The following is a 118946-nucleotide window of genomic DNA, read 5'->3' on the forward strand; positions in this document are numbered from 1 at the left end:
AAATACTTAATGTTGAATTCTGGACATGCAAGGAAGTCCTCTTAGGACTTTCTGTTGGCCCTCTTAGGGCCAACATATTTATTTTGTCATAAATACATATCCAGTTCTCCTCTGTACAAACATTTTTCCAGATGCTTTTAGTATGTTACCCATTTGTCCTTTCAACAATTCTATGTGTAGTACAGTTGCCCTACACTTGACAAATAAGGAGATTAGTGACACCTAAACCCCCTGGCTAGTAGAGGCAGACTGGGGACTTCAGACACTATGCACTGTCATTATACAATATCCTTTAATATATAACAAATCACATTCATGTTCTATGCTTGTGATCCAGGTGATAGCCCTGTGAGGTTAGTACAATAACTTTTACTTCTCACATTTTACATATAAGGAAACACTTCACACTTGGGCAGTGCTTGTAAGGTAGAACTCAAAAATAGATGATAGATCATGGCTATCTCATTTTCTTTGACACGTACTCTAAAAGTTCAAAAACCAATGTTATTTAGTAAAAATATTTTGACAGAAATCTAATATCAGAACAAGTCAGTAGAAAATAGTGGATTTATATTTTTTTTTTCACACTGCCAAATAAATACACCGCTGTGTGTTCTATCTCTGGCTTGGGAAGATCCCCTGGAGAAGGGCATGGCAACCCATTCCAGTATTCTTGTCTGGAGAGTCCCATGGACAGAGGAGCCTGGTGGGGTTACAGTCCGTGGGGTCGCAGAGTTGGACACAAATGAAGTGACTTAGCACGCATGTGTGTTTTTTAAACTACCTCCAGATATAAGCTTTAACATTAGAGTCACGAGTTCACATCCTAACCCTGTCACTTGCTAGCTGTATGACTTTGGGAAATTTCTCGAACCTCTCCGAGGCTCAGTTTAACTCTGAAATGGAGATAGTAACCACTCATGGGCCAGGTGCCCTCAGCTTTGCTACCATAGTGAAGAATCCTGTTTTGTGGACTTCGCTGGTAGTCCAGTGGTTAAGAATCCACCTACCAGTGAAGGGGACACAGGTTCAGTCTCTGGTCTGGGAAGATTTCACATGCCGTGGGCCAGCTATGCCCATGAGCCACAGCTACTGAAGCCTGACCACTCTAGAGCCTGTGCTCCACAAGAGAAGCCACCGCAATGAGAAGCCCACGAACGGCAACTAGAGAGTAGCCCCCCTTACCACAACCAGAGAAAATTCTGCTCAGCAGCGAAGACCCAGTACAGCCAGAAATAAATATTTTTTAAAAAGAATCTTATTCTGTAAAAGAAGAGAAGGGGAGTCATTTTGGAATTATACTTGGAGCTCTGGAATTTAAACACTGCTGTGGTAACATTTTTATTTTGAGGATTTTGGGAGTGCAGTGGTTAACAGCACAAACTGGAGCCAAATCACAGGGGTGGAAGTGCTGTTTCCTCCGGTCACTGTCTAACTTGGGGCATGTTGGTGAACCTCTGTGTGCTTTAATTTCCAAACTGTAACTGGTGAAGGGTTGTTGAGAGAATTAAATGAATGTATACACATAAAGAAGAACTGACTTTTTTGAAGAGACCCTGATGCTGGGAAAGATTGAAGGCGGGAGGAGAAGGGGACGACAGAGGATGAGATGGTTGGATGGCATCACCGACTCAATGGACATGAGTTTGAGTCAACCCCGGGAGTTGGTGATGGACAGGGAGGCCTGGCGTGCTGTGGTTCATGGGGTCGCAAAGAGTCGGACACCACTGAGCAACTGAACTGAACTGAACTGATACATACAAAGCTCAAGACAGTGTCTGACACAGTAATGCTAAGTGAGGGCTAGTACTATTACTGGGACAAGCTTAAATGCTAACAGCCCCCTTACTTTTTCACCTTAATTTTTTTGGAAGTCCAGAACAGAAAAAAACAAACAAACAGTGCTTGGTTAGGGGGTGTGACCAGCCTAAGGACAACTCTGGCAGCCAGTGCCGTTCCAGAGTCTGTTAATTCAGAAGGGAAAACAAAGCCACTCCCTTCTGTCTTTCCTTCTGCCTTCTCTCTTCCGCTTTTTAGTTTTCTTTCTTCCATATCTGAGTTGAGCTGTTTTCAAAAGCTGTGCCTGTCCCTTTAAGCCAAGCTAGGTGCCTTCTACAGGACTCCCTTCCATTGATTGTCCCTTCCCGATTTCCTTGCAGGTTCCAGTATTAACCCTTCAAGGGCTGTGTCACAATGAGAAGAAAGATGAATCGATTACATGGTATCTTCCTTTTCTTTTTTATGGATGTTCCCAAGGGCCTGCCCAGTGTTCTCAGAACCAGTGCAGCCTATCCACCAAAGTTCATACCACACAACTCATCAGTTCCTACCTTTGAATTCTTGTCCAGATTCTTTTTCTCTTTGTTTTTATACACTTTTAAGATATTCACATACCATACAATTCATCCATTAAACCCAATTCAGTGGCTTTTAGTATAGTCACAGTTGTGCAGCCATCACCATGATCAACTTTAGCACATTTTCCCCTAAAAAGAAAGTTGCTACCTTTTAAGCAGTAACCCCCCAGATCAGCCCTCCCAGTCCTAGGCAATCACCAAGTAATCTACTTTCTGTTCTGCAAATCCGTCTAACCTGTTGCCCAGATTCTTACCTACCAATCTTGTCCTTTTTTTTTTTTTTTTTAATATAATTGGAAATTCACCTCTTAGAAGCTATTTGGACTCATCCCACCTGTTTGATCACCACTCTCTGAGTCCTCTTATTTCCAGTGAAATACTGAAAGTGAAAGTGGCTCAGTCGTGTCCGACTCTTTGCGACCTCATGGGCTATGAGTTCATGGAATTCTCCAGGCCAGAATACTGGAGTGAGTAGCCTCTCTCTTCTCCAGGAGATCTTCCCAACCCAGTTGTCCCACATTGGTGGGAGATTCTTTACAAACTAATCCACAAGGGAAGCCTAAGAATACTGGAGTGGGTGGTCTATCCCTTCCCCAACAGATCTTCCCAACCCAGGAATCAAACCGGGGTCTCCTGCATTGCGGGTGGATTCTTCACCAACTGAGCTACCAGGGAAGCCCAGTGAAATCTTCAGACATTTTAAACTATGAATACAAACTTCATAAAGTTCCTTAAGTCAGTTAATATATGTAGTAGTCAACTCCCTTTTCATGTTGCAAGCATCTTAAGGAGCAAGAGAACGGGCTTCTGTTTTTTTGTACCTTCCGGCTTTTAATGGTCTGTTTTAGTGATGCAATGGCACCCCACTCCAGTACTCTTGCCTGGAAAATCCCATGGACGGAGGAGCCTGGTAGGCTGCAGTCCATGGGGTCGCAAAGAGTCGGACACGACTGAGCGACTTCACTTTCACTTTTCACTGTCATGCATTGGAGAAGAAAATGGCAACCCACTCCACTGTTCTTGCCTGGAGAATCCCAGGGACGGGGGAGCCTGGTGGGCTGCCGTCTATGGGGTTGCACAGAGTCGGACACAACTGAAGTGACTTAGCAGTTAGTGATGCTTTCAGTTCTTCCTGATTCCAAAGCCGTTGGTGATATGCTTCGTAGGGAGAGATCTTTAGTGTGTTTTTATATCCAAATTCCAAGTTCTTGTTTCTATCAGCAGTACCCTTATCCCCCCACAGCTTACATTGGCATTTACTTGAACTCCTCTTAGATTTCTATCCCCTGTGCTCAGCTATTTGCTAGTTTTCCTTAGTTATAGGTCATTTCTCTTGTCCTTCCCTTGTATTTCCTAATTGGATGTTCTTTCCACTATTTAAAGTGTAGTTTCAAAGTCATCTTTTTTTTTCTTTCAAATATAAGTAGTGTTGCATGTTGGCGTTAAAGACCATTTTTGTTATCTATGTTTGTTTTTGAGTAAAAACAAATTTAAAAATGTGATACTCTTCCTGCCTAAATTCTTTGTCTGAATTCCACCTAGGAATCTGAGAGCTTGGAAGAGACAGCAGATGGCAGATACTGAGACATTGGTTGAATAAATGGATGTACCTCTGGCACTTGGCACTTTCTACCACACACCATCATTGACCATATATATATATATGTCTCTCTGGAATGTAAAGTTACTCCAGGACTTTCCCTTGCATGTGACAGGGGTTCCCAAAGTCATTATAAATGCCTCATTTTCCAATATGTGGATATTTATATCTATGGCTTCCCGGGTAGCTCAGTGGTAAAGAATCCACCTGCAAATGCAGGAGAAGCCGGTTTGTTCCCCGGGTCAGGAAGATCTCCTGGAGAAAGAAATGGCAACCCACTCCAGTATTCTTGCCTGGAAAATTCCATGGACAGAGGAGCCTGGTGGGCTATAGTCCATGGGGTGGCAAAGGGTCAGACACGACTGAGTGACCGAGTAAACACACACAGTTACCTAAAGGTAGGACTCAAGGCCTCTGCTTCCAGTTTCCTTCTTGAAACATCCTAACTTTCTAAACTTGGCCAAGACTTTTCAGCACTCTAGGCCTCAGTTTCTTCATCTACCATATTAACCTACCTCACCTGGCCGTCAGGCTAAAACATTTGTTGCTCAGTGTTTCTCTTTAAGAGTTATGATCCCACCTCTCCCAGCGGGGAGGCCAAGCACGCAGTCCCCTACCGGCGAGAGGAGGGTGGAGGGGTGGGGGTGGGGTGGGGTGGGGCGCGCGAGGGGCAGGGGAGCCCAAGGCACTGATGGGCTGTGATCCACAGACCCCATTAAGGGAACGGAAAGTGGGGGTAAAGCACACTAGCTCCCCCTGGCGGTATTGGGCCAAAACGACAGAAACGACGTTTTGTTAAGCTTAAACACGACTGAATGATCTCTGTTGATTTCCAAGGGAAACCATTCAATATCACAGTAATCCAAGTCAGTAATCCCCAGCCAGTAATGCTGAAGAAGCTCAGGTTGAACGGTACTATGAAGACCTACAGACCTTCTAGAACTACCACTCAAAAAGATGTCCTTTTCATTATAGGGGACTGGAATGTAAAAGTAGAAAGTCAAGAGATACCTGGATTAACAGGCAAATTAGCCTTGGAGTACAAAATGAAGCAGGGCAAAGACTAACAGAGTTTTGCCAAGAGAATGCACTGGTCATAGCAAATACCCTCTTTTAACAACACAAGAGATGACTCTACACATGGACATCACCAGAAGGTCAATACCAAAATCAGATTGATTATATTCTATATGGCTCTATATGGTCAGCAAAAACAAGACTGGGAGCTGACTGTGGCTCAGATCATGAACTCTTTATTGCCAAACTCAGACTTAAATGGAAGTAGGGAAAACCACCAGACCATTCAGGTATGACCTAAATCAAATCCCTTACGATTATACAGTAGAAATGACAAATAGATTCAAGGGATTAGATCTGATAGACAGAGTGCCTGAAGAACTATGGGAGGAGGTTCATGACATTGTACAGGAGGCAATGATCAAGACCATCCCCAAGAAAAAGAAACATAACAAGGCAAAATGGTTGTCTGAAGAGGCCTTACAGATAGCTGAGAAAAGAAGAGTGCAAAAGGCAAAGGAGAAAAAGAAAGATATACCCATCTGAATGCAGAGTTCCAAAGAATAGCAAGGAGACGTAAGAAAGCCTTCCCCAGTGATCAGTGCAAAGAAATAGAGGAAAACAATAGAATGGGAAAGACTAGAGATTGCTTCAAGAAAATTAGAGATACCAAGGAAACATTTCATGCAAGTTCAGTTCAGTTCAGTTACTCGGTAGTGTCCGATTCTTTGGGACCCCCACGGACTGCAGCACGCCAGGTCTCCCTGTCCATCACCAACTCCTGGAGCCCACCCAAACCTATGTCCATCGAGTCGGTGATGCCTCCAACCATCTCATCCTCTGTTGTACCCTTCTCCTCCTGCCCTCAATCTTTCTGAGCATCAGGGTCTTTTCAAATAAGTCAGCTCTTCCCATCAGGTGGCCAAAGTATTGGAGTTGCAGCTTCAACATCAGTCCTTCCAATGAATATGCAGGACTGATGTCCTTTAGGATAGACTGGTTGCATCTCCTTGCAGTCCAAGGGACTCTCAAGAGTCTTCTCCAACACCACAGTTCAAAAGCATCAATTCTTTGGTGCTCAGCTTTCTTTATGGTCCAACTCTCACATCCATACATGACTACTGGAAAAACCATAGCTTTGACAAGATGGACCTTTGTCAGCAAAGTAATGTCTCTCCTTTTTAATATGCTGTCTAGATTGATCATAGCTTTTCTTCCAAGAAACAAGCGTCTTTTAATTTCATGGCTGCAGTCACCATCTGCAGTGATTTTGGAGCCCCCCAAAATAAAGTCTGTCACTGTTTCCATTGTTTCCCCATCTATTTGCCATGAAGTGATGGGATGGATGCTATGATCCTAGTTTTCTGAATGTTGAGTTTTAAGCCAACTTTTTCATTTTCCTCTTTAACTTTCACCAAGAGGCTCTTTAGTTCCTCTTCGCTTTCTGCCATAAGGGTGGTATCATCTGCATATCTGAGGTTATTGATATTTCTCCCGGAAATCTTGATTCCAGCTTGTGCTTCATCCAGCCCAGCATTTCTCATGATGTACACTGCATATAATTTAAATAAGCAGGGTGACAATATATAGCCTTGACGTACTCCTTTTCCTATTTGGGACCAGTCCGTTGTTCCATGTCCAGTTCTAACTGTTGCTTCCTGACCTGCATACAGGTTTCTCAGGAGGCAGGTCAGGTGGTCTGCTATTCCCATCTCTTGAAGAATTTTCCACAGTTTGTTGTGATCCACACAGTCAAAGGCTTTGGTGTAGTCAATGAAGTACAAGTAGATGTTTTTCTGGAACACTCTCACTTTTCCCATAATCCAGTGGATGTTGGCAATTTGATCTCTGGTTCCTCTGTCTTTTCTAAATCCAGTTTGAACATCTGGAAGTTCACAGTTCACATACTGTTGAAGCTGTGCCCAAAGATGGGCACAATAAAGGACAAAAATGGTATGGATCTAACAGAAGCAGAAGATATTAAGAGGTGACAAGAATACACAGAAGAACTGTACAAAAAAGATTTTCATGACCTAGATAACCATGATGGTGTGATCACTCACCAAGAGCCAGATATCCTGGAATTCGAAGTCAAATGGGCCTTAAGAAGCATCACTACAAGCAAAGCTAGTGGAAGTGATGGAATTCCAACTGAGCTATTTCAAATCCTAAAAGATGATGCTGTGAAAGTGCTGCACTTAATATGTCAGCAAATTTGGAAAACTCAGCAGTGGCCATAGGACTGGAAAAGGTCAGTTTTCATTTCAATCCCAAAGAAAGGCAATGCCAAAGAATGTTCAAACTATTGCACAATTGACTCATCTCACATGCTAGCAAAGTAATGCTCAAAATTCTCCAAGCCAGGCTTCAACAGTATGTGAACTGTGAACTACCAGATGTTCAAGCTGGATTTAGAAAAGGCAGAGGAATCAGAGATCAAATTGCCAGCGTCTGTTGGGTCATCAAAACAGTGAGAGAATTCCAAAAAAATATCTACTGCCGCTTCACTGACTACGCCAAAGCCGTTGACTGTGTAGATCACAACAAACTGTGGAAAATTCTTCTAGAGATGGGAATACCAGACCACCTGACCTGCCTCCTGAGAAATCTTTATGCAGGTCAAGAAGCGACAGTTAGAACTGGACATGGAACAACAGAATGGTTCCAAATCAGGAAAGGAGTATATCAAGGCTGCATGTTGTCAACCTGCTTATTTAACTTCTATGCAGAGTACATCATGAGAAACACTGGGCTGGATGAAGCACAAGCTGGAATCAAGATTTCCGGGAGAAATATCAATAACCTCAAATATGCAGATAACACCACCCTTATGGTAGAGAGCAAAGAAGAACTAAAGAGCCTCTTAATGAAAGTGAGAGGAGAGTGAAAAAATTGGCTTAAAACTCAACATTCAGAAAACTAGGATCATGGCATCCATCCCATCACTTCATGGCAAATAGATGGGGAAACAATGGAAACAGTGACAGACTTTATTTTTGGGGGCTCCAAAATCATTGCAGATGGTGACTGCAGCCATGAAATTAAAAGATGCTTGCTCCTTGGAAGAAAAGCTATGATCAACCTAGACAGCATATTAAAAAGCAGAGACATTACTTTGCCGACAAAGGTCCATCTTGTCAAAGCTATGGTTTTTCCAGTAGTCATGTATGGATGTGAGAGTTGGACCATAAAGAAAGCTGAGCGCCAAAGAATTGATGCTTTTGAATTGTGGTGTTGGTGACTCTTTTTTTCTTTTTTTGGTGTTGGAGACTCTTGAGAGTCCCTTGGACTGCAAGGAGATCCAAGCAGTTTATCCTAAATGAAATCAGTCCTGCATATTCATTGGAAGGACTGATGCTGAGGCTGAAACTCCAATACTTTGGTCACCTGGTGGGAAGAACTGACTCACTAGAAGAGACTCTGATGCTGGGAAAGATTGAAGGGAGGAGGAGAAGGGGACAACGGAGGATGAGATGGTTGGATGATGTCACTGACTCTATGGTCCTGAGTTTAAGTAAACTCTGGGAGTTGGTGATGGACAGGGAGGCCTGGTGTGCTGCAGTCCATGGGGTCGCAAAGAGTAGAACACGACAGAATGACTGAACTGAACTGAACTATGCCAACCCACTGTGCGGGCTAGACTTGTGATGACTTTGTGGTCAGTTCTTAAGCTTCAGTCTCCTCCTGTTTTAAACTGGGAGGAGTAAGTGCCTAGCTCAGTGGCATTAGATCTAGTAAAGACCCAGCTAACTGAGGCTCATTATCAGGCGCCCACTACGCACAATACAGCATTTTCTATTCCCCATCCTGCTTTCCAGAATCTAGCTCTAGGGGTGTCTAGTAGGTTGGGGCCCTCTTTGGGGGTCTCACTGTGACTCTCTGATAGCTTTCCAGGAAAAGTAGTTGTAGGGGAAATAGGACTGAAAAGGAAAAGAAAGATTCTTATTCTTCAATCCTACCCACTGGTGTAGTCTTCTCTGAAAATAAGAATATGAAGCCACACGACCATCCATCTGAGCATGAATAAGTATTGCTGGTGGTCAAGGAAAAACACGGGCTTTCATTTTTTTAACAGGGCCCCCAAATACTGAAGCATCTGGTGCCAGTGCTTATAGGCTCTGTTTTCCACTGCTGTATTCCTTGCAAATTTTTCCCCCCAGAGGAAAAAAAAAGTTTTAAATCAACTCAAATATGCAATAAAAGGCACGCCATCTCTTTTATTTCAGCGTTTAACCTTTTTGAATTCTGCAAGAAAGTGCCACTTTGTTATTGGATTAATTTTTTCTTTTGGTAAGAGATTAAACAGTGGTGTCTGCAATGCACACTGCTACTGAACAGATACACTCGTCACGTTTGAATTGCAAACAACTTCAACTGTGAGAATGAGGATGATGCTCGAAGCAAAAATCGTTTCAAGTTATTTAAAAAAAAAAGTTTAATGCCCATACTTGAAGTAAATAAAGCAGAGACATTTATTTTTGTTTCCAAATTAATCTGAAGCCTTCTTTAAATAAAACATCTTGCTTTCGAGTTCTATTTCTCTGGTATGAGATTTAACTTGAATAAAAACTGATTTAATTCAATTCATTGATGGAATGTAAATGTGTAACAATTAAGTTTCACAGTGCTTGGAGAGTATTCTTTATAAAAAGTGAAGAAACATTAAAGCTTGCAAAATTCCAGGACACAGTATTTCAGTCAGATATTCCTAATATAGTTCTTTTATTACTCTGAAGTACTATGTGAATTCCCAGGCTGCAATAGGTACTGAAAATCAAATAAAAATGCAAATACATCCCAAAGTAAAAATGGGTTATTTTAAGACTACCCACTAATTTAGTGTCCATATTATTTGATCCTAATAAAAACTTTAGATGAGGGAACATGCACAGTATCTTGAAACTTCACAAAAAATGTTTTCTTGAACTCAGCATCCATATTTAAATTCTTCCCCCTTAATTATAGGGTTGAGAACCAGTGGACTGGAAGGTGAAATGGTTCTACTGCCCATCCTTAGCATCTATCAGGGAGGACAAAGGGAAACTTTGACTAGGGGACCTATTTTGTACATAAAAGAACCACTAGAAATATTAAAAAAAAAAAAAAAAAAAACTTACGCAGGCCCCATCTGCCAGAGATTCTGCTTTAATTAGGCAACTGTATTTTTAAAAGCTCCAGGAGTGATTCTAAAGTGCAGTCAAGGTTGAGAACTACTGATCTAGTAAAAATGTTCCATTTTTTCCCTTATGGGCTGAGTAAGTTAATAAAAGAATTAAACAGTTGTAAATAATATCAATAAGGAATTAAAAATATTTTCCCAATGAGCAAATCAAGAAACTGTATAATGGATCTGTGTATTTAGAAATCTGAAAGAGTGAAGTAAAGTGTAATTAGTTCTCAGACGTACTTGACAAGCTGTCTTTAATGTAATAATGTTTGCAAATAATCAAATCAAGCCCAAAGGTAAAGACATGACTGGCATTACCCTGGTCACTGGCTTCCTATCTAACAGTGATGAAATATGCAATGGTTTTTGCTGGTGTGAAGAAAACAAAAAGAGATGAGGAAAAGTGTTTATCATGCTTTTAAATAAGTACATTTCAAAATGTTTTGCCTTTGGGGAATTCCTTGACAGTCCAGGGTTTCCCTGCTAGCTGAGTTGGTAAAGAGTCCACCTGCAATGTGGGAGACCTGGGTTTGATCCCTGGGTTGGGAAGATTCCCTGGAGAAGGGAAAGGCTACCCACTCCAGTATTCTGGCCTGGAGAATTCTATGGACTGTGTCCATGGGGTCACAGAGCCGGACACGACTGAACCACTTCCACCTTCTTTCACTCTGGCAGTCCAGTCATCAGGACTCAGCGCTCCCACTGCAGGGGGCACGGATGGGGAGCTTAGATTCCGCATGCGGGTCAGTATGGCCGAAATAAAGTAAAATATAGTAAAAGAAACTTTCCACTGGAAAAAAAAAAAAGAAATTAACAAATTTGCCTTTAGAAGTTAGTCCTTTGGCTTCTCCTGTCTGTCTTATTAATATATTTCACTTTTTGTTGGCACTGATACTTTATGGAGAAGGCTGACAAGTTAGAAAATGAAGTTTTTAGATTCTCTGTGGATTTCATTTTTCTGGTCTCTTCATGGCACAATTAGCGTCAATAGTTAAGAAACTCCTGTATCAAAATAAAATATTAATTATACTTTACAATATATAAAGCAGCTGGCTAAATAATGCCACTGGCGTAACAATCTGAATCTTTTATCATTGAAACTCTTGTAACCAAAGTCACATCCTTTACATAATATTTATTCTGTATAGGATTTATTATCCACATACAATGACGTCAGCTTTAAAACAATGGTTATTTGTATAAACTCATCTTATAAAATAGAGTAATACACAACACACCTCAGTGATTTAAGCTGATATTCTAAGATTCAGAAAATCTGATCATTCTAATTCCAATTTCTGCATTGTTTCACTGCGTTGTCTTAGGTAGGTTGCTTTATTGTTCTGTGCCTTAATTTCTTTACCTTTCATGTGATAAACATCCTATTTCATAGATACTTAAAGAATAACATAAAAATTATTAAATACTTTGCAAATATAAAATGCTATATAAATGATAAATAGTAATACTGATCCACTCTAATATAAAATAACATACAACTTTCCATTTATAAAGTTTGGTCCTCCAGTACCTACTAATATCAAGCTTCCCAGTTAAACACATCTTATGCTATATTTTTTTTTTAGTGATTTTTTCCATAGTATGAAGTTTAGGACTCCAAATACATATAACCAGTATGAGTGGAAATTTCAATACATCTTAGCCAGACTTGGCAAAATAACTTCAATGAATTGAGTTCTGAGCTCATAAGTAGCTGAAACACTAAACTTTTTATCCATTCAGTGGTAACTTGGTCACATAAAAGAAGTAACCATGCTTGATTTCATCACTCAAACATACAATACTGAAAAATTTGTTCTGAAAAGGTCTTAAGATGTAGTAACTATAGAAACCTTGTAAAGATGTGATTTGCTGCTCTAAGAGATGCTATGGTTACCAGCTTAGAAGTGCCGGGAGGAGCAGGAGTAATAAAGCGAGTGTAATGCTCAAAGGGAATTTAAAAAGTGATCCAGCCCAGGGTTTTCACCGCTGGACTCCTGAGCTCTGCAGAAGTGTGTGGGGAAAGGCTTGCAAGGAGCTTTAACCAGAGCAGCTCTGTTATTAGTTTCCTTTAAATGCTGAACTTCTCTATGAAACAATTTATTTGAAGAAAGGGTTTCGTGAGTTTAAAAAAAACCTTTTTAAACCACCGACTTAGTCTATTTTGCTTCCTCCAGACCCTAGACATGACTGCAGTGGTGCTTTATTTTTGCAAAACTTCATCCCGTCAACCAGATACTCTTGAGGACCATAGACTTACAAGGGTATTCAGAAGCTGACAAACAGCATTCTTGTAAGAGCAAACTTTGGTCTAACCAACTTCCATTATTTTTCTAATGTTAAAAAAAATCTTGGCATAAATAAAGTTTATATTAACAGATTATACCCCTATGTAACATTTTCCCACATTTCAGAGCCAAAGAATTCAGTTTTCTTAGAAACCATTAATCGACAGTTTCACTCTAGAAAAGAATTGGTCTCTAAAGTCTTAGATAAATATGATATGATACTGTAGCTATTATTTACAACTTACAAACATGTCACAAATGTTCTTTTATATACTAAAATAACAGAACAGATGTGCTATCTAATTTGGTGAATCTGATAGCTGTTTTGTGGGGACTGCTCAATGCTTGTTATGAACAATTATGAGAAAGCGTATCTCTGATAAGGCTCTACAAGTGCTGGTGGCACCGTGTTCCGTGGACTTTGCTGACATTCATGCTGATGTTTGCATGCAGAATATAGTAGCATTAAAGAACATTTAGGTCATAGACTAAAGTGCGTTAAAGTATACACATGCAAGCATGACTTCATTTCTACAAATAAAGCTCAAATCAGTCATTTTTCTTATTGGCTCCAATGGTTCAGAATCATATTATACTTATGTTCCCTCTCTCAAGTGTAACAGTTTAATTGTTGAGACTCCTGATTCAGCAATGGTCATACTGGGAGACAACAAACGCAATGCACACTATCCAGTCTTGAAGCAACTGGAAATTTACCATCAGGAGAATCTTGAAAAAAAATATCAGAATTAAGTACCATAAAACAAAGTGGTTATCACCTATTAATAAAAAAAAATGAAAGAAATTAACCACTTTAGCCCACAAATTGGTATTAAGGACAATCGTTAATTAAAGAATAAGAGAAAATAATAACATAAAAACTATCTTGAGGTATGTCATGGCAGTTAAAAATACAGAGTGATACATGGAGCCTCTCTCTATCAAAATTAAATTAAAAGAAGCTTAATTGGGATAACTTGCCAAGACTTTTATGAAGGACAGTTCTTTACTTCTAGTATTTAATCTTCACAACTAAAATAATGCTTCTTCACTTTGACTGTAATTTTGGAATGTTTTATAATTCATATGGGGAGGTGTTAAAACTTCATTTTGTATCCTGGTAGAAAAGTTTGTTTTGAAAAATTACATAAACAAGCAAAGATGCTTAAAGAACTTAGGAGAATAACTTGTTCAAATAGTTTTATATATAAATTTTACATATAAATAACATAAAAACATGTCAATAGATACTGTAGGGACATTGCTTGACACTTCTTGAATAGCTCTAGTGCAAGGTATTATACATTGTCGAAGATGATTAAATTCCTCTTCTTTCATACGTTCTCATTCTCATAGGCTTCTTTTATAATTATTGCAGATTGGTGAGGTTTGACAATTCAAGGAGAGACAGATGAAAGAGGACTATTTAAAATCAAAACCTGTCCAATCTCTGGTCCCACCACTTACACTTTCTGACCTTAATTTCCTTATTTGTACATTGGAGACAGTGCTATCTACCTTGCTGATTAGGTGGGGAAATGCAAGAAAGAGCACTTTATAAATAATAAAGCAGTATATAAATGTAGGAAATTACTCTTAAGAACTGGTAAGAACCTCCAGTTTTTGTTTTCTTTTTTTTCTTTAGAGAAGAAGATAGCTATATTGACCGATCTTCAAAAACTACGTTGACAATATTAGGTTCCTGCTTTAAGAAAATGATGTCTATATATAATTTCTGGTCAGCTTCTTCATCTTTTTTTTTTTTTTTTAAAATACTGACTACATAAGAGTAACTTCTAATTTAATGACAAAAATTTCAAATATGAACAACTTCAAACATTTAGACTTGCCTTCTGCCATAATCCTAAAACACTTAGGATATTGGAATTATGATGGGTCATTTTAGATCCAAAGTTAATGGAAAGTCTAGTTAGTTAAGTCAGGTAGGTTTCCAGACCCTTAAATGTGCTCTGACCTAGTTCCCTGTGAAAATTCAATAGTGGTAGTTTACATGTTTTTGAAACACTTTGAAATTATTTTATATAAAGTTTGGTTGTGGTGAATTTATTGAAAATATTTTCTTTGAAAAAAGTTCCCTAAGTAGATTTTTCAATATTTTTTTAAAAAAGGTATTTCTGTAACACAATAAAAGTAAGAGGATTAATTGTTCATCCAGCGTGTCAACTCAAGCTAGGTCTTTCTTTCTAGTGCAGCAACAGATTTTAGGGCGGTAAAGTTCAGAATGAATACAATGGCCTGTTCAGAAAGCATGCAAGTGGTGTCAGGTCATTACTTTTAAGCTGATCTGATAATTTGTTGATTAGACTCTGGGCGTGGAAAGAGAGTCACACAAGAACGTCAGTGTAAGCTACAGGCTCTGTTGGTTCACACTCCAGCTACCTGATGTTGGGCTTTATTTCCTTTTCTTCTTCTTCTTCACTATCATCCACCTGTTGTATGACCAGATCGGCAGACCCATCCTCGACTATCTCCACGTACGATCTGTTCTCATCTTCCCCCATGTGCCATCTGGAATCCTTATCTCCATCTGATGGGGACATAAGATGCTGTTCAGCTTCCAGATCAATGGGGAGGCTGTCTATGCCAACTTCGGCGAGGCACTCATTACAGAGTCTGTAGCGCCTGGTTCCTTCCTGTACCACTTGACCTGTTAGGTCAGTCACATGGCGCTTGCATTTTCTGCAGATAAGCTTGCATGCCTGGTGAATCTGTGTAAAGAATTAAATAGCGATTAAAAAAACAAAACATTTTTCAAAAGCAGAATAGTTTGATATTCTAAGAACCAGTTCATAAATTTAACATGTTCAAAGCCAAGCATTAATATTAAATTAACATCTAGTTTATTAGAAAAAGGTCACAGGTTTTGGTAATAAAGTAATGTCACAGAAATATCAAACACTAGCTTTCTGTAAATTATATCTATTATGTTTTCATGGTTAATATTACATACCTAATAATTTCACATATCCCTTAATCCAATAGTATTTTTATATCTGAGGTAACATGGGACATATTCCCAGAATAATAATTGCAAACACTTAATATCTACCATATACTATTCTAAGGACTTTACATATCTTAATTCAGGAGAAAAAACTATTTTGTTATTTTGCTTAAGGAAGAAAAAATAATGTCCAAATTGTAAATTTATAAAAGAATATTTTTTGATGTAAGGATTATTGCCACTTTTATTAGTGAAAGATGTAGTAGAAAGAAGACTGGTCTAGGAACTGGAAGGCTTAGGTAACTAGTTCTGCTTCTGTCATTTTCTAATCTTGTCATTTATTAACCATGTATAGTGAAGCAAGTCATTTAAAACAGAAACCTGCCTCCAGCGTGACTGTCAAAGTATTTAACAACTGGTAAGGTATGGGTACCACGCAAACAGAATAGAAGCCTGATGACCAGAATGGATACTAGTTATAAACAACCAAGATGCTGGTTCTGCTACATATTGGTCTATTATTATTCGTAACTGCTCCCTTATTACCAATAGGGGTACACTTCAGGTTGTGTGGACCAAATGAGTTAATATGTGTGAAATGCTTTGGGAAGAGGTTATAATTGATGAATAATTATATATTATAGTTAGTAATAAATAACTTTGTTCAATAACTATCAGAGTAGTAGATTATAGATTCTTTTTTTTTTTAATTTTATTTTATTTTTAAACTTTACATAATTGTATTAGTTTTGCCAAATATCAAAATGAATCCGCCACAGGTATACATGTGTTCCCCATCCTGAACCCTCCTCCCTCCTCCCTCCCCATACCATCCCTCTGGGTGGTCCCAGTGCACTAGCCCCAAGCATCCAGTATCGTGCATCGAACCTGGACTGGCAACTCGTTTCATACATGATATTTTACATGTTTCAATGTCATTAGATTATAGATTCTAACCTAAAAATTATTACATAATATTAACTATATAATGCTAAATTAATGTTTATGGCATATTCATTCAGATAAAGTTGGAATGCTATGAAGTAGACCACCAAATACAAGTAATCAAAAAACCCAAGAAAACTAATGCAGTCTGGTAACACAGCTAAGAATATGTATGGGACTAACACTCAGTACACTTATTATCTTCTGCTTAACCACTGACATATTACTCAGTAAATGCTGAAAGTACATAATTTAAGTGTATCTTTATTTTTCCTGAGACAGTAGCAGTATTATGGTTATCATATGAGGCATTATTCTTGTTACAAAGTTCTGACACAGATTCATGTTCATCCCCCTTCAAATCCAACACAATTAAGAAGACAAAGAAATTAAGTGAAACACTGTAATGTTAAACTTGAAAATATTATCATGAACTCATTATTTTAAAAATATGCATTTCTAGCTCAGAAAGGGGCTTTCCTCATAGCTCAGTTGGTAAAGAATCTGCCTGCAATGCAGGAGACCTGGGTTTGATTCCTGGGTAGGGAAGATCCCCTGGAGAAGGAAATGGCAATCCACTCTAGTGTTCTTGCCTAGAGAATCCCACAGACAGGAGCCTGGCGGGCTATAGTTCATGGAGTTGTAAGAGTCGGACATGACTTAGTGACTGAACCACCACCAGCACAGAAAGAATATAAAAAGAATGCCCTAATAACAGTGAGCGCCCTGGGTGTTCAAATGTTGGTTTCTAATTTCATCCCCCACTGAAATGTACCATAGCTCCTTTGAGAAAAGGCTGATTCCAGTTTTGTGTCTGGGGAAGTATAAGATGGGCCTAGGGCTCTTTTAGAGCCAGAAAACTAAGACACTTTGAAAATTTAATGGGTTGTGAGCCAGCTTCAAGGATTCCCACTGCACAAATTTGAAAATCTGAGTATCAAAAAGAATAACAGTTATGGATCCAAACACAATGAATCAATGAAAATTCATGAGACTGTATGTTATTAAAAAAAAATAAAGCCAGAAGAAACTCATACATCATTTGAGGTTACTATTAAATCAACTCCTTACTCTGAAAATTGCTAATTAAAGGGAAATAAACATTTATATGCTTTTTCCTATAGAAACCCTATGTCAAAGTAACCAAGTAGCCCCAGGTGATGAAGGAAAGCTTTACTTTATAGAATTCCAGCTAGTAATACAGAAGGAAGGATAAAATCAGTAAATCATTTCACAACTCCAAGTAAAATTAATCATCTAGACAGAGATTACCAATTGGTATTAATATTATTAAATGAATATTGATGGGGAAATAGTCATATAATACCAAAGCAGTTCCACAGAGATTCTTTTCTAATTATAATACAATGGTATCATCACCCTAATCCAGAGATCAATCGTAATGTAATGATGGGTCCACCAGATATTATGTGTCTCCTAATGTGCTGTGCTGTGCTTAGCTGCTCAGTCATTTCTGACTCATAGCAACCCCATGGACTGTAGCCCACCAGGCTTCTCTTGTCCATGGGGCTTCTCCAGGCAAGAATACTGGAGTGGGTTGCAATGCCTTCCTCCAGGGGATCTTCCCAATCCAGGGATCAAAACAGGGTCTCCTGCATTGCAAGTGGATTCTTTGCCAGGTGCGCTACCAGGGAAGCCCCTCCTCAGGTGATACACAATTTTTTCCTTGATGAAAGTATTCAACTTGAATCCGTCAAGCCTTTAGACTAAACTTCTAGTTTTTGGAAAATGCAGGGGGGATAGAAAGACAAGCTAAATGACACCACGTAGAAGCAAGCAGAGAAACCCAGATGCAGGATATTTTGTAAAACAACTGGCTCAGTAATCTTCCCAGGCCAGGGATCAAACCCGTGTCTCAGGCACTGAACCACCAGGGAAGCCTCATGATAAAGTGCTAAGAATGGTACGATCTAGGTGGTAAATAGGATATTTTAATTTTCTTATTCTTACTTCTATTTATTTTCTTACTTTTTATAATGCATATTTATTGCTTCTGTAATAAAAGGTTCTTTTAATTTTTAAAAATTTAGCTTTAGAAATTAAGGAAGGCAGAGAGTTTGTTTTGCTCACTGCTGTATACCTAGTGTGTAGAAAAGGGTCTGGCTCAGAGTATGCTCAATATATATTTGTTGAATAAATATCTATAAAGTAACGCACCAAGTGACCCAATGCCCTTCAAAATTAAAAGGAGTTTGTATAAATGGAATAAAAGTATGAGTAATACTTCACAGATTTTGAAAAAAATTCTTGCTGCAAGATGAACAGTGAAATAAATCCTATGTCACTACCTTATTAAACCACCAGAACACTGAACAGAAAATTCCCTGAGATCTTTCTGACTGTTGACAGCCCACTCCCTGACTGAGAGTCGCTCTCTAACCCTTCTTATCCCCTTCCTTGAGGAGACTAGAGAAACTGGAGAGGCGTGACGGAGAGGGTGTAGTGTGGAGACGTCGGACAGCGGAACCAGACTGACAGCTACCAGACAAGGATTCAAAAATCACTAGTGGCTGCCGAGTATCTGTAGTGGTGATTCTGACCTAGACATTTGTGTAGCTTACATTGTCTTCGGCTCTGAAATGACTGGGATATAAAAACACGTTAGATTTTAAGTGAGTTGAGATGGATATTCAAAAGAATGTCGCTTGGACTTTGCTGGCGGTCCAGTGTCCAGAGTCTGCCTACCAATGCAGAGGGCACAGGCTCAGTCCCCAGTCCAGGAAGATTCCACATGCCACGGGGTGACTGGGCCTGTGCACAACTACCCAATCTGTGCTCTAGAGCCCCTGCTCCGCAACAAGAGAAGCCACGCAAGGAGAGGCTCACACACCGTAACAGAAGTAGCCCCTCTCACACCCAGACAAAGGCTGCTCGCAGCGACGAAGATTCAGCGCAGCCGAAAATAAATAACAGCTTTAAAAAAAAGAACATCCCTTACTTCAAGGTTTCAAAGGAGACTAAAAAAATCTGTTTTTAAAAATATATAGGGACTTCCCTGGTGGTCCAGTGGTTAAGAACACCCCTGCGAATAAAGGTGACGGGCTTCAATCCCTGGTCCGAGAAGATCCCACACGTTGGGGGGCAGCTAAGCCTGTGAGCCACAACTACTGAAGCCTGTCCTCTAGAGCCCGTGTTCCACAGGAGAAGCCACAACAGTAAGCAGCCAGCACACCACAGCTAGAGAGGAGCCCCTGATCGCCGCAACTGGAGAGAGCCTTCACGCAGCAACAAAGATCTCGAGCAGCCAGAAAATAAAATCGACAAATAAGACAATGCATCATGTGCAAAGTAAAAACATTAAATTAGAAATTTAAAAAGATACTGTAGAGTTATATGAGAAGATTTTCCTACTAAACTAAATTATCCTAAGGCAGATAAATGCATGTATTTCCTAAAAGTGAAACAATGAAAAACCATATACATACTGTTCGAAAATGGCTACTTAGATGGTCGAGCCGACTAAATCTTTTCCCGCAAGCTTGACAGGGGTAGGGTCTTTCTCCAGTGTGACAACGAAGGTGGCGCTTGAGGTCTGCCTTCCGCTTCACCACGTGTGTGCAGTACGGGCACTTGAACCTCATCCTGGGCAGGTCATCTGTCAGGAGACAGTTTAAGTCACCAGAAAGTTCGTCATCGCAATTCTAATAACATTAAGAATCCAAAAGGGGCTGGCGAGTCCAATCTCAGAAAGGTAGGCAAAAAGGAGAAGGAAGACATTTTACAAAGACTGGATTGTTGATGTTATCCTAAGTACAGAGCTATAACTTCAGGATCTGATTTATTTACAAAGTCTGGGTAATTTACACTGTCCCACTTATCTTTTTATTTAATGTCTTAGAGTTGCTAGATCTGAAAAGTAAAGTGGTAGCTGCGTGTTTAATCGTTCAATTGTGTCCGACTCTTTACAACCCCATGGACTGTAGCCCACCAGGCTTCTCTGTCCATAAGATTTTTCCAGGCAAGAATACTGGAGTGGGGTTGCCATTTCCTTCTCCAGGGGATTTTTCCCTCCCCAGCAGTCGAACCCGTGTCTCCTGCATTGGCAGGTGGATTCTTTACGATCTTAAAATTGTAGACACACTCCAAAAGTTAAAGTGTTCACTGTTTATGTTTTTAAGTAACTTATTTACACATATTTATCCCCCCTGCTCTTACTTTTCATACGGTTGTACTGCTTTTCTTTCAAAGGTGAAAAAGTTTCAAGGATATTTTAACCTTTAGTTTTAAAACTCATATGGATTCAAAATGTGACTTGTAGTTGGAGGCAAATATCATCAATTTAGTAATAGTTAAATTCAGCTGTCATTATTTATTTTAAAAAATTATTTTCTTATTCTTACTGCTACTTTGTATTTTTTGGCTATGCTGTGTGGCACGTGGGATCTTAGCTCCACCGCCAGGGATTGGACTCGTGCTCTTTGCACTGCAACTGCAGGGTCTGAACACCTGGACCACCAGGGAGGTCCCCCAACGTATTGAAGTCAGATTTAAATAACCTAGAATTATAAAAGGGCAAAGCCCAAGAAAGGATAACTTTTTTGCTGTTTTAAAATACAACAAAGATTTCCCATATTTGCTCTGTTATTTCTGTCTGCCTTGGTCAGTGGTAGAGCTCCTCAGGATTTTCAGTAAGTTTTGCAATATGATACAATCTTAAGTATTTTCATGTTAGCATCCTACAGGAAAATGTGATTAGTAAAAGTCAATAGGGGTGGATATTATCTTTAAATATGTTATCTACAACAAGATTATTTCTTGGAAATAATTTATATCACAACTAGGGAAATGTGAATATTGACTGGCTTTTAGTGATATTAAGGACTTGTTAATTTTATTTATACATGATAATAATGGTATTGTAGTTTTTTTAAGTTTATATTTTAGGGACACATTCTGAAATATTTACAGATGAAGATATATGATGTTTGAGATTTACTTAAAAAGGGGAAGACTTGGAGAAGGAAATGGCAACCAACTCCAGTATTCTTGCCTGAAAAATCCCATGGACAGAGGAGCTTGGTGGGTCCAAAGGGTCACAAAGAGTTGGACATGACTGAACAGAGCAGAGCAGACATACAGTGGATGCTGTTTTAAAATAACGTACATAAAAATTGTTTGTATTCTGAATATCCTATGTACAATAAAAGATTATTAAAATAAAAAGGGGGAAGAGTCAGGAGCAGAGGTACAAGACTGGTCATGAATGGGACTGGGTAATAATGGGTGCATGGGGTTAATTACACTATTCTCTGTACATATATATATATATATTTGGAACTTTCCTAAAATTAAAAAATTTAAATATACAGTCTAAATCTTATGCTCTGCAGTTTAATTTTATCACAATTTCCTTTAAATTCACATATAAACTAGTAAGCATGGCTTCCCTAATAGCTCATTTGGTAAAGAATCTGCCTGCAATGCAGTAGACCCCGGTTCAATTCCAGGGTCTTGGGAAGACCCCCTGGAGAAGGAAAAGGCTACCCACTCCAGTATTCTGGCCTGGAGAATTCCATGGACTGTATAGTCCGTAGGATCGCAAAGACTGGGACACGACTGAGGAACTTTCACTTTCATTTTCAAACTACTAAGCAAATCTGCTAACGATTAATTGGGGGGACTAGATGATACGCATTTCTAATCCTCGTTCTCTACTTTGACACTGTCAGCCTACATAATCTCTCTGCATTTTACTATCATAGAAATGAGATATCTCATGGTGTTGCACACAGAGTTACAGTACCAATGTTATATTTTTTAAAATTATGCATTTATATCTTAATAAAATCAGATTTAATTTCTTTTAGGTATTAGGGCTGTGAACCTTTGCCAATATGCATGATTGCTCTATTTAATTTTTCTATATAAAAATTCTCCTCCTGAGTGAATACTCAGAAAAAAAATAAACTAAAGTGAAAGTGTGATGTATAACTGAATCACTTTGCTGTACATCTGAGACTAACACAACATTGTTATGTTAATCACCTGTACTCCAATATAAAACTTTTAAAAATAAATTGAAAATATGTTTCTTAAGGACTGAGCCATTTAAAAAATAAATTAAAAATACGTTTCTTAAGGATTGAGCCATTTACAAAAGAGCTTTAAACATCTAACAGTAATCTAATCATCTACAGAGAAGCAGGTCTGGAAAATCATGGGTTTCTGACCCTCAGAACTCTATTGTTTTGACTTACTAAATTTACCCAATATTTTAATTTAAAAAATTTACCTTTTATGTATAGAAGAAGTACTTCTCTTCATTAGAGAAGTATGACCTTTTAAAAAGAAAAAAAAAAAAAACTTGGTTCAACTGCCCTAAAACCAAGGGCATGTTGAGACAGGATTGATTTACATTGGAGTCTTGGAACCTGATTGAGAGGACTAATTCTCTATTTGGGTACCTGGAAAACTTCTTGACGTGACATCAGATCCTTGACCATACTGATAGCTAACAGGAGTAGAGTCCATTTCCGCATTCATCTGTGCCTGTTCTTCAGACTGGGAAGCGTGGCTGGAAGAATCAGATGTCCGTGCTTCTCGCTTGCTTGACTTATAATGAGTCATTTCAGAAGGCTGTGACAACCTCAAATGTTTGGCCTTTTTAATGGAATCTTTCCTTTGTTCATGCTTGGTCAGAGGCTGTTGAGTATTCCTTTGGGAGGCTGGATGGTAATTATACTTACTCCAAGATTTCCCACTTATTATACCTGTTCCTTGATCTGGGCTTAGGTGAGAACGAGGAGAACTGCTTTCATCTTGCCAGCCACTGCTATAAAAAGAGGAGCGTTCTATTCCATTAGAATTGGCATCTTTATCAGAGAGGCTGAAATAGCGATCCTTTTCTTTCTCACTAATGTCTAACGAAGATTTAATAAAGGTCTTACATACACTGATGACATCAGTCATCTGAAGGAAGCTAGCAGCTGACATCACTTCTATGACATTCTGACCCGTGAGAGAGAGCTTGCCGGAATAGACAAAGTCCAGGATAACTGTAAAAGTGTCAGGAGAGAAGGCCTGAAATGTCGCTGTGGTTGGCTGACTTGTCTCCTTGGAGTTCTGAGAAAGAAGCATTTTAAAGTAGCCGCTACTAGCAAATAAGACATTTCGATGGGCTTTGAAGACCTTCCCTTCAACCAGAATACTGCAGTCACAAAATACATCCTGCCTGCGCTGCTCATTCAGTTGCTGCAGGAGGTGAGACTGATGAGAGGAGATCTCCATTCTAGAGAGGAAAAGACACAGTGGTTACCAACACTGGAGTAACACTGCTTCTCTAAGATGAGCCAAGTAAAATGACAGAAACCTCTGTCCTCTTTCCATTAAAAACACTTTCTCCTTAGAGAATATCATCTCCCAGACACAGAAGATAATAGGTTTTAGGATACCATGTAATACTCCTTTATGTAGAAACTTAGTTCCCTGAGCAGGGATCGAAGCCATGCCCCTGGCAGTGGAAGTGTAGAGTCTTAACCACTGGACAGGCAGCGAAGTCCCTACTCTACTCTTGTGCGTGAGTGCTCAATCGTGTCTGACTCTTTGAGACTCCATGGACTGAAGCCCACCAGGTTCCTGTGTCCATGGGATTTTCCAGGCAAGAATACTGGAGCGGGTTGCCATTTCCTTCTCCAGGGGATCTTCCTGACCCAGGGATGGAACTGGCATCTCCTGCATCTCTTGCATTAGCAAGCAGATTCTTTACCACTGAGCCACCCGGAAAGTCCTCTGACTCTTTGCGATCCCATGGACTATACAGTCCATGGAATTCTTCAGGCCAGAATACTGGAGTGGATAGCCGTTCTCTTCTCTAGGGGAATCTTCCCAACCCAGGGATCGAACCCAGGTCTCCCTCATTGCAGGCAGATTCTTTACCAGCTGAGCCACCAGGGAAGGGTAGTTCATTCTACTCTTAGTTGTTTGATTTTTAGACAATTATTTGTTCAGTCACAGAACCTGGCTTGAGCATCAGGCCTTCTGCTATATGGTAAACTAAATAGGCTTCTTTCTTGCTTCTATGTAGTTTTTAACCTAAAGGGAGTATCAGCATTAAACAAACATTCATGTGGAGTTATAAATGACAAGTGCTAAGACAGAAGGCAGAGAAGGCAATGGCACCTCACTCCAGTACTCTTGCCTGGAAAATCCCACGGACGGAGGAGCCTCGTGGGCTGCAGTCCATGGGGTCGCTATGAGTCAGACACCACTGAGCGACTTCACTTTCACTTTTCACTTTCATGTGTTGGAGAAGGAAATGGCAACCCACTCCAGTGTTCTTGCCTGGAGAATCCCAGGGACGGGGGAGCCTGGTGAGCTGCCATCTCTGGGGTCGCACAGAGTCGGACACAACTGAAGTGACTTAGCAGCAGCAGCAGCAGCAAGACAGAAGGAGGGTGCTCTTGGTATAAAAGTATAAACTAGTTTAGATTGGGATGGAGTGTGTTAGGGAATACCTCTCTGAGAAGTCACATTTAAGTTGAGACCTCAAAGGCAATTAGGAATTAACCAGGTGAAGAATGAAGGGAGATGATTTCTGACTCCAGCAAAATGGTGCTCTAGAAAGTACTGAAACTTCTGGTCACAAATCTCTAGAGATGCTGGCTAAAATTCAGTCAAAACTTTAAAGGTACGGCTGAGTTGCTGGGGCAGCAACATGGGCTCTGGTTTTCATCAGTAACAGAAATTGGAACCCCCTAAGGGTTCAACCTTATTGAAAATGGAATAGTAAACTTTGCCCCTAAGTCCAGAGAAAAGGCAAAGAAAGTTTTTCTTTGCAGGGCCTCGGTTGAGGGAAAAAAAGTCCCTAGGTGAGATATCAAATCCAAGGTTGTGCTTTGTGAAGTTCTGGAGTCCAGATTTATTTTCCTTGTTTGGTGTGGAAAACTTAAGCTGAAAAATTTATATGGGAATGAGTCTTGGGCTGGTGGTGTCTGTGGGGACACCTTGCAGAAGTAAATGCCAAACTGCTTAGGAGGGAAGCTCTCAGAACCCGAAAAAAGTGAAAGTGTTAGTCACTCAGTCATGTCTGATTTTGGGACCCCATGGACTGTAGCCTGCCAGGTTCCTCTGTCCATGGAATTCTCCAGGCAAGGATACTGAACCAGGTGGAAAATAAGCTCTGCTTAAACTGAACTCAAAGTCATTCTCTTCACTACATAGTGGCTGGCTCATTTCCAATATTGTACCACCATGATGCCTAATATCTCCTACCTTAAAAACTCCCCTTGATGGTTCAGTGGTTAAGAATCCACCTGCCAATGCAGGGGACACAGGTTTGATCCCAGGTCCAGGAAGATTCCACATGCGTTGGAGCAACTGAGCCCATGCACCACAACTCCTGAGCCACCGCGCTCTAGAGCTCCGCAATGAGAGGCCACCACAGTGAGAAGCCTGTGCACGGCTCAGAGTAGACTCCACTAGTTGCTACTACAGAAAGTTTACGTAAAGCACTGAAGACCCAGTATAGCCAAATAAAAAAAATAACAAAAACATAATAAACTCCCATTGATTTCACATCTATTTCTAGCCAGAAATAGATTTCTACTCTAAGTAGATTTCTACTCCATTTCTCTACTTGCCTTACACAAAATTCATTGGAAGAGTTTTTGTCTTGGCTTTTTTCATTTGCTAGCTTCACTTCTCCTATCCTCATCAGGTTTTCATGCCCATCCATCAAAACCCATTTTTCAGAAAGATCATCATTAGTAACTTCCATGTTGTCAAATCCAATGCTCACTTCTTTGTCCTCGTTTCACTGACACAGTGGATCATTCTTTTCAACCTGAAACCCTTGTTTCACTTACTTGGCTGCCAGGATACCACTCCTTCATGGTTCTTCAATTGCCCACTCCTCAGTCTCCTCTCCTGATTCTTCCTGTCTAATCTCTAAGTGCTATGAGATGCAGGACATGCTATCCCCAAATATGGCAACTTGATAGTGAATATCATTAACCAAAGGAGTCTGAGTAAATAGGCAGAAGCAGGAAGGTCACTCTGACACCCCCTCCCTTCTCTGCTGCATCAGATCACAAAACCCAGGTGAGAGGTGTCCTCCCTAGACACAGAGGAAAGGAGCCTCCTTATCTCAGGCAATGAAGGGATGCTGAGAAGAATCTGAACAAACAGGCTGTACTGAGCGTCCCCAGTTCACTGAGTTTACCTCTTACTCCTTATCTACCACATTCTTTCCCACGACTGTCCACTCTTCATCAAGCCTAGCAAAAAACACACAGATCTGTCTCTTTGGGTCTTCATTTCCTTCTGAAGCCTACTGTGTCATGTAAAACTAACTTTGAGTAAATTCGTATACATTTCTCCTGCTAATGTGTCACTTTATTTTATTTTTTTTAATTTTTTTTTAATGTGTCACTTTAATTTTCAGACACAGGCGAGGAAGAAGGTCAAGGAAAATTTTTTCTTCTCTATAGCTGGAATGTCCTTGGCCTCAGGCTCAGACCTTTCCTCTACTTATATCATTCCCTACGTGATCTCATCCAGGCTCATGGTTTTAAATACCATCTTTGAGCTTATAATTCACAGATTTACACATCTAGCCCCGACCTCTTCCCTGAGCTCCAGACTTATATTTATGTGCATCACCACTTAGATATTTAATAGGCATCCTGAGCTCAACATATCCCAAACCATACTCTTCATTCATCCTCATCTTAAACCTGCCTTTTCTATGGTCTTATCCATCCCAGGAGATGGTAACTTCATCCCACTTATTTAGACACAAAGCATTAAGAGTCATCTTTGATTCTGTGTTGTCAGCTTTACCTTCAAAATAAATCCAAAATCCTACCACTTCTGTCCACTACTGCAGATACCGCTTCAGTCCGTCACCTATTATCAACAGCCTCCAAACTGCATATGGTAGGTGGTCAAGATGTGTTGGTTGAAATAATGAATAAATAAGTAGTCAAGTTAGGACTGAGTAATAGGTAGAAGTAACTGATTTGAAGTGAAATTGGCAGAATTTTAAATACTTTTTGGTACATACAAAGAAATATTTAACAAATATTGGTCATTTGTTAGTAACAGGAACTACTTAAAGAATCAGAATCCCCAAATCTTAAAAATGAAGATATCCTTAAAAAACCATGGGACATCTTTGCACAAGAAGTTTTCCTAAGCTAGGTAAGGAAAACCTGATATAAATTCTGGTGCCATAAATACCAATTTAGGCATTTGTTGACCATGCAGCTTCATTTGGACATTGAAAAGACCTGGGGTGCCAGCATCTTCAAGGTTTTCTTGTTGAGTGTTGTCTTCAAGAAGTTGCTTTCTTCTTGTCCTCCTTATAGTTAACCTTGATGTCATGGAATCATCCTTCACAAAGTGCACATTTTCTCCAGGCTGCATAATGCTCAAATTATGCTTATGCCATAATTATCATGTTAAAAAATTACCATGGATTAAAGACCTAAATGTGAGACTGGACACTTTTAATATAAAATTTCTAGAGGAAATCATAGGCAGAACACTCTTTGACATAAACCACAGCAATATCTTTTTTGATCTGTCTTCCAGAATAATGGAAATAAAAACAAAAATAAACAAGTGGGACCTACTTAAACTCAAAACCTTTTGCATAGTAAAGGAAACAATAAACAAAATGAGAAGACAACAGACGAATTGGGAGAAAATATTAATATTTGCAAGTGATTTGACTGATATGGGATTAGTCTCCAAAATTTACATACAGTTTACGACACTTAATAGCATCAAAACAAAAGCCCACTTAAAAAAACGGGTAAAAGACCTAAATAATCTCTTCTCCAAAGAAGACCTGAAAGTGAAAGTCACTCAGTTGTGTCCAACTCTTTGCAATGCCATGGAATATACAATCCATGGAATTCTCCAGGCCAGAATAATGGAGTGGGTAGCTGTTCCCTTCTCCAGGGAATCTTCCCAACCCAGGGATTGAACCCAGGTCTCCTGCATTGCAGGAGGATTCTTTACCAGCTAAGCACAAGGGAAGCCCAAGAATACTGGAGTGGGTAACCTATCCCTTCTCCAGCAGATCTTCCCGACCCAGGAATTGAACTGGACTTTTGCACTGCAGGCAAATTCTTTACTAGCTGAGCTAAAGTAGACAAACAGATAGCCAATAGGCATATGAAAAGATGTTCAACATCATTAATTACTAAAGAAATAGAAACTACAAGACATCTCTTTAAGCCACTCAGAATGGCTATCATAAAAAAATTCATAAACAGTAAGTGCTGGAGAGGTTGTGGAAAGAAGGGAACCCTTCTACACTGTTGGTGGGAATGTAAATTGCTACAGCCACTATGGAGAACAGTATGGAGGTTCCTAAAAACACTAAAAATAGAGCTACCAAATGACCCTGCAATCCAACTCCTGGGCATATATCCACAGATAAACATGATCCAAAAGGATACACGCACATCTATGTTCATTGCAGCACTGTTTACAATAGCCAAGACATAGAAGCAACCTAAATGTCCATGGACAGAGGAATGGATAAAGAAGATATGGTACAAATATACAGTGGAATACTACTCAGCCTTCTTTTTATTAAAAACAAGAAATAATGCCATTTGCAGCAACACGGATGGACCTAGTGGGTGTCATACTGAGTGAAGTCAGTCAGACAAAGAGAAATACAGTATGATATCCCTTATATGTGGGATCTAGAAAGAAATGATACAAACGAACTTACAAAACAGAAAAGAGACTCACAGACTTATAGAAGGAAATTATGGTTGCTGGGGGGAAAGGACAGTTAGGGAGTTTGGGAAGGACATGTATATACTGCTATATTTAAAATGGATAACCAACAGGATCTACTAATGTATAGCCCATGGAACTCTACTCAATGTTATGTGACATCCTGGATGGGAGGGGGTTTTGGGGAGAATGGATACATGTATGGAGGTAAAGAACCTGGAGGTAAAGAACCTGCCTGCCAACGCAGGAGACTTAGGAGATGCAGGTTCAATTTCTGGGCTGGGAAGATCCCCTGGAGGAGGACATGAAAAGTGCTCCGGTATTCTTGCCTGGAGAATCCCAAATCCCATGGACAGAGGAGCCTTTCAGGCTACAGTCCTAGGGTCACACAGTCTGAAGCGACTTATCATGGCACAGCATGGAGGGTTCCCAGGTTGTGAAGTGGTAAAGAATCCGGCTGCCAATGCAGTAGACACAAGAGACTGGGTTGGGAAGATCGCTGGGTTGGGAAGATCGCCTGGAGTAGGAAATGGCAACCCACTCCAGTATTCTTGCCTGGAAAATTCCATGGAGCCTGGCGGGCTACAGTCCATCAGGTCGCAAACAGTTGGACACGACTGAGCGACTGAGCCTGCACACGAGCACAGATACAGGTATGGCTGAATCCCTTCTCTGTTCACCTAAAACCATCACAACACTGTTAATCCTCTATACCCCAATACAAAAGAAAAAGTTCAAAACAAACAAACCAACCCAAATAACAATTATATTTAAGATGCAATTTTTAAAATGGCACTTCATATCTTACACAACACTTTTCTCTCCTAGAATGAACGTGTGGAGTGTCTAATCTGAATACAGCAGCCAGAGCAACCTTTCTACAACATGAAATCAAGTCACTTCTCTGCACGAAACCCTCCAAAGTTCCCCATTCAACCCCAAAGTGCCTCTCTTGACCTGCGAGGCCCTATCCCACCTGCGCCCTGTCCCTCGAAGTACCCCTCTGCCCGCCTCTCCTCTGTTCTAGCCCTCACACACGGCATTCCAGCTCCAAAGCTCATTCCCAAACATTTAAGGCAAGTTCCTGCCATGAAGCCTTGTGGTACTATTCCCTCTGCTTGGAAATTCTTCCCCCAGATACACACATAGCTCCCATTCTCACATTTTCTGATCTCTGCTCAAATGTCACCTTATCAGAGAGGCTTTATCATTCTATGCACCTCCCCCTATTCTTTATCCTCTTATTTGATTACTCTCTGTTTTCTCCTAGGACTTAAGGTCCTCGAGAGTAGAGGGTTTGCCTGTTTTGTTTACTCATATTCCCAGGTCCCTGTGCAGCACTTGAGCACACAACAGGTGCTTAATCAATGCTGCTGAATGAGAGTCAAAATATTAAAAGATGTAAGGAAATTGTTCGTTATAAAGAAGAATTAGCAGGCATGACAAGCAGGGAATTAGAACCCCCCCAAATTTGAGTAAAACAGAATAAAAATCTAATAGGCTATTAAATAAGCATGTTTAAAATGATCAAAGATAAAACGTGACATACACTAGCATATAGTCGTGAACACAGACACTAGAACCAGGTAGCTTGACTGAAATTCTAGCTCTTTCACTTAATAGCTATGTGAACCTGGGCAATGTATTAATATTTAACCTTTGTATCGCTGTTTCCTTATCTGTAAAACAGAAGCAAAAATAGCATTTATTTCATAGGATTACTGTGAGGATTGAATGAGTTGATGGACTGGGTTAGCCAAAAATTCTTTCAGGTTTTCCCGCAACACTGGCTGCAAAAATCCGAACGAACCTTTTGGCCAACCCAATATCTACAGCACTTGAAACAGTGTTTGGCATGTAGTAAGTACTTCACAAATGTAGTTCTTGGTGAAGTACTACTCTAGCTATTTTCCTTTTACTTTATTATTATTATCCACAAGAATGGGGGGAAAAAAGAAAAGGCAGGTTTGAAGAGGAATCAAATGAACAGGTGAAAAATGTAAGTAATGAAATTAAAACACCTCATGCTGCAAGATGAGTGCCCCACTTGCAGCTTCACATCCACATTCCTGGCAGGAAGAAGATGAAAAGACAAAAGGCAGTTACCAGGCAATTTTTATCTTTTTTATTGGGGGCGGGGGGAAGGGTTTTCCAGATGCCACTTCCAGGGAACTTGCAACTCAATGACTAGAATCACGTCACCTAGTCTTTAGGTGCACACTTTCACTAATGGTATATATCAATTTCTACTTCTCAGTTTTTGCCAACACTTAATATCATCAGACTTTTTAAGTTCTGCCAATCTTATGGGCATACCATGGTATGCTATTGTTTTTATTTGAATGGGCTGAACAACTTTTAATGTTTGTTGACCTTGATTAAGTGAATTTCCTTGTTCATTACAATGTTGCTAAGTACAACTGCATAACAGCTAACCACCAAAACAGTGTTATACAATAATTGAGTATTTATTTAGCTCATGCACTTGTGGGTTAGATGGGGCAGCTTGTCTGAAGTGGCTGTTACTACATGGTCTTACATCTTCCTCCCGGCACTAGGAGGCCAGCCTGGACAATTTCTTCTCACGACAGTGGCTAAAGGACATAAACCCAAAGGAACTACATGAGGTCTCTTAAGGCTGAGGCTTGTAGCTGCCACTGGGTTACATGTACTACGTCCTAACAGACTAAAGCAAATCACATGGCCAAGTCTAAAGTACAGAGGAGAAGAAATATCTTCTGGTCTGTTAGTGGGAAGAACTGCAAAGTCATACAGCAAAGGGTGTGAATGTTGGTAGGGGGTGATGAACTGGGGCCAATAATGCTGTCTACACAATATCCTTTCTTATTTTTTAAACTGGGTTATCTTTTTTTATTGATTTATAGGTATCCTTTATATATCCAACAAACTAATCCTTTATCAGTTATAAGTCTTGCAGATATCTTCTCCCATCTGTGGTCTGTCTTTTTAACTCCCTTAATGGTAGAGTTTTCATTAAACAGCAGCTTTTAGTGTTAATATGGTCAAATGTATCAGTCTGTTAACGTGCTTTCTCTATCTTGTTTAAGAAATCCCTATCTCAAGGACATAGAGTTTCTTTTTTTAATTAACAAAGTTCTGTTTCTCATTTTTAGGGTTTTAACCGACTATTGATTTTGCATATGGTATTCTAATATATTTCATAAAGATACCAATCTTTCTGGCACTATTTATTGAACAGAAAATCCTTTCCCTGCTAATTTGTAATGCTACTTCTGTTATACATCTAGTTTCCATAAATTCATGGGTCTATTTCTAAGCTCCTTTTTTGGTTCAATTCATCTATTTCTCTCCCCCAATACTGCACAGCTTTAATTACTAAAACTCTAAATTGAGTTTAAATTTAAACTCCAAATTTAAACTAAATTTAGAAAACTAAAACTAAAACTCTCCCTCATTAAGTCTCCTTCAAATAACATTAAAAAATATGATTGTCTCTTGTTCTTCTATATAAAAATTATGATAAGCTTATCATATTTCACTTTTAAAATATCCTATAGGGATTATTTCTGGAATTGAATTTAGAGATTAATTTATGTGAGACCATACATCTTTACAATACTGAGTCTTTTTCTTTAAAAATATTCCTTTTTTTTTCTTGGCCACACTTCATAGCATGTGGAACTTCCCCAACTAGAGACTGAACCTATGCCCCCTGCCATGGAAGCACGGAGTCAATCACTGGATCACCAGGGAAATACCTCTAATATTGTCTTATTATCCATGAATATGGTATAATTCACCACACGTTTAGGTCTTCTTTCATATTCTTCAGTAATGTTTCCTTATTTTCTTTATGATCTTGAATGTTTTTTGTTAGATTTATTTCTGTTGCTTATAGGTTTTATTGCTATAGTGAATGGGCTAGTAGGCTTCATGGGCTGAGTGGAAATGCTGCTAAAATCTTACCATTAAGAATGTTTAGGGTCTTCTCTGGTGGTTCAGTGGTAAAAGAATCCACCTGCCAATACAGGAGACAGGGGTTTTATCCTTGATCCGGGAGGATTCCACGTGCCATAGAGCAACTAAGCCTGGGCACAACTATTGAGCCTGTGTTCGGGAGCCAAGGAATTGCAACGACTGAGCCCATGTGCAGCAACTCCTGAAGCCCGTCAGTCCAGATCCCATGTTCCACAACAAGAGAAGCCAGCACAGTGAGAAGCCCGTACACTGCCAGTGGAGAGAAGCCCCCGCTCATCACAACCACAGAAAAGCCCGAGCAGCAACAAAGACCCAGCACAGCCAAAAGTAAACAAACAAATTAATTAATTAAAAATTGGTATCATAAATGAGTGCTAAATTGTATTGAATGCTTATTCTGTATTTATATGCTTTTTTCTCTTTATCTGGCTATTGGTTTCCCTAGGGCTGCTGTAACAAAATACCATCAACTGGGTGACTTAAAACAACAGAAACATACTGTCTCACAGTCTGGAGTCTAGAGATCTGAAATCAAAGCCAGCAGGGCCAGGCTCCCTCTGAAATCTTTAAGAGAGGAATCCTTTGCTTTTCCCTGTCTTCTGGTGGCCCCAAGTGTTCCCCAGCTTGTGGCTGCAGAACCTCAACCTTTTCTCCATCTTCACAGGGCTATCTTCTCCCTGTGTGTCTCTGTGTCTCCACAGGGAGATCTCTCCTGTATAGTCACAATGTCTCCTTATAAGGACCCTAGTCATTTTGAATGAAAGAGCCATACTCCAGTATGACCTCATCTTAATTAATTACACCTGTAACAACCCTATTTTCAAAGAGGGTACTGTAGGTTCGGACTTCAATATATCTTTTTAGGAGGAACACAATTCAACCCTTAACAATCTATTAAAATGATATATTACACTAATGGATTTTTTGGATATTGAATCATCTTTGCATTCCCGGAATACACACTAACCCAGTCTTTATTTTTCTACTTATTTAGAGGCTGAAAAGATAAATCTTGTGCTTTTTCAATTCTCCAATAATATATGTATAAACCAAGTAGTGGGTTGAATACTGTCCCTTCAAAATCCATGTCTACCTGGAACCTCAGGATGTAACCTTATTGGAAAGAAGGCCTCTGCAGATATAATTAGGATGAACTCATACTGGATTAGGGCATGTGTTCTAAGTCACTTCAGTCATGTCCGACTCTTTGTGACCCCATGGACTGTAGCTCTCCAGGCTCCTCTGTCCATGGGATTCTCCAGGCAAGAATAATGGAGTGGGTTGCCATGCCTTCCTCCAGAAGATCTTCCTGACCCAGGGATCAAACCCGTGTCTCTTATGTCTCCTGGATTGGCAGGCGGGTTCTTTACCACTAGCACTGCCTGGGAAGCCCGTACTGGATTAGGTTGGGCCCTGAGTCCAATGGCTGGTGTCCTTACACCAAGAAGAGAGGATGCATAAATACACGCAAGGAAGAAAGCCACGTGAAGAGGTAGAGACTGGAGTTACTCAACTACAAGTCAAGGAATACCTGCAACCACCAGAAGCTGGAAGGATTCTCCCTGGAGCCTTTGGAGGGAGTGTGGCCCTGCTGACACTTTGGTTTCTGACTTCCAATCTCCAGACTGACAGAATAAATTTCAGTTGTTTTAATCCACCCACTTTGTGGTGCTTTGTTGTAGCCCACCCTAGGAAGCTAATATAAACTGCATGAAATTGCCAATATCAAACTGTAATAAATAAAAACAGTAATTTCACTTAGTTGACCTAAATCTTGATTTAAAATGAATTGGTGAGGGACTTCCCTAGTGGTCCAATGGTTGACTCTATGCTCCCAGTGCAGGGGTCCCGAGTTCAATCCTTGGTCAGGGAACTAGATCTCACATGTTGCAACTAAGAGTTTGCATGCTGCAACTAAATATTCTGCCTGTGGCAACCGAGACTGAAGATCTCGTGTGCCACAACTAAGACCCAGCACAGCCAAATAAATAAATATTTAAAAAAAAAAATGAATTGGTGAAAAGGGAAAGTATTTGTTTCCGTATTAACAGAAGAAGCTGTAGCTATTTAAAAGTTGCTATTCTAACTGTATCAAAGGGCACTTTTGGTTACTGGCCTGTTATGTAATTTCCCTTCTGTTTACTCATTATGCTATTCCTACTACTCCCCCTACAATACCTTCTTCTGGAAATAGCTCCTCAACTTTTCTTAAGAAGATCAACCCTTCAGTTCTTACGGGTCTGGAAGATACTTACTCGACTCATCACTCCAGAGGGCAACTTGTGACCTTAACCTGGCAAATCAGAGTACTGCATTCCCATGGTCAGTTATTGGTTTGGGGATGGACATATCAAACAAGGCCACAAAAGGAGGTTCAATCAAAGCAAGTCTTAGCACTTTTTATTGGACAACTAGGAAAGAAGACCTATCTTATGAGGATGTGAGCCTGGAGCTATGCAGATTTTCTGCCACCATAAGAGAACCTACATGAGAAGGGATCAACACTGGGGAAAGCAGAGCAGAGAAACAGACCAGATCTAACTGACATCATTTTTCTCTAGACCAGAGGCTGGTCATTCATTTCTGTAAAGGGCCAGATGGGAAATATTTCAGGGTTTGTGGGTGTGAAAATGTGATTTATAATAAATATGTATTTTGGACTTTGTCCATGGTTCCTGGCTCACAGTTCTCCAAACCCCTGGAATTTTCTAAGCGGTGAGAGCAATGGGAGCATCTTGTGTTATATTATTCGAAATCATATCAGAGCCATGAAGGTGAAATGGGGATCTTGTTACTTATAACAAGTCCCTTTCAACCATAACTGAGTTTATGTTAATACGGTGACATTTTTTTGACTATTTATTTGGCTGCACTGAATCTTAGTTGTAGCATTCGGGATCAACTTCACTGACCAGAGATTAAACTTGAGCCCCCTGCATTGGGAGTGCTGGGTCTTAACCACCAGACCACCAGGGAAGTCCCAATAAAGTAACTTTTGGAAGTCCCCTAAAGAATGGGAGATTGCCAGGGAGAACAATTAGTGGATTAACAGTCCCACCTCATGACCTCTGAAGAGGAGAGAGGGGCTGGAGGTTCAATCAATTACCAATGGCCAGTGATTTAATCAACCACACCTATGTGATGAAGCCTCCATAAAAACCAAGAAGGATGGGGTTCTGAACTTGCAGGCTAGTGAGCCAGAACTCACCCACTTGCCAGCTCCAAACTCCACAGGCCAGAAGCTCCTGGTTTCAGCACCTTGTCCTATGTCTCTCTTTATCCAGTTGTTGATTCATGACCGCTTAATACCCTTTGTAATGAACCGGTAAGTTAACCAGTTTTCTGAATTCTGTGATCCACTCTCGCAGATTAAGCAAGGAGGGGGTCCTGGGAATCTCTGATTTATAGCCAGTTGGTCAGAAGCATAGGGAACAATCTGACTTGTGATAAGCATCTGAAATAGGGGCAATCTGACTTGTGATTAGCATCTGAAATAGGGGCACTCTTGTGGGACTTGAGGTTTGGGGGAAAAACCCACAAATCATAGTGGGTCATAGATCTCTTTCACAACTATTCAGCTTCACCACTATGTTGCTCAACTCAGAGCATAAAAAGATCTAGACAATATGAGAAGGAATGGGCATGGCTGTGTGCCAATAAAGCTTTATTTACAAAAACAGACACAGACAGGGGACTTCCTTTGCAGTCCAGTGGTTAAGACTCCACATTTATAACACAGGGGGCTCCAGTTCAACCTCTGGTCCGGAACTAAGATCCCACATGCTGTGCAATGTGGCCCCAAATCAAACAAACAAAACCAGACACAGGCTCCTTTCGCTGACCCCAGCCCTAGGCTCAGTCATACCTTAAGCTATATCGATCCTTGGACTTTTAAGTTACTTGAGCCAATAAATGTCCTTTTCCTTAAGGCAATCTGAGGTGGTTTTCCTTTTAACTTGTAACCAAATAATCTCAACTTATGTTATATCTGAAGATTCTGAATTCTTTGTTAACTTTCATCTAACTATTAGTGTAACTATTCTTTAAAATCCATTCTTAATCCTGAAAGGAATCAAAGTTAGTTTCACAGAGGAAAGATAAATTGATGACCAAGTCATTGCCAGTTCTTTTTCAGACATGTCTTACATAAACACTAATTCTATTTTTAAAAGATTTAATAAAAGTTAATTCCTTGGGGGAGAAACAGATTTTCTTTTTCAGTCTAAGTTTCAACAAGAATTTGCTATGCAGGCAATTTGTAGACATTCAAAGTGAGCATCAGTATTGTTAAGAGTTGCAAACAGTAGTCACTGTGTACAAATTTAAACAGGCTCCTCACTGAGAGTTGATGGGGAGTGGGAGGATGTTAACAGTGAAAGTAAAGTGGAAAATTATCTTCTCCTGACTGCAGAGACTTGAACACTGTTTCGAAAAGCAGAAGAAAGAACAGAGGACCTCTGAAAAGGCTGAGAACTGGGGAATGATTTTAGCAACAGACTGTGTCAAAGGGCAGCCACATGACTCTTCCCTAAAGTGAAATACCTCAAGTTGGCAGATGAACTCCTAGAGCTATGTACTCCGGTCCTGAAAAGAAAAGTATACTTTCACGACAGGATGGAGACTGAGTTCCAGGGGCTTAATGAAAAGACTCCAATAGATAAAGGAAGGAGGTAATTCACACACACACAACTAGGTAACAAACATACGGCAAGGAAGAGAGAGAGAACGATCATGGATGACTCCAAGTTTTACGGCCTGAGTACTGGCAAAAGGGACTTGCCATTTGTTGAAATGGGAAAGACGAGGTGAGAACCAGGTGGTAGGGGCTGGGACCTGGAGCTCAATTTTGGACATGTTAACTTTAACATGTCCCGTTATTCATCCAACAAGAGATGAAGAGTGGGCAGCTGGGCACATGAGTAGAGTTAAGAAAATAGGTCCAGGCTGGGGATATAAGATTGGGAACCATCAGCATATAGATGGTATTTACAGTCATGAGATTAGATGTGATTACAAAGGAGGAGACTACATAGAACAGATACAAGTCCTTGGCACTCTTAACATTTAGAGAACGCAGAGATGAAGAGGACCAAGCAAAGATACCTGAGAGGAAAGCCAGAAAGATAAAAAGAAATATCCTAGAGGGGAAGAAAGCATTTCAAGGAAGAAAGAGTAGATCAAATGTGTTAGTTTTGGTAAGATGAGGACGAAGGGTTGACCACTGGATTTATCAGTAGAGAGTGTGTGTATGTGTGTGTTAGGGTGCGTTTAAGGGAGAATAGGATGAGAGAAAGAAGCACACACAACTCTTTTCAGAGTTTTGCTGTAAAGGGAAAGAGAATAAGGGAGGAAGTGATAGTAAGGGAAAATGGGATCAAGGCTGAAGAATTTGAATATTTTGTAAAGAAAAAAAAAAGATTAACTGAAGAAATAAACTTCCAAATGAAACAGGAAGAGATTGAGAACACATTAAAATGGTTACTATTAGAAAGGATTAGTGAGGGATGGGAGGAGTGGATTCCCTCTGCAATAGGAAGAGACAGTGACAAAGTGTACCAAGTGTACTCCCTGAGAAGGGAGTAGTAAGGGAGCTCATTACGGATGCCTCTGGTCTCTAAGTAAATATCACTATTTGTGAAAATGATGAGGATGGGGTAATATGGTAGAATTACAGTCATTAAATATAAAAATGTTTATCTGATTTTTAATCTACTCTGATTTATACTTTTCACTCAAATCACAAGATTAAAGTATCACAAGATAAACTGAGCTTCACCCATAGTAGATAATAAATATTCACTGGATTTGTATTGGTGAAACTGTTGCATTGCTAGACTATAGCATCTGACAAGCAGGAGAAATTGCTGTTTTTCCTTAACCTACCCATCTAGGGTTGAGTAAGTTTGTTCTTTGCTCTTGCCAGGCTTTTGTAACTAAGGCAACAGATTTTGGTTTCTGTACTGATCATTTTTTCGATGATCCAGTGGATGCTGGCAATTTGATCTCTGGTTCCTCTGCCTTTTCTAAAACCAGCTTGAACCTACTATGCCAAAGCCTTTGACTGTATGGATCACAATAAACTGTGGAAAACTCTGAAAGAGATGGGAATACCAGACCACCTGACCTGCCTCTTGAGAAACCTATATGCAGGTCGGGAAGCAACAGTTAGAACTGGACATGGAACAACAGACTGGGTCCAAATAGGAAAAGGAGTATGTCAAGGCTGTATATTCTCACCCTGCTTATTTAACTTATATGCAGAGTACATCGTGAGAAACGCTGGGCTGGATGAAGCACAAGCTGGAATAAAGATCAAGATTGCTGGGAGAAATATCAATAACCTCAGATATGCAGATGACACCACCCTTATGGCAGAAAATGAAGAAAAACTAAAGAACCTCTTGATGAAAGTGAAAGAGGAGAGTGAAAAAGTTGGCTTAAAGCTCAACATTCAGTAAACTAAGGTCATGGCATCCAGTCCCATCACTTCATGGCAAATAGATGGGGAAACAATGGCTGACTTTATTTTTCTGGGCTCCAAAATCACTGCAGATGGTGACTGCAGCCATGAAATTAAAAGATGCTTACTCCTTGGAAGGAAAGTTATGACCAACCTAGACAACATATTAAAAAGCAGAGACATCACTTTGTCAACAAAGGTCCGTCTAGTCAAAGCTATGGTTTTTCCAGTGGTCATGTATGGATGTGAGAGTTGGACCATAAAGAAAGCTGAGCACTGAAGAATTGATGTTTTTGAACTGTGGTGTTGGAGAAGACTCTTGAGAGTCCCTTGGACTGCAAGGAGATCCAACCAGTCCATCCTAAAGGAGATCAGTCCTGGGTGTTCACTGGAAGGACTGATGTTGAAGCTGAAACTCCAATACTTTGGCCACCTGCTTGCGAAGAGCTAACTCATTTGAAAAGACCCTGATGCTGGGAAAGATTGAAGGCAGGAGGAGAAGGGGACGACAGAGGATGAGATGGTTGGATGGCATCACCTACTCAATGGACATGGGTTTGGGTGGACTCTGGGAGTTGGTGATGGACGGGGAGGCCTGGCATGCTGTGGTTCATGTGGTCGCAAAGAGTCAGACACGACTGAGCGACTGGACTGAGCTGAACTGAAGTGATCATTTTTACCTATTGCATACCTATTTAAGTCAAACAACTGCCCTTTTGTATTCTGCTATGTTCTGATAAGTAGAGTCTGGGGCCAAGAGTCTGAAATCTCATGACCCAGGATCTCTCATCAGTTAATTTCCTGTAAGCTATGCTAAATGGGTCAGAATGGAAACAGAAGACCGGAGGAAGAGAGAAATTTCCAGCTTCTAGCTCTCACAGTTGTAATATTAGCACGATGAGATGATTCTGGACAGCAGCTGAGGCAGATACAGAATCTTTTTGGTGATTCAAGTTCTGATTGAGGTGGCAACTCTTCAGCAGATCCGAGACTGACTGTGTCTCCAGAAGGGCAGCAGGCAGCACACGCTTGTGGCTTGCGCTTTAAGGGCTTGTGAACTCTCAAGCCCTTGTGGTCTCTGAGTATCATCTCCTTCTTCTTTTTTGTTCCTCCAGTCCCCATCCTGATTTGTGCTCTTCCAGACATTCCCACACCCTTGCAATTTCCTGTAGTATATTATCTCTGTTTGGAATATCTGGAATGACTTCCGTTTTCTGGATAGGACTCTTACCATACAATCTTAACAACAGAAAAGGTCCCAGGAAATAGACCCTCCAAAATAGGGTTTGGGGATTGGTTTGCTGACTGTTTGAGCTTGAACAGAGTGATGGGCTTACTGTCAATGGAAAATGGAAATGTAGTGGCATTATGATTACCTACCTCATCACTCATGTTTGCTTAGGATGAAGTCCTATCAAAGGCAATACTTTGGGAGACCAAGTGGCTGCTGCATTTGATCATCATGATAGTAATGATGACTACAAGGACTTGGGAGACCATCTGCTTCTGACTGTATTGAAGCACTTAGAGAGAGGAAATGATAAGTTCCAGTCTTTAAACTCAAGTCACCATCAGAGAATCAGAGAACTTTGATGATGACCCTAAACGAAGCTCTCTGTGAAATCACATGGCTCATATAGCTGAAAATTAGACCCCAAATGTGTAGGTTGCAAAATAACAACACAGGTTTTTTTTAACATCCTGACCAAGTCTCTGATGCGACAGGCACTGATGGTGAGGGAGACCCTAAGATGCGGAATGGGAACATCTGAATAGATTCTGAGAACCTTGAACCTCTAAATTCCCAAGAGCCTCCCTCACCAAGGAAGCTGCCTGTCCTTCTTAGTCTGAGGAGACCAGCCTTCCTTTCCCTGAAGACAGAAGAAACTCACCTGAGGCAACTACTTTGCAAGGAGATGCCAATTTTCCTCCAGACACACCTCCCCACTTCGCACTACCACCAGACCATGGCCAGAGTCAGATCCCAGTATTTCCCAGGGAGGATAATGTAAAATTATCATGCAGGAAGAGTTGTTAGTGAGTTAAAGCACTTAGGAATGTCTCTAAAAATGTTTCACTGGCTGACCACAACTTGAACTCAAGAGTGAACTATATTCAATGAAGTTGAGATGCCAAAAATTCTGGAATGTAGAGGAAGAAACCCAAATGTCCAGAAGACACTTCCTTCACTTAGATATGGAGGTTATCATCTGTAGGATGGGGATGACAGGAGAAAAAGTCCTCACTGAAATGGGATGATAAGATCCCAGAGTGGCAAAGGCCAGGTGACAGTGGTTAAATGCTGGTGACGATGTGCATATGATTACCATAGTATACAGCAGGGATCAAATTGCCAACATTCATTGGATCATGGAGAAAGCAAAAGAGTTCCAGAAAAACACCTACTTTTGCTTCACTACTACACTATAGCCTTTGTGTGTGAAAAGAATACATCAAGGCTATATATTGTCACCCTGGCTTATTTAACTTATATACAGAGTACATTATGTGAAATGCCAGGCTGGATGAGTCAAGACTCTCCTGGAGTCAAGCCAGGAGAAATATCAACAACCTCAGATATGCAGAGGATATCACTCTAATGGCAGAAACTGAAAAAGTGAAAGTGTAGTCACTCAGTCATGTCCGATTCTTCGCAACCCCATGGACTGTGGCCCACCAGCCTCCTCTGTCCAAGGAATTCTCCTGGCAAGAATACTAGGCAGAAACTGAGGAGAAACTAAAGAGACTCTTGATGAGCATGAAAGACGAGAATGAAAAAGTTGGCTTGAAACTCAAGATTAAAAAAAACTAAGATCATGGCATCCAGTCCCATCATTTCATGGCAAATAGAAAGGGAAAAAGTGGAAATAGTAGCAGATTTTATTTTCTTGGGTTCCAAAATCACTGTGGATGGTGACTGCAGCCATGAAATTAAAAGACGCTTGCTCCTTGGAACGAAAGCTATGATAAGAAAAGCTAGAACATCGTATTAAAAAGCAGAGACATCACTCTGCTGATAAAGATCCACATAATCAAAGCCATGGTTTTTCCAGTAGTCATGTATGGATGTGAGAGTTGGACCATAAAGAAAGCTGAGCACTGCAGAACTGATGCTTTCAAACTGTGGTGCTGGAGAAGACTCTTGAGAGTTCCTTGGACAGCAAGGAGATCAAACCAGTCAATCCTAAAGAAAATCAACCCTGAATATTCATTGGAAGGACTGGTGCTAAAGCTGAAGCTCCAATACTTTGGCTACCTGATGCAAAGAGCCAACTCATTGGAAAAGGCCTTCTTGCTGGGAAAGACTGAAGGCAAAAGAAGAAGGGACTGGAAGAGGATGAGATGGTTAGATAGTATCACTGACTCAATGGACATAAATCTGAGCAAACTCTGAGAGATAGTGGAGGACAGAGAAGCCTCGCATGCTGCAGTCCATGGGGTCACAAAGAGTCGGACGTGACTTAGTGACTAAACAACAACAGCAGGGATGGATCTTTGGTGATGGCTAACTGATCTTGCTGGGAACTGTCTAAACAAACAGCTTACTAAAGTATTAACTTGGTCTATATAACAAGAAACCAACCAACCACCAAACAGAAACTCTAGGTCTACTGAGCAGGAATCTGATTTGTATTTTGGATTTTTTTTTAGGAATCTGATTTGGTTTGTCATATTGGAGTATGATAGCCTGCCATCGATAACTCAGACCTAAGCTGCTTTACAGAACTGGATTTATAGAACATTTGATTGAAGAAGGACACTACATTCCCACAAGTACATATTAAAAATCTCCTCTGAGTCTTCCTCAAGGGACCTGAAATAATGTCCTAGTAGGTCATTACTAAATGAACGTAAGTGAAGCCATTTACTAGAATGACTGGACACTAGGAGAAAGGAACTATGTAGATTTTTCAGGGACTGAGAAATACTGGTTCTGAACGTGTGTTAATTCCAGGGTACCCAAAACGCCATTGTGATCCACCAATCAAAGTAGGCAATATTAATGGAGTTCTGGCCTGTGTTTATCTCACCCTATGGTTATTTTTCCTATTTCTGAAATACATTTCCAAAAACCCTACCTAGCAACTGGCAAAAACCCCACTGTAGCTTGCTGATCATGGTATGGGAGCTATTATGATAAGGGGCTTCCCTGGTAACTCAGCTGGTAAAGAATCCACCTGCAATGCAGGAAATCCCAGTTCGACTCCTGGGTTGGGAAGATCCACTGGAGAAGGGATAGTCTACCCATTCCAGTATTCTTGGGTTTCCCTGGTGGCTCAGACAGTAAAGAATCCGCTTGCAATGTGGGAGACCAGGGTTCAATATCTGGGTTGGGAAGATCTCCTTGAGAAGGGAATGGCTACCCACTCCAGTATTCTTGCCTGGAGAATTCCATGGACAGAGAAGCCTGGGGGGCTACAGTCCCTGGGGTCGCAAAGAGTTGGACACGACTCGGAGACTTTGGAACAAATAGAAATTCTTAACTTTCCTTTCCTACCAGCATAAACCAAAACCAACACTAAATCCCTTGGAAATATACAGAGATTAGAGTCACCATCAAAGGCTTCAAAGATGTTAGGGTAGTGATTCCTATCACTTCTGCATTTAATCTGCCTCTCTGGCCTCTGCAGAAGGTGGACAAGTCTTGGGCACTGACTGTAGATTTTAGTATGCTTGTTCGTCATTCAGTCATGTCTGATTCTTTGTGACCTCATGAACTGTAGCCCACCAGGCTCCTCTGTCCATGGAATTTTCCGGGCAAGAATACTAGAATGGGTTGCCATTTCCGTCTCCATTAGTATGCTTACTGCTGCTACTGCTAAGTCACTTCAGTAGTGTCTGACTCTGTGTGACCCTGTAGACGGCAGCCCACCAGGCTCCCCTGTCCCTGGGATTCTCCAGGCAAGAACACTGGAATGGGTTGCCATTTCCTTTTCCAATGCATGAAAGTGAAAAGTGAAAGTGAAGTTGCTTAGTCGTGTCCGACCCTCAGCGACCCCATGGACTGCAGCCTACCAGGCTCCTCCATCCATGGGATTTTCCAGGCAAGAGTACTGGAGTGGGATTAGTACAATCAGAATTACCCAGTGACTAAGCATTATGCTTAGTCACTGGGTAATTCTGATTGTAGCTGTTGTTCCAGATGTGATCTTTCTATTGAAGCAAATCAACATGGTACCAGGCCCTTGGAATACAGCCATTGACTTGAGAGATATTTTGTCTCTATATGGATTAGTAGCAGTTTGTTTTCACCTATCAGGGACAACAGTTCACTACATCGATATTATAATGCTGATTGAACATAATAAGAAGAAAGTAGCAAGTATCTTAGATACCTTAGTAAGAAAAATGTATGCTAGAAGGTAGGAGACAAATACCGTGAAAACTGAGAGTTTTGCCTCCTCATTGACATTTTCAGAGGTCAAATGATCTGGGACATGTCAGGATCAGTCCAATCTAAAGTGAAAGACAGGACTTCCCTGGTGGTCCAGTGGTTAAGAATCTGCCTGTTAATGCATGGGATGTGGGTTTGATCTCTGGCCCAGGAAGATCCCAGATGCCTCAGGGCAACTAAGCCCATGAGCCACAACTAGTGAGCCTGTGCTCTGGAGCCTGCGAGCTGCAACTACTGAGCCCATGTGCAGCGGCTACTGAAGCCCACGCACCCTAAAGCTCATGCTCCACAACAAGAGAAACCACCACAATGAGAAGCCCACGCACTGCAACTAGAGAGTGGCCCCTACTCTCCGCAACTAGAGAAAGTCCTCACACAGCAACGAGGATCCAGCACAGCCATAAATAAATAAATAAATATTTTTAAAGACTTGTATCTAGAATAGATAAAGACTTCAAAAAACTTACTAAGAGGACAAACAACTAATTGGCAAATGATTTGAACTGATATTTCACTAAAAGACACACAAATTAGCTCATGAAAAAATGTTCAATATCATTAACCATTAGGGAAATACACAATGAAAAATGAAACGTCATTACACACCCACTGTAATGGCTAAAACTAAAAAGGCTGACAGTACCAAGTGTTGACAAGGATGTGGAGAAACTGGATCTCACACACCACTGGTGGGAATGCAAAATGGTACAATTACTTTGGAAAACTGTTTAGCAGTTCCAGTAAAGTTAAACCTACTCCAGGACCCAAGAATTCCACTTCTAAGTATTTACCCTAGAGAAATGAAAATATATGTCCACAAAGAGGTTTGTACAAGAAATTAGAGCTGCTTCATTCACATTCATCCTCATCTAGAAAGAAATGTCCATCAACTGGTGAATGGATAAATTGTGGTACATCCATACCAAAGAATAGCAGTGAGCAACAGAAAAGAACAAACCTCTGATACACAAAATGACATGAATGAATCTCAAAAGCATTAGCCTCAACAAAAAAAGCTAGATACAAAAGAGTCAACAGTGTGTGATTCCAGTCACATGAAATTCTGGAAATGGGCAAGACTAATGTAGAGTGACAGAAAGCAGACTGATAAAAGGCATTGGGGGCAAGGGGAAATAAGAGGGAAATTCTGGGTGATAGAAATGTTCTATCTTATTTTTGGTGATTGTTACACATGAATACATATCAAAACCCATTGAACTTGTACACTTAAAACACCATACCTCTTATTGTATGTAAATTATACCTTAATAAAGTAAAAAAAAAAAAACAAAACACTCCTAGAAACAAGAGAATATATGAAGATATCCAGTTATAAAACACACAAAGTGAACACACAAAAATGAGTAGCTAGCTATCCAATTCAATGAAAGGTTCTCGCAAAATTGTTAAAATTAAATATCTTAAGAAATATGCAGGAAGTTTAAGAAGCATATGATAAAACTCTATAAGGAGGATCATAAAAGAACACTCGAATAAACAGACTAATGCCTTGGCTTTCTTTCTGGCCCTGCTCTTACCAGAGGGATCTGCTAAAATACAAGTCATGTCATCTCATTCCTCTTCTCAAAACCTCCAGAGGTTTTCTTTCAGAAAGAATTCCAAAATCATTACCCTCATCCAAAAGGACTGCAAGACCTTTCCTCCCATCCCCTACCTCCCCTAGCTCCAGCCTCAATGGTCTCGATGTTTCCCAACGTGCCAATGCACTCCTGATAGGCCCTGTGTCAGGAACCCTCCTCACCCAGATCTTCACATAACTTGTTCCCCAACTTTAAACAAATCTTTGCTTCAATATCACTATTAGAGGTTACCTTGGCAAGTCCATCTTTAGTATGGGAAGTTTCAGTTGATCACTATGACTCAACAGCTGTTGTCAATAGAAACTATGTCAGTTTAGAAACTAGGAGAAAAGATTAAAAGGAAACATGATAGTTGTCTTCCAATATTGAAGAACAATTACGTGGAAGAGGAAGCAGAATTATTCTTCCAGCAGCTCCGGCAGACGAGTCCTCTGGACTGATCACTAGAACCTTAAGTTCCACAAGGGCTGACTGTTCAGCACCCCTAGCACAGAGCACATCTGGCACACAGGTGCTCAGTCATATTTGTTGAATAAATGTTTCAGTGTGGTTCTGAAAAGCAAAATGGACCAATGGATAGGACTCAAAGGAAGCAGATGTTAACTCAACATGAAGAACAGTTTCTTAAAAATGAGAACTTGATGGGATTTTTTGAACTCAGATGTCTTGATCTAGTGCCTTCATATTTATATGCAAGCAAACTAAGGTTTGGAAAGTTTTAAGTCGGTGGTTATTTTACTGCTTATCTCGGTCCATTAGTGGGCTGTGAAATCAATTTAGTGGGTACAAGCAGGATTTTAAAGAACACAAAATAGAATTTAAAATATTAGAGCTTATTGCAAGTAGTAAGAATTCTTACCTGATTTTTCTGTTTCAGATAGAGAGAGATTAATATACAGAATCCTAGGTGTGTATAGGTCAAGATGTGCTGTGTTTAGTCGCTCAATCGTGTACAACTCTTTGGGATCCCATGGACTGTAGCCTGCCAGTCTCCTCTGTCCATGGGGATTCTCCAGGCAAAAATACTGGAGTGAGTTGCCATGCCCTCCTCCAGGGGATCTTCCCAACCCAGGGATCAAACCCAGGTGTTCTGCATTACAGGCCAATTCTTTACCATCTGAGCCACCAGGGAAACCCAAGAATACTGGAGTGTGTAGCCTATCCCTTCTCCAGGGGATCTTCCTGACCCAGGAATTGAACCAGGGTGTCCTGCATTGTAGGCAGATTCTTTACCAGCTGAGTTACCAGGTAAGTCCTGGTCAAGATGTAAAATGTAGTATATCTTAATGTTTTGGTAAAAAAACCAAAAAACTATTTTGAGTAATACCAGGTTAAGCTGCTCAACACAGAATTTGCCCCCTTGCAAAGTAACGAGTTCTTTTTGCAGTTGAGATGGAGGTAGAATGTCATTGATTTAGGATGGAAACAGCTGGTGAGCAGTGGCAATAGATGATGTCAGGAATTTATATTTTTTCATTACATTTGTGTATATTTTCCAAAATTATCATACATCCTTTTTAAAGTAGTTTTAAATACATATATATGAAACATATTTTACAATAGAAATTAGAAATTTTACATGGAGATGAGATGGTTTCTGTAGGTTTACACTGAGCACCATTTGTACTATAATCCAAGGCAAAAACCAAAACAAAACAGAGAAATAAAAACAATTTATATAATGCTCGCAACATTTGCCCACTATGAAATGAGCATTTTTCTGGCGCTAACTTCTAGGAGGAATCTGTATGTGAATTCTTCTGAGGGCATTAAATGTCATTATAGAGAATATTCGGACCAATACAATAAACTTCCTAACTGGTCTCCTTGCCTTTTATCTTTTACCCTTCAATCCGTCCTGAAGTATGTGATCTTTCCAGATTCTCCTGTTTAAAATTCTTTAGTGCTCCTTCCTGCCTCCTTGATAAAGTCCATATTTCTACAAATGGATTTAATACCCCTTGGGACCCAACTTCTACCAATCTCTGTATGCTCATCTCCTTCCAGCTACCTACCTCCCACTCTTAAGATCTATGCCATTCCCAGGTACACCATACCCTTCACGCTGCCAAGCTTTTTATATATTGTTCCTATGCTACAATTAAAACTACCCTTCTCAGTCTGAGAAGCTCATACTCTTCCTTCAGAGTCAGCTCAAACACAGCATCACTTGGGAAGCTTACCTTGACTTTCCTGGGTTCATGCTAATTGCTATTTCTTCCAGGACCCACTGCATTGTATACATGTATGCCATGGCAACTGCTGGAATGCATTTTATTTGCCTGCTTGGATGTGTGTTTCCCTGCTACACTGTAATAATCACACGAGGAGAGACCATGTCTGTGTGTGTGGTGGTGGTGGTTCAGTCGCTCAGTTGTGTCTGACTCTTTGCAACCCATGGACTGTAGCCAGCCAGGCTCCTCTGCCCATGGGATTTTCCAGCCAAGAATACTAGAGTGGGTAGCCATTTCCTTCTCCAGAGGATCTTCCCCACCCAAGGATTGAACCTGGGTCTCCTGCATTGCAGATGGATTCTTTACCAACTGAGCCACCAGGGAAGCCCAGCACTGATTTAATGTTTGAGACATTCAATAAATATCTTCACTAATGTCCTTACTGAACTAACAAGGTTCTTTTTTATTTTTAATTTACTTTTAATTGGAAGATAATTGCTTTACAATGTTGAGTTGGTTTCTGCTGTACAATGATGTGAATCATCCAGAAGTATACATATATCCCCTCCCTCTTGAACCTCCCTTCCACCCCTCACCTCATTCCACCCTTCTAGGCTGTCATGAGCTCCCTGTGTTATATAGCAACTTCCTGCTACTTTACATACCATAATGTATATGTTTCAATGTTACTGTCTCAATTTGTCCCACCCTTTCCATCCCCTGCTGTATCTATATGTCTTTATTACTGCCCTGCACACATACAATGGAATATTACTCAGCCATGCTGCTGCTGCTGCTGCTAAGTCACTTCAGTCGTGTCTGACTCTGTGCGACCCCATAGACGGCAGCCCACCAGGCTCCTCTGTCCCTGGGATTCTCCAGGCAAGAACGCTGGAGTGGGTTGCCATTTCCTTCTCCAATGCATGAAAGTGAAAAGTGAAAGGGAAGTCGCTCAGTCGTGTCTGACTCTTTGCGACCCCATGAACTGCAGCCCACCAGGCTCCTCCATCCATGGGAGTTTCCAGGTAAGAGTACTGGACTGGGGTGCCATTGCCTTCTCCAACTCAGCCATAAAAAGGAACAAATTTGAGTCAGTTCTAGTGAGGTGGATTAATCTAGAGCCTGTTATACTGAGTGAAGTCAAAAAGAAAAAAACAAATATTGTATATTAATGTATATATATAATCTAGAAAAATGGTAATAATGAACCCATTTGCAGGGCAGGGATAACAAAGGTTATTTACATGACTTTCCTATATCCTGACTTTAAAGTCAAGGACATTCTATAATTAACTCAATGAAAACATTTCAAAGGCAAACTAAGCCAATATGTTTTGAGTACACTGTTCTTTAGAATTTTCTCTTGACATGGGATTCAAGCTGATTGAATATCGCCTTTTTTGTGTGTCCCTGTTGTGAACTATACATAATTTTACTGTGACACCTTTCACACTAATTTTTGTACCTATCTTTTCCTACAAACTCTTTGAAGGCAGGTATAGTTATAGTCATTTTATTTTTTTAATCTCCATTTTATGGCACAGAGTCTGATCTATAATCTATTAAAAGTTTGTTCCTGATAAAAATATATCTATTTTAGCCCCAAATCTAGCATTTAATAGAAGTTACCCAGTAAAGTCAGCAACAGAACAAGGATGCCATCTATTCCCACTACATATTATTTAACATTGTTCTGGGGACATTAGCCAATGCAATAAGACTTGAGAAAGAAACTAGAGAAAGAACTAGAAAGTAGGAGGTGAAATTACCACTGTTTGTGGATATGACTGTATACCTGGAAAATGATAGAGAATCAACTGTAAAATTACCACAAACAAAAAGAGTATTAACGGGGGTAGGAGATTATGAAATGCATATTAGAAATCATTAACTCATTAACTTATATATGTGTGTGTGTGTGTGTGTGTGTGTGTGTGTGTGTGCGCAAAAAAAAAAAATACCAGGTAAGAAATATAATGAAATAAAGGACTCCTGTTTTCAACAGCATTAAAAATACAAAACACGGAGGAATAAATTTAACAAGAAATGCATAAGACTTATAAAAAAAACCTAAGGACACAAGAGAAGACTACAGAAAATCAAATTCTTTGAATAGGAACGTTCAACATATTAAGATGTCAATTCTTCCTAAGTCATTTTATAATATAACATGATCATAATAAAAATACCAGTAGGTCATTTTAAGATCAATACAAGTTGATGCTAAAGTTTTATGGAAAAATAAATATACAACAGCCAGTTAAATTTTGAAAAAGAACGAAGAGACGGAATTAGCACCAACAGACATTCAGTTATATTATATACTTCATCAATAATTAAAACTGTGATGTGATGCTGATGATAAAGACACAGACAGACCAGTATAGTATACTAGGAAATCCAGAAAAGCACCCCAATATATGTGGGAATTTAATATATGATGAACCTATGGTAAAAAGATGAGCAATTTACTAAGTGGCACTGGGACAATTTTTAGCCTTCTGGAAAAAAAAAAATAAGCTGGATTTATACCCCAATCTCATACCACAATAAATGCCATAAGGATCAAAGAGCTAGGTGTGAAAATAAGTCCATAAAAGTGCTATGAAAATATATAGAAGGTTTATAAACTCAAATTGGGAAAGGCCTTTATAACCATGACTCAAAATACAAAAGCCATAAATGACTGATACATGTGACGACATAAAGATAAAACAAAATTCTGTATAACAAAATATACCACAAAAAGGGAAAAGACAGATGACAACATGGCAAAAACATCTTTAGAGAAATGGCAATCTCCATAATATACACTAAGCTTCTAAGAAATTTGCTAGAAAAGAATGATTACCTAAGAAAAAATAAGACGAACAGTTACAGAAAAAGAAATACAAATATCATATGAAGGGATGTTCAACTTCAGTCATAAAAATATAAATGTAAATTAAAACTATATTGATGTTTCAGTTTTCCTCTCTCAAATGAGCCACAAAATCCAAACATTTGATAATATTGATAAGACTGTGGGAAAGTAAGCACTTTCAATCTTGACTGGTAGGAATACAAATTGGTGTCATTCCATGGAAGGCAATTTGGCAACAGTTCTCAAAATGATGAATGCATATATTCTCTGACCAAGCAACTTCACTCCTGGGAATTTATCCTACAGGCATACTAGTACATGGGGCTTCCCAGGTGGCAAAGTAGAAAAGAATTCGCCTGCCAATGCAGGAGATGCAAGAGATATGGGCTTAATCCCTGGGTCAGGAAGATTCACTGGAGGAAGAAATGGCAATCCAGTCCAGTGTTCTTGCTTGGGAAATTCCATTGACAGAGGAACCTGGCGGGCTACAGTCCATGGGGTCGCAAAGAGTCGGACACGACTGAGAGACTAAGCACCAGCACTAGTATCCTGGTACATGATCGAAGGGACACATGTACATAGTTATTCACTGCAGCACTGTCTACAATAGCAAAAGGCTAGAAAAGTGTCCATCAGTAGAGGAAAAAAGTCATATGGAAAGATGGCTAAGACACCAATATAACACATGATACACATAGTTAAGTCTTTTTAAAAAGCAAAGAACACACCCAAAAAATATAAGGGAAAAAAGTGGGAACTCTGGAAAACCAGGACAGTGGTTGCTAACTGGAGGCACGCTGGGATCTGGGAGATAGAGGCAAAGATGGAGGGGAGACGTTATATGGTATACTTTTTTAACATTCTGAGTTTGGAATTACATGAATATATATTAAAAAAATGTTTAAGTGTGTCAAACAAGTGGGTGAAATATTAACTATCAGTCTCACATTTATCCAGATCTAGGTTGTAATTCATGATTAAGATATCTTGGGAGCTCACAGAGTAATAATATTCTGTGTCTACTGATGTCAAGATTCATGTGTCCCATGAACAAATGACAAGCTCACATTCCATTATGAAACGTCAGGAAGTTATATTTCTGGGAAGAAAGAGAGAACAAACCAAGCGAGTGCTAGGTGAACAAACAGCTATACTATTGCAATTGTCAATCTGCTTACTGGTCTAAACACAGTGATGATGGCAGGAATGGGAAGGAAGGAAAAGATACAAATGACCCGAATGGGATATAAATCCATGGGTCTTGATGGCTGATTGAAAAATTCTACTGCTTATGTTCAGAGAGCCCCACTGCAGTCTTCAGAGCTCTTATAACTCTTATTCGACTTGCCTAATTGTACCAAAGTGTACCATGATTTGTAATTGGCTGTGGAAGGCTAGAGAGAAAGAAAGAACCCAGTGATGTGGTGTTTAGCAGTATCACTAACAGAAATTAGAAAGCCGGAAGGAAGAAAGCCAAGTTAGGGAAAAAGCAATGACTTAGGTTTTAAGTACATGCTGTCTGATGTGAGTGGGAAATCAGGTAGCTGTGGCCAGAGGGCTACTGGAAATCCTAGTCTGAAGTTCAGAGGGGACGTCAGACTTGAAGGTGGTGATGTGGGAGAGATCTGCAAATAGAGAAGAGGCTCAGAGGAAATACGGGCAGCGGGGAGAAGCTGGAGGACCGCCCTGATTGTGGAGCAGAATGGGGAAGAGAAGGCAGAGTTACAGACAGAGAAATATAAGAAGAATCAGGAGAGCATGTGACAGGTACACCAAGGGTGAGGAGCTTTAAGAAGCAGTGAAGCAGTCTACACATTGAGAAATGGAAGGGGCACAGCAGTAATAATAGTAGCAATGTGCTCTATCTCCTGAATCCTGACACACCACGACCTAGAAGGTAGACGGCATTGTTAGCTCCATTTTACAGAAAAGAGTATTAACCCAGGGAATCTGCTGGTGGTCCAGTGGTTAGGACTCTAAGCTTTCACTTCTGAGGGCTGGGGGTTCAATCCCTGGTCAGGGAACTAAAATCCCAAAAGTTGCAGTGAAGCCTAGAGAAAAAAAAAGTGGGGAGGATATTAATTCAGAAAGTGACTTCAAAGCTGCAGGATGTCACTGATGAGCTACAGTCCTTCATTGCTTTCTTGGAAGAGCTGGGAGATCAGAGTTCTGCCACTAAATTAGCTATATGTGCAGGGACAAGCAACTTCACCTTTCTAGGTTTCATTTCCTTCTCTGAAAATTGAGGGGATTGGTGTAGATAATCTCTAGCTCTTATGTAACATGAGTCTTTGATTAAAACCAAATGGAAGAGGGATTCCCCTGGCAGTCCATCGGTTAAGAATCCACCTTGCAATGCAGGGGACTTCGATTTGACCCCTGATTGGGGAACTAAGATCCCACATGAACTGCAATTACTAAGCCTGTGAACTCTGGAGCGCATGGGCCACAACTAGAGAATCAACGTGCCACAACTAAGACTCAACACAGCCAAATAAACAAATAATTTTTTTTAAAAGGCACAATGGTAGAGATACATATACACAAGATGGGCAATGAATTGAAAATTTAGCCATAAGTGAGCAGGAAGACCCAGCCAAGATCAGAATGCTGAATGTTTTATATAGTGAATTTTCAAGCAATAAAATTACTTACTCTGATATATAAAATCTATAATTGAAAAACTCTTTTTATCTATATATTTCAGTTAATATCAACAATTAAAATTTTTCATACCTGGAAATTTATAAATACTGTTCTTGAAACCCTGCTAAGCTGGTTGAATAGAATAAAAATAGAAGAGTCCAAGTGACGCAGTCTGTATATGAAGGATTGTCCTGTAGAAAGAGAAAAGAGCTATTTATAATAAACATTTGTAATAAGAGACAGAAATGACTGCTAAGGTACATAAATATTTATGGAAATAAATTAAATAGGAGCATTTATCAAGTATCATTTCTTGAGCATGTAAAAACAGATCATCTAGCACAGAACAGATGTGGGAATCCTGAACCTCTTCATATTAAAGTCTGCAATAAAGATTTCCAAAATTAAAATATATTATGGCAGACTGAAAGCAAACATACTTTTCAACTTTAAGAATAAAATAAACTTTTTAAGACAACAGCTGTTCAAAGGCTGGCCAACAGATGAAATACCAAGACAGCAACATATGTTCTATTACCCTTTTCCTATAAATGACATCAATATGATTTGCAAGAAAACCAAACAGAATAGCTTTAAAGATTCAACTTACAAAGTTAAACATTTCTTTAAAACTCTATGGTTAACAGGGAAGTGGAGGAAAAAGTCCTACTACATATGTTCACAAAGTCCCATTCAGTTCAGTTCAGTTCAGTTCAGTAGCTCAGTCATGTCCAACTCTTTGCGACCCCATGAATCGCAGCACGCCAGGCCTCCTTGTCCATCACCATCTTCCGGAGTTTACTCAAACTCACGTCCATCGAGTCAGTGATGCCATCCAGCCATCTCATCCTCTGTCTTCCTCTTCTCCTCCTGCCCCCAGTCCCTCCCAGCATCAGAGTCTTTTCCAATGAGTCAACTCTTCGCATGAGGTGGCCAAAGTATTGGACTTTCAGCTTTAGCATCAGTCCTTCCAAAGAACACCCAGGACTGATCTCCTTTAGAATGGACTGGTTGGATCTCCTTGCAGTCCAAGGGACTCTCAAGAGTCTTCTCCAACACCACAGTTCAAAAGCATCAATTCTTTGCCGCTCAGCTTTCTTCACAGTTCAACTCTCACATCCATACATGACCACTGGAAAAACCATAGCCTTGACTAGACAGACCTTTTTTGGCAAAGTAATATCTCTGCTTTTGAATATACTATCTAGGTTGGTCATAATTTTCCTTCCAAGGAGTAAGCATCTTTTAATTTCATGGCTGCAATCACCATCTTCAGTGATTTTGGAGCCCCCAAAAATAAAGTCTGACACTGTTTCCACTGTTTCCCCATCTATTTCCCATGAAGTGAGGGGACCAGATGCCATGATCTTCGTTTTCTGGATGTTGAGCTTTAAGCCAACTTTTTCACTCTCCTCTTTCACTTTCATCAAGAGGCTTTTTAGTTCCTCTTCATTTTCTGCCATAAGGGTGGTGTCATCTGCATATCTGAGGTTATTGATATTTCTCCTGGCAATCTTGATTCCAGCTTGTGCTTCTTCCAGCCCAGCGTTTCTCATGATGTACTCTGCATAGAAGTTAAATAAGCAGGGTGACAATATACAGTCTTGATGTACGTTTTTTCCTATTTGGAACCAGTCTGTTGTTCCATGTCCAGTTCTAACTGTTGCTTCCTGACCTGCATATAGGTTTCTCAAGAGGCAGGGCAGGTGATCTGGTATTCCCATCTCTTTCAGAATTTTCCACAGTTTATTGTGATCCACACAGTCAAAGGCTTTGGCATATTACAGTCACCCAGATCTTTCATTTGTTTGCCAGACTGAACCAGTGTCTCTCAATTTGCAGGAGCAGCTGCAAATTTAATTCTTGTGTTAAAAATGTTTGAGTGTTGGGCTTCCCTGATGGTCCACTGGTGAAGAGTCCACCTTGCAATGCATGGGACACTTGTTCAATCCCTGCTATGGGAAGATCCTACATGCCATAGAGTAACTGAGCCCATGCATTTCTACCCTAATCCAAACCTTTTTCATTCCCCCCCCCAAAAAAAATCTGTTCAACTATTTTGCTCATTGATGAAATTTTGTTAATGTAGAGACTGTTAAGGCTTTACGTTCATAGGCAGTGGAAAATGAATTAAATGCTTTTTAAATTAATCAATTAAGCTAAGAATTCCCATCAAAATAATTTTGACTAAATTAATGAAATCATTTTTAAAGTAATACAGGTTATTTCTAATTTTAAAAAGGTATTACAGGGCTTCCCTGGTGGCTCAGTGGTAAAGAATCTGCCTGTCAATGCAGGGGATACACATTTGATCCCTGGTCCAGGAAGATCCCACGTGCCACAAAGCAACTAAGTCCGTGTGCCACAACTACTGAGCCTGGGCGCTGCAACTACTGAAGCCCACGCTCCCTAGAACCTGTGCTCCGCAGCAAGAGAAGCCGCTGCAATGAGAAGCCTGCCTGCTGCAGAGAATAGCCCCCGCACAGCGGTAAAGACCCAGCACAGTCAGAAATACATAAATTAATTAAATTTAAAAATAAAATAAAAGCATTATATACTTGTAGAAAAAATTTTAAATATAGCAGTTATAAAGAAGAAAATGAAATGAAATAACTTTTAAATAAGCATCCTGAAAACACCACCAGACAAAAGATAACTGCTCAAATATACTTTAGTTAATAAAATAAACACATCAGTTACCCACTCATGAGGAGGTCTGAATTCTGGCAAATTAAAGCATTCAAAACACTGACCTGGAAGTTAACAACAACACAAAATTTTGAGCAGCAACCAAAAGAGAAAAGAGCCAAGATGACCTGAGTATTCCATAAAGTGTAATGTTATTTCCTCTTATGATTGGCAAAGTTTATATAAAAAAAATTCCCACAGTCTCTATAGCTGGGAAGAATGGGAGACTTTAAAAAATTTTTTTTAAATAAAGGGACAAAAAACAAGCTGAGAGCAAAAGGTGAGGGAGCTGGGAAGCAGCAAACCTATGGAGATGGGTTATCAACACTTTTTATGTGTTTACATTTGAAATACAGCAAAGAATAGAGTTGGCTATGAAAAGGATTTTAAGAAATACCCATCATTAAAACAGCAGGGTCTAATTTAGAGGTAAACTAGGACTCTGTAGTTGGGGGAACAAAATAAATACCCTGTTTTCTTTTTTTTGGTTGTGCTGAGTCCTTGTTGCTGCATGGGCTTTTTTCTAGTTGCAGCAAGCGGATGCTACTCTCCTTGCAGTGGCTTCTCTTGTGGAGAATGAACTCTCCAGTGTGCAGGCTTCAGCAGCTGTGGCTCCCAGGTTCTAGAGCACAGGCTCAACAGTTGTGGCGCACAGGCTCAGTTGCTTTGTGGCACGTTGGATCTTCCTGGACTAGGGATCGAACCTCTGCTCCCTGCATTGGCAGGAGGATTCTTTACCACTGAGCCACCAGGGAAGCCCAATAACTTTTGAGATCAACTCCTCCCAACCCTAAAACCTCATCCACTCCTAGCCCCAGTGAGTGAGAAGGACACTCAGTAAAGGGTATTCACTTTGATAGCTTTAATAGCTATAACTATTTAGCTTTAACTATTTCAACAATGTAACTTAAGAAAACTAACTGGCACTGTCCACTGTACTGGGTCTGTACAGAGGCAAGTAAAGTTAATTCTGGGGCTTTTTTTAAAGAGAACTGATTTTTGAACATAGTCTGTACCAGAAACAGTTTATATATACTGATGAAATGTCATCTTTAGTGACAACCACCAAATTCTACCCTAGCAGAAAATTATCTGAGTGGATTTGAGTATTAACCCCCAGCATCCTTTCTAACTTCCTTGTGGAAAATTAAAATGTCCATTTCCCAGACTCCTCTACAGTTATGTTTCCCCATGTGAAATGGGGTCTATCTGTCAGCTGTTTCGTGAGATTTGGAAGGCAGAAATGGGGCGGGAGCCATCTTTCTGCTCTTCTGACTGTTAATGCTGGCAAGCACATTTATGGAAACATTGGGTTTTTCTGCAGTGTTCCAGCGTCCCGAACCTCACAGCTGTCAAGAGACAAGTTTGGTGGAGATAGCCGTTACTAGTTGGTGGGTGTTGAGGGGCAGTTTCAGAATAGCAATTTCCTGACCCTTGAACTGCAGCAAGCAATGTCATCTGGAACTCAGATGTGGCTGGGGTGGCCTCCTGAGACCCTCCCCTGGAGGGCCTGGTAAGTAGTCTGGTGCTGGGAATAATTTCTGAAGGCCCATGCCTCCCAGCCCTTCGAGTAATTCTGCAAACAGACTAAAATGCTAGAGTGGTTTCTCTTTCCTGCAACTGGGCCCAGATGACATATTAGCACACCAGTTGCCTCAATACATAAGCAGAAGGGTGACTGGTCTGTCTGTGAGCTGCAGTACTGAGCAGTATGCTTGACGATACATGCTCTGGAATCAGACTGCCTCGGTGCAAATTCTGGCTCTGCCATACATTAACCTTCCTGGGATGTTAATGTCCCTGTACCTTAGTTTCTTCATCTATAAAATGGGACTAGCAATAATATTTTCCAGTTATGGGACATAGTAAATGAAAAGATAATCTAAGTAAAGTACTGGTTTTTCCAGTAGTCATGTATGGATGTGAGAGTTGGACTATAAAGCTGAGTGCCAAAAAATCGATGCTTTTGAAGAGTCCCGTGGACTGCAAGGAGATCAAAACAGTCAAGCCTAAAGGAAATCAGTCCTGAATATTCATTGGAAGGGCTGATGCTGAAGCTGAAACTCCAATACTTTGACCACCTGATGCAAAGAACTGACTCACTGGAAAAGACCCTGATGCTGGGAAAGATTGAAGGCAGAAGGGGACGACAGAGGATGAAATGGTTGGATGGCATTGCCAGCTCTATGGACGTGAGTCCGAGTAAGCTCTGGGCATTGGTGATGGACAGGGAAGCCTGGCGTGCTGCAGTACATGGGGTTGAAAAGAGTTGGACACAACTGAGTGATTGAACTAAACTGAACTGAAAGTGCTTATAATAGTGACTGTCTTAGAAACGGAGAAGGCAATGGCACCCCACTCCAGTACTCTTGCCTGGAAAATCCCATGGATGGAGGAGCCTGGTAGGCTACAGTCCGTGGGGTCACTCAGAGTCAGACACGACTGAGCGACTTCACTTTCACTTTTCACTTTCATGCATTGGAGAAGGAAATGGCAACCCACTCCAGCATTCTTGCCTGGAGAATCCCAGGGACAGGGGAACCTGGTGGGCTGCTGTCTATGGGGTCAGAGTGGCGGACACGACTGAAGCAACTTAGCAGCAGCAGTCTTAGAAAAAGCCCCTGAGAGATGTTAGCTATTATCACAGTAATATTACTAGTTATGCAGGCCACTTTAAAACACTGCTTTAATTGAGTAGAAAATGTAAACATTTTAGAATTTTGTTCTATACATTTTATTGTGACCTCAAGAATTTTAACTTACACACAAGTGGTCACAGAAAAGATCTGACTGGTTTCATCATATATGTATACACAGAGAGAGTGACCATTTCAGAACCACAGTGTACCTGAGGATAGCAAACTAGCCAACTAATTAGTTACTCTAACTAGTTTTTGTGGGTCTCACCCTAAGGAAGAGTAATTTTCTAGTAACAATTTTTGCCATTTTCCCATTACAAATACTACCTCATTAACTATGCTCTGACTTTATTTTTGGGGGCTCCAAAATCACTGCAGATGGTGACTGCAGCCATGAAATTAAAAGATGCTTACTCCTTGGAAACAAAGTTATGACCAACCTAGACAGCATATTAAAAAGCAAAGACATTACTTTGCCAACAAAGGTCCGTCTAGTCAAAGCTATGGTTTTTCCAGTGGTCATGTATGGATGTGAGACTTGGACTATAAAGAAAGCTGAGTGCCAAAGAATTGATGCTTTTGAACCGTGGTGTTGGAGAAGACTCTTGAGAGTCCCTTGGACTGCAAGGAGATCCAACCAGTCCATCCTAAAGGAGATCAGTCCTGAGTGTTCATTGGAAGGACTGATGTTGAAGCTGCAACTCCAATACTTTGGCCACCTGCTTTCGAAGAGCTAACTCATTTGAAAAGACCCTGATGCTGAGAAAGATTGAAGGCGGGAAGAGAAGCCGACGACAGAGGATGAGATGGTTGGATGGCATCACTGACTCAATGGACATGAGTTTGAGTAAACTCCTGGAGTTGGTGATGGACAGGGAGGCCTGGCATGTTGCAGTCCATGGGGTCACAAAGAGTCGGACACAACTGAGCTACTGAACTAAACTGATAAACCAGGGTGTGTTATTCAGATTTTTTTTTTCAGCTTCATTAAGATAGAACTGACAAATAAATCTGTAAGATATTAAAGTGTACATTATGGTATCTGATATACATATACATTGTAAAAGGATTCCTCCTACCTAGTTAATTAATGCATGCTGATTTGCTGAGTTGTGTCTGACTCTTTGTGACCCCATGAACTGCAGCCCACCTGGCTCCTCTGTTCATGGGATTTTCCAGGCAAGAATATTGGAGTGGATTGCCATTTCCTCCTCAGGGGATCTTCCCGACCCAGGGATAGAACCTGTGTCTCTTGCATCTCCTGCAGTGGCAGGCAGATTCTTGACCACTGCACCATCTTTACCCTTTCTTTTTTTTGGTGAGAACATTTAAGTTCTGCTCCCTTAGCAAATTTCAATTGTATAATACAGTGTTATCAACTATAGTCTCTATGTTATACATTAGATCCTCAGAACTTATTCATCTTATAGCTGAAAATTTTGTGCCTTTTTAGCAATCTCACCCTATTTTCCCCACCCTCCGGTCCCTGACTACTTTTCTACTCTGTTCTATGAGTTGGAGTTTTCAGATTTCACGTATAAGTGACAACACACAGTATTTGTCTTTCTCCACCTAGCTTAATTCACTTAGCATATTATTTTTTGGGTCCGTCCATGTTGTCACACATGACAGCATTTCTTTTTTGTCATGACCGAATATTATCCCATTATATATAAACCACATTTTATTTATCCATTCGTCCATTAACAGACACGTAGACACTTATTTAAAATTTAGATTGTTTTTAAAATGTTATCAGAGAGGAGACTTCATGAGAATGAGATCAGTACTCATTTGAAAACTGGAAGTTAAAAATTTTAATGTTTAGGCTTAGAATGCTATTCTAATGTACTTATTAAGAAGGTCTTAGATAAAATTATGGCCTGGTTTGGTGTGAAGTGTATTCTGCATTTAAAAAAAAAAAGTGTATTCTGATGATAAAAAAAGATTTTGGAATAAAGCTCCCCCCGCAATATGCTGAAATTATAAGAACGCTGTGTTTCACCTTATCCAACAACCATCGAGACAGAGGGCCCTGAAGCCAGTACAAAGGTGTTTGCTGTACCTTCGACAGTTCAGATGCTGCAGAAAGTCCAGGACTCAAGAGCAATGGAGATTTACTGAAGAGTTAGAAAAACAATGGAAAGAAAGAAACTTCATGCTTTGATGCAATAACTACTTTTACACTGTTCTGAAAATCATACAGCTATATATATTTTGGGGCTTCCCTGATAGTTTGGTTGGTAAAGAATCCACCTGCAATGCAGCAGACCCCAGTTTAATCCTTGGGTTGGGAAGATTCCCTGGAGAAGGAAACGGCTACCCACTCCAGTATTCTGGAGAATCCCATGGACTGTATAGTCCATGGGGCCCGCAAAGAGTCGGACACGACCGAGCGACTTTCACCATCATATATTATTTTGTTCTTTTTTTAAAAAAAATATTATTTTTTGGCTGTGTCAGGTCTTAGCTGCAACACTTGGGATCTTTAGTTTCGGCATGAAAACTCAGCTGTGGCATGTGGGATCTAGTGCCCTGGGCAGGGATGGAACTTGGGTCCCTTGCATTGAATGTGCAGAGTCTTAGCCACTGGACCACCAGGCAAGTCTCTCTTTCCCTTTTTTTAAAGAAAAATATCTTTTATTTTCATGAGAACAGATATTCTGAAATGTGAAACATATTCATTCAATATCTATTTATTGAGCACCTGCTCAATGCCAGGCAATCCCTGGCCCTGGGAATACAACCCTGATGACACATCAAAGATCAGTGCCCTACAAGGCCTCAGTGTCTATCAGCAGAGAGAGAAAGAAAGAGAGAGAAAGTACTCCTAGGAGAAGGAAACTATAAAACCAAGGAAGCAAATGACTTTGCCTGGCCATGTCCACATGCATGCATGCCAAGTCGCCTCAGTCATGTCCAACTATTTGCGACCGTATGGACTGTAGCCTGCCAGGCTCCTTTGTCCATGGGATTCCCCAGGCAAGAATACTGGAGTGGGTTGCGATGCCCTTCTCCAGGAGATCTTCCTGATCCAGGGATTGAACCCACGTCTCTTGTCTCCTGCATTGGCAGGAGGGTTCTTTACCACTAGTGCCACCTAAGAAGCAAGTCCACAAAAGCTTCCAAAAGGCAGTAACAGTCGAGTCTTGAAGGATGAATAAAAGTTCATAATGGCGAAGAGGACAAAGGGCATTCTAGACAGAAGCCCAAAGGGCAGAGGCATAGCAAGTATTAAAAAGCATGACCTCTTCAAAAAAGTTTGCTGTGGCTAGAGACTCAGGGTCTGTGAAGGGACAGTGGGAGATGAACAGAGAACAGTATGTAGGTGCCAGCTCCTGAAACCCCTCCACTTCTGTGGGTCTGGACATTTTTGAAGGATTTTAAGAAGAATGACATGGTTATAGGTCTACCAATGACTAGCTATGTGACTTAGTCAAGTTACTTAACCCTAAGTACCAGTTTCCTTTTTGTAAAATGGAGATACTGACTTAAGAGGCGCTAAGGAAGTCTGTTGAGAGGATTAAGTAAGATAATAGCTAAGATAAGTAAGATTAACAGCAATAAGAAATAAAGACAAACAACAATGAGCATGTGAAGATATGTTTAGCATCAGGAGTCATTAAGGAAATGCAAGTAAAAGTCATAGTGAGATATGACTTCACACCCATTAGGCTGACTACTATAAACACACACACACACACACAGGAAAATAACAAGTGTTGGCCAGGATGTGTAGAAATCAGAACCTTCACGTACTGCCAGTTGGAATGTAAAATGGTACACCCATTTTGGAAAACACCCTGGTAGTTCCTAAATGATTAAACATAGAGTTACCACAAGACTGCAATTCCACTCCCAGGTTTATGTTTATGTTTAAGAGAAATGAAACTATATATGCCCATAGAAATTTGTATACAAATGTTTATAGCAGCATTATTCATAACAGTGAAAGGGTAGAAACAACCCAATGTCCATCAACATTTGGGAAATGGACAAACAAAATGTGGTAGATCCACTCAATGGAAAGTTATTCAGCCATTAAAAAGGAATGAAAAACTGATTTCCTATTTGCTACCACATGGATGAAACTTAAAAACTTCAAGCTAAGCAAAAGAAGCCGGTCACAAGACACCATATATTTTATGATTTCTTTTATATGAAATATCCAGCATGGGCAGGTGAGAGACAGAGAGTAGGTTAGTGTTGTCAGGGGCTATTAATGGATGTGCAGTTTCTTTATGCAGTAAAGTGTTCTATGATTACAGAGTAGTGATGGCTGCATAACTTTGTGATACACTAAAAAACACTGAATTGTACACTTTAAAAGGTGAATTTTATGGTATATGAGTTATATCTTCATAAAAGTAAATAGCTAATATTTGAAGGTTTACTAAGCACAGCAGTAAGCATTTTACACCCATTATCTTATTTCAGTCCTCACAACAGCCTCATGAAATAAGTGCTACTGTGATTCACATGGTATAGATCAAGAAACAGAGGCACAGAGGAATAAAAACAAAATCTTCTCCAAGACTACACATGAAGCAAGGGAACAGACTGGAATTCAGGCTGACTGACCCCAAACCAGCACTCTTTTAAGTCCTGCATTTTTTCTGACCATAATGTATGCAAAATGCCTAGCAAGCAGGTGGGTGTGTGTGTGCTCATTCATGTCCAGCTCTTTGAAACCCCATGGATCAGGCTACTCTGTCCGTGGGATTTCCCAGGCAGGAATACTGGAGTGGGTTGCTATTTCCTTCTCCAGGGGATCTTTCCAACCCAGGGATGGAACCAGTGTCTCTTGTCTCTCCTGAACTGGCAGGAGAGGCATGATTTCTTTACCATTAGCGCCACCTGGGAAGCCCAGCATGCCATCTGTTGTTGTTCAGTAGCCAAGTCGTGTCTGACTCTTTGCGACCCCATGGACTGCAGGACGCCAGGCCTCCCTGTCCCTCACCATCTCCCGGAGTTTGCCCAAGTTCATGACAATTGAATCAATGATGCCATCCAACCACCCCATCCTCTGTCACCCTCTTCTCCTTCTGCCTTCAATCTTTCCCAGCATCAAGGTCTTTTCCAATGAGTCGGCTTTTCACATCAGGTGGCCAAAGTATTGGAGCTTCAGCTTCAGCATCAGCCCTTGCAATGCATATTGTATTCAGGGTTGATTTCCTTTAAGATTGACTAGTTTGATCTCCTTGCTGTCCAGGGGACTCTCGAGAGTCTTCTTCAGCATGACAGTTCAAAAACATCAATTCTTCGGTGCTCTGTCTTCTTTACGGTCCAGCTCTCACATCCATACATGACTACTGGAAGAACCATAGCTTCGACTAGACGGACATTTGTCAGCAAAGTGATATCTTTGCTTTTTAATATCCTAGTGGCTCACCATGCAGTTAGGGCTCAATAATTATTAGGTATTATTGTTATGATGAGCCAGTTTGTATACCCTGAAAAAAAAACCCAAAACAGCCTGGAGAAATAGTGGGAGAGGCAGGGCCAGGGAGATTAATTTAAAGGCTTAATGCAGTTGTCAAAGTAAGAAATGGTGAGGAACTAAATTAAGGCATAGAGACTGAAAAACAGAAGCGATATATAGGAATTTTTCCAAGAAAATAGGAATTGTCCTATAAATTGGGGTAGTTATAACTCGATATACTAATATTTACACCTACAAAGCATTAACGTAACTTGTATTCATAATTGTACTTTTTCTTTTTTTTTTTTTGCCAGTTTGCTTGTTTTATTGATGCCTGGATGCTCAGGCCTTGACCGCATATTCCCGGAGTGGGAACAGCCACTCTTTCCACCACTGCTTCTTGGTCTTCAGGTTCTGTTCATGCTTGGTGCATGGCTCGTGTTTTCTTGGGTCACAGATCAGAGGCTTCTTACCCTTACAGATTTCCCGAGCTTCTCTTTCTGAGTCTGGTTAATGATGGTGAGTACACTGGCAATGGATTTAAAAACAAGAATCTTGGAGAGTTTGGAAGCCTCACTGCCTGTCACTTTAGCCACACGCAGCTAGGATAGCTCCACCTTCAGGTCTTCCAACTTTTTCAGCAGCTCCTCATTCTTCTTGCCAAGAAGGTCTTGAGCCTTTATCTTGGCCATGGCTGTATAGTCTGCCTCTGCAGCCTTCTTGGAGGGAAAGAGCCATAATTGTATTCCTGAGTCATCAGGAAAGGTTTAGGTTATTCTCAAAGTATGTGATTAAGTCATGGAAATGGGTAATATGTTTCAAATTTTCTTTTTAGTAGATTGACCTTATAAGTTGAAACAGCTAGTTATACTAGTTCACGCAGACAGTCAAAATTCAATTGAGGACTTCCATGATGGTCCAGTGGTTGGGAATCCACCTGCCACAACATGGGTTCAGTCTCTGGCTGGGGGAGATTTCACATACAACTAGAGAGTAGCCCCCGCTTGCCACAATTACAGAAAACTCACACACAGCAAGAGAGACCCAGCGCAGCCAAAAATAAATACATAAAAATGAAATTTGAAACATTTTAAATATCTGTAAGAGTTTAATCTATAACAGTCCTAAGAATATTAAAGAATTAATGATTCCCACCAAGTTCAAGATCTTTAAAGGTGGATGAAAAAGACAATATACATATTTTAGGAATCATTAAGTTAAAAAGAATTGATGCTTTTGAACTGTGGTGTTGGAGAAGACTCTTGAGAGTCCCTTGGACTGCAAGGAGATCCAACCAGTCCATCTTAAAGGAGATCAGTCCTGGGTGTTCTTTGGAAGGACTGATGTTGAAGCTGAAACTCCAATACTTTGGCCACCTCATGCGAAGAGTTGACTCATTGGAAAAGACTCTGATGCTGTGAGGGATTGGGGGCAGGAGGAGAAGGGTACGAGAGGATGAGATGGCTGGATGGCATCACCGACTCGATGGACAAGAGTTTGGGTGAACTCCAGGAGTTGGTGATGGACAGGGAGGCCTGGTGTGCTGCGATTAATGGGGTCGCAAAGATTCAGACACGACTGAGTGACTGAACTGAAGTTAAAAAGTCTTTGGAATAGAAGGAATAGACATGCATTTCCACAAGTAAAGGAAAGATTTAGGTAACAAATATAACTCTTATTACAGTTGTGGGCTAGAAGACCATCTTTTTAAAGGTGTGTGTGTGCTCAGTCATGTCTGACTCTTTGTGACCCCACGGACTGTGGCTGCCAGGCTCCTCTGCCCGTGGAACATTGGTAAGAATACTGGAGTGGGATGCCATTTCCTCCTCCAGGGATCAAACCTGCATCTCCTGTGTCTCTGGCATTGGCAGGTGTGTTCTTTACCACTGAAACACCAGGGAAGCCCCCTTTAAAGGTATATAGCTATTAATTAAGATTTTAATGTATCACCAATACAAAGGTCACAAATACAAAGTTCAGTCTCCTTAGGATAAATCCCTGGGCCATGAGAAACTTCAGCAAACTGGCGTGGTAATTGTATGGATACATATCTTTTAACCCTGTAAATTAGAATTAAGAAATTGCAATCAGAATTAAATATAAAAATGTTAAGAAAATAAAAACAATATTTGAGGAAAGTCTCAATGAGAAGATGGCATTTAAAGTAAAGTCCAAAGATGGTAAGAGAGTTATTCAGCTATCTGGAGGAAGGCTGTTCCAGGCAGATGGAACAGCAAATGCAAAGGCTCTGAAGAGAAGCAGGCAAGGAGGTTGGAGAAACAGCAAGAGCTGGGGAGGACTTCCCTGGCAGTCCAGTGGTTAAGACTCAGTGCTCCCAATGTAGGGGGTATGGGTTGGATCCCGAGTCAGGGAGCTAAAAAAATTTTAGAAAATGGAGGGCTGGGGAGAGTAATGAAAGATGGAGTCAGAGAGGAACAACAGATTGTGGGGCAGTAGGACACCATGGGGCTCCCCTTGTGGCTCAGCTGGTAAAGAATCTCCCTGCAATGCGGGAGACCTGGGTTCAGTCCCTGGATTGGGAAGATCCCCTGGAGAAGGGAAAGGCTACCCACTCCAGTATTCTGGCCTGGAGAATTCCAAGGACTGTATAGTCCATGGGGTCGAAAAGAGTCAGACACAACTGAGCGACTTTCACAGGACATCATGGGACCAGTTCCTGTAGGACTTGGTAGACTCTTTAGGGCCTTGGGCTTTTGGTCTGATTAAGACGGGGAGCCACTGAAGATGAGCAGCCATTGACCAATTCTAAGCAAAAAAGTGACAAGAACTTTCCTCAAGGGGATCAAAACACTCGCACCAAATTCTTTAATTATTATAAACAGATAGGTCACTGAAAAGGTTGAGCCTATTAGACATAAATTCCATTTTATCTAGAAAATAAGATTTAAATGATACAGGATGAATCAAGTATTACCCTATCTTACAAAGTTTGGGGGCTCAAATCATCATCAACAGCAGAGCTGGTGATTTCAAGGCTGCAAGATAAGTTCTGGCAGGCTGCTCTCTTTCATGGGGAATTCACAACTTGAAAGAAGCCAAGGTACTCATGATGCCTCGGTCTAATATTTCACAGCCTAACCCAAACATGCCCATTTGGCCGAGGGTGGCAGGTTAGATTCTCACTTCCCATTTACCATTTGTGTGGCCAGGGGGACTCCCAGGAATAAAGGTATCTGATTGCTGGTTATAGTCTGCCTAACAGCCCTTCAGTGAAGGGCTCTTGCTCCAGGGGTCCCACAAACTCAAGCCTTATCTGAGACTCGGGGAAGATTAGAGAGGAAGTTTTGAGCCTGAGGTTTATTCTGCTGAGGATTTTAGACTTGTTTCTGATAAGATCGGTTAAGGTTTTTAAGAGCATGGGAACGATATGACTTGCTTACTTAAAGACTCTGGAGGTGACTTCAAGAGGAAATGAAGAGCAAGAACAGGAGGCAAGGGCGCTGGAAGCCTGCCACTGTTCACCTCTTGGCTTAACGTTTAAATGCTTAATGCGTTTCCCCACCTAGAAAGTGGAAAAACCACCGGCCTGACTGGATGGTTGTTTTATGTGAAAAAAAGTGAAACAATTCATATAGGCGAAAGCACTCCATTTACTAAAGTTCTGCAAATATAAATGCTTATTAAGAACAGAAGTAATACTGACGTGTGTAGTTTAAAAGCCCAATAGGTGAGAATCTACCGCTTGCAAACCCATTATGGACTAAGCCTAACATAAGGTTATATGTCTACTATATTTTAATTTAAAAAGAAAAACGAAAGCCGGGGCCGGGGTGGGGGGGGGCGGGGAGAACCGCCTTTGCAAGATACAGAACCTGGCTACTGGCACAATCAATAATAAATAAGCGCATTTGAAGGCGAAGGTGTCAAACTGCTATTAACTTACAAAAGATGCCGTCTACATAGGCAGAAGGTGCATATGTGTGAGTCCGTCATAAAACAGTAATTACAGCACAATATTAGTTAGGTATAGTAAGTCTGCTTGGGTTCTAAGCCCGGATCTGTCGCGTCACGATATAAAACCAAAAGATGGAAGATGTACGGAGAAACTCGGACTCCTGGCCGCAAGTGACAAGCCCCAGACCTTGGCCGCCCCATCCGGCGGGCCACCCATCACTGGCCGCGCAGCCCGAGCCCCGCCGGCCGCCGACCCTCCGGGAGTCTGCGGCGCCCGACGGCTCCAGACACGCCCGGCACCGGCCCCGCGCCGCCTTCCCGCCACCGCCGCCAGGAGGCTCCGCGCGCCTTCCCGCCTTTCCCCGCGCCACGGCCGGGCTGGGCCGGGCGGCCAGGCGGGCGCGGCGCTCGGCGGGGGCGGTGGGGCGGTCGGGCGGGCGCGGGCGGCGACGGCGCGGCCATTGTCCCGCAGCCCCTCCCGGGCGCGCAGGCGGACAGGGCCGGGTGGCAGGGCGGGCGCGGCGGCCGCGCAGTCCGGGAACCGGTGCGCCCCGCCGCCGCCCGCCTCTCCTCGCCGGCCACCGCCGCCAGGCCAGGTCCTCGGCGCCGGCCGCCCGGCCGCGCCTCCTTTGTGACCGTCTCCAGCCCCTCAGAGCCGGCGCGCCACCGCCGCTGCGCCCGGGGCTGCAAATGGCGCCCGCTCGCCTCTGCGCCTCCCGCCGCTCTCCCAGCCCGGGGACGTCTGGGGGCGCAGCGCCCGGGCCGTATCCCGCCGCCACCGCCCGGGGAGCAAAGCCCGCGGCGCCTTCGCCCGCGCCGCCGCCCGCAGCGAGGCTTGCGGGCCCGTGCGAGGCTGCCCCGACGCCCCGCCCGCCCTCCGCCCGCGCGGCGCGCAGCCACTTACCGCGGGCCGCGGCGCAACGGCGGGTCGCGCGCGCGGGCTGGGGGGAAGATTCCCGGTTCTCGGCGGGGGAAATTCCCCCTTTCGAAGCCGTTCCTTTGCGCCCCAAAACAAGTAGCCCCAACGTGAGAGAAACAAAAGGTATTTGCTGACGTGGGCGTTGGACAGAAACGCCCGAGGGCTGGGGACACAATTAAAGGGGCAACGCACAGATTTCAGGCACCAACCAGCAGCTTCGCCCACTCCCCCTGCCCTTCCCTACACCCCGCTGCACGCTCCAGAGGCACTGGGGTGCCCAGATCCCCGAGCAGTTGACTACGGAATCATTATTTAGTCAGGAGCTTAAATTTTAAATTGTACTTTACGTTGGGAAAGGCGCCTCCGGAGGGCAGAAGGGCTGGATTTCTAGGATCTGGGGAATTTGGTTTAGGAAAGAGGGAGGGACTTAGGCGTGCCCACAATTACTGTATAAGTACATGTGACATTATTGTACTTAAGTTTAGCAGCGTCAAATGGAAGAGATCTGTACAGAATTTTTCCTTTTATTGAGGCACTCATTTTAGTCGGGGATACCTTTTCTAAATCTCTACAGGTCACAAGCATTGCATTTTCTTTGAAGAGGCTAACCCAAGAAGCTGAGATAAGAGAAAATAATTCTTGGTTAAGTTCAAAGAAAATAAAAAACTAGTAAGAATAGCAGATTTTGTGTTTTCAAATACAAAAATTCATTGTAGATCAAGTCAGTCTTCTGACATATTTATGTCCCTAATATTCAGAGTCAGGCATCAGATTATGTACTTGCTAAAATCTTTATAATCACTGAATTTTCATTGTTACTATAGAAACAATTTTATAAATTAGTTTTCTAGTTCCTTATGTTGGAGTAAAGTACTGAAAAGTTCTGTGATATAGTAAAACAAGACTCAGAATTTCAAAATCTTTAGTCTTTGATGGACTTCTCTTTTATGTCATATTCAGTTATAGTGGACAAAGTTTGTTACTTTGGTTTCATCATAATTAATTATGTGCTTTGCGGACCATATTCTCTACTAGAAGGGCTTCCTTAGTGGCACCGTGGTAAAGAATATGCCTACCAATGCAGGGGATGCAGTTTTGATCCCTGGGTGGGGAAGATACCCTGGAGAAAGAAATGACAACCCACTCCAGTATTCTTGCCTAGGCAATCTCATGGACAGGGGAGCCTGGCAAGCTACAGTTCATAGGATACAAAACACAACTATCTCTTAATGTCACCTCGTATTAGTCTCCAGTTATTTTGCTATTTAGTTCCATTTCCTCACATCATTCTGCACAGATCATTAAAACTGTGTTTGAAAACCATTAGGTATCAGGAATGTTGAATGTACTCAGACTATTTTACTAGCATCCCCATTGATAATTCTCCTAGAAAGACCTGGACATTGTTACAGCAAAAGATTTTTTGGGTTGTTTTTTTTTTTAGCTTTAATTGAAACATGCAAAAGAGTTCTACAAACTTGGTCCTCAGCAGAGCACATCAGATTAGTGACAAACTCTTTGTTGCAAGGAAGAAATCAGTTCAGTTCAGTTCAGTCGCTCAGTTGTGTCCAACTCTTTGTGACCCCATGAATCACAGCACGCCAGGCCTCCCTGTCCATCACCAACTCCAGGAGTTTACCCAAACTCATGTCCATTGAGTCAGTGATGCCATCCAGCCATCTCATCCTCTGTCTTCCCCTTCTCCTCCTGCCCCCAATCCCTCACAGCATCAGGGTCTTTTCCAATGAGTCAACTCTTCCCATGAGGTGGCCAAAGTACTGGAGTTTCAGCTTCAGCATCACTCCTTCCAATGAACACCCAGGACTGCTCTCATTTAGGATAGACTGGTTGGATCTCCTTGCAGTCCAAGGGACTCTCAAGAGTCTTCTCCAGCACCACAGTTCAAAAGCATCAATTCTTCAGCACTCAGCTTTCTTTACAGTCCAATTCTCATATCCATACATGACCACTGGAAAAACCATAGCCTTGACTAGATGGACCTTTGTTGGCAAAGTAATGTCTCTGCTTTTTAATATGCTATCTAGGTTGGTCATAACTTTCCTTCCAAGGAGTAAGCGTCTTTTAATTTCATGGCTGCAATCACCATCTGCAGTGATTTTGGAGTCCCAAAAAATAAAGTCTGACACTGTTTCCACTGTTTCCCCATCTATTTACCATGAAGTGATGGGACCAGATGCCATGATCTTTGTTTTCTGAATGTTGAGCTTTAAGCCAACTTTTTCACTCTCCTCTTTCACTTTCATCAAGAGGCTTTTTAGTTCCTCTTCACTTTCTGCCATAAAGGTGGTATCATCTGCATACCTGAGGTTATTGATATTTCTCCCAGCAATCTTGATTCTAGCTTGTGCTTCTTCCAACCCAGAGTTTCTCATGATGTACTCTGCATAGAAGTTAAATAAGCAGGGTGACAATATACAGCCTTGACGTACTCCTTTTCCTATTTGGAACCAGTCTGTTGTTCCATGTCCAGTTCTAACTGTTGCTTCCTGACCTGCATATAGGTTTCTCAAGAGGCAGGTCAGGTGATCTGGTATTCCCATCGCTTTCAGAATTCTCCACAGTTTATTTTGATCCACACAAAGGCCAAGGAAGAAATAGTAAGAGTTTTTTCCCTCAACTTCCCCCTCTAGCTTCTGAAACTCTTTTATATAGTTGGAGAATTCCTTACATAATGAGTAATTGGTGGGAGGTTGAATTGGCCATCTGCAACAAAATCTGGAAATGCCAGTGGTTTGCTTTCCCAGAATCTTTTGTGGTTAAGATAATGGACATGGTCTACACTTTGATAGTCAGATGCACCCTCCAGGGACTTTGAAGAGGGAGTTGTAAGAAGCAGGCAAACTCAAACAATCTTTTCTAGCCGTGGTGACAGTTGCAGCAAGACAGTATCTCCAAGGTGTCCAGTACCAGTGCTATCAGTGGGGCCAGCTGCCATGGAGAAATGTTGGTATCCTCACCAGGCCAGTTCTTATGGTATGACATGGCTGTTGTTTCTGCCTGGTTAACATAGGCTCCAACCCCTGTGCTTTGCTCTTCCTGTGAATCTATGGACTTTTAATGATTCACTTCTGTTTAAATCAGTCAAGGCCAGTCTTGACTGGCCTTGCAACTAAGAACCCTACCTGGTACAAAATATGAAAAAGCATTTGGACATATAGCCATATAGCTTTTTACAACAGATGAAATTGTTGGAGGTAAAATGTCTTCCCTCTTGTATAGATGGGAATTAAAACCATAGATATAATAGAGAGAGAGCCTATGAAGTAAGAAGAGGAGAAACTCAGAACCAAACATCACCAACTTCATCATCTAGTGGCTGGCTAGAGGAAAGTGAAACTGTGATTGAGTCTTAAGAATTGACTAGAGTGAAAGGAAGAGATGTGGGATAGTGTGGTATTGTAAAAACTAGAAGAGAGTAATTCAAGAAGGAAGAACTAAACAGTAGTGTTCAATACATCTCTTCACAGTCCAAGAGAAAATATCTATTAGACTTAACAACTTGGAAATCATTAATTTCAGAGACGACTGTTAAGCTTGATTTAAGGGAGCAAATTCCAGATGATCGGACTATGTGCGGATGGAGAAATTGAGATGGTGAGAATAGGCAGTTCTTGAGAGATTTGGTCACAAAAGTGATATTCCAATTACTATTTCTGTGTTACATGCCAGCCCAAACTTCGAGGCATACATCAAAAGACTTTGATTATGCTCGTGGATTCCATGGGTCAAGAATTTGACTAGTCACAGCAGAGATGGCTTGTCTCTGTTCCACAATGTCTGGAGTCTAACTGGGAAGACTCTTGTGGCTGAGAGTGATTTGAACTGCTTGAAACTGGAATCATCTGGAGGTTTCTTCATTCACAGATCTAGTATCTAGGCTGGTGTAGTCAAAGTTCGGCCTCTATACCCTGGTACTGAGTTGAACCTCAGAGACAAAATGTTGGGTAAAGTATAAAAGAACAGACTTTATTGCTTGGCTAGGCAAAAGGGACCACAGAGGGAAAATGCCCTCAAAACTGTATGTCCCGACCTGGAAGGGATAGTGAGGAGTTCTGTAGTGTATGTTAGTCACTCAGTCGTGTCCAACTCTGTGTGACCCCATACACTGCAGCCCACCAGGCTCCTCTGTCCATGGGATTTTCCAGGCAAGGATACTGGAGTGCTTTGCCAATTCCTTCTCCAGGAGATCTTCCCAAACCAGGGATCGAACCCAGGTCTCCTGCACTGCAGGCAGATTCTTTACTTACTGGGCTAATGCTGCCTTTAAAAAATGCACAACATGAGTCTCAAGTTTCATGTGGGGGAAAAATGAGGACTGCAACCCAGAAGACAGCATTTCAGATAACTCTGAGAAACTGCCTCGAGGAGGGAAGAGGAAGAGCTAAGATATATAGGAGTTTTCTAACAAAGGGCAGGTAGTCAGAAACATCAAAAGATTACTGTTAATTAAAGAAACCAGATATGTCAAGTTAAGGAATTTAGTGCTTTTCTATATATGGGAAGATGCAAGAGTCTGGGCTAACTGAAATTATTCCTTTAATATTCACCACAGCTATCTGCAGTCAGCATCCTATATTTTCACACCCTGAGTTTCCTCAGGGCTCAGCATAGGAAGTGGCTCTAGTCTGCAGGCTACTCTGTGTGTGTTGTGTGTGAGTCATTCAGTTGTGTCCAACCCTTTGTGATCCCATGGACTGTAACTCACCAGGCTCCTCTATTTATGAAATTTTCCGGGCAAGAATACTGGAGTGGGTATCCTAGCCTTTCTCCAAGGAAATCTTCTCAACCCAAGAATCGAACTGGGGTCTCCTGCATTGCAGGCAGATTCATTACCAGCTGAGCTACCAGGGAAGTCCGTTAAATAAGATAGTAATATGTATAGCTCAAAGAAGAAAGGGAGAAAAAGTAGTGAAAGACCAATAATAGTCTATAATCAATATTGTTACTTGTAGAGAATAGAATCCACTCTGGGTAGTTTAAACAGAAGGGACATTATTAGACAACATTAGATGGCTGGTGAATCTCTAGGTGGTCCAGGGAATCATGTTTAGTTGCTGAAAGTTTAGAACATTCATAACCAGGGGAAACTGCCAGCTATATCACCTGGCTATAGTCATAGAACTGTCAGTGCTGCCGCTTCCTGATACTATGACATTAGAAGTAGAAATGGCAGTCACTGCCAGAGCTGCCCCAGAAGAACCAAGTGCCTTCAGACTGCATGCAAGAAGAGCTGATCTACCCATGGGCATATCTTCTGCCTCACATTTCTCATTTCCTCCTTTCCAGACTCATGTGGATGCATCTGTTTGAACTATATAGTTTCAGGGGAGTCAGAAATGTAGTCTTCAGCATTCCAGCCTATGCAGTAGAGGAAGGCACACTAGAAGGGGATTGGAAAGTAGTGAACCAATACACATTTTGTATACTAGTTATTCATACAACCTTTCCATACTTAAACAAACACCAATAGCAATGAAATGTTCCCACTTAATATAACTCACTTGTCATTATAGGAAAAAAGTTTCTCACCTTGTCTGTGAAAGGGAATACTCAGTGTTTCATCAGGAACTTCATCAATCCCTAGGAAATGTTCATATCTTATCTGCACAGTCATAATATGATTTTCTGTAATCAAGAAAGAAAATGGGTATAGCTAATACAATCCTTATTTCTGAAACTGGTCACAAGGCAATAATTAATCACTTCTTTCATCTATTCTCTATTCTGTGTTCCATATGTCATAATATCTTTTGTCTCTTACAATCTTTTTTTTCCTTAAATCTATTAGATTGGATATTAGGGATTACTTCTTCTGGATTCTTTTAGTTCAAAAATACCTGTCATAGATTTTTCTATCTTATTTTAAACCATTCCTTTTAAAAAAAAATAATATACCTTGGTAAACCATATTGTTGGATTTTTAACTGGTCTGAGAGTCTGGGCCTTTTAGTTTTGAATTTAATGCAATCGCATTCATTGTATTTACAGTTAAATTAGGATTTTCTTCTGTCATTTTAAAAATTCATTTCCATCATAGTTTACTATAGGATATTGAATATAGTTTCCTATGCTATACAATACAATTTTATTATTTACTGTCATATTATTTTATGTTTTATTTATTTATAGCTCTGAGCAGGAGCTTTAAGAGGCATCTTATGTTTCCACCAACTTTCTTGTTCCACTCTGCTGCAAGACTTGTTCAGTTACTCAGTCGTGTCTGACTCTGCAACCCCTTTGACTGCAGCACACCAGGCTTCCCTGTCCTTCAGCATCTCCTGGAGCTTGCTCAAACTCTTGTCCATTGAGTCAGTGATGCCATCCAGTCATCTCATCCTCTGTCATCCCCTTTTCCTCCTGCCTTCACTCTTTCCCAACATCAGGGTCTTTTCCAATGAGTTGGCATTTGAATGGTGGCCCAAGTGTTGAAGGTCCAGCTTCAGCATCAGTCCTTCCAATAAATATTCAGGACTGATTTCCTTTAGGATGGACTGGTTGGACCTCCTTGCTGTCCAAGTGATTCTCAAGAGTCTTCTCCAACACCATAGTTCAAAAGCATCAGTTCTTCGGGGCTCAGCTTTCCTTTTGGTCCAACTCTGACATCCATACATGACTATTGGAAAAACCATAGCTCCGACTATACAGACCTTTGTTGGCAAAGTAATGTCTTTGCTTTTTAATACACTGTCTAGGTTTGTCATAGCTTTTCTTTCAAGGAGCAAGCATCTTTTAATTTCACCTTTTAAAGTCTCCATCTGGAGTGATTTGGGAACCCAGGAAAATAAAGTCTGTCACTGCTTCCTTTGTTTCCCCGTGTATTTGCCATGAAGGTATGGGACTGAATGCCATGATCTTTGTTTTTTCAATGTTGAGTTTTAAGCCAGCTTTTTCCCTCTCCTCTTTCACCTTCATCAAGAGGCTCTTCAGTTCCTCTTCACTTTCTGCCATAACTGTGGTGTTATCTGCATATCTCAGGTTGTTAATATTTTTCCTGGTGATCTTGATTCCAGCTTGTGATTCATCCAGCCTGGCATTTTTCATGAAGTACTCTGCATAAAAGTTAAATAAGCAGAGTGATAATATTCAGCCTTAATGTACTCCTTTCCCAATTTGGAATCAGTCCATTGTTCTATGTCTGGTTCTAACTATTGCTTCTTGACCTGCATACAGGTTTCTCAGGAGGCAGGTAAGGTGGTCTGTTATTTCCATCTTTCAGAATTTTCCACAGTTTGTTGTGACCCACAAAGTCAAAGACTTTAGCATAGTCAATGAAGCAAAATTAGATGTTTTTCTGAAATTCCCTTGCTTTTCCTATGATCCATTGGATTTTGATGATTTGATCTCTGGTTCCTCTGCCTTTTCTAAATCCAGCTTGAACATCTGGAAGTTCTTGGTTCACATACTGTTGAAACCTAGCTTGGAGAATTTTGAACATGACCTTGCTAGCATGTGAAATGAGTGCAATCGTGTGGTAGTTTGAACATTCTTGGCATTGCCTTTCTTTGGGATTGGAATGGAAACTGACCTTTTCTAGTCCTATGGCCACTGATGAGTTTTCCAAATTTGCTGGCATATTGAGAGCAGCACTTTCACAGCATCATCTTTTAGGATTTGAAATAGCTCAACTGGAATTCCATCACCTCCACTAGCTTTGTTTGTAGTGATGCTTCCTAAGGCCCACTTGATTTCACACTTGCAGGATGTCTGGCTCTAGGTGAGTGATCACACCATCATGGTTATCTGGGTTGTTAAGAGCTCTTTTGTTTAGTTCTTCAGTGTATTCTTGCCAGTTTGTCTTACTATCTTCTGCTTCTGTTAGGTCCATACCGTTTCTGTCCTTTATTGTGCCCATCTTTGCATGAAATGTTCCCTTAGTATCTCTAATTTGCTTGAAGAGAACTCTAGTCTTTCCCATTCTATTGTTTTCCTCTATTTGGATTGTTCACTTAGGAAGGTTTTCTTACCTCTCCTTGCTGTTCTTTGGAACTCTGATTCAGATGGACACATCTTTCCTTTTCTCCTTTTCCTTTTGCTTGTCTTCTTTTCTTAGCTATTTGTAAAAGCTCCTCAGACAACCATTTTGCCTTTTTGCATTTCTTTTTCTTGGAGATGGTTTTGATCACTGCCTCCTGTACAATGTTACCAACGTCTGTCCATAGTTCTTCTGGCCCTCTGTCTATCAGATCTAATCCCTTGAATCTATTTGTCCCTTTCACTATATAATAAGGGATTTGATTTAGGTCATACCTGAATGGCCTAGTGGTTTTCCCTACTTTCTTCAATTTAAGAATCTGAATTTGACAATAAGGAGTTCATGATCTGAGCCACAATCAGCTCCCTGTCTTGTTTTTGCTAACTGTATAGAACTTCTTCATCTTTGACTGCAAAGAATATGATCAATCTGATTTTGATACTGACCATCAAGTGATGTCCATGTGTAGAGTCATCATCTCTTGTGTTGTTGGAAGAAGATGTTTGCTATGACTAGTGTGTTCTCTTGGCAAAACTCTGTTAGCCTTTGCCCTTCTTCGTTTTGTACTCCAAGGCCAAACTTGCCTGTTATGCCAAGTATCTCTTGACTTTCCACTTTTGCAGTCCAGTCCTCTATGAAGAAAAGGACTTTTTTGTGTGTGTGTGTTTGGTGTTAGTTCTAGAAAGTCTTGTAGGTCTTCATAGAACCATCCAGCTTCAGCTTCTTCAGATTAGTGGTTGGGGCAGAGACTTGGATTACTTGAATGGTTTGCCTTGGAAATGAACTGAGATCATTCTGTTGATTTTGAGATTGTACCCAAATACTGCATTTCAGACTCTTTTGTTGACTAGAAGGTCTACTCCATTTCTTCTGAGGCATTCTTGCCCACAGTAGTAGATATAATGGTCATCTAAATTAAATTCTCCCATTCTCATCCATTTTAGTTCATTGATCCCTAAAATGTTGATATTCACTCTTGCCATCTCCTGTTTGACCACTTCCAGTTTACCTTGATTCACGGACCTAACATTCCAGGTTCCTATGCGATATTATTTCACAGCATTGGACTTTACTTTCACCACCAGACGCATCCACAACTGAGCATTGTTTCTGCTTTGGCTCAGCCTTTTCATTCCTTCTGGAGCTATTTCTCTGCTCTTCTGTAGTGGCATATTGGGCACCTACTGACCTGGGGACAGGGGCTTTGGCAGCAGCGGTCCTGGGAGGTGCAGTGTGTGGCATAAGTCCTCTTAGAGGAGGTCGCCATTAGCCCCAACATAGAGCCGCCAAGCAGGTGACCCACAAACTAGAGAACAATTATACCAAAGAAGTCCTTGCACTGTTGCAAAAGTTATAGGGCCCACAACAGATTTCCCAACCTGGGGATCCAACAAAGGGACTGAGAAACCCCAGGGAATTTGACTTTGAAGGCCAGTGGGATTTGATTACAGAACTCCCACAGGACTGGGGAAACAGAGACTCTTGAGGGGCAAAAACAAACCTTGTGTGCACTAGGACCCAGGAGAAAGGAGCAGTGACCTCACGAGAGACTGAGACAGACTTGCCTGTGAGGGCTCAGGAGTCTCCTGCAGAGGCATGGATCAACAGTGGCCTGCATAGGGTTAGGGACACTGACTGCAGCAGTCCTGGGAGACGAGGCATGCTGGCATAAGTCCTTTTGGAGGAGGTCACCATTACTCCTACGGCCAAACTACAGGGAGGGAACACAGCCTTACCCATCAGCAGAAAACTGGATAAAGATTTACTGAGCATGGCCTTTCCCACCCAGTTTTTCCCATAGCCAGTCCCTCCCATCAGGAAGCTTCCAGAAGCCTCTTATCCTCATCCATCAGAGGGCAGACAGAATGAAAACCACAATCACAGATTGTGATCAAATTGATCACATGGACCACAGCCTTGTCTAACTCAATGAAACTATGAGCCATACTGTGTAGGGCCACCCAAGATGGACAGGTCATGGTAGTGAGTTCTGATAAAACGTGATCCACTGAAGAAGGGAATGACAAACCACTTCAGCATTCTTGCCTTGAGATTCCCATGAACAGTATGAAAAGGCTGCAAGACTAGTGTGCCCCAAATAGGGGCTGTTCTTACAGCCCAGCCTATGCCTTAGAGTGAAACGCACAGAACCACAGAAGCTGACTTGCAATCACCAACATATAATAAGCAATAAAATACTTGTTGGTTGTTGTAAACCATGTGTTGGCAAACTACAATCCATGAGCCAAATCCAGTCTATTGTCTTTGTAAGGCTTAGATTTTTTTCTTCATTTTTGAAAGGTTGAAAAGTAATCAAAACATGTATATGTGGTCAATTAATTTATGACAAAGGAGCCAAGAATATAAACTGGAGAAAGGACTGTCTCTTTAATAAATGGTGTTGGGAAAACTGGACAGCCACATACAAAAAAATGAAAATAGACCACTATCTTATACCATACACAAAAATCAGCTCAAAATGGATTAAAGACTTGAATGTAAGACCTGACACCATAAAATTCCTAGAAGAAAACTCTTCAGCAGTAAGTTCCTTGACATAGGTCTTGGTGATGATTTTTTGGATTTGACACCAAAAGCAAAGGCCACAAAAGCAAAAATCAACAAATGGGACCACATCAAACTAAAAATTTCTGCATAGCAGAGGAAACAATGAACAAAATGAAAAGGCAACCTACTGAATGAGAGAAAATATTTGCATATGATTAAAGAAGTCATACAACTGAATAGCAAAAAAATGAACACTCTGATTTTAAAATGAGCAGAGGATCTGCATATACATTTTTAAAAAGAAGACACACAAATGGCCAACAGTATATGAAAGGTGCTCAGCATCACTATCATCAGGGAAATGCAAATCAAAACTTACATCTGTTAGAATGGCTGTTCTCAAAAAGACAAGAGATGAGTTTGGGTGAGGATGTAGAGGAAAGGGAGCCACTGTATGCTGTTAGTGGGAATGTAAGTTGGTCTGCCCATTATGGAAAACAATATGGCAGCTCCTCAAAAATCTAAAAATAGTACTACAATATGATACAGTATCTGAAGGAAACAGAAACACTAGACAAAAGATACATGCACCCTCATGGTCATTTGCTGCATTATTTACAATAGTCAAGGCAAGGAAGCAAACCTAATGTTAATCTATGGATGAATGAATAAAAGAAAATGTAGGGACTTCTCTGGTGGTCCAGTGGTTAACAGTCTTCCTGGCAACGCAGGGAACACGTGTTCAATCCCTGGTCTGGGCAGATTCCATATGCCACAGGGCAACTAAGCCCATGCACCACATCTACTGAGCCCATGTTCTAGAGCCAGTGCTCCTCACAAGAGAAACTACTGCAATGAGAAGCCCGCGAACCACAACAAAGAGTAGCCCCCACTCTCTGCAACTAGAGAAAGCCAAAATAAATAAATAAAATAAAAAGAAGTATTCAACTTTAAGGGTTTTCCAGGTGGCACAGTGGTAAAGAATCCGCCTGCCAATGCAGGAGACATAGGTTCGATCCCTGGGTCGGGAAGACCTCTGGAGTAGGAAATGGCAACCTGCTCCAGTATTCTTGCCTGGAAAACTCCATGGCGAGAGGAGCCTGGCAGGCTAAAGTCCATGGGGTCACAAAGAGTTGAACACAACTGAGCAACTAGCACACACGCATACATTTCACTTAAAAAAAAGAGAAAAAAGAAAACATAGTATACATATACAGTGGAATATTATTTGGTCACAAAAAGAATAAAATTTTGTCATTTGCAACAATATGGATGACCCTGAGGGCATCATCATGCTAAGTGAAATAAGTCAGAGGATATGTAAATACTGTATGATCTCACTTATATGTGGAATCTAAGCAAAACAAAACAAAACCAATGAGCTCATAGACACAGAGAACAGATTGGTGGTTGCCAGAGGCAGGGAGGTGGGGAATGGGCAAAACAGGTGACCCCCCAGAGGTCCGGGCTTTCCTCATAGCTCAGTTGGTAAACCATCTGTCTGCAAAGCAGGAGACCCAGGTTCAACTCCTGGGTTGGGAAGATCCCCTGGAGAAGGAAATGGCAACCCACTCCAGTATTCTTGCCTGGAAAATCCCACAGAAAGAGGAGCCTGGCAGGCTACAGTCCACAGGATCGCAAGAGTCGGACACGACTTAGGGACTAAACCACCACCACCACTACCCCAGACGTCCAAACTTACAATTATAAAATAAATAAGTTACAAGGATGTAATGACAGTATGGTGATTATAGTTAACAATACTGCGTTGTACATTTGAAAGTGGCTAAGAAAGTAGATCTTAAACATTCTCATCACAAGGGAAAAAATTTGTCTAGCTATGCATGGTGACGGATATTAACTAGGCTTATTGGGATGATCCTTTCACAGTATATACAAATACCAAATCATTATGTTGTATACGCTAACATAATATTATATGTCAATTGTATCTGGAAAAAAAGTAATTAAAAGAAGAATATTTTGTGACATGTGAAAACTATATGAAGTTCAAACTTTAGTGTTCATATAATATGGTCCGAACATGGTCACACTATCCATCTACATATGTTTCTGGCTGCTTAAATGCCTCAAGGGCAGAGCTGAGGAGCTGCAACTGAGACCCTATGTCCCACAAAGTCCAAAACATTGACTGTCCAGCCCTTCATGCAAAAAATTTTCCAGCCTCTGTTGTAAGCTACAGAGATATTGAAGTTGGTTGTAACCTCAGCAAAAATGACTAATATAGTCAAATAGAGGTTAAGGGGAGAGAGGGGACTAGCTCTGGAGAAGGACTGCCAGGCACCACGGAACTACTCTGGATCATTCCCATGTGCTGTCGAGGTGGACACGCAGCCCTTCTGAGCTTTTACCTTGCCGCGCTTCCAGAGAAGCAGCACTAGCATGAAGTGATCTCTTAGCTTGTAGTTCCTTAGCCTTGGGTATTTGGAAGACAGACTGACAGAGAGAATACCCTCCTGCTGTAGTCAGCCCACGCTACCATCTCTAATCTCCCATCAGGATGTGGCATTGCCTTGGCACTTGATATTAGTCTGTCTATAGCCTGGATTCTTGCTCTTTGCACTGCAGCCTGCTCCTGTTAAAATACCTTTATTTTTCTGGGCCAAACTCAAACTTTACGGTCCTTTGGGTTACTTGGCAAAAGGATCAGAGCAACATCCACCTGTGCTATATGTTGCCTCCAAAATTCATACTCGTACAAGTGAGCCTCAGCCCCTTCTTCTCCTTCTCCTTCCCTCCCTGTCCTCTCTCATCCTCCTCCCCTTCCTTTTTCTTATTCTCCTTTTTTTTTCTATTTAAAAGCACATTTATTACCTGAATGTCAAGTTCAGCAGGAATAAAGAAGACTATTTACATTTGTTACTTGTTAACATATTTACTGTTTTTTAAATTTATTTTTTAATTGGAGTATAATTGCTCTATAGTGTTGTGTTAGTTTCTGCTGTACAACAATGTGAATCAAGCTATATGTTTGCATATATCCCCTCCCTCTTGAGCGTCCCTTCCACTTCTTCTTCATTGCAGTAGAGTTGGCATACAATATTACAAGTGTGCTTCATAATTGTCAGTTGGAAAGTGCAGCAACTTGCTTTTACTTGAAGGAGCTCTCTATCCTTCCCTGACTTAGGCCATTGGAATCTAGAAAGTTCCCTGAGATGGCAGGCTCCTGAGTCATCATGGGAGTTTACCTTGTATCCTCTTGCCTGTCTATGTTTGGCTAATGTATCTGGATACTTGCTCTTTCTCTTCACCAGGTCCTACTGATACAATGCCATCACTGAGTAGCAGACATCTCGTGTGACTACATTACTCAGTACAACTAACTAGTTGTGGGAAAATCTCAGTGGAGGGCTAGCCAGACCTCCAAACAGGAATGGTGATGCCTGTGGTTGGGCTTCAGGATCCAGAGCTATGAGAGGTCATTCCACCCAAGAGAGCTACAGAGAGTCAAAGATGATTTCCAAGCCAAATCCTTGGAGACAACCCAAACTTAAGCCAGGGAAACCAAGTTCAAATGGTGGAAATGGTATAAATAAAGGTTTTGGAACAGACTAGGAGCAAGGTAAGGCATGAGTCTTCATGTACAAATAGTATCTTGGTTGAATGTAGAGCTTTCAGATCACTCCTCTTACCAAGGCCTGTAATGTTACATTGTCTTCTAGATTCCAGTTTTGCTAATGAGTTGTTTGAAGCCAGTTCAGTTCCCTTTTCTTGATAAGAAAGCTATTCTTTCTATCTAGAAGCTTGTAAAATTTTCTTTGATCCTTGGAGTTCAAAAATCTCACCGGGCTAGATGTGGCCCCTTTTTCATTTGCCTCTTTCCACTCTCTCCCTCAATCATTCGACTTCAAGTCTGACAAGCCAATTTCTGCCTCAGCAGCACTCCCCCACCCAATAAGTCTCTATCCTAGTTCTCTAACCTTATCACCATCTGAAAATTATGTTACATATGTTTTGTTATTGTCTATCCCCCCAAATTAAAATGTATGGTTCATGCCTTGTCTATCTTGATTACTATTGTATTCTTAGCCTATAGGATAAGTCTTAGGAAGTGTTTGTTGAAAGAATGAGTGCTAGTGGAATAGTATGTGTGTTTCTCTACAGTGGGCTTAAGGCAAACATTTGGCAAGCTGGGATCCTGTCTTGAGTTCTGTGGACGTGTCCTATTTGTTTGCTGGAGCCCAGCATGGCAGCTTCCCCCAGGCTGCCTGCATCTGAGCAATACAATAGGCAGCAAGTAGACCTCAGGATCATTGCCCCAGCTGTCTCCTGGGGGGAAATTCTGTCTTCCAACCTTGCATCCTTTGACCTCTCCTGAGCTCTGCTTCATTTTGCAAATTCTTCACAGGAACTCAGGTTCCTTACCGTCCCCTTCAGCCTCCTCTCCCCCAGCCTGTGGAGCAACCTCACTTACACCCCCCTCCCAAAAGTAATGTGCTTCCTCTGTCCTCTGAACATACTTTCTTTCCTCCATCTGAATTTTACTACTCACCACCTCCATTTGCCTGGAACAGTCCTATTTTCCTTTAAGACTCAGTTGAGACATCACTTGTCCTGTGCAGCTCCCTGATACCTCTAGAGGTAAGTGCTCCTTCTTCTCTGCGTCTCTGTGGCTCTAGACAAACACTTCCATTACTATCCTTAGGAAAAGTTCTCATAACTTTTCCTTGATCTGTTTCTTTCAACTACTGAGGGCAGGCATTTCATCTTATTTTACTACATAATCTCCACGTACATGCCCTGTATCATATACACTGCTGATGTCAATCAATGCCTGCTCAGGAGACAGAAAACGCAATGCAAGTTTAGTATAAAGAACTGTCAACTGGGAGTTCCCTGGTGGTCCAGTGGTCAGGACTTAGTGCTTCCACCGCAGGGGCACAAGTTCAGTCCCTGGTTGGAGAACTAAGATCCTGCAAGCCACATGGCCAAAAATAAGAATTATTAACTACTAAATGATACAGGTAGGTAGGTATATACATAATATAAATAGATAAATAGATAGATATATTATAAGGATTATGTGATTATGGAGGCAGGCAAGTCCATATCTGCAGCATGGGCCAAAAGGCTCGAGACCCAGGAGAGTCGGTGTTTCAGTTCCAATCCAAAGGCAGTCTATTGGTGAGTTCCCTGTTACTCATGGAAGCCAGTCTTTTTCTATTTAGGCCTTGAGCTGATTGGATGAGGCCCACCCACATTATGGAGGACAATTTGTTTTACCCAAGGTTCACCAATTTAAATGTTCAGTTTAGTCACAAAGTGGTGTCTGATTCTTTGCAACCCCATGGACTGCAGCACACACCAGGCTTCCCAGTCCTTCACCATCTCCCAGAGTTTGCTCAAACTCATGTCCATTGAGTCAGTGATGCCATCCAACCATCTCATTCTCTGTTGTCCCCTTCTCCTTCTGCCTTCAATCTTTCCCAGTATCAGAGTTTTTTCCAATGAGTAGGCTCTTTGCATCAGGTAGCCAAAGTATTGGAGCTTATGCTTCAGCATCAGTCCTTCCAGTGAATATTCAGGGTTGATTTCCTTTAGGATTGACTGGTTTGATCTCCTTGCAGTCCAAGGGACTCTCAAGAATCTTCTGTAGCACCACAGTTCAAAAGCATCAATTCTTCGGCACTTGGTCTTCTTATGGTCCAACTCTCATATCCATACGTGACTACTGGAAAAACCATAGCTTTGAAATGTTAATCTCTTCCAAAAACACCCTCTAAGTTGACACATGAAATTGATCATCAGGTGGTCGTCTACTAAAAGGGTAAAAGAAATCTCAAAGAAGACAGGAATAGCAAGTGTCACAAATGGCAAATTAGAAGCTAACATCTCTAGGTTTGAAGGGGAGTACTTGAGGAGGAACAAATTTGCAAGGCTCCCTAGTCTTCCTCATCCCGTGACAAGGGTGAGATTCAGATGACTGTGTGTCTTTAGTCCACTGGATGGTGAAGTTCACTGAGGTGTCACAAGCCTGGACTGGAGGATCAGAGGTCAGTTACGAGGATGCCAGTGCGTCTTACCGGAATGTGAACACTACTACCCTGGCAGCTGCCATGTAAGGCCGAGAAGAAAGGTCCACTGGGGCCAGAACAAGAAGCCCCTGCCTCTCTGTGTGTAGTGTCCCTCCAGTGTCCTCTATTAACTAGGCTTAGCATTGCCTTCGCTGACAAAGAAGACTTGTCTATAGGGTCCAGCTCATTTCACAAAGCAGGGTGAAGAAGGGCAGATTCAGAGCTAAGTGACAATAAATTGATAACTTGCTACAGTTGAGGAATAAAAAAATGTCTTCATCATGCAAAACTGTAACTAATTAGGAGGGTCATGTGTTGTCTTAGATAATCAAATGAGAACAGTTTTTAAATTTAATGAAGGGAGTGGGGCTCTTCAGTGGAAGAAAAGGGAAATACAGGCTATAAGACAGGAACATGGTGACCAAGGAGATAAGAGACAAAGTACTAAGAGGACAACCAGATGGGTCAGATACCTGTGAAGGAGTACCAGCTCTTTCACTTCAGTTCAGTCGCTCAGTTGTGTCCAACTCTTTGCAGACCCCATGGAATGAAGCATGCCAGGCCTCCCTGTCCATCACCAACTCCCGGAGTTTACTCAAACTCATTGAGTCCATCGAGTCGATGATGCCATCCAACCATTTCATCCTCTGTCGTCCCCTTCTCCTCCTGCCCTCAATCTTTCCCAGCATCAGGGTCTTTTCCAATGGCCAAAGTATTGGAGTTTCAGCCTCAGCATCAGTCCCTCCAATGAACATTCAGGACTGATTTCCTTTAGGATGGATTGGTTGGATCTCCTTGCTGTCCAAGGGACTCTCAAGAGTCTTCTCCAACACCACAGTCCAAAAGCATCAATTCTTTGGCTCTCAGCTTTCTTTATAGTCCAACTCTTACATCCATACATGACTACTGGAAAAACCATAGCTTTGACTAAACAGACCTTTGTTGGCAGAGTAATGTCTCTGCTTTTTAACATGCTGTCTAGGTTGGTCATAACTTTAACAAAAGTAGTTTGTTACCAGCTCTTTAACAAAAGTAATTATCTTATTCTCTTCCCAGAATTAAGGCTTCCATTATGGCTCAGATGGTAAAGAATCTACCTGCAATGCAGGAGACCTGGGTTCAATCCCTGGGTCAGGAAGATGCCCTGGAGAAGGGAATGGCAACCCACTCCAGTATTCTTGCCTGGAGAATCCCATGGATAAGCTCCAAGCACTCTGTGTGCTTGGAGCTTTCATGGTGGCTCAGTGGTAAAGAATCTGCCCGCCAGAGCAGAAGGTACAGGTTCAATCCCTGGGTCAGAAAGATGTCCTGGAGAAGGAAATGGCAACCCACTCCAGTATTCTTGCCTGGGAAATCCCATGGACAGAAGAAGCCTGGAATGCTACATACAGTCCACATCATTGCAAAGAGTCGGACACAACTTAGCAACTAAACAACAGCAGCAATTCTATATTCTTATTATTCCAGTGACCATAAATTCAGTCCCATGCCACAGCTCAAACACATTATCACAACAGACTATTTTCCAATTTTTGAATTAATTTTCATGAAACCATTTACAAAGGGAATAAAAATTAAATCTCACTTTGTTTCATGTAACATATTGCTTTAGACCCAGTGGTTAGGACTCTACGCTTTCATTGCCTAAGACCTGGAGCTTAATCCCTGGTCAGGGAACAAAGATCCCACAAGCCACACAGTGCAGCCATTAATAGTAATAAAGTAATAATAATGTGTTACTTTATCCAAAATAATATCTCAAAGTTTTTCGTTAATGTAATATTAAGCTAGCATTTCCATAATTTATTCTATCTCCCTATACTATTAGCTACAAAACATTACCCAAAGAAGGGAAAGTCCTGGTTTACTGAGATCAGTGCTTGACCCAGATTTGCTCAATGAACTTTTCTCACAGTGTTGTTGAAGATTCCCCCAGAAGGATTGCTTGGTAGTAAGCACATTCCTCTAGGATGCAGGAGGGGGGCTGGCCAAGCTCTGAAGGCAGAGGCAATATTGTCTTGGCACTCCCCCAGCTGTCCAGGAGGGCCTACTGTGGGGACTACTCTTGCCACCCCCACAAATTGCTCACAGACACAACCCACTCTTAAGTCTGAGAACTAGCCCTGGGGCTCATCAGGTGGTGCTGAGACAAAAATGTTCTGCAAGATCCACTCAGCACCCATGATTCCAGACTGACTGGTTCCAGAAATTTGAGGGAGTTGATGCTTTTTGGGGGTACACTTTGTCTAGTGAGATACAGAAAGCAGCAGATACATTATTCTCCCTTCCTCCCCACCACGGACAGTTAGGGGACGTGCTAGTTTCATACAGCCTTGCTGATGACATCCCCAGAGACCAGTCACCTGTTCTTGGTATGAAGCTGTGGCCAGCACAGTAATGCATGCATGTGAAGTGAAGTGAAAGTCACTCAGTTGTGTCTGACTCTTTGTGACCCTGTGGACTATAGCCTAGAGTCCATGGGATTCTCCAGGCCAGAATACTGGAGTGGGTAGCCTTTCCCTTCTCCAGGGGATCTTTCCAACCCAGGGATAGAATCCAGGTCTCCCACATTGTAGATGGATTCTTTATCAGCTGAACCACAAAGGAAGCCCAAGAATACGGAGTGGGTAGCCTATCCCTTCTTCAGTGGATCTTCCCAACCCAGGAATCGAACCAGGGTTCTTTACCAACTGGATTCTTTACCAACTGAACTATAAGGGCTCCCTATTTTACTGAATTTTTTCCCTGCTATACTCTCCTTTTCCCCTCATTCCTGCTTCCCTGGGACTGCACCATTCCCCAAAGAGTTAACCCATAAGGTTTGTCTCAGGCTCACACCACCCTTATGGCAGAAAGTGAAGAGGAACTAAAAAGCCTCTTGATGAAAGTGAAAGAGGAGAGTGAAAAAGTTGGCTTAAAGCTCAACATCCAGAAAACAAAGATCATGGCATCTGGTCCCATTTTCACTTCATGGGAAATAGATGGGGAAACAGTGCAAACAGTGTCAGACTTTATTTTTGGGGGGCTCCAAAATCACTGCAGATGGTGATTGCAGCCATGAAATTAAAAGACGCTTACTCCTTGGAAGGAAAGTTATGACCAACCTAGATAGCATATTCAAGAGCAGAGACATTACCTTGCCAACAAAGATCCATCTAGTCAAGGCTATGATTTTTCCAGTGGTCATGTATGGATGTGAGAGTTGGACTGTGAAGAAAGCTGAATGCTGAAGAATTGATGCTTTTGAACTGTGGTGTTGGAGAAGACTCTGGAGAATCCCTTGGACTGCAAAGAGATCCAACCAGTCCACTCTAAAGGAGATCAGTCCTGGGTGTTCTTTGGAAGGAATGATGCTAAAGCTGAAACTCCAGTACTTTGGCCACCTCATGGGAAGAGTTGACTCAATGGAAAAGACTGTGATGCTGGGAGGGATTGAGGGCAGGAGGAGAAGGGGACGACAGAGGATGAGATGGCTGGATGGCATCACCGACTGGATGGACATGAGTTTGGGTGAACTCCGGGAGTTGGTGATGGACAGGGAGGCCTGGCATGCTGCAATTAATGGGGTCGCAAAGACTGGGACACAACTGAGCGACTGTCCGACTCTTTGCGACCCCATGAACCGCAGCACACCAGGCCTCCCTGTCCATCACCAACTCCCGGAGTCCACCCAAACCCATGTCCATTGAGTTGGCGACGCCATCCAACCATCTCATCCTCTGCCGTCCCCTTCTCCTACCCTCAATTTTCCCCAGCATCAGGGTCTTCTCATATTAATAAGCTGCTAATTAGAGAAAGAAAATGTCTCAAAACTCAGAGAGTGGCACCAGGCCCCTTACCCACAACATGCATTTTGAGATAGGCATTGGCACAAGGTGAGCCATCCTGGGTCATAAAACATTTGGCATGAATCTTGAAGGAAGGCAAATTTCCAAGTAAATAAATAGTTCCATTAATATAGATTAAGAGAACATTTCCATGAGTAAAACATACTGGTTTGTTGAGCCATTATCGGTTCTGAGTCTTAGGCAGAACCAACTTGAAGAAAGGCATATTTTAAGATAAATACATAGTTCATTAATATAACGTAAGAAAAAACATTTCCATAAGAAAAACGCATTGGTTAGCTCAAGATTTGAGAAAAGTTAAGTTCAGGTGGAACCAGGTGTCATCATGGCAACACAGAGTTTTAAAAGAAACCTTTTAAATTTGTATAGAGAAGGGGGAAAAACTTTAGTGCTCATTTTTACACTAAAAATAACATTAACCTATATATATTTATATCCAGAGAAGGCAATGGCAAGCCACTCCAGTACTCTTGCCTGGAAAATCCCATGGATGGAGGAGCCTGGTAGGCTGCAGTCCATGGGGTCGCTACAAGTTGGACACGACTGAGCGACTTCACTTTCACTTTTCACTTTCACGCAATGGAGAAGGAAATGGCAACCCATTCCAGTGTTTTTGCCTGGAGAATCCCAGGGACGGCAGAGCCTGGTGGGCTGCCGTCTATGGGGTCGCACACAGTCGGACACGACTGAAGCGACTTAGCAGCAGCAGCATATATATTTATACATAAAATAAATAACCAACAAAGACCTGCTATATAGCACAGGGAACTCTACTCAATACTCTGTAATAAGTTATATGGGAAAAGAATCTGAAAAAGAATAGATATTAGGTTGATGCAAAAGTAACTGCAGTTTTGCTTTGTTGAAATTTGCTGTTTGATTTTGGAATACATTCTTAAGTAAATGTGGATATGTTATACATCATTTAAATGCATGTTTCTCACTTTATGTTTCTTCTAATGACTTGTTACCTGCCACTTATTTTATATTTATTTTAGACTATGGAAATGATGTTAGACAAAAAGCAAATTCAAGTAATTTTCTTATTCAAGATCAAAATGGTTTGTAAAGCATCAGCGACAACTTGCAACATCAACAACGCATTTGGCCCAGGAACTGTTAATGATTTACAGTGCAATGGTGGTTCAAGAAGTTTTGCAAAGTAGATGAGAGCCTTGAAGATGAGGAGTGCAGTGGCTGGCCATTGGAGGTTGACAGCGACCCTTTGAGAGAATCACTGAAGCTGTTCCTCTTACAACATGAGAAGTTGCCAGAGAACTCAACATTGACTGTTTTATCATTTGGTGTGTGTGTGTGTCTGCTAAGTCTCTTCAGTCATGTCCGACTCTTTGTGATCCTATTGACTGTAGCCCACCAGGCTTCTCTGTCCATGGGGATTCTCCAGGCAAGAATACTGAAGTGGATTATATCGACTAAAAAAGATGTAGTTGCGAGTTAAGTTTTTTGGGGGGCAAAATGAGGACTGCAGCCCGGGGGCAGCACCTCAGATAGCTCTGAGAGACTGCTCCAAAGCTGCAGTGGGGGAAAGTCAATATATAAGGTTTTGGTGAAAGGGGAGTTCAATACCATGAAGCACTCATTTTACAAAAGGTCTTTTGTTAGTTATGAGGATCTGATGTCACCATGAAGGGATTTAGAGCTTCTTTAGATATGAGGAGATGCAAGGATTGAGATCATAAAATCTGTTCCTAAAAATATCCAACTATCTAAAGACCTATCCCACCAGATTCTCTGGAGCACAGAGTGTCTCACTCCACCCTGAACTCCCCCAGGGGTTGGTGAAGGTCAACAGCTATAGCAGCATGGGGTTCAATCTCGGTAGAGGCCGATGGCAAAGGCCTTTATTGTTCAGTTGCTGGCAATGCTCTTGGTAAGTGCCAGTTTGTAGTTGGCATGGCCCCCTTGTGGTCATAAATCTGACCATATTCTGGGGTGCATTTCATGACCATTTTGTCTCACATTGCTGGGAAGACTCGTTCCCAACTCTAAAGAAGGTTTTTGTTAATAGGCCACTCAATGTGCTATTACTGGACTAGGTCTTAATAGTCAAAGGTCTCTGGACACCTGTCTTCTAGTTATGGTCCAGGAAAGTATTCCCTTTTGTTGCATCTTCCCATATCTAGAGTTACACTATTAAAATCATTGATCATATATTGAGCTATACATTTGATCAACAGCTTCAAGTCTAGTCATTTTCACTGGAGGCTCAGTCATACAGTTGGTAATACAAGAAATAATAATCTTGTGAAACAAGCAAAATACAAATAGTATAGTTAATAACATTAGTGGAATTTAAAGTAAATATTTTAGCCATGAGCCTCTCACACCAAACCAGTTATTTTAAAAAAGATCATCAAGACCAGGGAATGGGTCACTTAAAGCAGAAATCTGATTGTTCATGTGATTCATCAAATGCGTTACATTAAAGGATTTATCAGGTATGAAAATATAGCATTCACTTTGAATTAGAGCACAGATATCTTCCAGAGATGCTGTCAAGTATCAAGGGCCTTGCAGTTGTGTAGCACTGCCTTTCTCATCATAGATATCTCAGAATTCAATAGGCTAATGGCCTGGTTGCTATCATTTAAAGCTTATGAAAGTTTTTTTTTTTAAGCTTATGAAAGTTATTAAGGCCAATTACATCCTCTAATCCCATTGAAGGCACATGCAAACACACACACAAAAGCTGCCAAATGGTCATACCAGTAGAATACAGATCCTTGACGCATTGGGATCATACCAATGGTAGATTGGTTGGGGTTACCTCTAATTTGTTTACATGTATGATCTTAAATTCATGGGAGTCCCAGGCTATACCTTCCTATCCATCCCTGTATATGTGAAAGCCATTAACTAGTGCCACAAATCCACTGAGTTCCATACCAATCACTAATAGACATTATTCATAAAGCACCCAGCCTTCTCTCATAATTACCAGGTTGATCATTTTTAGCATGATTTAACCCTTCCCAACATAGAGGAGCTTTTAAACTTAAATGACCATAAAGTGAAAGTGAAGCCGCTCAGTCGTGTCCAACTCTTTGCAACCCCATGGACTGTAGCCTACCAGGCTTCTCCATCCATAGGGTTTTCCAGGCAAGAGTACTGGAGTGGGTTGCCATTGCCTTCTCCAGGGGAATCTTCCCCACCCAGGGATCAAACCCAGGTCTCCTGCATTGCAGGCAGACGCTTTACCCTCTGAGCCACCAGGGAAGTGCCAAATGACCATCAGATCAGATCAGATCAGTCACTCAGTCATGTCCGACTCTTTGCGACCCCATGAATCGCAGCACGCCAGGCCTCCCTGTCCATCACCAACTCCTGGAGTTCACCCAGACTCACGTCCATTGAGTCAGTAATGCCATCGAGCCATCTCACCCTCTGTCGTCCCCTTCTCCTCCTGCCCCCAATCCCTCCCAGCATCACAGTCTTTTCCAATGAGTCAACTCTTCACATGAGGTGGCCAAAGTACTGGAGTTTCAGCTTTAGCATCATTCCTTCCAAAGAAATCCCAGGGCTGATCTCCTTTAGAATGGACTGGTTGGATCTCCTTGCAGTCCAAGGGACTCTCAAGAGTCTTCTCCAACACCACAGTTCAAAAGCATAAATTCTTTGGCGCTCAGCCTTCTTCACAGTCCAACTCTCACATCCATACATGACCACAGGAAAAACCATAGCCTGGTGTTAATCATGTAGATCCATGCCATAATTGTGGGAGTTTTCCATTTAATAGATAAGAGGTTAATTTTTTTTATTGATAACTTAGCTCATCACTCTGATTGAGTTTGAATGACCCTAAGAGAAAACTTAAATTTACAGCCTGCATCAGAACAAGTGTTATTAATTGGCCAGGTGAGAGGATCCCATCTGGTAATATCATGAATAGATACAACAGGACTGAACATTCATCTAAAATAAATTTCCTAGGGGGTATCCAGTCAGAGCCCTAGAGAACAGAAATCCACCAGGGTAACCCAGAAGTACTAGACATAGGTAATTGGCCACAACCCAACAATTGGATTGAGTTGTAAACTATCATAGAATCATGTCCATGATAGAAAACATTTGATTTATATGGATAGGTCCAAGGAATCAAGAAAACACTATAAATGATCATACAAGTCAGATAAGCATCTAGGGCAAGCTGTCTACTCCTGATGTCATCTTTTTCTCATCCTAGTATAGTGTAGTTTCCTCTGAGCATTGTTTTAAGGTGAGTTTGAGATCAGCAGGCCTCTCTATAGACCAGTCCAGCTTTGGAAGTGGGAGTTAACCCAAGAGTCAATTTCCCTTCAATTTCATGGGTTGTGCATGAACTAGTTAAGAGTACCTGATAGAAAGGTCCTTCCATCCAGGTTGGAGACAGTTCCTTAAATTATGTCTTCTTCCAATCTTGGTTGCTGATCATGCATGAGGCATCTGATCTTCATCCAAAGACAGATTATTGAGATAAGCTTCAGAAACAATCTTAGAATGTCCTTTAATAATTAAACTAAATTTTACATTAAAATGCCCTAACAGCTGGATCATCAAAAAAACAAGAGAGTTCCAGAAAAACATCTCTTTCTGCTTTATTGACTATGCCAAAGCCTTTGACTTTGTGGATCACAATAAACTGTGGAAAGTTCTGAAAGAGATGGGAATACCAGACCACCTGATTTGCCTCTTGAGAAACCTGTATGCAGGTCAGGAAGCAACAGTTAAAACTGGACATGGAACAACAGACTGGTTCCAAATAGGAAAAGGAGTACGTCAAGGCTGTATATTGTCACCCTGCTTATTTAACTTATATGCAGAGTACATCATGAGAAACTCTGGGTTGGAAGAAGCACAAGCTGGAATCAAGATTGCCAGGAGAAATGAGAAACGCTGGGTTGGAAGAAGCACAAGCTGGAATCAAGATTGCCGGGAGAAATACCAATAACATCAGATATGCAGATGACACCACCCTTATGGCAGAAAGCAAAGAGGAACTAAAAATCCTCTTGATAAAAGTGAAAGAGGAGAGTGAAAAAGTTGGCTTAAAGCTCAACATTCAGAAAACGAAGATCATGGCATCTGGTCCCATCACTTCATGGGAAATAGATGGGGAAACAGTGCAAACAGTGTCAGACTTTATTTTTTGGGGCTCCAAAATCACTGCAGATGGTGATTGCAGCCATGAAATTAAAAGGCGCTTACTCCTTGGAAGGAAAGTTATGACCAACCTAGATAGCATATTCAAAAGCAGAGATATTACTTTGCCAACAAAGGTCCGTCTAGTCAAGGCTATGGTTTTTCCAGTAGTCATGTATGGATGTGAGAGTTGGACTGTGAAGAAAGCTGAGCGGCAAAGAATTGATGCTTTTGACCTGTGTTGTTGGAGAAGACTCTTGAGAGTCCCTTGGACTGCAAGGAGATCCAACCAGTCCATTCTAAAGGAGATCAGTGTTCTTTGGAAGGAATGATGCTAAGGCTGAAACTCCAGTACTTTGGCCACCTCATGCAAAGAGTTGACTCATTGGAAAAGACTGTGATGCTGGGAGGGATTGGGGGCAGGAGGAGAAGGGGACGACAGAGGATGAGATGGCTGGATGGCATCACCGACTGGATGGACGTGAGTTTGAGTAAACTCCGGGAGCTGGTGATGGACAGGGAGGCCTGGTGTGCTGTGATTCATGGAATTCACAAAGAGTCGGACACAACTGCATGACTGAACTGAACTGAACAGCAAAGAACTATCCAGGAAATGAGTCTTAGTAGATACAGACCTCCATTAACAACCTGGGATTTAACATTCATTGAAACATCGTTTTCTCCCTAAAATCACCATTATTTTTACCAGATATAACCAAATCAAGACCTGTTTGTAATACAGGTCTGGTCTCAATAAATTTGGCCTGATGATTTATATAACCATAATTAATCATAGATTTTTTTTTGCTTTGCTGAGACTTTTATAGAGTCTCAGACTGAACTTTTAAAATAAAACCTTTCAGGACTAGGAAAGTCATGCCAAAGGTTTATCATAGATTTTGCCTAACAGATCTAAGTAAATTCCTCCCTTCTCAAGGTCTCCAAAATTCCTTGAGATTTCTGTACCTGTTATTGAGATAACCTTCCTAACTTATCTGATAAAGTTACTGGAAACTTAAGAGCTTCCAGTCTCTGGAGGGTTCAGATAGAGAGAAAGATAAATGTTTCAATTTGTTTATAGAATATAATTTTACCAAATTACTATCATAATTAGTTTGAGGGGAAGGGGTTTATTTTCTTACACCTGGAAAACACAGATTCAAATCAGTAATTTTTCAGATAGAAACCATAAAAATTATAAGCATATTCACCAGTTCATTTAGTCCTTTTGTTAACCTTTGTGAAGTCATCAGGTTTTCCATTAGAATCTTTACCCAGTTCAGAAACTGGTATTTATCCAAAAGTCCTTTTTATAAATCTTCTTGAAGAGGAAGCATTTTTGCAAAACTTGGTTAGTGCTATGACAATATTTTGAAATAGTAACTAAAATTATGTTTGATAATATTTTACCCAAACATATCAGAAATTTAGGAACTCCATACAGTTTCTAGGATATCTATATTAGTAACATTTACCATACAATATAACCCGAGACTTATTACTCACTTGCCAATACTCCCCATGTAATTCTGTATACAGTTCAATTCAGTTGCTCAGTTGTATCCAACTCTTGGCAACACTGTGGACTGCAGCATGCCAGGCTTCCCTGTCCATCACCAACTCCTAGAGCTTACTCAGACTCATGCCCATCGAGTTGGTGATGCCATCCAACCATCTCATCCTCTACCGTCCCCTTCTGCTCCCTCCTTCAGTCATTCCTAGCATCAGGGTCCTTTCAATGAGTCCGTTCTTTGCATCAGGTGGCCAAAATATTGGAGTTTCAGCTTCAGCATCAGTCCTTCCAATGAATATTCAGGACTGATTTCCTTTAGGATGGACTGATTGGATTCTCCTTGCTGTCCAAGGGACTCTCAAGAGTCTTCTCCAACACCACAGTTTAAAAGTATCATTCTTTGGTGCCCAGCTTTCTTTATAGTACAACTCTCACATCCATACATGACGACTAGAAAAATGAAAACTTTGACTAGATGGATGTTTGTTGGCAAAGTAATGTCTCTGCTTTTTAATACGCTGTCTAGGTTGGTCACAACTTTCTTCAAAGGAGCAAGCGTCTTTTAATTTCATGGCTGCAATCACCACCTGCAGTGATTTTGGAGCACCCCAAACTAAAGTCTCTCACTGTTTCCATTGTTTCCCCATCTATTTGCCATGAAGTGATGGGACCAGATGCTTAGTTTTCAGAACGTTGAGTTTTAAGCCAGCTTTTTCACTCTCCTCTTTCAGTTTCATCAAGAGGCTCCTTAGTTCTTCTTCACTTTAGGCCGTAAGGGTGGTGTCATCTGCATATCTGAGGTTATTGATATTTCTCCTGGCAATCTTGATTCCAGCTTGTGATTCATGCAGTCCATCATTTCTCATGATGTACTCTACATATAAGTTAAATAGGCAGTGTGACAATACATAGGCTTGATGTACTTCTTTCCCAGTTTGGAACCAGTCTGTTGTTCCATGTCCAGTTCTAACTGTTGCTTCTTAGCCTGCATACAGATTTCTCAGTAGTCAGGTAAGGTGGTCTGGTATTCCCATCTCTTTCATAATTTTCCAGTTTGTTGTGATCCACACAGTCAAAGGCTTCGGCATAGTCAATGAAGCAGAAGCAGATGTTTTTCTGGAACTCTCCTGCTTTCTCTATGATCCAGTGGATTTTGGCCATTTGATCTCCAGTACCTCTGCTTTTTCTAAATCCAGCTCAAACATCTGGAATTTTATGGTTCATGTACTGTTGAAGCCTGGCTTGGAGAATTTTGAGCATTACTTTGCTAGCATGTGGGATGAGTGCAATTGTGCAATAGTTTGACGCTCTTTGGCATTGCCTTTCTTTGGGACTGGAATGAAAACTGACCTTTTCCAGTCCTGTGGCCACTGCTGTGCTTTCCAAATTTGCTGACATACTGACTGCAGCACTTTCACAGGATCATCTTTTAGGATTTGAAATAGCTCTACTGGAATTCCATCACCTCCACCAGCTTTGTTTGTAGTAATGCTTCCAAAGGCCCACTTGACTTCACACTCCAGGATGTCTGGCTCTAGGTGAGTGATCACACCATCGTGATTATCTGGGTCATGAAGATCTTTTTTGTATAGTTCTTCTGTGTATTCTTGCAACTGCTTCTTAACATCCTCTGCTTCTGTTAGGTCCATACCATTTCTGTCCTTTATTGTGCTCATCTTTGCATGAAATGTTCCCTTGGTATCTCTCATTTTCTTGAAGAGATCTCTAGTCTTCCCCATTCTATTGTTTTCCTCTATTTCTTTGCATTGATCGCCGAGGAAGTCTTTCTTATCTTGAATTTAGCTTTTCTCTCTGTTAATAGGATATCTTTTCTTCAAATACTGAAATGCTTTTGATAATAGATTTAAGTTTCTTTATTTCTTAAATAATCTGTTCTGAAATCCTTTATTGTTACTTTGGCTAATTGAAATAGCTCAACTGGAATTCCATCACCTCCACTAGCTTTGTAGTGTGGCAAGAATACTCAGAAGAACTATACAAAAAATATCTTCATGACCCAGATAATCATGATGGTGTGATTACTCACCTAGAGCCAGATATCTTGGAATTCGAAGTCAAGTGGGCTTTAGGAAGCATCACTACGAACAAAGCTAGCGGAGGTGATGGAATTCCAGTTGAGCTATATATCAATTCTGTATACAAAATAAACCTAATTAGTGTAATATCTCTCTTGGGGTGTTTCAGGGGCCCACTGAAGCATCCCAAAATTAGCTAGAAATCCTCTTCATTAGAATGATTTAGGAAGTTTTGTCAGCAAATATCAAAAAGGTTTAGAACACTCAGTCAGATATGATTATGGGTCACTGTGAAACAATAGCTATTCACTTAGCCAAAGTAACAATAAGGGATTTCAGAACATCATTTAAGAAATAAAGAAACTTAAATCTATTATCAAAGGCAGTTCAATATTTGAAGAAAGAGGTCCTCTTAGAGAGAAAAGCTAAATTCAAGTTTTTGCACCAGCTTACTTTATATAAAGTAATGCTCAAAATTCTCCAAGCCAGGCTTCACCAATATGTGAACTGTGAACTTCCAGATGTTCAAGCTCGTTTTAGAAAAGGCAGAGGAACCAGAGATCAAATTGCCAACATCCACTGGATCATCAAAAAAGCAAGAGAGTTCCAGAAAAACATCTATTTATGCTTTATTGACTACACCAAAGGCTTTGACTGTGTGGATCACAATAAACTGTGGAAAATTCTGAAAGAGATGGGAATACCAGACCACCTGACCTGCCTCTTGAGAAACCTGTATGCAGGTCAGGAAGCAACAGTTAGAACTGGACATGGAACAAAGGACTGGTTCCAAATAGGAAAAGGAGTACGTCAAGGCTGTATATTGTCACCCTGCTTATTTAACTTATATGCAGAGTACACCATGAGAAACGCTGGGCTGGAAGAAGCACAAGCTGGAATCAAGATTGCTGGGAGAAATATCAATAACTTCAGATATACAGATGACACCACCCTTATGGCAGAAAGTGAAGAAAAACTAAAGAGCCTCTTGATAAAAGTGAAAGAAGAGAGTGGAAAAAGTTGGCTTAAAACTCAACATTCAGAAAACTAAGGTCATGGCATCCAGTTCTGTCACTTCATGGCAAATAGATGGGGAAACACTGGAAACAGTGTCAGACTTTATTTTTCTGGGCTCCAAAGTCACTGCAGATGGTGATTGCAGCCATGAAATTAAAAGATGCTTACTTCTTGCAAGGAAAGTTATGAACAACCTAGACAGCATATTAAAAAGCAGAGACATTACTTTGTCAACAAAGGTCCATCTATTCAAGGCTATGGTTTTTCCAGTAGTCATGTATGGATGTGAAAGTTGGACTATAAAGAAAGCTGAGCACAGAAGAATTGATGCTTTTAAACTGTGGTGTTGGAGAAGACTCTTGAGAGTCCCTTGGACTGCAAGGAGATCCAACCAGTCCATCTTAAAGGAGATCAGTCCTGGGTGTTCATTGGAAGGACTGGTGTTGAAGCTGAAACTCCAGTACTTTGGCCACGTGATACGAAGAGCTGACTCATTTGAAAAGACCCTGATGCTGGGAAAGATTGAGGGCAGAAGGAAAAGGGGAAGACAGAGGATGAGATGGTTAGATGGCATCACTGACTCAATGGACATGGGTTTGGGTAAACTCCAGGAGCTGGTGATGGGCAGGGAGGCCTGGCATGCTGCGGTTCATGGGGCCGCAAAGAGTCGGACACGACTGAGTGACTGAATTGAACTGAACTTTATTTAAAAGGTAAACTTAATTAACTTTGTTTTAAACTTAGTCCTAACCATGTACAAAATTTTTTCCACTTCAACATCATTCTTTCCAATGAACAATCAGGACTGATCTCCTTTAGGATGGACTGGTTGAATCTCCTTGCAGTCCAAGGGACTCTCAAAAGCCTTGCTTTCTTAGAACATTTTAGGATGGCACCAAACATCATTTATTTTTAATCTCAAATCTCTTTAGTTTCTCTGTAACAGGAAATTAGTGTTTAGTAGCAACTATTTCAAAATCTTATTTTATTTGGAAATGACTCAGCTATTCAACAAAGACTTCCAACACTTAGTTTAGCACAACCCTTAGAAGTTTAATTTATTCCAATCTGGAGAGACTATTTTAGACACATATTCCTAAAAAGCATAATTATTTTTAATGGAGTCTATCTAAAGGCTCATATCTCATTTACATTTTTTAGAAGTTTCTTCACTTAAGGTAATTTCCTTGTTGACAAACTTGCAACAGATATAATAATATTTAACTTATATTAAATCTAGGTACAATGAAAATATTTGGTTTAATGTTAATTACTCTTAGACATGTCTACATTAGATCAACAAACAAACATTAATATCAGGTATTTAATATTGAATATTTCCCAGTTCATGTGAACCTGAAATTCATTTAGGTTAATTTCTCTTGTATTTAGAATTATTTGATTTGTAAGTGCTTACCTTTTTTTCTTAAGGCCAATTAGATTAGAGCTCATTTACAAACTGATCTTAGCAATCAGCCATATTATCCAAAAAAACAAAGACACACACTGAGACATACATATACCCAAATAAACACAAGAGATCCTATAGCTTTGTTTTCCAAACTTAGTTATGAAGAAAAAATGGTTGGAATAAGATTTTAAAAGGCTTTGTTCCTCTTTTTTTTTTCTTTTGGTTTCAGGAATTAGAGATGGTCTAGATAAGTGATAAGGGAAATAGATGGGGAAACAGTGGAAACAGTGTCAGACTTTGTTTTTTTGAGCTGCAAAATCACTGCGGATGGTGACTGTAGCCATGAAATTAAAAGACGCTTACTCCTTGGAAGGAAAGTTATGACCAACCTAGATAGCATATTCAAAAGCAGAGACATTACTTTGTCATCAAAGGTCCGTCTAGTCAAGGCTATGGTTTTTCCAGTAGTCATGTATGGATGTGAGAGTTGGACTGTGAAGAAAGCTGAGCGCCGAAGAATTGATGCTTTTGACCTGTGGTGTTGGAGAAGACTCTTGAGAGTCCCTTGGACTGCAAGGAGATCCAACCAGTCCATTCTAAAGGAGATCAGCTCTGGGATTTCTTTGGAAGGAATGACGCTAAAGCTGAAACTCCAGTACTTTGGCCACCTCATGCGAAGAGTTGACTCATTGGAAAAGACTGTGATGCTGGGAGGGATTGGGGGCAGGAGGAGAAGGGGACAACAAAAGGATGAGATGGCTGGATGGCATCACTGACTCGATGGACGTGAGTCTGAATGAACTCCGGGAGTTGGTGATGGACAGGGAGGCCTGGCATGCTGCGATTCATGGGGTCGCGAAGAGTCGGACACGACTGAGCAACTGAACTGAACTAGATACGTGATCCAGAGAACTCTGGTCTAAAGGTATAGAAGGAGTTATTTCCTCAGGGCAAGAATTCTTAAAGAGATAATTTTTTTCTTCAAGAGCTTCCTCTGGAGTCTAAAGAATATTGTAATCACATTGTCAAAAATTGTATTTTTCTGTGACCATAGTTTTATAGCAAAAATTTAGACCAGATAGTTCTCAACTTGGCCCATAATAACAAGGGCAGATTGGTCCCAGCAGGGATTGTCCCTCTGGGGAAGTAAGGGTCTAAGTTTGATCAGCCCTAGGCTGTTGATTACAGGAGGAAATCCTGGACATAAGGGAACTTCAGGCCATTTTCCTATCCTATGTCGATAAAGATCTAATATTTTTAGGCCATTTTTCTTATCATTGGATCATAGCTACAGATTGACCAGTAAAAAAAAAAAAAACAACAAAATTTCTTACCCCCAAGGGGTTCCCAGGTGGAGTGTGGAACCTTAGAGTGAGCAATTCCCATATTAACTTGAGCAGTTTGTACCAGATGTCTGTTCAATCAAACCAAACCAACAAAAGCAAACTGAACCAGAACTTCACAGGAGTCACACTCCAAATGAAACAAAAGGCAGAGATGCCCAGAAATCAAAAGCCACGTAACAAGAGTGCCCCAAAAAGATGGTAAAGTAATGCCCAGAAATCAAAAGCCAAATGCATAAATGCCAAACGTGACTTCCCACTTCTACTAGACCTGTGACCTGGCAAAGTCAGTGCTAGCAGCCTTTTCTAGTTCTGATACAGTTTGGAGCAATTTCTTGTTGGTTTCCTGCAAAGAAGTTACTCTATCATTTCCTGTTTTAGAAGCTTCTCAGTTCAGTTCAGTTCAGTTGCTCAGTCGTGTCCGACTCTTCGCGACCCCATGAATCGCAGCATGCCAGGCCTCCCTGTCCATCACCAACTCCCGGAGTTCATTCAGACTCACATCCATCGAGTCAGTGATGCCATCCAGCCATCTCATCCTCTGTTGTCCGCTTCTCCTCCTGCCCCCAATCCGTCCCATCATCACAGTCTTTTCCAATGAGTCAACTCTTCGCATGAGGTGGCCAAAGTACTGGAGTTTCAGCTTTAGCATCATTTCTTCCAAAGAAATCCCAGAGCTGATCTCCTTTAGAATGGACTGGTTGGATCTCCTTGCAGTCCAAGGGACTCTCAAGAGTCTTCTCCAACACCACAGGTCAAAAGCATCAATTCTTCGGCGCTCAGCCTTCTTCACAGTCCAACTCTCACATCCATACATGACCACAGGAAAAATCATAGCCTTGACTAGACGGACCTTTGATGACAAAGTAATGTCTCTGCTTTTGAATATGCTATCTAGGTTGGTCATAACTTTCCCTCCAATTAGTAAGTGTCTTTTAATTTCATGGCTGCAGTCACTGTCTGCAGTGATTTTGGAGCCCAGAAAAATAAAGTCTGACACTGTTTCCCCATCTATTTCCCATGAAGTGATGGGATCGGGTGCCATAATCTTCATTTTCTGAATGTTGAGCTTTAAGCCAACTTTTTCACTCTCCTCTTTCACTTTCATCAAGAGGTTTTTTAGTTCCTCTTCACTTTCTGCCATAAGGGTGGTGTCATCTGCATATCTCAGGTTATTGATATTTCTCCTGACAATCTTGATTCCAGCTTGTGTTTCTTCCAGTCCAGCGTTTCTCATGATGTACTCTGCATAAAAGTTAAATAAGCAGGGTGATAATATACAGCCTTGAAGTACTCCCTTTCCTATCTGGAACCAGTCTGTTGTTCCATGTCCAGTTCTAACTGTTGCTTCCTGACCTGCATACAGATTTCTCAAGAGGCAGATCAGGTGGTCCGGTATTCCCATCTCTTTCAGAATTTTCCACAGTTTATTGTGATCCACACAGTCAAAGCCTTTGGCATAGTCAATAAAGCAGAAATAGATGTTTTTCTGGAACTTCTAGATACCAGTCAAAGCATGGCCAGCTTTTCTAATTGTGCATGCAAAAGTACCAATTTTGGAATATCAAAAGAACCCCAATTTGGCTGTTTTAGGTTAAGATCTCTTTTAGTATAATTTCTCCAGTTAACTAGGTACTTGCAAGTATGAGCTCCATACATATTGTACATGAATCTGGCTGGAGTGTTGGTCAGAGGCTGTCTTTCTGACACCCCTTTGTTTTTGTTTTTGAGAGATTCCATTTCCTATCTTCAGCTGAATTTGTCAGGGATAAAAATCACTAGTGAACGTGGGTAGTGGGCCCATGTGCTGCTTGTGAGCTTATTTCCTCAGGAGTCACCCCAGAGTCACTTCAGCTCAGCTTACATGTCTCAGATTCTACCTACGGCAATCTAAGACCACCATGGCTGCTCAGGTCGCTGAATGGCCAGTTCTTATGTGCGACCCCAGGACGAACAAGTCTTTTAATTAATGAGTGGGTTTCCCTATAGGACCACTGCATGGTATGAGGACTAGGCCTCCACCACTCCCGTAAATTTCTCAGTCACCTGAGAAAACTGAAACTGGCCAGGAGGCACCTTGTCTCTTTTCTTCAGAGCAAAGCTCTCAAATATTTTCCTCACTTTTATCCTGACAAATTCTGTAATGACAGTCAAATTGAGGAAAAGTGTCAGATCAGCCTCTTACTTAACCACTCAGCCAAGACCATTCAGTCCCCTACAACGGAGCAACCTCGGCACCTTTCAGCTGAACCTAGGTATTCCTCGATTTTTTCCCAGTTGAGCCCCCATATCCAGTACCTTTCCACTAGGTGAGCAATTATCCTGGCATCTTTCAGCCAGCCCCCCACCCAGTATCTTTTGACTGGGTGGGAATTTCTCAGTGTCTTTCAACCAAGCCCCAGATTCGAGAGACTTACCCAAATTCATCTGCACTCCCCAAGGAGGTGAATGGGCGCAAGGGGCCACTGCTGGTACCAAAGCTCCGATTCCTCGTGGAGTCCAGTCAAAGAAAGGAAGTCCACTCTGGGTCCCTTCATGGTCACCATAACTGTCAACTAAAAAAAGATAGTTGCAAGTTAAGTTTTATTTGGGGCAAAATGAGGACTGCAGCCTGGGAGGCAGCATCTCAGATAGCTCTGAGAGACTGCTCCAAAGCCACAGTGGGGGAAGTCAATATACAAGGTTTTGGTGAAAGGGGAGCACTCATGAAGCACTCATTTTACAAAAGATTTTTTGTTAGTCATGAGGATCTGATGTCACCATGAAGGGATTTAGAGCTTCTCTAGATATGAGGAGATGCAAGGATTGAGATCATAAAATCTGTTCCTAAAAACATCCAACTATCTAAAGACCTGTCCCACCAGATTCCCTGGAGCACAGTGTCTCACTCCACCCTGAACTCCCTAAAGGGTTGGTGAAGGTTAACAGCTATAGCAGGGGTTCAGTCTCGGTAGAGGCAGATGGCAAATGCCTTTGTTGTTCAGTTGCTGGCCCTGCTCTTGGTAAGTGCCAATTTGTGTTGACAGATGCCATGCCCTACTCCAGGGGATCTTCCCAACCCAGGGATCAAACCTGCATCTCTTACTTCTCCTGCATTGGCAGGTGGGTTCTTTACCTCTAGCACCACCTGGGAAGCCCCTACCATTTGGCACTTGAAACAAATTGGAAAGGTGAAAATGCTCAATCAATGAGTGCTTCATGAGCTGACCAGAAATCTAAAAAATCATCAATTTTGAAGTGTCGTCTTCTCTTATTTTACACAACAATGAACCACTTCTCTATCAGATTATGATGTGCAACAAAAAGTGGATTTTATACTGCAAACAGAAATGACCAGCTCAGTCACTGGACCAGAAAGAAGCTCCAAAGCACTTCCCAGAGGCAAAACTGTCCACAAAAAGGTCATGGTCACTGTTCGGTGGTTTGCTGCTGGTCTGTTCCACTACAGCTTCCTGAATTCTGGTGACACCACTACATCTGAGAAGTATGCTCAGCAAATTGGTGAGATGAACTGAAAACTGCAATGCCTGCAGCTGGCATTGGCCAATAGAATGGGCCCAATTCTCCACACAACACTTGACCACACGTCACACAACCGATGCTTCAAAAGTTGAACAAATTGGGCTACAAAGTTTTGTCCCATCTGCCATATTCACCTGACCTCTCACCAACTGACTACCACTTTTTTAAGCATCTAAACAACTTTTTGCAGGGAAAATGCTTCTGCAACCAGCAGGAGGGAGAAAATGAGTTTGTCAAATCCCAAAGCACGGATTTTTACACTACAGAAATAAACAAATTTATTTCTTTCTAGCAAAAATGTGTTGATTGTAATGGTTCCTATTTTGATTAATAAAGATGAGCTTGAGAATAGTTTTAATGATTTAAAATTCATGGTCCAGAACTGCAATTATGTTTGCACCAACCCAATATATGTATAACTAAATCATTTTGCTGTAGATTGAAAACTAATAAAACATGATAAATCAATTATTGTTGTTGTTGTTTAGTCATTAAGTCATGTCCAACTCTTTCGTGACCTCACGGACCTTAGCCCACCAGGCTCCTCTGTTCATGGGATTTCCCAGGCAGGAATACTGGAGTCGGTTGCCATTTCCTTCTCCAGGGGAATCTTCTCAACCCAGGGACTGAACCTGTGTCTCTTGCATTGGTAGGTGGATTCTTTATCACTGAACCACCTTTTCCCAAATCAACTATACTCCAATATTAAATTTAAAAAATTTAATGTATAATTTTAGCAAGTAACCTTGTACAAGAGGATTTCCCTGGCAGTCCAGTAGTTAGGATTTTGTGTTTCGATTTCAGGGGGTCCAGGTTCAGTCCCTAGTTGGGGGAGCTAAGATACTGCAAGCTACACAATATGGCCAAAAAAGCACTAAGAAAATATTTATTATTGTTATTACTTCCTATGCAGTCAATCAATTTTGGCTTATTGCCACAATTTTGTGGGCTTTTCATACTAGTCTAGAATGAATGGGTTTAAGACTAAAGTCACAGGTTGGGTTTTCTGGGAAGTAGATGCTGAGTTCAAGCTGGGAATATAGAAGGATTAACAGGGAGAAACCCCTGTGAAGGAAAAGGAGCAGAAGCAGGCTTGAGAAAAGAGATCAGTTAGTGACAGGGTTTCTGCCAGCCCATTGGGAATCTCCAGAGCAAACATTGCCTGATGGAGGAGCCCCAGATTTTGGCTGGGCTTCTGGAAAGCTGAAGCCCTCGAAGGCACTAACTGCAGGAGGCTGTCAGCAAGTTCTTTCTTGCTGAAAGAAGAGATCTCAGTGGCACATCTCTCCAGGTCTGCCACATCACTCTTCTCATCTCTGTGCTGGTGAGCATGGGGAGGTCTCTTAGTCATTCAACAAACACTCAGTAAGCACTTCTTCAGTGATCCCTTAAAGGAAAATCAGAAGGGACTACCTGAGAAACTGGGCAGAAAAGTCTGGCTTCCCCAGCACCAGGTTTGGTTCCCCTCCTAGTTGCTCCCAAGCACTATGCTTTGGTACATAACTCTAACCCTGACCCTAATCTAACTGCATTGAAGCACCTCATTAATTTGTTGGTCATCCCCAAAGACCACAAGATACTTGGGGGCAGGCTGTGTCTCATTCACCCAGGTTTTGAGGCTGAGCAGAACGCTGTGGGGTTCCTGGGCACAAAAGCATTTGTGTTCCCTTCCCTGAGTACCAAAGGGCAGGTTCAAATAGCTGCTAACCAAGGAAGGCAGGGGATGCAGGGACAAGGGAGGAGCAGTCAAGAAACAGTAGTGCAGGACTTCCCTGGCTATCCAGTGGCTGAGAATCCACCTACTGGTGTGGAGGACATGGGTTCGATCCCTGGTTCGTGGAGATTCCACCTGCCTAAGGGCAACAGGGCCCATGTACCACAAGGCCCAGTTGTGCTACTGAGCCCTCGCTCCAGAGCCCAAGAGCTGCAGTTTGAGTCCGAGTGCTTCTACTTCGGAAGCTCGAATGCTCTAGAGCCAGTGTTCTGCAATAGGGGATGTCACCGCGGTGAGAGGCCCTAGAACCACAGTTGGAGAGTGGTCCCTGCACTCCACAGCTGGAGAGGGCCCACACACAGCAATGAAGGCTCAGGGCAGCCAAAATATTTTTTTAATTAATAAATATATTTTTAAAAATTTTTAAGAAAAAAAAAGTGTAGCCTTGGGGGCAGCTTCCTGGCTCCCTCTCAAGGGATACACATAACAACATCTTTGAGCTCTTCTGCAGAACTAAAACCCTAACCAAATGGAAGAGGTTAACTACTTGGTGAAGCATTTTCATTCCAGAGAAGGTCACAATTCACCCATCATCACTTGCGACCAGATGTTCTCTAGATTGAAGGAATGTAGGCCCTGCATGCTCCTTGATCCTTATTAGCAACCCTTCCCCTTGACTATAAAACTCCTCACAATCTCCCACCATCACTCTCCTCCTCATTGGGATACAGTTTTGAGGGCATTAGCTGTGGCCCCCTTTGCTTGGCAAAGGAATAAAGCTATACTTTCCTATTTCACCTAACACTCTATCTCTGAGATTTAATTCAGTGTCGGGATAAATAGGCCACATTCAGCTTCAGTATCCCCAGCGCCTAGAGGTACTCAACAAATATTAGAAGAAAGAACAGTGGCGAGGGTCATTAAAGTGTGTGTGCTATATTGTAATTGCTTCTGGCGCAGAGCCCTTAAAACTCTTGGAATTTTGTAAATGATGAGAGCTCAAGAGGTGTCTTGATACTTATAACCAACTCCTTTTAACTGCCCTGAGTTTATCTTAATGAGGTGACTTTTGGAAAGCACCTAAAGGTGGGGACTGGTTACTAGGGGAAACAACCATGTGATTAGAGGTTTGGAACTTTGAGTCCCAGCCCCCTGGCCTCAGAGGAAGGAAGAGAGGCTGGAGTTTGACTGAGTTGACAAAGGCCAATGATCTAATCAATTGTCCTTATATAATGAAGCCTCCATAAAATCCCAAAGAATGGGGTTTGGAGACTTTCTGGGTGTAAAATAAAATTCATGTTTATGCTGCTGCTGCTGCTAAGTCGCTTCAGTCGTGTCCGACTCTGTGCAACCCCAGAGACGGCAGCCCACCAGCCTCCCCCGTCCCTGGGATTCTCCAGGCAAGAACACTGGAGTGGGTTGCCATTTCCTTCTCCAATGCATGAAAGTGAAGTGAAAGGGAAGTCACTCAGTCGTGTCCGACTCTTCTCGACCCCATGGACTGCAGCTCACCAGGCTCCTCTGTCCATGGGACTTTCCAGGCAAGAGTACTGGAGTGGGTTGCCATTGCCTTCTCCACATGTTTATGGCAAGACAAGAAAAATTTAGACATAAAAAATTTTCTCTCTGGACTTCCCTGGTGGTCCAGTGGTTAAGAATCAGCCTGCCAATGCAGGAGACGATGGATTCCATCCCTGGTCCAGGAAGATTCAACATGCCAAGAGGTAATTAAGCCCAGGAGCTGCAACTACGACAGCCTGTGAGCTCTAGAGCCCTCGCTCCTCGTCTGCAATAAGAGAAGCCACCACAATGAGAAGCCCTTGCACCAAGAAAGACCCAGGACACCCAAAAATAAACAAAATTTTTTTCTTTTCCCTTTGGCCTCCCCTCTCTCCCCACTGTGCTTTGTGTGCCTGCATTTACATTGACCAAACCTCTCCAATCAGCAGGAACACCTGTTCAATCATAGATAGCAACATTCTTCCAGTATCAACAAGACAACTCTTTTAAAATACTACGTTCCTTCTTGGTCTTGTAAAAGGTCACATGACCTCCCCCATGATGGTGTTTAAATCTAGATTATGTAAACTGTCAAACATATGCTATTTAATGAGCCCTCTGTCTCAAAAAATTTAGAAAGACTATGTCATGACTTCTAGCAGATGGAACAGGTCTCAGAGATTTCTGAGATACTCTTCCCAGGTTATAGTCCTCAAATTTGGCTTGAATAAAGTTTTCCAATTCTTTCTTAGATCAACTGATTAATTTTTCATTGACACAGGTTGGTGGACACCTGGAGATTCGGAAGGAGTGACACACTCAGAGAAGGCATGGAAGCTCCGTGCCCCTTCCCGCATACCTATGCATCTCTTCCATCTGGCTGTTTCTGAGTCACATTTTTTTTTATAATAAACCTGTAATTTAGTGAGTAAGGCTTGCATGTATGCTCAGTCGCTCAGACTCTTTGTGACCCCATGGACTGTAGCCTTCCAGGCTCCTCTGCCCATGGAATTTTCCAGGCAAGAATACTGGAGTGGATTGTCATTTTCTACTCCAGGGGATATTTCCAACCTAGGGATTGAACCTGCTTCTCTTGCATCCCCTGCACTGGCAGGTGGATTCTTTACCACTGTGCCACCTGGGAAGCCCCAGTGAGTAAGGGGAGGAGGAGGAGAAAGTCATTGGAACCTCCAGTGTACAGCCAGGAGGTCAGAAGCACAATGACAATCTACACTTGAGATTGGCCTCTTAAGTGGGCAGGAGTGGGGGTCAGTCTTGGAGGACTGATCTGATGTTGTCTCCAGGTGGTGTCAGAGCTGAGTTGAATTGTAGGACACCCACCTATTTGGTGGTGGAGAAGTTGCTTTGTGGGGCTGGAAACCCCATACATGTGAATTGGTATCAAAATTGCAACAAACAAGGCTTGGTTCCTGCCCTCCTGGAGCAGGAATTTGGAGAAAAGGAAGTCCACTAGGACCAGGTCTCAAAGGAGAAGTAAATTTTCCTTAGGGTGAAGTGTATAGGGTGTGTGGAGTGAGGAAGAGATAAGAGAGCAGAAGAACATGAGAGCAAAGGCAGCATGAAAGGGAGTGGTGTTTTCAGGGAGTACCACAGATGATGCAAGGGGGGTGTGAGGTTGCCTTTGAAGAGGATGCCAGTTTGGACGAATTAGCAAAACTATGACTCCTTTGAGTTAATATTTTTATAACTTTTTCACTTTTTTAATATTTTTAAAGTCTGATCATTTTAAGTAATATATTCTACTTGGTGAAAATATCCTACTACTTAATGCTTTTACCTTTTTTCAGATCATGATCTAGACCCCTACAGTCTGATACAGTAGTCTCTAGTCACAAGTGGCTATTGAGCACTTGAAATACGGTTGCTCCAAATTAGACTTCCCTGTAAGTGTAAGCTGCAAATTCCTAAGACTTAGTATGAAGAACGTAAAGTATCTAATTAATAATATCTTATATTGATTACATATTGAAATTATAATATTTTGAATATATAAAGTTAAAATTTATTATTATATGAATATTATTATTATTGGCCACACTGGGAGGCATGTGTGATCCTAGTTTCTTAACCACTGGACTGCCAGGGAAGTCTCTCAAGAATATTTTTTAAGGAAAACTTCAGCCCAATCTCCGTTCTGTAGCTTTGCCTTCATGATGAGATGTTGTGGGCACTGCAACTTTGTCTTCTTATGCTTTAAAGAGAGTAAGGGACCATCAGTCAACATCACAGAATTCCTGCGACCCAGATATTCACCAGAAAAGTTATCTTTTAATGATTGGCTGCTGACAAGCCCTTATCAAAAGCCTGGTTTGGATGGTTGCTCAGAGGGTCAAAGGAATGTGCTATTTGTGCCTCTGGATTTTATGAGCTCGGTCTCCATATCAAGTTAGACAGTACGAGTTTATGATTTAATGTTGTAGACTTGGGGCTTATTGAATGTCCGTATTAGAAACAGCCCTTGTGAATTCTGTAAAAACCCTCAGTAAAGAATTTGACCATGAGATTTTTTCAATATCCGTTTTAGAGGGAACCGTTTAATCAATTCGTTTTTGAGTTTAGTGCCAGAAAAACTTTTCTCCTGACAAATAGCTATTTTCCTATTATTATACAATGAGAACCATTGCACTTAGCAATCTCTCTGTTTATAATTTTGGCTGCAAGAAAACTCAGAATATATTTGATATTCAGTTATACTAACAATCTTTAGCTTTAATTATCCTTCCACTCTCCATGGCTTTTCACTGCTTATACTTACTGTACAGTTTAATGTGAGGTCCATATTGAGATAGTGTTGTTTCAGTTACTTTTGCTGTACAACATCCATCCCAAACTTGGTGCTATAAAACCACCACCATTTTATTGGGCATATTGATTTTGTGGCTTATCAATTCTCAGAGGGCACAGTGGGGGCTGCCCTTCTCTGCTCCATCCTGTTCCAGGCTTCAACTGGTGACTTAACAGCTAGGAGTTCAAATGGCTTCTTTATTCACTTGGCTGAGCCTGGTCTGGAAAGGCTGAAGGCTGGGCTCCACTGGAACTATTAAGCAGAGCGCTTACGCACATGGCCTCTCCATATGGCTTGGCTTTTCACTGCACTGTGCTGGGTTCTCTGGGACCGCAAAACCAGAGGGAGTGTCCCAAGAGTCAGCATTCCAAGACAGCTAGGTGGAAAGTATATGGCCTTTCCTAGCCTCCAAACATCACTTCTGCCATATTCTACATCGTAGGGCAGTCACAAACCCACCTAGATTCGAGAGGAGAGTATAGAAACCTCACCTGTCAATAAGTATTGAAATCATTAATTGCTACTTTAATAACTACAGACATAAATAATAAAAATAATAAACTCATGGCTCTTCTTCTGTCAAAGAGATCTAAACAGAAGGTTTCTCAGTATTTATTCTGCTCAGACCATGTGGCTAGAGGTGGGGGGAGAAAGGTAGGAGAGGCCTCTTTAGCGCCCCACCATCTTCCCACGTTTGTTACTGAGCCAGGGTTTTATTACTACTGTTATTTGTAGCTGTTGTTCTTGGCTACCTGCCCAGCAACTTGTATGATCTCAGCTCTGCAGCCAGGGATGGAACTCCGTGCCCTCTGCAGCAGAAGCGCAGTCCTAACCACTGAACTGCCAGGGAACTCCCTTGAATTTTTTTAATTGAATGAAACATTCTTTCATTTCTACTGTGCTTTACAATTTTCAAAAGCTTCACACACATGAGTTCATGTAATCCCATAATAACCCTTTTCCCCCTACCCCTGTGCTACCCCTCTTCCCTTCCCTGTCCCCACTGGTAACCACTAGCTTGTCCTCTACACCTGTGAGTCTTATAGAGCCATTTTTACAACTCACCAAAGCTTCCATAAAGGGGAAAGCCTAGCTAAAATTAGACACATTATCAAATTGGTAACAATAAGATTATTTGGGCCCCAAATAATTGTTTCAAAGGACTTTAAGACACTGTTATTTTAGTCATGAAAGATTGATAACAGACATCTTTTTTAATGACCAGGGCAAAGACATCTTTTCTAGTAGTTGGAAATAATAAGTTCAGCAAACACCTGAAAAGAGACAAATCTAACAACCATTATTCCTCTTCCTTGTCCTCCTCCTAGTTTCTTCTCTTCCTGAATTATTGGGAAGAAATTCCCTTAATAAGCACCTAAAATATGCTAAGTATTATTGTTGTCATTCCCATCATGTTTCAAAGCACAGATTTAGCAACTAATTTAAGAACATGATTAATATACAATATTTCAGGGGTTGGCAAACTTTTCTGTAAAGGGCCAGATAATAGTTTAATTTATACTTTGTGGGTGATACAGCTCTTCAACAATCATTCAACTCTGCTATCCTAGGGAAAAGCAGCCATGGACAATTTATAAATAGATATTGATGACTGTGTTCCAATGAAACGACTTACGGACACTTACAGTTGAATTTTATCCAATTTTCACATGTCACAGAACAGTATTCCTCTTTTGATTTTGTTTCAACCACTTCAAATTTAAAAACCAGTCTGAATTCATGGGGAAAAACGGGCAGTGGGCCAGGTTTGGCCTGTAGGCTGTAATTTGCCTACTCCTGCAAAGTTATATGAAAGAAGGAGGGTACAGAATTATATTCATGGTACGATTTCCTATAACTTAAAGGAGGAGACCTACATATAAAGAAAAGGCTGAAAGTACACTTACAAAACATGTTTTTTGTTTTTAATGCTGAGATTATGGTTGATTTTCCTCACGTGGTTTTTGGTAGTTTCAGATTTTATAGATCGGAATATTTTAACTTAAGGATGGAAATAGAAGTTTTTGAAAGAACAAATGTAGTCATATTTCCCCTTAACAGCACATATGCCAAAAATCAAGAACAAGGAGAAAATCAGAATGAATTCTGTGGTGTTGGACTGGAATTAGAGTTACCTATCAATGTCAATCTATCTATTTATCAGTATATCCAAGGAAATGTCCACTGAGAGGTCCTGAAAACAATTCTTCATAAGCAATGAGCACACCTGGCATCCAGGTCTTGGTTTCTTTAAAAAAACAAAACTGATTCATTTTACTGTCCTGGGTCTCAGTTGCAGCACCCAGGACCTTCCTTGTACTGCAAGGGCTCAGTAGTTTCCGGGCAGACTTACTTGCCCCACAGCACGTGGGATCTTAGTTCCTCCACAACAGGGATTGAACTCGAGCCCCCTGCATTGGAAGGAAGTTGGTTTGTTTTTGTTTTTGTTTTTGAGGATAAGTGCTTTACAATCTTGTGTGGTTTCTGCCATACAATGTGATTCAGCTATAAGTATTCATATATCCCCTCCCTCTTGAACCTCTGTCCCACTCCCAACCCCATTGCACCCCTCTAGGTTGTCACAGAGCAACAGTTTAAGCTCCCCATGTTACACAGCAAAGTCCCACTGGCTATCTACTTTACATATGAATGGATATGTTTCAATGCTACTCTCTCAATATGTCCCACCCTCTCCTTCCCCTGCTGTGTCCACACGTCTGGTCTCTATGTCTGCGTCTCTATTCCTGTCCTGCAAATAGGATCATCAGTACCATTTTTCTAGCTTTCATACATATGGGTTAATATACAGTATTTGTTTTTTTCTTTCTGACTTACTTCACTCTGTATAACAGGTTCTAGGTTCATCCACCTCATTAGAACTGACTCAAATTCACTGGAAGGCATATTCTTAACCACTGGACCACCAGGTAAGTCCCCAGATCTTGGTTTCTAAATAATGGTTCTTCACTAAAAAGAACCGAAGCTTTTTGGAGAAGTATGTGATTTGGGGGCTGGGGCAGGGAAAAAAGACACAATGAACTTGGATGCCAACATAAGAGATGACAGTTAGATCCCTGGGTCGGCAAGATCCCCTGGATAAGGAAATGGCAACCTACTCCAGTATTCTTGCCCAGAAAATCCCATGGACAGAGGAGCCTGGTAGGCTACGGTCCACGGGGTTGCAAAAGAGGACACGACTCAGCGACTAAACGACAACAAAGAGCCTGGAACATCTTGTGTAAGAAATGAATAAAGTGCTCAAATAACCATATGAAATCCAATGGACACAAAAGTTGACCTGAATGGGCTTTCACTGGCCAAATCTGGGACAGTTTGAATATTAAATGACAGCAGTAGATTACAGCCCAATAAATAAACCAGAAAACTATGATCCCATATGACTTAATAAGTAGATAGGTGAGGGAGATTAAGAGGTATAAACTTCCAGTTGCAAAACTAAATGAGTCATGTGTATGAAAGGCACAGAGTGGGGAAATATAGCCAGTAATTATGTAATGTATTTGTGTAGTGACAGATCATAACCAGACTTATCATGGTTTTCATTTTGAAATGTTCAGAAATGTATAGTCAGCTATTTGTGTAAAGAAAAGCTATGACAAACCTAGACAGTATATTAAAATCAGAGACATTACTTTGCCAACAAACATGCATCTAGTCAAAGCTATGGTTTTTCCAGTAGTCGTGTATGGATGTAAGAGTTGGACCATAAAGAAGGCTGAATGCTGAAGAATTGATGCTTTTGAACTGTGGTGTTGGAGAAGACTCTTGAGAGTCCCTTGGACTGCAAGGCAATCAAACCAGTCAATCCTCAAGGAAATCAATCCTGAATATTCATTGGAAGGACTGATGCTGAAGCTGAAGTGTCAATACTTTGGCCACCTGATGGAAAGAGCCGACTCATTGGAAAAGACCCTGATGCTGGGAAAGATCGAAGGCAGGAGGAAAAGGGGACGACGGAGTATGAGATGGCTGGATGGCATCACCGACTCAATGGACATAAGTTTGGGCAAGCTCCAGGAGTTGGTGAAGGACAGGGAAGCCTGGCATGCTGCAGTCCACGGGGTCACAAAGAGTCAGACAGGATTGAGTGGCTAAACAGTCAAAATGGACAAACATCTGTTTACAAGATAAATAGGTACTAGGGATGTAATGTACAACATGATAAATATTACTTACACTTCTGTATGTTATATACGAGAGTAAATTGTTGAGAGTAAACCCTAAGAGTTCTCATCACAAGGAAAAATATTTTTTCTATTTCTTTAATTTTATATCTATATGAGATGATCTATATTCACTAAACTTACTGTGCTAACCATTTCATGATGTCTATTAGTCAAAGCAATATGCTATACCCCTTAAACATATACAGTGTTGTATGTCAATTATATCTGAATACAACTGGAAGGAAAAAAATAATAAATAAAATTTTAGCACTTTGATGAGAAATGAATGATTTATGGAGTTTGAAAGTAATTAATACCTCCTGGCTTCCCTGGTGACTCAGACTGTAAAAGAATCTGCCTGCAATGCACGAGACCTGGGTTGGGTCCCTGGGTTGGGAAGATCCCCTGAAAAAGGGAATGGCAACCCACTCCAGTATTCTTACCTGGAAAATTCCGTGGACAGAGGACCCTGGTGGGCTACAGTTCACGGGGTCACAAAGAGTCAGACTGAGTGACTAACACTATGTAATACTTTACAAATAATAAAAGCATAACTTCACAGTGGAAAAGCTTGTCAGGCGTCATTTTAAACAAGGATCAACATGAACATCGTCAGTAAGGAGGCAAACTGACAGACTGACAGGGGGTCACTGATGTGATGCTTTGAGAAGAACGCAGCCCCTCTTCTGTGATAGTCCTGCCGGAACGCACAGCTTCAATCTACTGAGAGGAGACACAATCTTTGTGAGATGAGGCACACAAAACCAAATGGAGAGTTTACGAATTAGCTGGCATGCCCCCACCAGGCCGCCCCATCCTCGCCGCGCAGTCCGAGCCCAGGCGGCCGCTGACCCTCTGGGAGTTCGCGGCGCCCGACGACTCCAGGCACGCTGGGCACCGGCGCCGCGCCGCCTTCCCGCCGCCGCGCCGCCTTCCCGCCGCCGCCAGGAGGCTCCGAGCGCCTTCCCGCCTTTCCCTGCGCTGCAGCCAGAGCGGCCGGGCCCTGCGGCCAGACGGGCGCGGCCAGCAGGGCGAGGCGAGCGCGCAATCCGGGAACCGGTGCGCCCCGCCGCAGCCCAAGGCCAGGTCCTTGGCGCCGGCCAGCCGGCCGCGCCTCCTTTGTGACCGTCTCCAGCCCCTCAGAGCCGGCACGCCACGGCCGCTGAGCCCGGGGCTGCAAATGGCGCCCGCTCGCCTCTGCGCCTCCCGCCGCCGTTCTCCCGGTTCGGGGACGTCTCGGGGTACCCGGCCCGGGACGCCTACGCCCTCATTGAGGCTCGCGGGCCGGTCCTCAGCTGCCACGACGCAAGCCTGCCCTTCGGCGAATACCTAGGGGAGTCCCATATATATATATATATATATATATATATATATATATATATATAATTGTAAAATGCATATAGTATAAAATTTGTTATTTTGAAGTACAATTCAGTGACATCAAGTACATCAAGTACAATTCACAGGGTTGTACAATCATCACTGCTGTTTAGTGCCAGAACTTTTTCATCACCTCAAAAGGAAACCACCCATTAGCAGCCATTCCCTCCTCCCCACCCAGCTGCTAGCAACCACCACTCTGCTTTTTTCTCTCTATGGATTTGCCTATTTTGAGTATTTTCTATAAATGGAATTGTGCAACACCGGTGTCCTTTGTGACCAGCTTCTCTAGCTGAACTTAAAGTTCTCGAGGTTTATCCAAGTTGTAGCATGCATCAGAACTTCATTCCTTTTAATGGATGAATAATATTCTGTTGTATGCATACACCAGATTTTGTTTATCCTTTCATCTGGTGATGGATACTTGGGTGTTTCCACCTTTTGGCTATTATGAATAGATCTGCTAAGAATGTTTGCATACAAGTTTTTGTTGGAACACCTGTTTTCAAGTTCAATTCTTTGTGGTATATAACTAAATATTTTGCTCCACATTTAAAGGAAACCACTACAGCCATGTACAATTCTGCCATTGATTCTCAGAGTTCCTGGAGCTGTATAAGGCATGCTCCCCGAAATTTTCCTATCTTCCTTGATATTCTTGGTATAGGAGACATATATATCAATGTACCTGCCCTACCCAGTGCCGCTTCTCAGGGGATTTGCCTCATCCCTTCTCATCGCCCACCTTAAACTTCTAAATAACATCCCCTAACCGCTCCACCCCTCCAACCCTCATCTCCAGACTGAGCCCTCTTCTGCCCAAGCTACCATTGACCTGAGGGAACCTATCCTTTGCTGGGCAGAAACTGAGGTGTTTTCCTTTGGAGGACTTTTTAAATAGTTTTTTAAAAATAATTTTATTTATTTTTGGCTGTGCTGGGTCTTCGTTGCTGCATTCAGGCTTTCGCTAGTTGCGGCGAGCAGGGGCCACGCTGCAGTCGGGTCACTGTGCAGGCTTCACATTCCAGTAGTTTCTCTTGTTGTGGAGTACAGGTTCTAGGGCATGCAGACTTCAGTACTTGTGGGCAGATGGGCTCAGTAGTTGTTTCCCAGGCTCTAGAGCACAGGCTTAATAGTTGTGGGGCACAGGCTTAGGTGCTCTGTGGCATGTAGGATCTGCCCAGATCAGGAATTGAATCTATGTCTCCTGCATTGGCAGGCAGATTCTTCACCACTGAGCCACCAGGGAAGCCCCA

At 41.4% G+C, this 118946-nt stretch overlaps 1 protein-coding gene and 1 pseudogene across 1 annotated transcript; both read right to left on the reverse strand.

Annotated features, from left to right (window-relative positions):
• Positions 1 to 11256: 11256 nt before the first annotated feature.
• On the reverse strand, positions 11257 to 70094 carry ZBTB8A (zinc finger and BTB domain containing 8A). The gene is made up of 5 exons (XM_070774458.1): positions 69724 to 70094; positions 54246 to 54346; positions 22765 to 23588; positions 19786 to 19955; positions 11257 to 15158 (listed from the first exon to the last, which is right to left on the reverse strand). Exons 3-5 carry the CDS (start codon positions 23585 to 23587, stop codon positions 14826 to 14828), a joined length of 1326 nt encoding a protein of 441 aa, XP_070630559.1. The 5' UTR covers position 23588; positions 54246 to 54346; positions 69724 to 70094; the 3' UTR covers positions 11257 to 14825.
• On the reverse strand, positions 55110 to 68641 carry LOC139177785 (large ribosomal subunit protein uL29 pseudogene; annotated as a pseudogene).
• Positions 70095 to 118946: the final 48852 nt, after the last annotated feature.

Source organism: Bos indicus, chromosome 2 (assembly GCF_029378745.1).
Source record: "Bos indicus isolate NIAB-ARS_2022 breed Sahiwal x Tharparkar chromosome 2, NIAB-ARS_B.indTharparkar_mat_pri_1.0, whole genome shotgun sequence".
Lineage (NCBI taxonomy): Eukaryota > Metazoa > Chordata > Mammalia > Artiodactyla > Bovidae > Bos > Bos indicus.

Excerpts from the sequence above, each read along its gene's own strand:
- ZBTB8A (XM_070774458.1), bottom strand. The coding sequence starts at position 23,587 with ATGGAGATCTCCTCTCATCAGTCTCACCTCCTGCAGCAACTGAATGAG. Across the intron at positions 19,956-22,764 it reads CACGTCAAGAAGTTTTCCAG|ATGACCTGCCCAGGATGAGG; the intron begins GTACCCAAATAG and ends GTCTCCTGACAG. Across the intron at positions 15,159-19,785 it reads TAAGTAGCCATTTTCGAACA|ATTCACCAGGCATGCAAGCT; the intron begins GTATGTATATGG and ends TTCTTTACACAG.